Source organism: Mesocricetus auratus, unplaced genomic scaffold, assembly GCF_017639785.1.
Source record: "Mesocricetus auratus isolate SY011 unplaced genomic scaffold, BCM_Maur_2.0 Super-Scaffold_100676, whole genome shotgun sequence".
Taxonomy (NCBI): Eukaryota; Metazoa; Chordata; class Mammalia; order Rodentia; family Cricetidae; genus Mesocricetus; species Mesocricetus auratus.
The window spans coordinates 9,415,213-9,558,860 of NW_024429266.1; the positions used below are offsets into that span (position 1 = coordinate 9,415,213).

A 143,648-nucleotide genomic window follows, 5' to 3' on the forward strand; every position below is an offset into this window, starting at 1 on the left:
AGCAAGACATTGTCATCATCATAGAAAAATAACAATAATTTATAGTAATAGAGTACAGCAATGGTAACTAGCAATGCTGAAAGCTAAATATGGAACCACATATTCTACATAGTTTTCTTTTTTGTGACAAGATTGCACTGTATAGCCCCTGATGGCTTGGAACTCACTATAGAGGGAGGCTAGGCTATCTTCAAACTCAGAGATCTGCCTCCGTCTCCCAATTAAAGGCATGTGCTACCACACTAAGTTCAATTTTTAAAATTGCATGTATTCATTCATTTATTTATTTGGATGGGGCGGCAGTCTACCACAGAGTGCAGGTGGAGGTCAGAGGACAGCTTGTGGGAGTCAATTCTCTTCCATCACACAGATTCTGGAAACTGAGCTCAGGTCATCAGGCTTGGCCGTCAGCACCCTTGTCGGCTGAGACATCTCTCCAGTCCTACGCTTAGTTTTCACTTAACTTCAGAACAATTCTGCCATCAAGACAGACCACATAAACTCAGGGATCAGAGAAAACCTCTTCTTCAAGGCCTACTTAGAGCTTCAAACCATCTGAAGCAATGTATTAAACTAGATACGAGTCCAGGCACCATGTGACGAGAGGCTGCACGTCTGCGAATCCGGCGCGGCCCACAGTAGAGACCTCATTGCTGCTCCTTTAGCAGTTAGCTTCTTTTTGACCAATTACGACAAAAAGCAGAGAGATGGCTCCTAAATCTTCCGTGGCTCAGTACACCCTATCCACATTTTCCTCAGTGTGATGACGTTCCCATTTTCTCACGCTGCCACACACATGAATTGCAAAGCAAGTCTAGGCAGGAGTTCAGACTCAGTTCCTTTGCTGTGACAGCTGGTCATTCTTACGCAGAAACTTGGTTGTAGATACATTATTGTCATTTCTAGGATAACAATTGCTCACACAATTTGACTTCTCTCCATAAAAAAAAAGACCCAGTGCTTTCAGCAATGGGATGGATCCACAAGCTGTAGCCCAGCCATCAGTCAGAAATGTTATCTCCATTTTGCCACGTAACTACCCTCCTCTCTCACCCTCCCTTTTGACATATATTCTCTAAGCTGTAAATTACACATTCGCTATTTCTTTTCTAATTCTTGTTTGCTATTGATTTTGACTCTAATCTGATTTTATCCACATAAAAATATCAGGCAAGCTGCATCATGTAGTTTAACTTGTATCCTGCCTCTAGGGCCAGATTTGTTTTTATTTCATTTATAGCAGGATAAGTTCAATCACTTATAAGTTTTTTTATGCCCTTAGCATTCTCTGTTACACTTCTGTTTTCATATGAAGAGAGAAGACCAGAAGAGGAGAGAGAGAGAGAAAGAGAGAGGAGAGAGAGGAGAGGGGTGGAAAGGGAGAAGAGAGAGGGAGATGAGAGATAGAGATGGAGAGAGAGGGAGAGGAGGGGGAAAAGGGAGAGAGGAGAGATGAGGGAGAGAGAGAGGAGAGAGGGGGAGGCAGGGAGAGAGGAAGAGAGAGGGAGGGAGGGAGAGAGGGGGAAAGGGAGAGAGGAGAGAGAGGGGGAAAGAGGGAGAGGGAGAGAGAGAGAGAGAGAGAGAAAGGGAGAGCGAGGAAGAGAGTGAAGAGAGGGAGAGAGAGGTGGGGAAGGAGGGAGAGAGGTGGGGAAGGAGAGAGAGAGGGAGGGAGGGAGGGAGAGAGAGGGAGATGCATGTCAGGGATCAGTCATCATTACTCAGGCGCCTGTATGTTCACAGGAGGTGAATGGGAAAGGACCTGGAATCAGGACCCTTGAAAGCTCAGCTTCCTAGACTGATTTGCCTTGCTGTCTGTAGCATTAGACAAACCATTTCACTTTGCACCTTTGTTTCTTCTTTGAGGGATGAACTAAGAATACTTCTTCAAGCCAGGAGGTGGTGATGCACACGTCTTTAACCACAGCAGAGGCAGGCAGATCTCTGTGACTTTGAGGCCAACCTGGTTTACATAGTGAGTGCCAGGACACAAAGAAACCCTGTCTCAAAAAGAAAAAGAAGAAGAAGAAAAAAAAAGAATATTTCTTCAAGGTGTGTGCAGCGGCACATACCTTTAGTCCCAGTACTTAGGGAGGCAGAGGTAGGTGTATCTCTGAGTTTGTGAGATTTTTCCCCCCCAGGGATTAGTGAAGCTACCATACCAAAAGGCTTTACAGAGCACACATAAACATTGCTCTCAGTGAGGAAATATGAAGAAATTAATATGTGTTTTAGTGCTCCTGCCCCCCCACCCCCAAATCCTACTTCTAACACTGATGTTTGTCACTTCATTTTAGTGTCCCTTAGCTGAATGAACCATGAGACAGTGTGCAGGGCTGACTGTGGAACCGAGAGTGCATGTCTCCAGATAGTCGCGTTTGAAGGTGCCCTGGCTGAAAGGAGGCTGCCTTTCACTGTTTATTTTAATTAATTGAGATGACGCAGCCCGCTCCGCAGCCCAGGATGACTGCCTCAGCTTGGTGTGAGCCACTATGCCCAGCCTTCCTGCAGAGTCTGAAACTCTTCTTCAAGGAAATCACCCAGCTTCGGGAATACAAGAAAATATTGTTTGCATGCTCTGTTTCTGTTCAAACAAATTTGGACTTACCCAGTTTAAGCATCCACACTGCTCATCACAGATGTGTCTGAATGACTCTCTCTTCCAAATAAACCATCAAAAGACAAAGTTTTCCCATCACCTAGAAAATACAGCAGGTTGTGCTACAGGCCACGAGGCGCTTACAGAAGGAAGGTTCCTAAGGTAACACCTCACTGGACTAAATGTGCATTTCCTCTGAGGGACCACTTGAAAGGCCCAGCCCAACTTTTGTCATGTCTTAAGATATTTATGAAAAGATTAATTGCAGCATGTTAGCATCACAGAGATGATGGGGGATGCCCTTCTGCATATATGTTTCTCTTATTGGTTGATGAGTAAAACACTGTTTTGGCCAATAGCCAGTAGAGGCATGAAGATAGGCAGAACTAGGAGATGAGGAAAATTCTGGGAAAGGTAGGCAGAGAGGCACCTTGAAGGGACACCATGTAGCCACCAAAGGAGAAACAGGTCTGAACATTCTCTGGTAAGCCAAGACCATGTGGAAATACTTAGATTAATAGAAATGGGTTAATAATTAAGACAGAGCTAGCCAATAAGAAGCCCTAGGCATCGGCCAACACTTTTATAACTACTCTAGTGTCCATGTGCTTAGTTGGGGCTGAGAAGGGCCGTGGGACCTGGCAGGATAAGAAAACTCTAACAATGCACATTGTATCTAGCTCCTCTTATCACAGCTGGTCTTGTTCTGGAACAAGTAGCAGGCATTCATTGGGAAGCAATTGTCACTTAGTGTTAAGCCTTTGGGAGGTTAAATAGAAAAAGAGTAGTTAAAATAATATGGAGGATATACTTTTTCCCCAAATGTAAACAGACTCTAGCTATGGCAACCTTTGAAATGCATATTTCACTAATCTAATGCCTTCAAAAGAGATAACTTTATAGTTTCAGCATTTCATGTACTCATTTTTAAACTCGAAAAGAAAGGCACTGGCAAATAGGAGAAAAGTTAAACTGACTGCCTTGACCAATGAGCCCTTGAGCAATGGATACCCAGTGAGTGACTATGGAGAGGTAGTTTGTAAGGCTTAAGGGTTCTTCACATGTAAGTGACCATATCCTGAGGTCACTGAATAGAAGCAAAGGATCCAAAAATATATGTTCAACTTCCGATAAATGATTAAATTGACTATTGTTTTCTCTAACCAAGGATTTCCCGTGTGCCAAACATTATGCCAAACACTGTGCCAAGCACTGGAGGTCCCACTCTGGACAGATGTTCCCCATGCCTCCAGGATGGTTATCGTCACAATAGCTTTGCAGAGGAAGTAGAGTGTATTGTTTTATGATATAGCACTATAAACAGTCGTAGGAGACAACGTCCACTGAAAAGTCCTCTCTGAAGCTGTTCCTTCATCTGGGGTAAAAAAAAAAAAAGTGCTGGTCAAAACCACAGTTTCTTAGTTAGCATATGGTTCTTAGCAGTTTACCTAGAAATGAGGAACAGAAATCAGAAGAGAACCGGTGACTGACGGTAAAGCAGTTCATAAGGAAGAAACCTGGGACAGCTGTCAGTATACCAGAGCTAGGCTAAGATTTCAGGATGCAGAGGCCGAGTCACCCTCTCAGCAAGGCATCTTTATTATGGTTTTAAAGTGCCCAGGCCACTGGTGGAACCAGTTAAAGCTGTTTATACAAACCTTATTGGAGAAAGGCCAGAATAGTAAGATAGTAAGAGGGAAAGCAACCATAGCTACGTTTAGATTGGGGCAAAGACCTAGCTAGTACAGTTTGTGTATATTCCTGCAACTGTCGCCTGGGTACTTTTTTATTAAAAGAGGGAGTGACCAAGGCATCCCAGGCAATGGCATTTTGGGAGCCTCGGAATTTGAACTGTCTGGATGCAGAAAGCGCCTATCAAACTGTGATCCAGTATGTGGGCAGGGATTTTTGTCTGTCCCTCATTGCTCTGTCACAGGTGCTCAGCTTAGCAGGACTCAGGGTTCTTCAGTGAATGAATGGAAAGCAAAAACAACAAATGGTGCCGATACTCACATACAGGAAAGTAAGAAAATGTAAGTGGTGAGACTTTAAAAGTAGAAAAAGATCATTTGAATTAAGTTTATGGAAGGAAGCTACAAAGCTAGTGTTCTGTGTATATGTGTGTGTGTGTGCACACATGTGTGTACATGTGTATGTGGGTATGAATGCCTCTCTTCTGTGTGTGTGTGTGTGCGTGTGTGTGCGTGCACTCATGTGTATGTGGGTATGAACGCCTGTGTGTGTGCACAAACCAAAGTGTCAGTTATGAGTCCTTCTCTGTGGCTCTTCCTTATTCTCCTGAGGTGGAGCTCTCACTGAACTGTAAAAGCCAGGCTGGCCACCATCAAGATCCAAAATCTCCCTGTTTTCACCCCCATAGCATAGCACAGAGGTTATAGGCATGGACTTTTTTTTTATTATTATTTGTAGTTACTGAGGATTTGAACTCAGGTATTCATTCAGGCCAAGCAAGTGTTGTTATGCACTTAGCCATCTCTGCAATCCCCAAAGCTAATATTTTATAGTAACAAAATTAGTATAAAACACATGGGAATAATTCACTTAGCATGTTGTCTGTAAAATCAAGTATTGAAATTGCAAGGCTATTAAAAAGGAAATTATGTTACATTATGTTCCATTTGGAGTCACAGATGCCAAGTGCAAGATAACTAATTTCTTACTTTAGAGTGGCTGCCACAAGACAGTCAAAGGATGACTTTTTTTTCTTTGTCTGTGATATCACTACAAAGCCACAGTTTGGAACCTATCTGTCATGTGGTGGGTACCCTCACATCTGTAGTTTGGTGAGTCTATATGAAACAGTTGTCCCCCTACTTGGAGATCATGCTGCCCGTGTTGAGTTTTCACCTGCATTTTCCAGAATTGCTGAGGACCAGTGCAGAACTCTCCTCCAAATGTCATGTCTGTAGGTGGCATCTACTGCCCCAAGTTCTCACGACCATGTGGCTCTGTGATGCTCAGGCTGTTGAATGGATTTTAAGTAGAGGCCACATGATCTCATAAGCACTTACCACTGAGTTACCCAGTTTTTGAAGTTGATCTGCCAGTTTCTGAGGTTGATCTGCCAGCTCTCTGGCTTCTAACATACCTTGTCATGTAATGCCATTTTAACTTGTACAACCACCTTGGGCTATTTCCTGTCCCAGTGCTTGGTGCCAGTTTAGCTTGGTTTATGTAGGAACTGGGTTGGAAGAGTGTTCTGCTAGAAAGCAATTCCTCAGTATGGATAAAATGATTTAGGAAAGACCTTAGACAGTGAAACCTCCAGTGTTATGTTAAAGCTACCTGTCTATCAAAGACAGAGCAGAGTCAGTTTCCTACCCAGTTAATAGCATTTATTGTGACAATATTCTGTAGTATGTGAAGTCTTATCTATTCTTATGTCCTGAGTGTAACCTCTACTAATTGTTTTAGGCCATATTTTCAATTCCTTTATGATGCTTCTTCAAAACTCAAGAGAATCTGGAAGTGGAGGAGAAAATCTCCAAACATGGAGCATTTAGGAAACTGGGCACATACCAAATTCTAGGCACCATATGAGACTTGGGGGAGAAAAGAGAGAACTTAAAAGTGGTATTACTTAGCATGCAGCTAGGTAGGGACCAGCGAGAGATACAGAGCAAGGAAACATCTGTGAAAGAATGTCCAGCGTGCAAAGCTGACATGGGCGGGGTGATTGATCAGCTGTGGGCATGAGGAGGAGTAGGGTATCCACCCGACTGTCAGGTAAAGAGATGGGACAGACAGACATTCCAGGAAGGGAGAACAGATGACACAGTCATGAAGGAGTCAAGCAGTGCCGAGTGACTGGGGAATTCCAAACAACCCAGCTATGCTGATCACAGAGTTTGTGAGGAATGGAAGGAGGGCTCATGTCACTTAGATATGGATTCTGGTTTTGAGTGTGGAAGGTGGCAACTTTAAGGGTATACTGGGGTGACTCTCGGCCTGGCCCGTCTTGGGGTGCACCGAGGTCGTGAGGGCAAGTGCTGTTTAAATAGGTGAAGGACTCTGCAGTCTCTCTGTGACCATGTATAACTGCAAGAGGCGTCCTCTAGGTTTTTGTTTTGTTTTTTATGTGCATGGATGTTTTGCCAGCATGTATGTACACCATGTGTGTGCAGTGCCCAAGGAGGACAGAAGAGGGCGTGGGATCCCTACAGATGGTTGTGAGCCACCATGCGGGTGCTAGGAATCGAACCCAGGTCCTCCAGAAGAGCAGCCAGTGCTCTTAACTGTTGAGCCCTCTCCTTCTGAGCTCTTAACTTTGTGCTTATGTGCACATGCCTGTGGGTACACATGCATGTGTGTGCACATATATGTGTGTATAGACCAGAAGTCAGCACGGGTATCTTCTCTAATTGCTTCTTCAGCTTAAGTTTTGAGGCAGAGTCTGACAGAACCTGGAGCTCATCAGCTGATGAGACTGGCTGGCCAGCATGCCCTGGAGATCCTGTCCTCACGGCCCCAGCATGGGGAATGTGGACTTGCAGGTCTTCACTTTTGTATGGCAAGCATTTTGCTCAAGCCGTCTCCCCAATCTCACTCAGCATTAGAGGTTTTTAATGTTAATGTGCTCTCTCTCTCTCTCTCTCTCTCTCTCTCTCTCTCTCTCTCTCTCTCTCTCTCTCTCTCTCTCTCTCTGTGTGTGTGTGTGTGTGTGTGTGAAGGCCAGAGGGCATCCTCATGTGTCACTCCTACGGAGTCATCCACTTTGTTCCCTACACTTGGAGCTAGCCAGCCAGGCTAAGCTAGCCAGCATACCCTGGTAACTGGGATTCTAAGTGCTCACCACCACACCCCACCTCTTATGTAGGTTCTGGGAATTGAACTCCGGTTCTCATGTTTGCAAGGCAAGTACTTTAACCCACTGAGCTACTTCCCTGGGTCAGCGTTTTAGGTTTTTGTTTGTTTGTTTGTTTGTTTGTTTGTTTGGTTTGAGACAGGGTTTTTTTTGTGTGTAGCTTTGTCTGTCCTGGAACTTGTTCCAGGCCGTAATTCAGGCTGGCTTCGATCTCACAGAGCTCTGACTGCCTCTGCCTCCTGAGTGCTGGGATTAAAGGGGTGCGCCACCACACCTGGCAGTCTTACAGATTTTAAAGGGCAGTATATATTTTCTCTTGAAACCTTCATCCATTCCACAATTTGAGTGATGAATATTGATACACAAAGACAATATGACTTGCTAACCACTGGAATGTAGTCAGGACCCAGATTATTTATGAAAACAAATGATGATTCTTTCTTTGTGGGCATTAGTCCTACTTTGTTTTGTTTTGTTCTTGTAAGCTGGGATCACTTTTTATCACCTTATAGAACTGTTCATAGTCATTTATCTTGAGTGATTAAATGAAAAGGTGTAAGTTTCCTATAGAATCTGAAACAAAATATGCTCTCAATAAATGATTATTGTCCAGCCATGTCTGTTAGACATTAGATATATTTAAAATTTTTAATTAACTTACCGTGTGTGTGACCAGTTGGGAGGGCACATGTGCCACAGTACATGAGTGGAGCTCAGAGGATAACTCTGGGGAGCCCATTCTCTCTTTCTACCTTTTTTTTTTTTTTTTTTTTTTTTTTTTGGTTTTACGAGACAGGGTTTCTCTGTATTGTTTTGGAGGCTGTCGGTCCAGCCTGGCCTCGAACTCACAGAGATCTGCCTGCCTCTGCCTCTGGAGTGCTGGGATTAAAGGCGTGCGCCGCCACCACCACCCGGCTCTTTCTACCTTTATGTGGGCTCTGGGAACAGAACTTAGGTCACCTGCCTTGTACCATAATACCTTGTACACACTGAGTCATCCTGCTAGCTTTGGACATTAGATATTTTTAATGCACTTGATATAATAAATCTGTAGTTTTGTGAATTTATTCCTAATGCTGTCAACTGTCTACTCTGTCACATTTGATTGATTCTTTGTTTACAAATGACTGTAATCTGTTTATACTTGTTTGTATGCTTTTAACGTTTCTGACTAAACTTTTTTAAAAGATTATGATGTCTACTGCTAGTAATCATTAGGTGAAAAATCGCCCCTTTGAACAGTGTCTGTTGGGCATGTGCTACTCAATACATGTGTGCTGGGTCCCACTCTCCACGGAATAAATAATTAATAGCTCCTAACCAAGGCCTTTGACTTTTCAGCATTTAAACCTCTTTATTCTCATTTTGGACTTCTAGAGAAGGGCTGTGCAAAAGACATGTAATGTAGGCCAACTATATAAGTGTACATTCCTTAGCAGCTACACTTGAAAACTCAAAGCAGTGCTGAAATTAATTTTAATAACATATTTTTGTTAGCTTAATATATCAAAATATTTGCATTTTAATATGCAATCCATGTCCATTGATGAGACATCCATCTTATATCTTTTATTATCCTACTCTTTAAAACATGTGCACTTGGTACTTATAGTACAGCCTAACGTAGTGCTATGTTGTTTGTGTGTATGTATGTTTGTATGTGTGAGAGGAGGAGAGGAAGAGAGAGAGGGGAGGAAGAGGGAGAGAGAGGAAGAGAGAGAAGAGAGAGGGGGAGAGGGGAGAGAGGGGGGAGAGAGAGAGTGGTGTTGTGTTTGTGTATGACCTGGAGCTAAGCCAGACTAAGCATTCCTTCTTTCCTCCCCTCCCGCACACAACAGGGGGTTATTTATTTATTTATTTATTTATTTGGTTTTACGAGACAGGGTTTCTCTGTATTGTTTTGGAGGCTGTCGGTCCAGCCCGGCTTCAAACTCACAGAGATCCTCCTGCCTCTGCCTCTGGAGTGCTGGGATTAAAGGCGTGTGCCACCACCGCCTGGCCAATAGGGGGTTATGGTCAGAGTAGTCATACCTTACTTTTTGCGTGATGTTTGGTATTTAAACTCAAGTCTTTGTGTTTACCTAACAAGATCTCTTCTCTGCTGAGTCACCTCCCCAGACCAGAGGTGATGCATCTTCATTTGAAATACTTGATCTGGCTTAGATTGCAGAAAATCTGAATTTGAAAAGTAGGTCCCAACAGTTATAGTCTTTCTAAATAACATAAATATGTACAAATACTGAATCAAATTGGTTTTCTGAATTTAAATTATTTATGGTAAAAATCAATGAAAATTAAATTGACTTGCCAAGTGCTTAGGAGCCAAGGGTAGCTAGTGCCCATAGTATCCACCAGTATAGGCATTGAAAAGTTTCTTCCATGGGGCTGATGGTCAATAACACTCTTTAGTCACTGTCCATGTGAGTTTGGCACTTTGTAGATCCTCATTTCTCGTTTCATCACAACTTGAGGCCTTTAAAGCCCACTGCAGTACAGCAGAAGCTTCTAGTCACATGCCACATTTTGTTAATAGCCATGAAGAGAATCGCTAAAACCCTAAAAATATTCCTTTTTGCCATTTCCATGTAGTCATAGCTGTAAGAAGCTATACATGACAATTTTGCTTGCAGACATTTTCATTATTGAGGACTAAGGTTAAACAGTTTTGATCCTGTCCCAACCTTTTATGCCATTTGAGAGCAGAAGAGATCACACCAGGTCATATAAAACAGAGGTGTTGTTCATTCCCCCTATGAAAAGTGCATATTCACTATATACCAAGCCCAGGCCTTCGGGTAGTACCATAAATTAAATGGCATTTTTAAAAGGCAGAGTTATTTCTCATCTATCTTATTAGATAGAATCATAGATCTGGGTCATTTGAAAATGATTCCCTTTGAGTGTAGTTCCATAGCTGTGAAACCTGCTCAGGGTTGTCTTTTAATAGTATTAAATAATGGTCACTCAGTTTCAATATTTGAGCAAAGAATAGCGGAGGTAGCTGAAAGAGTTTTCTGTTTGGCAGTCACTGGGCCTGGCTCCCAGGTCCCCCCTTTGAGTTCTGTCTCTAATTAGCCTTATCCCTTACAGGGGTGAGCTCATAGGTCCTGTGACTGGTGCAAGATTGAACAACATTTCCCTATATCCCTGATATGTCATTCTGTGTCTCACTAACCCCATGCAGCTATGATTATGAGCAGGTCAATTCAGCGAAAGTTTGTGAAACATAAACAAATGTGCCTGCCAGGGTCACCGAAAGGATGAGGACTTAGATGTTAGGTGAATACCCTCCAGCCAGTGAAATCCAAGCTATGGATAGAAGAAACGATGCCCAACCCTGTGGGCGGAGCTTTGTCTCAGATAGTTGTAACATACCGTATTTCTGTGTTAGCAGTGTTCAGCGTGGCTGCTGTGTGAGTGGCCTTCTACTGATCACATCAGAAAAGCACAAGCTCATGCCTCAGTATACCTTGGAGAACCCAGATTTCTGAAGTGTGACATTCCCAGGGACACACTGTAGTTCAAGCTGTGGCCTTGCGGTTAGTTCCAAACCCTGGGTGCTACTTGAGTGGTAGCAGAGACCACCAAAGGGGTCTTGTGATTTTCATTTGCTTTGTGGAACTGAGAAATGTTTGCAACATAGGATGCTAGAGAAATAAATACACAGCTGGTGTTATGGAAGTGACTACACACCCGAGTGAGAAACATATATATTCCCTCAAGATATGTGTTTGTTATTTTTAGGCCCATGTTTTAAGGGTCAAGTGTTAAAGGTTTCAGAAACAATTTTTAATGAGTCAAGATAAAAACCATCTGGTGTAGGGAATTTTTCCTTCAAATGGATGCACTGAAGAAAGAGAAAGAATTTCCCATTGTCCCAAGATTCCCGCTTGAGGGTGAAGTAAGCCATTTGACAAATCCATCAATCTTATCCCATCTAACTCTCCTTTTATCTTCATGCCCATCCACGAAGGAATGTAGAAAAAACAACAACAACAAAAAAAAAAACTGGAAAGAAAAGGAATAGCGAGACTCGGCAAGGTTTGTAACCTAGAGGCTGTGTGTGCAGGACATCAGAATAAGGGCAGGAACATATAGCGTCGGGACAAAGTACAACACACTCGATGTACACAGGACCCAGAGAGGCAGGTGGATGGAAGGGCCAGCAGGAAGAGTTCCGGGCCACAATCGGAGACAGCCTTCTACTCTCCCCAATAAACTGGCCTAAGTGACACTTCCTTGTATCCCAGGAAGTGACGATGTAGACACCGTGATTCCCAAGTCTCGCCCACTCCAGGGATGCTGTGGGGTGCGGGGAGCCCTCTTCTTCCACGCGCTTTCTGGGCCAGCTCCTTACAGGAGGCTTTTGTGCCTTTTGTCCGGTCCTGACCCTGAACACCAACCTCGGGGCCAAAGGGGGCGACAATTTCAGGATGGTACCCAGAGCTCCCTCCAGTGACACACACAAAACGCATTGTACAAGGCGGGGGGCGGAGGGGATTGTGACTTATTCGCACCCACGCGTCGTGCCCCCCAGTGCCCGTTTCAAAGCCACCCAAGAATCAAAATCAGATCTCGAGACTGCGGAGGTTCCACGGGGCCAGCCCGACGGGCGGGTGGGGCGAGTCCCTCCTGAAATCCGGCCGGGCTGGCGGAGGCGGCCCCGCATCCCTAATGAGGGAATGAATGGAGAGGCCCCTCGGCTGGCGCCCGCCCACCCGGCGGCGGCCGCCAAGAGCCTCGGGGCGCTGCGTGCCGCGCCCGCCGCTCGGCGCGCACCGGCTCGGGCCGCGGAGGGCTCCGGCTGAGCGCGGCGGGGACGGCGCGGAGCGGCGCGCGGGCTCGGGGCCGCGGGGCCCGGCGCGGATGCGGCGGCGGCGGCGGCGGCGCTCACCTGAGGCGGCGCGCGGGGGGCGCTGTCAGGGCCGCGCTCGCCCGGCGCCGCACTGAGGCGGCTCCCGGGCGCTCGCCCGCCCTCCAGCCAGCCCGCGCGCGGCCCGTCGCGCCCGACCGGCGTCCCCGCAGCCCGGCCCCCGCGTCCTCGCCCGCCTTCCCGCCCCGCGGCCTGCGGGAGCCGCGCGCTCCCCGGTGCGGCCTGCTCGCTCGCTCTCTCGCCCGCCCGCCCGCGCGCGTCCTCCCGCCCGCCCTCGCCGAAGCCCTCCGCGGCCCGCGACCCGCCGGAACCCCCGGCCCGACCCCGCCGCCCGCGCAAGATGTCGGCGCGGACGCCATTGCCCACGGTGAACGAGCGGGACACAGAGAACGTGAGTCCCCGGAGCCTCCAGCGCGGCCACCTGGAGGAGCCCGGCCTGACCCCTACCCCGTCCTTCCCCTCCCCACGCGGGGAGGCCGGGGCCGCCCTCTGCTCAGGGGTGGTCCTGCCTGAGGGAGTGGGGAGAGGATGGAGGGCAGAGGGTGGGCGTCCAGGGGTGGCTTCGTGACGGCCCCAGCGTTCTGGACTCCCCCACACCCGAGTGAATGGATGCTTGGCGACAGCCCACGAGCCAGCCGAACCTCTTACGCCGTGGCCGTCCTGGGATCTTTCAGCCCTTTGCTTTTCTGGATCTTTTGAGTCCTTTGCAAACATACACCCCCACCACCACACCACACCACACCCGCACTGCCCCATGACTTTGCTTTTTGTAAAATCAGATCCACAGCGGGGGTGGGGTGGGGGACATGGGCGCCTTAGGGATAAAGAAGGTAATGAAGTAGAGGGTGTGTGTGTGTGTGTGTGTGTGTGTGTGTGTGTGTGTGTGTGTGTGTGTGTGTCTTTATATCACTGTAATACTCTCAGTAGTGATGAGTGGAAGAATTTCACTTACAGCTTCTGTGGCCCCAGGGTGAGAGAGAAAATGTTTTAAAGCACCAGGAAGCCTACGGGCTTCTCTCTCTTCCTCCAATCTCACTGTGCATGACTCAGGGACAGGTTTTAAGTACCCCTCTTCCTTGGTGTGTCACCAGGTACATTTCTTTGAAGGGGAAGGAATTTTTCCTGTGTCTGATCAAGTTGCCCGCAGGAGTTTGTTGTTGTTGTTTCTTAATTTTTAAAAAATCAAGGTTGAGATGTTCTTGGTATTTGAACTCCTAAAAACTCAGAGAACAAGGCCAGCTGTATTTTCACCTTCTGAAAAGTGTGACCATCTGCGTCCCCGGGTGTGCAAGTGAAAGGTGTCTCTCTGAGGCTGTTGCAGAGCCCTTCCCGCCCCCTCCCCCCAGGCTCCAGAGGGTCTGCTCTGATTGCCCAACAAGTTTTCAGGAGCTAGGGGGTTCTAGGTTTTGGTTGGCTGCCCAGAGCTGCCTGGTTGTCCACTGACCTCATTCAGTTCTCCAGTGCTCACTGTACTAGGGCCTTCTTAGGGGAGGTAAAGTAAAAACCCTGAGGGGCTTTGGGGTTCTGAGACAAAAGACAGGCAAGCTCACTTTTTGAAATGTTGAACGAGAGACATAAGCACGGTGTTTAATCGAGGGATCCGGGGGATCACAGAAACGTCGGGCAATTATTTGAAGGGGAAAGGATGAATTCTACCAAGACCGTTGTTAGAAGAGCCAGGGAGATGTTGGGGATGGATGCTTTGTCCTCTCCCGTGCCATACATTTAAAGCCATAAAGACACCGAGGCTGTCACCATCATACGTTATAGCTTAATTTGCATTGTAACTGTTGTTTCAGAACTGGAATTGCTGCCTAATTTTCTCTGGGAGGTTGAGGAAAAAGGTAAAGAATTCAGTGGAATAGATTTTTAAAGCCCAGGAATTAATTAAAAATAACCCTGTCATTCAGGAGTGAGAAAGTCAGACAGATGATGACCTTTGTTTCTAGTAGAATTCTGTGTGTGTGTGTGTGTGTGTGTGTGTGTGTGTGTGTTAACCTAGGAGTGGCAAAGCATGTTCTTTGGTTTTCGTCTTGGGTTTTCGAGTACCACACCTCTTTTTAGGCTGGTAGGACAGCGTGGCTTTATACAGACATGAGATGGCATTACAGAATTGTGCTGCACATGGCTTCACTCGTAAGAACAAAAGCAGAGCAAGGGACTTCAGAGCTAAGCGGTGTCAGCGGTACGAGTTTTGTCGTGCCTTCTGTCGTACATTTGGAGCGTTCATGTGCCTCTTTTCTGAATGTGTTTTTTCGGAGACTCTGCACGGTCTTGTTTCTACCGGGGCGTATAACCGTCTCCATTTAGCTTACTTCGTCTACATCCTAATTATCTCCCAATTGCCGTGGAAAATATCTACTCTGCTATGGCTGTTAATTAATCAATGAGTATGCACTTACCTCTGTGTTTTGAGCTGAAAGGGAATGTACAAGAGCCTAAGACAAGGCCTCCCCCTCCCCCACTAAGAGCTGAGGGAAGAAATAAATGCAATCCCAAATCGTGTACAGCAGAAGACTCTGTGTAGCTAGGTCTAAGTTGGCGTCTAAGTGTTCCGGTGTTTATCAGAGAGGCCACCACTGGAGGCTGTTAAATGACCACTGAAGTCGTAAATGGCACTACCCATGTTCCTTACCTCCCATCAGTGGAATAGAGTAACAAACTTACTTGTCAATGTGTGTGTTAATGCCAGCATGGTGGCCAAAATATTCAGATTTTAAGTGTGTCCATACATGACATATTGTAAAAATATCTATAAAAATGTTTACTTGTATGACTTATTAAAGCCTTCTAGGTCTTCGGAGTATTTAAGACCATAGCCAAGACACTTAGAAATTAAAATAAACAAATACAGTAATTAAAAAAATATATACCAAAGGTAACGTTTCTTTTTTTAATTTTTTAAAAAATGTACATAGGTGTTTTGCCTGCATGTATGTTTATGTGAGTGTCCAGTCTCCTGGAACTGGAGTTCTAGACAGCAGGGAACTGCTATGTGGGTGCTGGAAATTGAATCCAAGTCCTCTGGAAGAACAGTCAGTGCTCCTAACCACTGGGACATCTCTCCATCCCCCATAAACATTTCTTACACACACACACACACACACACAGCATGCATACGACATATTTTGTGTCCTTGGGAATATACAGTTTCTAATCTTTTCCCATGCCATGGATGCATGTTAAGATTTAAAATTCCAGGAAGGGGATGTGTGGCCCTGGTATCTAACCTCCTTCTCTGTGCAGTGGAGAAAGAATTGCTCTTGGTGAGCATTCGGTGTGCTCTTGGAGCAGTCTTCTTAGATGGTGGTTTGTGTGCACCTTGGCAATCGGCTTCATCAGGCTAGCTACAACAGAAAACAGCCATCCTTTGAAGGCAGTGAACACTTCAGTAGGTGAGGTAGAAAAGGCACGTCACAAAGTATAGAATTGCAAAGGGTGATTTTTAGGCTGTAAAGAGCAAGTCGAGGAAGATAGAAACATGTTTGAAAAAAGTGTTTATCTTTTCTTCTTTTTATTTCCTGTCATATTAATAAGTATGTTTCTCTCTTCGATGAAACAGTTTTGTAAGCTTATAAAGTTTGTAAGTTTGTAAGGAAAACCTCTGATGACATTCCGTTTGGTGGGTCAGCAATACCCTGGCTGGTTTCATGTGTTGAAAACAGTGCTGTGTTCCTTATTAGAGATGAGTGTAAAGAAAGCCAGTGTGATTAGTTCTTGGGATGCCTTAAAGTGATAAGGCTGAGTAGGTTCAAGAGCCTAGACTAGACCTTCTGCTGGCGTGTCTTTGCATAGGCCAGAACTGCATGTGGCAACTGTAAGGAGTCCCCACAGTGACTAAGGTGGCCAGCAGCAGCACGCTGCTCAGAGGCCATCACTGTTCCCAGACAAGTGGATTGCACGCATTCTCACTGCCCTTGGCTCTACTCGGGCTCCCTGCCTGAGTCCCAGTTCCTGTCCTGTCACAGTGCACTTGCTGCCGAGCTTGTCTCCTGTGTTGTCCTTGCCTGGTCAGTGACCGGGTAAGAGGTCAGTGCTGTAACATCCCCCTTTGAATCAGTTCGGTTATTACCAAACAAAGGGTAGACATCACAATACACTGCCCAAGACCGAAGGCCTCAGGTGGTCAAGTGACCTGCCCAAGGTCATAATAGGTTTCTGACCTCCTAAACTCTTGCTCTGCTCTGCCTCTTGCTTTTGGGGGGTGGTTTGTTTGGTTTCGACTTGGAGATTTAAAAAGAGCACACATGTCCCGTATGGGAGGAAGAACAGGATGTGCCTTTCTTAACTGCTTCTGGTCCTTCACCACTTAGTGGCCTGCAGTGCCGCGCCCTTCCCCCTTATCACACACTTACAAATCCTTTGTGGCTTGGCTTGCAGCGGTCATTCGGCAGGACTCCCAGGATCACCGCAGCCACCCTCGCTGGCTTTTGTATGAAGTCCCGGCTCATGATCTCCAGAGTGGGCGTCAGACAGACCTTTAACTGTCATTTCTCTATCTGGATGCTATTATTCAATCTTGTTTTGTTGCCCCCCCTTTGAATGTTTGTAGGCAGGTACCATAGCATGAGTGGTGGTCAGAGGATAACTTTGAGGAATCTGTCCTCTCCTCCCGCTGTGTGAATTGTAAAGATTAGACCGCCATGTCAGTGGCAAGGCTGTTACCGCCCCCAGACATCTCATTAGCCTTCTGGGTTTTCTGAAAGCCTACAATGTGCACAGTTAGCTATTTTGCTTGATTTTTCAAATAACAACCCTCATTACTCGTGTCTATCTGACGCTTTCTGTTGGAGCTGGTTTTCTTTCTCATGATGAGCATCCTTGGAAATTCTTTTGGTGAACCTGGGCGTGGTGGCATAAGCTTGTAAACTCAGCACTCAGGAGGTTGAGGCAAGAGGACCCCAAGTTTGAGATCAGCCTGTGCTATAAATAAAGACCTTGTCTCAAAAGGAGAAAAAAAGTTGTTTTGGTTGATGATAGCCATTTGTAATTTTGTTTTTTGTCTATGGAGACAGGGTCTCACTAGGTAACCCTGGCTGTCTTGGAACTCACTATGTAGGCTGGCCTTGAACTCACAGAGATCTACCTGTTTCTGTCTTCTGAGTACTGGTATTAAATGTGTGAGCCACTCTTCCTGTCTTGTAAGTTTCTTAAAATCTAAAAATAGTTTGCCTTTATTATTGGAAGACAGCTTTGCTCAGTCTGTAACTCTAGATTGTTGGTGTAATTTCTTTAAGGGGTCAGAAAATTGTATCATATTGTCTACTAACCACAGTTTCTGGTAAAAGTTGTCTGATAATTGGCAAGCTGTCATCTTTTCTTTTTTTAAACTAAAATATAATTAGATCATTTCTCCCTTTCCCTTTCCTTCCTCCCTGTGTGTGTGTGTGTGTGTGTGTGTGTGTGTGTGTGTGTGCGCGCGCGTTCCCGTATATAAATGCAACATGCAACATGCTTTGTCCATTTTGTATTACTTATATGTATATGATTTGAGGACTGGCCTCTTGGTATTGAACACCAATTGGGGGACTCTTCCCGGGGGAAGACTATTCTTTCTCTCTCAGCATTCCTTATTTGCCTTAGTCCTTTGTTGTTAGGGCCCTGTGAGATTTCTCCCTGCCATATTGGCATGTCTGTTGGTGTCTGTCTCTTTAAGGTTCTCCTTTTTTGGTGTTGGAGTTTTACTGTAGGGTGTTTAGGTGTAGGTTTATTTTCATCCTGTTTGCATGTTTTCATAACTTCTGGGTGCCTCTCAACTATAAATTTTTATCACTCTTTTTCTTCTGGCCCCCCAGTGTCTTCCTTTCTTACGCTCACCTTGGCTCCCCAGATGCTTTACCTCGTAGATGGAGTTTCTTTCCCAGATGGACCCATGGCCGTTTAGTCCCAATGAACACACAGAGGTGGTCTATTAATTGTAAACTGTTGGCTGATGGCTCAGGCTTCTTACTGGCTAGTTATCTCTTAATTATTAACCCGTAACTATTAATCTATGTATTTCTACATGGCCTTATCTTACCGGAGAAGGCTCCAACATGTTACTACTTCAGCGGCTACATGACGTCTCCTAGCTGCCTCTCTCTGCATCCTCTCCCCAGCCTTCTCCTGGTCTGGTAGCCCCGCCTATCTTCCTGCCTGGCTACTGGCCAATCAGGGTTTTATTCATCAACCAATGAGAGAAACACATGCAGAAGGACGTCCGCATCATTATCATCGTCATCTTTGTTACTAGTGCATTGTTCTTCTAAATGATGAGCTGTGTAGCTGTTAAGTTCTGCCTTTGTAGACGCCTGGCTTTGATCAGCTGAGAAATGTGTCCACCATGGTTTCTCTGTGCCTTGGTTTAGCTCTGTTCTCTCTCGTGTCTCTGGTCTCTGTCAGCTCCCTGAACTTTCATTCTCTCCTCCATATGTCATAACCCCGATTCATGCTTTTTTCCTAGCTCATTGCTTCTTTGTAGTACAATCTGTAGTGCAATCTGTAGTGCAGTTACTCTGTGTAATGTTTAGATAAGTCTGTTTTCAATTGTATTTAAATGGCTCCCAATCCATCTGTTGATTTTTTAATTGTGTTTAAAAACACCTTTCATGAGAGAGATCTGCTTTTGTGAAACTTTAGTTATGTAGTATAGTATTATTACCGTAAACAATGTTAGCCAAATAACTTGTATTTTTGTGTTGCAGGGCTGAAACTTTGCACCTTCTGGACAGTGACTCTCCTCTTTCTCTCCTCCAGTCCCTGGCAAACACTAACACTGCTTTGAGGATTTTAATTACTTTACTCATAAAAATGTAGTCATGTAGTATTTGTCTTTTTGTGGTTGGTGTATTTCATTTTCCATAGTGCCCATAAGGTTCATGTGTGTTTCAGTATATGACAAAATGTCTTTCTTTTTATGAATGAATATTCTGTTGTGAATATATAGTGTATTTTATTTATCCAGTCATCTAATGGTAGATATGTAGTTTGTTTCTACTTCTAGCATAAATGTTCCAAAAAACATTGGGTTGAAATGTCTCTTGGAGATCCTGATTTCAGTTCTTTTGTATAAATACCAAGAGGTGGAGTGGATTGGTTACATGTTGTATTCTTAATTTGCAAAGGGACTTCCATGTTGCTTTCCATAGACACTCCAACTTTTTTTTTTTTTTTTTTTTTTTTTTTGGTTTTACGAGACAGGGTTTCTCTGTATTGTTTTGGAGGCTGTTGGTCCAGCCTGGCCTCGAACTCACAGAGATCTGCCTGCCTCTGCCTCCCGAGTGCTGGGATTAAAGGTGTGTGCCACCACCTCCCGGCTGACACTCCAAATTTTTTATCTTCAACAATGGTGCACAAGTTTCTCTATCCTTCAGTTCAGAATTCTGGCAACTCTTGTGATTTTGTTTTTGATGATAACAGTCCTGGGTAGGGATGTACCTCAGTGGCTGTTGCTCAGGGGCCCTGGGTTCAGTTCTCAGAACTATGGACAAAACATTGCTTGGTAGCAACCACCCTAACAGGTGGTACTTTGCTGTGGTTCTGATGCTTTGTTTTTTCATGATTAACAATGTTGAGCCTATTTTCTTATACCTGTTGGCCATTTGTTTATAGTGTTTGGGAAAATGTCTGTTAAGTCAGGTTGTTTACCTGTTTGCTGTTGAGTGTAAGGAGTTCCTGGTATATTTTGGATATTAACTTGATATGAGCTACATGGCTTGGAGATATTTTCTCCCATTTTGTAGGTTCTCTTTCCTCTATCTTTGCTCTAGTCTTCCTCATCTACTTTTACTTTGATATCCAGTAAATCATTCATTGCCAAGACTTACATCATGAAGCTTTTTTTCTGACATTTTCTTCTAGGAGTTCTGTAGCTCAAGTGTTCCAGTTAAATCACCTGTTTTTATGTGTATTGTAGGATGAGTGTCCAGTTCCACTCTGTTGCTGTTGATTGTTTAGGGTATTCCGAGTCCTATGTGGCTCTTTATGAATCATAGGATGTTGTCAGGTTTCTATAGCTGTGAAAAGACACCTTGACCACAGCAACTATATAAAGGAAAAACATTTAATTGGGGTGGCTGACGTTTGCAGAGGGTTAGTCCATTGTCATGGTGCAAGGCAGGCATGGTCCTGGAGCTAGAGCTGGGAGACCTTACATCTTTTTTGTTTGTTTGTTTTTTATGAGACAGGGTTTCTCTGTGTTGTTTTGGAGGCTGTCAGTCCAGCCTGGCTCGGAACTCACAGAGATCCGCCTGCCTCTGCCTCCCGAGTGCTGGGATTAAAGGTGTGCGCCACCAACGCCCAGCAAGACCTTACATCTTGAGTCGCAGGCAGCAGGAAGTGCTCTGTCTCACTGGGTGTGGTTTGAGCAGATATGAGAACTCAAAGCCACCTCCACAGTGACACACTCCTCCAATAAGACCATATCTACTCCAATAAGGCCACATCTTCTAATAGTGCCACTCCCTATGAGATTATGGGGGCCAATTACATTCAGACTACCACAGATGTTTTTCTATTTCTACAAAAACATGCGGTTGAATTACAATAGGGATTACAATAAATCTATAGATTGGTTTAGGTAGTATGGGCATTTTTGACTGTGTTGATTTTTCTAATTTGTGAACATGGACTGTCTTTTCATTTTTTTTTTTTTGCCTTTAATTTCTTCTGGTAATATCTTACCTTTTTGATTACGTTTTTTCCAAAATATTTTGTTCTATTTGGTATTTTAAATTTTGGCCTGTTTTCTAATTTTTTCAGATAGTTCCTTGTTAGTGATAGATACACATCTGAGTGTGTGTGTGTGCGTGTGTGTGCGTGTGTGTGTGTGTGTGTGTGTGTGTGTGTGTGTGTGTGTGTGTGTGTGTGTGTGTGTGGTGATTTGGGATCCTGAAAGGTTTTTGCAATTGTATGTTAAGTTTAACAGGTTTTTGTGGGACATATGTGGGGGTTGCATTTAAGATTGTCTCATCTACACACAGAGATATTTTTACTCCTTCCTTCCTAACTTAATACCTTTTCTTTTTCTTGCTGAATTGTTTGGGCTAAGAGCTCCTGAACTATGTTGGATAGAAGTAGTGAGGGTGGTCACTTGCCATTGTCTCTGATCTTAGGAGGAAAATTTTGTTTGCTCTGCCCACCATTAACTGCTTATGTGAGCTTCTCATAAGTGATCTTCATTACACTGAGATAATCCCCTTTCAACCCATTCATTGGGTGTTACACTGGATCTCACCTAATGCAAATACCTACATATAGAATCTGTATCTACAAGAATTATTATAGCGTTTTAATTTTTCTTGTGTTGATAAGGTGTGTACCACACTGATTTTATATATTGAACCATCTGTGTATGTCAGGTGTGAACTATGGTATATGACACTTAACATGCTATGGACATGGGTTTGCTTGTTTTCCATTGCTTGTTTTGAGAACTTTTGTGCCTGTTTATAGTCACCAGGCATGCTTGCCCGTGGCTTTTCTTTCTTATGACACTTTCTTAGTCTTTGGTATCAGTGTAATGTCAGATTCGCAAATGAGTTGGATAGTATTTTCTCCTCTTAAGTTTTTGGGAGAGCTTGGAAAGACAGGTGTCAGTCTTCTTTAAATGTTTACTGACTTCATCAGTGAAACCATTGACCTTTCTTTATTCAAAGGTTTATTAACCACTGACTTAGAGTTCTGCAGAGGAATCTATTTAATTTCAACAAGTTTGTTTGCTTTCCAGTCTTTTTGTCCTTCACCTTTAGTTTCACAGCATTAGAGCTGGCAAAAAAATACATGGTATGATATTAACCTTAAATCTGTGCTTTGTTTTTTATTTTATTTATTTATGTGTGTGTGTGTGTGCATGCCTCTGTGTGTGTGTTTGTGTGTGTGTGTGTGAACTGAGAAGAGTGTATATTGTGTTGCTGTTGGGCATATGGAATATTTTCCTTTTTGGTGTGGGGGTTAGGCTTTTGAAACAGTGTCTCACCATGTAGCCCAGGCTGCTCACCATGTAGCCCAGGCTGTTCTCAAATTGCATTCCTTCCAAGTGTTAGGATTATAGGCATGTCCCACCATGTCAGTGTGGAATGCTTTTGATGTGTCCATTTGGTCTGTGATGTTGTTTAAGTCCTCATTTCTTTATTGATCTGTCTGGATGTTGTATCCATTACTTCATGTAGAGTATTGAAATCTGTTACTATTGTGTTGCTGTCTAGTTTTGCTTCTGGCTCTCTGTCAATGTTTGTTTTATACATTTAGGTCATCTGATGTTGAGCACATATATTTATGTAATTGTTATATCTTCTTTATTTGATTGTTGTGTCATTATGTGATGTCCTTCTTTGTCTTTTATGGCAATTTTTAAAATTCTGTTTTATAAATATAGCCCAGCCCAGCTCTCTTTCAGTCACTGCTTAAAAGCAATCTTTTTTTGTCCTTTGACTTTCGGCCTACACATGTCCTTAAATGTAGAGCTGGGCTCCTCATATCGATAGCATCTAGCTGGGTCTTTGTGTTTATTGAAGTGTTTGATCCTTTGCATAATGGAATAAAGACGGGTGCTGTTTTAAGTGTTCTGTCAGGCTTGTCTGTCTGTTTTGCTCTCTGTTGATTCTTTCCTGTGTGTCTCATTGGTTTTCACAGTGACATTTATAGTACACCACTGTCAGCATCTAAGCCCAGGCCATCAGCATTGACCCACAGCTCAGTCATCCTTCCTGGCTTTTTGTGATTTCATTTTCTTAATCATTTACTATGTAGGCATTTACATTCTGTTTCTGGAAAATTTGTTGTCTGATGTTCCTTGATGTTTAAGTTATTGTTTGTACCCAAGAATGTCTGTCACGCGGTGTTTTCGTTTCTGGTTTGTTGTTGTTTTCCGTGTGTGTGTGTGTGTGTGTGTGTGTGTGTGTGTGTGTGTGTGTGTGTGTGTGTGTGTGTAACTTGGGGTTAGAGAATGACTTCCCTCAGAGAGAGGCTGTTTCTGCTCCAATGGGAATCTGTTGACCTGGGACACTCTTGTCCAGTCAGGGAATGAGGGAGCTGTGGCTTCAGCTATTAATCTTCTGGTGGGCTTGCCATTTGACCCAAGGGCAGTTCTGTCTTTTGGGGCCACTTTCTGCTGGTCTGTCTGCCCTTCTTTTTGAGATATTTGTTTTTATTTGCCTTTGGATATTTCTCTTTCTCCCAGTTTCCCAGTGCATTAAAAGTATGTGTTTCCTGTCCCTCCAGGAGCCTTCACAGTGTCTTGCCTCTTCTACAGAGAAAGAAGCCTGAAATTAGGCTTTTGGAAAAGCTTCATGTAGTTTTAGGAACCTAAAAATGTGTCACCTGTGAGACTCTTCTACCTGCATACTTTAAAAATGTCTACAATTTTTGTTTTCAAGTCTTTCAAGTTTTTAAATTAATTAAATTTGCTCTTTGACAATTTCATACATGTATGTAAAGCATTCTGATTCTTCTCACTTCCTGTCCTCTCTAATCTCCTCCCACCCCTGTCAACGCCTCTTCTCCCTACAGAACGCTTCCCACATTCATGCTTTCTGTGTGGCAGCTCACTGAATCTTAAGTAGGACTGCGTATGTGACCCTGGGGTTTAGAGCTCACCAGTGGACACACAGCTGAAGACAATGACTTGCCCCACTTCCAGAATCTCCAATAATTGAGCAGAGAAGGGTAGGACCGGGCAAGCCCGCCTCTACCCATAGCTGCCTACTGACAGTTAGCCTTCTATAACTCACACAGGTAGCCACAGTTGCAGGGATTGCAATGGTTGTGTCGAGAACATGGCCTTTCACAGCCCTTCTCCCTATCTTCTGGGTCTTAAATTCTTTCTGCTTCCTCTTCCTCTATCTTTCTTGAACCTTGAAGGGGGTGGTATGTCATTTCCAAAAATCATAATTGACTTTGGAAACCATTTGTTGTAGTTATTAAATGACTAGCTTTCAAAAATTGCCACTTGTCATCAAGGAGGGTAGAAGTTTGCCAGCAGAACTTTCATAGACATTTTCACAAATTCAGAGGTGGATTAAAATCTGAACAGCATAATACAATTAATGTAATTAAATCCACAGCTATGAGGCGCTTTCTCATTGAAATCAGGTATTACTGTACAGTGTACTTAGAGCTTTCTGTCCTTCAGTCTTCTGTATCCTGTTACTAAACCTAGCTTTCACACTGGGAACCATTTTGATTGTGTACTGCCACCACTGTTTACTAACCACAGAAAAACTTGCATATTAGAGATCAGTACATTCTGAGATTTTACTCTCCATTTTATTATTCTGTTCTCTAGTGTGCATAATCTGTAAGTACTTCATATGTAGTTTGTAAGTCTTGGTTAGTTTAGAGGTCCTTGGGCTGTGGTGTAGAGGTCCTTGGGCTGTGGTGTATAGGTCCTTGGCTGTGGTGTAGAGGTCCTTGGGCTGTGGTGTAGAGGTGATGCTGTGGCCATTATCAGAGTTTAGCCTTGCTCTAGACTTGCCTGTGGTCAGAACTCTTTCTTCCTAATTAAAGTGGCACTGCACACCAGTGTTGCTTCTGTATATTTCCCAAATTAGTATTTTTTTACATTCTTCTGTTAATGATTTGAGAACCAAAGTCTACTTTCATTTATTATCAATATGAGTCTATACTAGGCAGATTTTTCCTAATTCACATTCCCTAATCTCTCTCAACACCATCATGTGTTCTCAGAGTTTTTTTTTAGGTTAAGGCCTAGGAATACTTTCCTCAGACTTCCTGCTATAGGTGTCTACTAAAAAGCACTGATTTATGTGACGATGGTGGTAACATAGGTGCCTTCTTTCAACAAAGGCTTGTAGTTAATGGCTTTGGGGAGCAGAACAGCAGAAATGATGACTGACCCTTCATAAGCAGTGACAGCCATAGAAAATACCAGGGATCGTCTGGTTTGGGGGTGACACGGGAGATGCATGAGGCACTAGATCGAAGTGGTTATGGAAGAATCCATGCTCTTTAGGTGCTGAGCTATTGTGAGACTGGACATGACAGGGAATTAATAAACCAGAAACAGCCTAAACACTAGGAGATCCGCACAGTGCCCTTGGCTCTCCGCTGAGACTCTGCCAACCATGTTATCATTTAGTTTAAGGAGTAAACAAGCCTAAGCACTGTCCAGAATTTTCCTGGCCTGCTGGTAAAGGCTATGGTGATAGGCTGCCTTCTTCCTGGGGCCAGAGGTGAAGCTTTCACCACCTGAAAGAGGCTTCTTTTATTTCCTTTTCTATTCGCCTCATCATAATTGAAAGCAGTTGGGAGACAAAAGCAATGAAACCGGAATCCTGCTCTGGAGGGACTCAGAGCCCAGAGGGAGCCGACCCAGAGGCAAACAAGTGCAGTAGAAAGTTACAGTGCCTGTCACCTGACCGAGGAGAAAGGGAACAAAGGCTGCTGGAGGTGGACCAGGGCTCTCGCCAAGCTGCTGTGCAAGCCACACTGGTGGGAAGGAGGGAGAGCCTGATGTCTTTAGAGAGGGATGGACTGGGCGGAGTAGAGGCCCTGAGCAAGAGCTAGTCCAGGGGCTACCCCAACCCTGGGGGAGGAGACGTCCAAGGGTAGCTTGATGAGACTTGCAGACTTGGAGCTTCTGCACTCTACAAACACCCAGACTTCAAACCCAGCAGGCTGCTTTGTCATGGCCATGGGGATCTTTTACTATCCCATTTACAGACACCCTTGCCATACTAGGAAGGCGGACAAACTGGGAAGCAGGCTCAGGGAAGTGCCAGTGTCCAGGGCAGAACCTTGACCACTGTAGTCAGGCTTCTCCAAGCTGCCTCAGTGGGGTCTTCTGTGTCCGCCCTCTACCTGCCGGCCAGTCTTAGCCAAGGATATTAGTGAGTCACTGTGCTGGGTATCTGATGGCTTAGTGCACCCTCGCCTTTGTGACACTCTGAGTCATCTTCCATCCCCTCAGCCCCTCAGCCTTCTGTGGAGCGTGGCCTCTCTTCTCTATTGCAGCACTGAAGCAACCTTTGAGTGAAGCCTTCCTCACCGTTTCTTTTTAAAAATCATTGCTTTTACTTTTGAGATGATAATAAAATTGTACCATTTCCCCCTCTCTGTTCTCCCTTCAAATTCTCCTATATAGCCTTCTTTGCTCTGTTTCAGATACAAGGACTCTCTCACAAATTGTTGTTACATGCATACACACACACACACACACACACACACACACTCCTAAATATTGCCTGTATAATGTTACCTGCATGTGTGTTTGCAGGACTGACCATTTGGTATTGGGTAAGCATCTGGTGTGCTTTTCCCTGGGGAAGACTTACTTTAAGAAACATCAGAATAGAATGTATTTTCCTTTGCCATGGTAAGAGAACATTCCCATTTTGTACTGAAATTCCAAGTCAGTGTCAGTATGATGGTGTGTGTTAGGGGCAATGTTAGAGACACCCATAGGAGCCCTCGGTTACTTGGCGCCCAGAAGGTAGTTTGTGTGGACTAAGGGTGAAGACAGACTGACGGGGAGGGGGGAGGGCCCACGAGCAGAGGGTTGACATGTGCTGAAGTTGGGGATGCATTGTCAGTCTTTCTGGCTTTAGACAGTGTTGAATCCAGGCAGCCTACGGAGGAAGACAATTTACCTACTGATTTTTTTCTGAGTTGGATTTGTGGCTATAACACTATCTCCTACCTTCAGTCACTTTAAGAGTGGCATCATTGCTTTGCAAGGACAGTTTCCCAATCTGTTTGTAATGGAGCCTAGGAAAAGAAACATAAAGCTGTGAATCGTCAGCTGGTTTGTCTCCGGTATGTCACTTCACCCTTCCTCTTCGAGCTCTTTCTGGTCCTCTCATGTGAGCTGCCGTGCACACGTCACAGAAATGATGCACAGCTGAGGTCATTGGTCCAGCCAGATCTTATGTTTGATTATGTTTGGATATGAGAAAGCAGTGGCCGCTTGTTTAAACTGAAGAATTGGTGTTGGAGATGGACCTCAGGGCCTCAGACATGCGGTGTCGGTTCTCTTTACTGAACTACACCATCCATAGTCTTCTAATAAATCCTGAACTACCAGTGCCCAGAAGACATCCCTAGAAGGAATGTTGGAATACAGAAGGCTGCTCCACCTTCCCCTCCCCTCCTCTCCAAGAGCGTGGGGGGGGGGACCAAGATGGAGGAAAACCATGTCAAGGAGGAGGTTACTCTCTTCCCAGAATCCAATCCATATGAGCATTGCTGTTTCTGGAGATGTAATCTGTGACAGGCTTTCAAGCTGAACTGTACTTTTTGTAAGACTGTTCTACATGTACTCTTTGAGATCAAGACCTCAGGCTTGCCGCATCAATCAAGCAGTGGTGACCACAGTTTGCAGAACTGCCCTTGCTGCCTTGAAGAAACAGCCAGGGTATACCAGGAGAATGCCCTCTCCATTTCATACATGCATGTGTGCTGTGTACAGCATAACTGTGCTGGAAATGCTTAGGAAATGCATGCAATTAATATATAATCATTTTCTGCAAATAAAGGATTTTAAAATCTGAGGTAGTGGTGAGTAGACAATTTTTAAAAAAAATTTAATACAAGGGGGCATTGCAGCACTGCACACATTACAGCACATATGTGGAGGTCATAAAACAATTTGTGGGAGGCAGTTCTTTCCACCGTTTGGGCCTTGGGGTTACACTCAGGTTGTCAGGCTTGACAGCAGGTGTCTTTACCTTTTGAGCCATCTCAACAGCCCTAGACACAATACTTAAAGTTCTGGTCATATTTTGTGAACTTCCAAGGCATGCTGGATAGAGACCTCTCTCAGTGTTCATGTATGTAGTTAAAGCCACCAACTAAAATTCCAGGTCATTAAAAAATGATGTTCACATTTAAATTGACATAACTAATAACTTAGGGAATAATTACTGCATTTGCTTGATTTACTTAATGTAGCTGAATTGAAGATCATAGAATAAAGTTTTGGCTGCTGTAGTGTTAATCCAAAGTAATTTAAAGAAAGAACACCTACAGTTTCTGATATGAATCTGCTGTAACACTTTGGTGCTTGTGGGAATAAAAGCCCTAGGAAGTTTGCAAAGGAATTTAACACCATATTTTTAGAATTAATTTAGGCAGATGTGTTCGTTTATTCTCTGGAAACTCAGTTTATAAACGTCACTGTCTCCTGGCAGGCTGTGGTGAGTGAGGGCCTCTCAGAGGAATGATTTGGTGAGCAGGGGAGTAGCTGGGAGAGGAGAGCCTCTAAAATGAAAACTCACTAAACTACTCCCTGTGCTCACTGGTGTCTGTTTGTAGGCTGGTGTGTCAGAAGGACCAGGGCGAACATCTTTCTGAAATCGCTTGGTCTATAAAAGTCAAACCCAGGTATGGATCCCAGTTCTGCCTTTTGTGAGCTGTACCATGGTGAAGTCATTTCTTTATGTCACAGGCGTATGGGGAATAGAGAGCCTGCCTCCTGGGGTGGTGTGAACTGAGGTAGACTGAACACATACACTGTTCTGTGGACAGTGCTTGGCACCTTAGAGAAATTAGGCTGCTAGCTGCTGCTGTTTGTGTTACAGTTACTACACTGAGATAAAGGCTGGAAAATGTGATTACACATGATCTTTTTTTAAATTCCTGTTTTGCATCTTGAGTTTATATTACTTTTTATACCAAAAACTTATTACATTTATAATGTGAATTGTAACTCTTTGGTTTGCTGATGCTTCCATTTGAATATAAGAGAGCCAGAGTGGAAGATCAGCTGTCTGCAGGTGGCTGGGGCAGGGACTGAAGCTCTCTACAGAGGGGGAAAGTTGTCAAGTGACCAGGATGTCTTGGGTTAGAATGGGTGTGTCTGTGGTGATTCGGGATGCTTAAGAGCCCACACTGTATAGGACAAACACCTCTGTTTATTACCATCTGATCCATCTATAAGCGATGTGACTTTGGGAGTATTTCCTTCTCTGAGGACAAGGCACATCCTCCTGCATGTGGCTCATCACTTTGCAATAGTAAGTACTCAATACAGGAACCAAAGAACCAGAACCAAGGTGAAGGAATCCACAGTTGCTGGTCGGAACAACCTGCCCTCTGCCCCCAAATCCATGTTTTCTTCAAGCTTGTCATTTTCTACCTTTCTTCATGTAGATCATGTTCCTGGGGCCGTGTGCAAATGTATTTGGATTGATGACTGCTTTAAACATGCTTGTAGATTCCTCCTGAGACATCATTGACTTCCCTGGACCCTGATATAAAGACAGACAGGAAATTTACAGGTTAAAGCTGGTTTTGATAGTCGTGTGTACTCGAATCTGGTGTTTTTCTTCTGTTGTGTTTTCTGAATCACCGTGTTTACATTTTTACCCCTTAGGAACTTTTGGTAATAGCTTGATGAGCAAGACTTGGGGGCTGTTTTAAGGAACTGTTTATTTGCATTTTGTATGTGTCTTGTTTCTTAAGGAAAACTGTTTCTCCTCTATTTTCTAAAAATAATGCTTGAAGAATTTTTTAACTAGGAAAAAATTTCAGATTTTTTTTTAGCTAGGAAAGAGTCATTTCATCTTAGTCAAGCTTATATAATAGCATAATAATGAGTTAAATTAGAAATATAATCCCACCTGGTTGACATAGTTCTAGGACAGCCAAAGCTATGTATAAAGACTCTGTCTGAAAAATGTATATATATCTCCCATGTTCAGCTAGCTTCTCTAAGTAAGCACATGGGAGTTTAACATATATTAATGCATTGCAATTCAGAATATAGGGAAGTGGGGTCCTATGGGTAATAGAGTAAGATTTTCACCGGGGGAACGTACGTGTCTGTGGGAGGTGGCTAAGCAGTCTGTGTGTAGTTGCTGCTTCACAGTCGGGAATTAGGTGGTTAAAGTCCACAGGGCCACGAGTTGGAAAGGAAAGACAGAGTGAGAACAAGTGAGTGCAGGGACACAGTGGGGCACAGGTCTGCCCGTTTGTATGCTAACACTGAGGCGGGGGATAAGAGGGAGCTGGAGCGCTGTGCGGCCTGGCCACGGCTCCGTGCCTGTATGTGCAGCCTGCCCGAGGCTCCGTGCCTGTATGACAAGCCAGCTGTGTTGGCCTCTATACTGACCGTTAGCCCATACGAGTGCCACTGTTTTCATTTCTGCCTTTCAAATCTTGTGCAAGTTTCTCCTGTACCAATTCTAACCCAGGACCCAGGGAAGAGGGAATCCTAGGAAACAGTTCTAGCTTTGCCCATCCGTCACACTAGAAACACAACAGCCTATCCCTTGTCATTTGGCTACCCTTTGAAAGAACACAGTATCTCTGTTTCTCTAAAGCAGATTTAAATTGCCTGCCATGATGGGAGACATCCTAATTCTTCCCCCAAAGGAAGCTAAGAAATCCTTCATCCATCTTTGGGTGATGTTCAGTCTGCTCTTTTATGACCCTGTCCTTTCTGTGCTAATACTAACTCTTGAATTTGGATGATAGGAAAATGGGAGAAGAATTGTAAAAAGAAAGGAAAGAAGTTGCTAATATTTATCCAGATACATTCATAGAATGTATATTTGCAAACCTTCCACTAGGACTGTATTTCCTTTGGCCTCAGCAGATAATCTGCTGCATTGCTTAGGGGAGAGAGTGCATCAGAAGTCCTGCTTGTCTTGGCTTGATACCGTTTTCCATTCACTTAGCTCAGGACATGACAGCAGGAAGAGGGCCCTGGAGAAGCTGCTTCATGTCAGATGTACTCCACCTCACTGGCCTTCCGTGACAGAGACTCAGTTTCCTCTCGACAATCAGGAATGGTCACTCAGCTAGTATAGTAACCTTGGCCTGTTAATTCCCTTCACAGAGAAAGCCCAGCTGTAGGTCAGTGCCCATTACTATGACGCCTGATAGAAGCTTCCCTCCTGCCCCAGCCGTAACCACCCAAAGCTGTAGTGATCTGGGAGGGTAATCAGTCCAGGATTGATCGGCCTCCTCTTGCCTGTGGATACTGGCCACAGGACACATGGCATCCTCTTTGGGTTACAGATTTGGAGCACATTTTGCATCCTGGAGATGTTATTGTAGCCCTTCAAGGTTTTGTCACCAAGCTGGCGTTGTAACAGAATCTCCAGGAGGCCATTCCAGTATTCCATCACGCCAGCTGCATCAGAGTTACAAATTGGGGAATGCAGTGAGACTGGCGACTTCTCCAAACATGAGCTCATTTTCATGCTTCTTCTGCTGCAGACCGCGTTTCATGCTTAAAAGCAGGGCTGTCGTAGTGAGAGCTTACTTTACATGTCTTCCGGAGGGGAATTTGTAATAATACTAACATAAGCCCTTATCTACAGAACACATCTATTTCATGAAAATGATGAGGGCAGATAAAGGCCTGTTGCAGCCCAATGATGACTGGTGTGCCAACATGTCACTCACTGACACTGTATCCCTACCCCCACCCCATGTATGGTGCTGGATGGGGAGCCAGTAGTGTTCTATGCAGTTGACAGATCGGCTTTGGGGAATGATAGTCTGTGTTGCTAGACCCTCACAACCTTCATTTCTGTTCACTGGGCTACTTGGTTCTGAACTACTGATCAAGAATGGGTGGTTAGGGAAAGAAGAGGGTGCTGATATATACTGGGTATGCATTGTTTTTGAAGATTGATGCAGATGGGACACAGGCATGTCCACGTGCTGGGCTCATTCACAGATGTGTTCATATACCTGCTTTTCATAAATTTAACATCATTTTACCTCTAAGTCTGAATGGTCTGGGTGGTCTGTGGTCAGCTGATCAGTCTCTGCTGTTCTCTAGTAGCAAACCAGGAACTGCCAGTAGTAACCCTGAAAGGCACATTCCATAATGCCAGCATTCAGATAGTGACATCTTTACAGTCTAAAACTCCCAAGTATGGTCCTTGAAGATTTTTTTGTTTTTTGTTTTTTTTTTTTTGGTTTTTCAAGACAGGGTTTCTCTGTGGCTTTGGAGGCTGTCCTGGAACTCGCTTGGTAGTCCAGGCTGGTCTCGAACTCACAGAGATCCGCCTGCCTCTGCCTCCCGAGTGCTGGGATTAAATGCGTGCGCCACCAACGCCCGGCTGGTCCTTGAAGATTAAAATGCTGAACGTTGAAATCCTAAAAGCTGAAATCCCCAAAACTACCTTTCATATTGGGGAATCCTATGGATAAAACGAGTGGAAACAAAAATTCCAAGGTGAAATTAATGGTGTGGGTGTTAACTGTCGCTTGGCTGTGGTCTCTGCAGTGTGTATGGCTGTGGTCTCTGCAGTGTGTATGGCTGTGGTCTGTCTGCAGTGTGTATGGCTCAGTGTGATCTGTCTCTGCAGTGTGTATGGCTGTGGTCTGTCTCTGCAGTGTGTATGGCTGTGGTCCCTGCAGTGTGTATGGCTGTGGTCTCTGCAGTGTGTATGGCTGTGGTCTCTGCAGTGTGTATGGCTGTGGTCTGTCTCTGCAGTGTGTATGGCTGTGGTCCCTGCAGTGTGTATGGCTGTGGTCTCTGCAGTGTGTATGGCTGTGGTCTGTCTCTGCAGTGTGTATGGCTGTGGTCTCTGCAGTGTGTATGGCTGTGGTCTCTGCAGTGTGTATGGCTGTGGTCCCTGCAGTGTGTATGGCTGTGGTCTCTGCAGTGTGTAGTCAGCTGTCCACGTTTTGCATGCCAGGGTTCTTCGGCTTTGACTTTCTCCAGGTAGTTTTTGCTCTGCTGTCCTAGGTTGTTGGCTGGGTGGTTTTTACAGTCTGCAGTGCTGTGTATTTCATCTTCACATCATTTCCAGGGCTGGACACATAAATCCTGTGAAGTTACTTGTAGATTTCTCATTTGTCGTTTTCCTAATACTTTTGTTTTGCAAATTTAACATCTTGACAGTACATTTTCATAATGCTGACTTTGTGTGCATTAAAAGCATGGGAGCTTCCTCAGCAAACGAAAGGTGTCCTGTTTGTCCTCTGCTTATGTGAAAAAGAAATATCCCGAGATCTAGATGCCTTGGGCCCATTGCAGGGTTTATTAGATCTCATGGAAACACAGTCAGTTTGTTACAGTGTTCCAAATAGACCTAGTTATAAAACTGGTCCACACAGTCACCAGTGGTATGATACATTTGTACACCAGTTTATAGTAGGGTTCAGCTACTCAGAACTGGTAGTTATGCTCACGTAACTGTCGCTACTGTACTAGAGTGCTTATGTACTCAAAAATATGTTGGCTAATATTGCCTTTCGAGTGTGCAGAGTGGTCTTTGAACAGTGTGTGTGTGTGTGTGTGTGTGTGTGTGCGCGCGCGCACGAGTGCACTCACAGGTTTCTGTGCCTTTGCTTGAGTACGCTTGTGGAGGCTAGAGGTTGAAGTCCATCCTTCTCTGTTGTTCCCCACTGTATCTTCTGAGACAGTTTCTCTCTGAAACTAACACCCACTGATGAGTTAGAGTGGCCGCCTGTCTCTGCTTCCCAGTGCCGGAATTACAGGTGTGCATGGTCACGCTTGCCTTTCTCTGTGGATGCCTGGGGATCTGAACCCAAGGCCTCAGTACTTGACTGCTAACACTTTATGCACTGAGTTCTCTCCCCGCCCAGTGTAGTCTTTTAAAAATGCTTCTCAGATAAATCGTGTTTTAAATAAACGTCTTTTAGAGAAAAAAATACTTTTTTCCAGAATTATATTTCTAGGATTTTGATATTTTGAGAGGTTAGACTTTAGGAGTATTGATCTTTTAGGATTGCAACATTCTGGATTGTGGCATTGGGGTTGCATTTGGTAGGGTTATGGACCACACCTCAGTGCTTGTTTGCCTACAGACTACAAAAGATAGTGGACCTTTGCTCCAAAAGCCGACAGGTCTGTGTGTTCATTCCCTGAAGGAGCCTGCAAAGGCTTATCGAGGCCTTCTGTCTGCTGCCAACATTAGCTTGAAGCCCCATCCAGCCTTCAAGTTCAGGACCAGAGCGTCTTCATGACAGCCCAGGCCTGCATAGAGTGCTGCTGTTCCAGCCCCCTTTCGAGACTGGCAGGCTTTGGATTACCTGCAGTGTAGGTGCGTGCCGTCTTCACACAGCACGTATGATGCCTGCTTGGGGCAGACCGCCAGAGTGCAGATGTAGCTCTTCGCAGAAATGTTGCTGCATGTGCCTGACTTCCAGACTCTAGGGATTTTGTTGGAGACAGGCCTCTGGGTTTCTGAGGGTGCCCTCCCACCCTCTGGTGCTTCTTACCAGTGTATCTAGGGGCTGTTGTGTGCTGTGTGCTGGACCCAGGCAGCACACTGCACGTGGCAAATGACCCAGTGTGATGTGTTAGGAAAAGGAGTCCGTGGTTCTCGGTTGGAGGAAATTTTGCCTCCTTAGGGGTATTTGTTAATGTTTGGGGACATTTTTGTTATTGCACATACACGTGCGAACTACTGTCGTCTATTGGGTAGAGCCAGATGACCTGCAAAGCACCCTCTCCTGGAAGGCAGTTTCCTGTAAGAATGGCCTGCTTTGAAGCCCCTGCAGTGCTGAGGTTGGGTAACCCTGGACTGGATGGTGGTGACGTAAAGACTGGAGGTGTGCAGCAGTGGCGGGCGACGGCGACACTGAATGGAGCAAGGGCTTCACAGCTACTCTTTACTCACAAGCACGGGGAAGCAGGCATAGGTCAGCAGCTGCGTGCAAGGTACCAGGTGTGTTGATTTGACCCAGAAGGAAAACCACATGCAGAAAAGCAGCTGTGGGTGGAATTAACAGCAGCTTAAGTTTTGATAACATTTTATCTCAGATTCATCTCTCTTCTACACAGGCCAGATAGGAAACTGAATGGAGATGGGGTGAATTTACTATCCTTCCATCCCCACCCCCATCCCGTCTTCAGGGCTGAGCACTAAGCCCAGGACCGTGAGCTTGTGAGAGAGTAATTTTATCCACTGACTAAATCTAACTCTAAATTCCTTATGTGACACTAGTCTGCAATGTTGCCCGGAGAGTAGTGTTCGTTTAGTGTTCCCGTCTGAGTAAGCTACACTGGTTCTGACCACTTCTACCTGCTCTTTCCAAGTATAACAACCCTTAATATATAATCTGCACAATGGTTATTTGGGTCTGGCAGACTCTGAGTCTGTGTATTCCAGAAATGGAGAAGTAGCCACAGTCTGGGCTTGGGGACCAGCTGGTCACTGGACCTAGACCTGGCTTTGAGCCCCAGACTTCCAGAAGCTTCTGATGCAGCTGGGAAAATACAGTGCACCGCAGGTTTTCCAGGAGTTGTTAATTTGGAGATCATATGGATTTCCCACTATATGTCCCTATGCACAGTTTTCCCAGTAAATTGTCATACTTCTCTCTGGAGAAACCTAGGGAGAAGATTTACAGTTCATATTTTGGGGTGTGTAGCAGTGTCCTTTTTCAAGGCCCCTTATTTGAAGGACTTACAAGTATTTCAAGTCTGAGATTTGTTTGACTGAGGCTGTGATTTATTTAACTACTCACACTTGACAGTTATACTGCATATCTTTATTGTTTAGAAAGCACATAGGGGCTGGGTGGGAGGCAGAGGCAGGCAGATCTCTGTGAGTTCCAGGCTAGCCTGATCTACAAAGCAAGTTCTATGACATAGGGATTTATTCTTTGCAACCTTATACAATGTTCAAAATAATTTGGGCAAGTGAAATGCATCTGAACATGGTATTACTACTGCTCCTCTTAAGACCATACCAGACTGGGCCTGGAGAGGGCGCAGCAGTGAAGAGCACTGCCTGGTTTTCCAGGGACCCCAGTTTTGTTCCCAGCACCCACATGGTAGATGACAACCGTCTGTAATCCGGCCCTGGGGATCTGACACCCACTTCTGACCTTTGTGGGCACCAGGCAGGCACACGTGATGCACAGACACAGGCAAAACACCCCATACACATAAAAACAAACAAAAGAAATTCCGACTGTCTATGTGGATCTTAGTATTCTACGCCGATTGAGAATCACTGGGTGTATTTTTTCAGTGTTTGCTGTGTTAGCACATCTCATGCTGCAGAACCCATTTGGTCTCAACTGCATCATCAACTGCACCCTTCCATGACTTCATCCAACAACAGTATCTTAGCTGCTTTGTTGCTATGATGAAATGGCTTAGAAAAAGCAACCTAAGGGAGAAAGGGCTCATTTTGGTGTATAGTTGCAGAGGGATTCAGTACATCTTGGAAAGGAAAACATGACAACAGGCAGGGAAGGCAAGGGAATTCTGGCAAGGGAAGGGGACTGCCTGGTCACATTGTGTCCACAGTCAGGAAACAGAGAATGGACAGGAAGCCCCAGGCTCACTTTTAGTGACCACTTACTCTAGTAAGGAATGGCCTCCTCAAGATTCCACAACCATCCCAAACAACTAGCAGCTAGGTATTCACATATATGAGCATGTGGAGAACTTTTCTCATTCAGGAAGTATGAGCACATGCTACTCTAGTGTTAAAGAGACAGCTATCCATAGACTACCCATTATTTCCAATGTGGCCCTTGTTCTCAGCTTGCCTGTGTCTACAATGGTTTTGAAAGAAGTTCTTGTAGCTACTAATAAGTTCTTATCATTACTCCTGGGTCTTTGATTCAATCTATGCCAACCAGGTCCATCTGTACTATTACAGTGGCGTCATCTGTACTATTACACTGGCGTCAGGCCTGTGGTATCAACAGCTGAAAACTTTATTCTTTTGTTTCTGTAGCACCCATCACACTCTGTAGACTTTGAGTCACTTCTTGGTGGCCGACACCACAGGAGTTATGAGTAGGGTGCGGATGCTGCCCTGCAGGCTGATGACTGAGTGGTCTCTAATACTTTCTGTCTTATTAGTGAACTGTGTAAACAAAGATATGACTGGCAAGTGGGGAGCCAAGAGAGAGCATGGGGTTGGAGTTTTAGAGATGGGGGAAGTGAACATATTCCAAGTACAGAGGGTTGTCAAGTGACAATCTCACAGACACATACGACTTTCAAAAAACCAGAACAAAAGCCTCTTGGCTATGGAACAGAAGCACTTCTTGTGGTTTCGCAAATATTGGTAAGTAGGGGGAAACTCACCATGAACTATCAATGTACTTACCTAATAGCAAACTGACAGGAGGCCATGGTCTCAGAATAAAGAATGACCCTGCCATCTTGTACTAACCTTGTGTATTGTGCACACATGTGTATGTGTGTGTTGTGTGCACACATACCTGTTTGCCCTGTTTTGCTGAGGAAATGTAAACCTTCACTGCACTGGGACTGTATTGGATACATCTGGTTGGCTTTTACGAGAACTTCCATAGTAATCTGGTTTGCCTGTGGGGATATTATTATTACCAGAAAAAAAATAGTAGTTAGGTAGAACTTCAGTCATAATTAATTAAGGAATTTAAGCAACCCCAACAAGCTGTGTAGTCACTGAGGTCTCCACCAAGTGCTCCAGACCCTCCTTCCCAACCCCATGACACTCTGCACCTACCAGACCTTCCTCACACACATTGTATGGAGCGGTGACTTGCCAGACACAGCACTGAGGTGAGACAGGTCCTGGCTGGTGAAGACCTCCTCATTGCCACATCAGCACAATGTGGTTCCTACCTAGCACATCCTTCAGTAAACAGCTGTAGGGTGCCACACTCTGGAATTCCAGCACTTGAGAAGCTGAGGCAGATTGCTGTGAGTTTGAGGTCTACAAAAGGAGGTCGGATCAGCCTGGTCTACATAAGGAGGTCAGGCCAGCCTGATCTACAGCATGAGGCCCTGTCTCAGAAAGTGCAATGTCTTTGATGGACTTTTCCATGGAATCATGTACATCAGTGGCAGCTCCTAACACTAAATCAAAAGATCCCTCCAGGTAGTAGTGAATCAATGTGGGACTTGAGTGACATAAAGACCTGCAAAGATAACAATGAAAACTATTTAGAAATAAAAGAAAAGCCACAGATACTAATGCCTGAATAATGATGTCTAACAGCTGTCAAATGTTTCAAATGACCCCTTACTGTGTGCTCAACAGACATTTAAGTTCCTGCTTATACATACTGGACATTGTTCCTAGGCATCAGGAGTACATAATAAATCAATCAAGATTCTTGTCCCTGCAGGGACACATAGCTAAGTAGGTAGTGGTGAGTTATGATGTCAGGGAAGACACTTGCAGCTGGGTGGCAGTTTAGCATAAGCTCTGAAACCGTGGATTGATTGATTGATTTAGTGTGTGTGCATGCAATAGCTAGCCCTGGTTTCCTTGGAACTTGCTGTGTAAAACAGGTTGACCTTGGATTCCCGCCTCTGCCTTGCAGGTGGCCTTGGTATTATTTAATGCTCATTTAACCATTTTCGTAACTTGGGAATACCTAGCTTCCAGGACATGCTGGACTGTTGAGGTTCCAAAATCCAAACCAGGTGGCCAAACTTCAGACCCCTCTCCCTTAACCACTGTGTGATTGTGCATAGAAATGCACAACCACAGCATATTATTATAGAGTTAGTCCCCTGCCCTATTTTTTCCTCAAAAACAAAACAAAATCCAACCAAACACACACACAAACAAAAACCACTGATAATTTATTTCTCTCCAGAGCATGTCTCCACGTTTTGTCCATTTGTTGCAGTTTATTGTAAGTCAACACTTGCGTTAGAGGAGAGCAGTGGAAAGTCAGATGCTTGCCAAGCTCAAGTGTGCCTGCTTATTCACTGAAACATTAGCTGATAAGAGTTGAAGCAGAAACCATCGCATTAAATGGCTTTTAAATAGCCCATGGATTTAATTTTCCTCATTCTCTGTGCTTTCATTTAATACAAATCATTGGGAGTGTTTTGTGTTTATTTGCTGTGTGAGTGTTAATGGTGACAAGAGTTGGGAAAACTCTGTCATAGATCTGACTTTCGGGTATTCTGTGACTCATTCCCTGCCTAAGAACCTGTGACAGAGGCTGCAGGATGGCTCGGGATTACAAGTGCATACTGGCCAGCTGTGCTGATGTACGCTTTTAACTCCAGCATTTGAAAGGCAGAAGTCAGCAGGTCTCTGAGTTCAAGACCAGCCTGATCCACTTGCTTCCAAGACAGCTAGGGTTACAGAGTGATGAGAGGAGGCGAGGAGAGAGTGAAAGAGAGAGGAGCGTGCCTACTATACTCATGCTGGGCAGTTCACAACAAGCTGTCACTCCAGCTCCTGGGTGTCTGGCTGCTCTGGCTGCCATGGGTACACACACTCACAGGCTCCATTTTTAAAATAAAAATAAATCTAAAAAAAAAAAAAAGGCAACCTATCTCAGACAGTCTTATGCGACAGCATTTTCTTGGTGTGGGACAAACTGGTCAGCAAATGGTTAATAATTTAGCTGTAGTGACAATTCTCAGAAAAGATGCCAGACCAGATGTATATACACATCGTTTTCAAAGTGTGCATGCTGAACAGGTCTCTCGTGGTGTGGTGTAGGCGTAAGGTCTACTGAACTACAGTCCGGGTGGCCTGAGCATAGCTGTTTTATATCAGGCGGCAATGCTAGCTACAAAAACAGCAGTACCGTGCACACACTTGGATCATTACCAAGTCCTGTAGAAACATACCAGGTGTGTTCCATTGACCTCCAAAGTTTCAGACCATCTCATGTAACCATGTTTATCTCTTCAGCAGCTTTGGCTCTCAATAAATATTTCTTTTTCTTTTCCTTTGGCTTTTCAAGACAAGGTTTCTCTGTGTAGCCTTGGCTGTCCTGGAACTCACTCTGTAGATTAGGTTGGCTTCTAACTCAGAGATCCGCCTGGCTCTGCTTCCTAAATTCTGGGATTAAAGACATACACCGCTACCACTAAGCAAGTATTTCTTAGATTAGTGTGATTCTGAAGTTTATAAGCTTTATGTTATAAACTTCAATACTCTATCCTTTTTTTTCTTCCTTCAGGACATTTATTCAAATAGTAAAGAGTAAAAACTGCAGTATAGCTCCCACTTTATTCTTTTTATATTCACTTTCTTCTTTAGAAATTTGCTTTCCTCCTTCCGTCACTGTTCCTCAGAGAACAATGTGTCACCCTGCTCAGAACTGCAGACAGCACAACGCCACCTATTTTATGGGAAAGGATTTAAAATGCTGCACTCTCGGTTTTTGCTTTGGTGAGGCATTGTTTGCCAAAGCTTTTTCATTAGTCGATGTGAAAAATGAGTAGAACTTAGGGGGAAAATAATTCCATTTTAATTATACCTGTGATATTTGTCCATTCCTTTCTCACAGCATAAATTTAAGCTATAACATGGGTGATTCAGGTTCCTCAGCCTCGACTCTCACCTGCAGTCCTTTGATGTCTTTCGTCAGTTAACGGCCTGCTTTAGAATGAAGTATAGTACCGAGTCCTCCTGAGGGCCACCCTCACATCCCTGTGGTCATTTTCACAGAACTCCTTTAGCTGTTCGGCAGTGAGATTCACAGTTTCCTTTGTTCATAAGTTTAGAGAAGCAGACAAAATGCTTAAATGCACCTGTGTGATTGTACCCCAATGATTATTAAAATTTTTAATTGAATTTATTTAGTGTGTGAGTATACGTGTGTATACACGTGTACACACACACCATGGCACATATCTGGAGGCCAGAGGACAACCTATAGGAGTTGGTTCTCTCTTTGTACCATGTGTTTCCTGGGAACTGACTTCAGGTCATGAGAATTGGTGGTTAGCCCTGTCCATTGAGCCGGCTCACTGGCCCTGCACACTGACCTTGAGGCTTGCTATACTAAGGTGTGGTGCATTCCTCTTGTTGGACCTGTCCCAAAGGGGGTTAGTTAGGACAACATGCTGTAACTTGGACTGGGGAGGAGACAGAGTTCTCCAGCCCAGTGTTGTCACTGTAGAGTCAGCCTGAAGAAACTGCCCACGTCAAGGTGGCCACGTGTGAGATGGTGTTTATCCTTGTATTCTGTTAGCCTTTTGTCAATGTGACAGAATACCTAAGAAAGTCAACTTGAAAGGAAAAGGTTATATTTGGGCTCAGTCTCTGCAGTCACTTGGTTTCATTGTCTCCAGGCCTTTGATGAGGCAGACAGAACACTCCAGTAGAGAAGACATGTTGGAGCAGAGTCCCTCACCTAGCACAGCTGGAAAAAAAAAATAGAGAAAATGGAAGGGACCAGGGTCTCAGTACACCTTTCTTTTCCTCTTCTTTTCCCTTCCTTCCTTCCTTCCTTCCTTCCTTCCTTCCTTCCTTTCTTTCTTTCTTTCTTTCTTCCTTCCTTTCTGGGACAGGGTTTCTCTGTGTAGCCCTGGCTGTCCTGGAACTCACTCTGTAGACCAGGCTGGCCCTGAACTCAAAAGATCCACCTGCCTCTGTCGCCATAACCAGGCCTTCAGGATGCCTTTCAAAGGGTTGCCCAGTGCCTTTCTCCTACAACTAAGCTCAACCTCCTAGTTTCTCTCACCTCACAGCGGTGCCCTCTGCTGGGGACAGAACCCACAACACCCCGACCTGTAGAGTACTTTTCAGACCACCACATGCTAAAGAACTCTGTCATGTCTTTGGTCACTTCCTCTTACCTTGTTGTTTTGGTTATTGGCAAGGCCTCTGGCCAGCCCTGTGAAGCTTACCACGTGGGTGAGAGCTGATAAGGTGGGCTCTCTGTAGATGCTCAGCTCCGAAAGAGCCCTGAGACTACCTTTCACATGCATAGAGATTGCTAATGTTGAAGCAGAAGCAAGGTCTGAGGAGTAGTGTACTTTGTTAGTGAAGGTCTTTGTGGTAAGACATCTGAATTTGTCTGCTGAAACTGCCATCCACTAGCCATCAACCTGCTGGTGGTTTGTTTTATCTGCTACGTTTTTGCTATCTCCTGTTTGAATTGGATAATGTTATTGATTTCTCAAGTTTATGAGGATTAAATGAAATTATGTTTACACAGGCACTCAGCACAGATGACATTGTCAGTTTTTGTAAGTGATCATTCTTACTGTTATTCTTGGACTAGCAGTAGCATTCCTGTTCTGAGGGATTACACCTAGTTGCAAGCATACTCGGCTTGAATGGGAGTTCAGAGAGAATGGGGGAGAAGCAGCCAGATGAAGGAACTGCTGGTGAACACATAAATTTTGCTTGATCTCTAGTGGTCCAGCATTGGCTGACACTGAGTCACACTGCTTCTCTGCATCTCTAACCACATATGTTCTGCATCTACAGCTGGAAGACAGTCGTGCTTGAAGTCACTGTTGTTGGCCAAGCAGGTGACAGAAACCATTGCCGGGGGAGGAGGTATTTTTTTTAAAGGAAGTAATGTGAGAGATGCCAGGCCTAGTATATGTAGTCTGAACAAGTTTGTAGTTCCCTAGCAAACCATGAAGCTGAAGATGACAAATGTCAGTCCATAGAAGTGTTCCATTAGCATATGGTGAATGAATTCAGACATAATTTGCTAATTTTCCAAGAAATCAGTACTTAGTAGATAGAGACCAACTGCTTGTTTGAAGTATTTTTGGTGACAGGTGATAGATTCAAATAGGTAAGTTTCAATGTCATGAAGGGTCCCAATAACACCTTTCCTTCCCACTGGAGTTGTTGAAGGGATGCTCTGAATGCAGACAGTTGGCCATCTGGATCTGTGGGTCCTGTATCCTTGGACTATATAAGAGTATTCTAAAAATACTCTTTAAGTCAGTGATTGCATTTGTACTGAATGCCTGTAGACTTTCCCTTCTTCCTGTTCCCTAAACAGTGTAGTATAGGAATGTTTACACAGCATTTACATTGCTAGGAATTGTAAGCAACCTAGGAGTGACTGGAAGGATGTAGCCAAATGGGGTAAGTTATGTGCAAACAGGACACTGTTCTGTATAAGGAACTTGGAAATCTGCAGTTTTTTGTGTCCTTGGTGATGAGGGATGTGTGTGTCTGGAATCTTTCTCCATAGAAACCAAAGGATGGTGGTATAAATGGATGTAGGGCTTCCTGAGACAAATGGTTACATATGATTCCTCATATTGATTTTTTTCTTTTCTGAGAGTATCAGAGGTTATGCCACATCAATACATATGTGTATGTTTTATTTTTTTAATTGCTTAGTACTCTACTTCATGGGTCTGTTTGACCAAGCTTCCTCCTGATGACAAGGTTATTTCCCACCTTTCATAATCTTGTTTATTTTTAAAGTTTATCTAGTTATTTATTTATTGGTTTTTCTGAGGCAGAGTTTTTCTGTTTAGGCCTGGCTGTCCTGGCCTAAACGAGTAAGCCAGGGTGTGGGGAGGTAGCATTCCACCCACATGTCCCTAACCTCAGCAGCCTGAGTACTGTTTGGTTGCTTGGTTTATAGTTCATTTTTATATCATGGTTTCTCTTGTTTAACTCTGATACAAGAGGTTTTTTGTTGTTGTTTGTTTTTTAATGCAGGAGTTTTAACAAGAAAACCATGATGTGTCTTTCTTATTTAATAAAATATTTTGCTAATTCTTGCTGGGTGGTGGTGGTTTGTGCCTTTAATCCCAGCACTTGGGAGGCAGTGGCAAGCAGGATCTCTGTGAGTTCAAGGCCAGCCTAATGTACAGAGCAAGCTTCAGGACAGCCAGTATTGTTACACAGAGAAACCTTGTCTCCAAAAACCAAAACCAACCAAACAAACAAAACAAAAACAAAAATACTTTGTTAATTCTTTGAAGATTTCATACATACAGTGTATTTTGATAATATTTGACCATAATCGTCCCCTCTAACTCCTCCCAGATCTTCTCCCACTCCTCACTCCCCTCCCTCTTCATGTTCTCTTCATATTTGTTTATTTTATTAAACACACCGAGTCCCATTTGTGCTCATGAGTATGGATTCATCCACTGAATGACCAACCAGGGGCCACACCCTTAGAGAAAACTGTTCCTCCCCCAGCATCCTCAACTGATAAGAGTCTCAGTTGGGAGGGCACATTGAGTCCCTTCCCCTCCCCTGCTGGAATGTGGACTATCTTGATCTGGTGCAGCAGCCACACTGCTGACGTCACAATGCCGTGGCCCTGCCCTGTCAGGAAGACTCTTTCACTCTGTCCTCCCGTCCTCTGGCCCTAATAAGCTTTCCTTCCACCCTCTCTTCACTGGGGACTAGGGAGTATGATGCAGGTGTCCCACCTATGGCTTGAGCGCTGCTGCGCGCATACTCTGTGCACTTGGAGCAGCTGTGAGTTTCAGGGGGCTCACTGCTGGTGAAAGGCTTGCAAGCCAAGAAGATCCGGCCGACTCTGGATTTCATCTGCTTTCTTCCCGAGATGCTGTCCACTGTGCTGGTTGAAAGCATGAAGTCAGAAACTAATCCTTTTTGCTAATTTGTAGTCAGCAGAGTGACAATGGGAGGCCCTTTAGCCTGCCTCTTGAACTGAGATTCTGCTATGAGATTCTCCACGTTGATTTTGTAAATCTGGTCACCCAGCCCTCTGTCTTGGGATCAAACATTTCTCCAAAGAAAGTTCCACTATGTGTTTCTAGGCATTTTTCATGAGTGAGTCTGGAAATTACATTTAAAAAAAACCATTAACTTTTTAACTTGCTTGATAATTTCTTATTTGTTTGCTACATTTTGGTATTTTGAGCAATGATACAAATTTTATTTCATCTTCTCAAGTGAAGAAATTTTGAAGTAATGCTTTTGTTTATTCTTTGAGAATTTCATACACCATAGTTTGATCGTATTCATTCTCCTCCCCAACTTCTGCCAGGTGTTCCCTCAGCTCTCCGCCCACACAGCTTCATGTCCTCTGTGCCTTTTAAAAGGTTTGTGCTGGCTAACCACCCCGAGCTTGGATCCTGGCCTGGAGTGTGGCTGATTTACCCAATGCTAATTATTGCATTAAAGAACACTGATTTTCCCTTTAAAGCAGCTATCACTTGCAGTAGCTCCTTGGCTGGGGTGAATTTGCGCTCATCTTCCCTTCTCAACGCTGGGAGAAGTTTGTCTTAGCTTGTGCAGGTCTCCTGCGTGCTGTCGCAGTTTCTGTGAGTTCCAACATGCATCTACCCTCTCTTCTGATGTGCTGACCCTTGATGTGACTCAATGTTACTATAAGCCATTTTTAGCAGAATAATAGTAGTAGATTTTTCCTTCTAGGCCCATGACCTGTCTAGAGTCAGTTTCTTGGCTACTTTAGCAGTGTCAAGTACAGGCTCTGTCTTTTGGAACTGGCCTTAAATCCGACTTTAAAGAGAATCTGTCATCATCATCATCATCATCATCATCATTATTTGGTTTTTCGAGACAGGGTTTCTCTGTATTGCTTTGGAGGCTGTCCTGGAACTCACTCTGTAGACCAGGCTGGCCTCGAACTCACAGAGGTCCACCAGCTTCTGCCTCTCGAGTGCTGGGATTAAAGGCGTGTGCCACCAACACCGGGCCCAGGTCATTATTGTAGCTTGCAGAGTTCATAGCTGGGTAAAACTGATGACTTTTCTCCTCCAGTAACATGTATAGCACCTTCCAGCATTGTGAATATTATCCAGTACTGTATGAGTACCAAATATATGTCTCCATGTTCTGGGACATAAGAGTGTAGTGTCATCAGCAATAGGGTCTTACCATCAAGTTGTAGAGGACAACCAGTAGCATTTACAATAGCTTGTAATGTTTGAGGGTGTCTACAGCACCCCATTAGCTATCAACACCAAAAGATATAATCCTTGCCTGATACTAAGGGTGCTATTTGGGAGCCTATGATGCCTAGTTAGGGTATTTTGGTACATGTATGTATTTATCATATTCTGGTAATTGGTATATCCAGTATCTCAAACATTTGTCATTTCTTCATGTTTAGCACATTCAAAAACATTTCCATTAGCTATTTTGAAATATATAATTAATTATAAATTATCCTACTGTATTATAGGATATTAAAAATAGGCAGTGGAGGTACATACCTTTAATCCCAGCACTTGGGAAGCAGAAGCAGGTAGATTTCTGTGAGCTCGAGGCCAGCTCTACAGAGTGAGTTCCAGGACAGCCAGGCTATTACACAGAGAAACCTTGTCTTGAAAAACAAAAACAAAAAAAGAAATAGGAAATTTTGTTAAAACATAACTTTATGCTGCTCATATATCTATGTTAATATACATATATAATGTTTATAACATACAAATATGTGTATGTATATATATATAATATAGTCTCAAGATAATACTATTTACAAGGCTTACTGAGGGTTCACTTTTCTTTGTCTAAACATATGTTCCAGTAAGGATATTAATTCTAAGTATGGTTCTAAAGTCTCTGAAAATGTTTTTTTATTTTTCTTTTTATCACTTTGGCATCTAGTAAATTTGTTTCATTTTGCTTTAAATATTTAAAGATAATTTTGTTTCTGTTTTTTTTAATGTTTAAAGAATTTACCTGGTTTTAAGGAATTTCCTTGCTCATTCCTTGGTGAACTTCAGTTTACCCCACAGATATGAGTGTGTGTGCTATGGGGAAGGCTCGCCTAAAGCACTCGAGTTTTGTTTCCTGGACCTCTTTCCTGGGGTAATTCTTCTTCTGCGATTTTCTCTCATCTGCCCTTCCCTTCACTCTAGCAGCCAGTGGCCATCCACGGGAATGGCTGTCATCATGTCCATACAGTTCACTCTTTGAATGGGAAGTTATCATGTAGATATTATGTTTGCTCAGGAACAGTGTGGGCAGATTCTCCCCGATTTACCTCCCGGTAAAGTGACAGCTCGGCAGAAGTCCTGAGGCTCTAGCCTTGATCTTTTTTCTAGAACATTTGTATTCCTCTGCATGAGGAGTCAGGGAAATCTGAGGTGATCTTACCATGTGTTCGCACATGAGCCCAGTAGTCTGCTTGTCTTTTTCCTGCTCCATCTGTGTGTCTGTCCTCTGAACTCATCACTTCCTGCTTCTATTTAACGTGGAGTGTCAGGAGTCGGGTGTATCTTCATCTTTTATGATGCTGTAGCTTGTTCCCCTGACGGTTAATCTTGGTGGGTCTTGAAGAAATTCACTCCCAGGGCTCTGTTTCCGATTTAATTTGTAAAGATATCTATCCAGTTCTGTCTAGCAGTACACATTGAATATGCATTCAGATAATGTAACCAGTTACTGGACTGAGTTTGCGTCAGTTATTCAACCTGACATGGGCATGGGGCATGGTGAGCCTTAGTGAACGCTGGCTCCTCTTTCCGTTGCCCATTCTCTTACATTTTTATAATCACTTTTAATTATGCTGATTAATATATAATTAATATATATTCAGTTAGAACAACATAGTGTATATTTGGGATCTACAACAGACAAATAAATCATTTGTGCACTCCAGCGTTTCTCTGACTCCTAGCTTCCCTCCCTAGAGGACATTACTCACCTTTTGTCTCTGTGGAAATGTCTGCAGGAAGCTGTCTTACTGAGGCATGTGCAATGGTGTTTGTTCATGCACATGCACACCTTTGCAAGGACACACCATCCACACAGATCCGTCCCTGTTGCCTCACACCGCGTTGGGGTGTGTTTTGTCTGATGTGCTCACACTGTTTCCCGATATCTTATGCTCACAGACTGTTGCCTGTCTTTTCCATCACTTTACTCTCAGCCTGTCAGTCCTGATATTGAAAGTGCATTCTTGAAGATGTGCCTAGGTTTTGATATTAAAATTTTACTTGACAGTATGTTTTGAATTTTCATTTTACATTAGTTATGATTATAATTGTTTGGTTGTAAGTTGAGATGCTGTTCTTTTGATTTGCTTTGCATATCTTTTTTGGTGTTATTATTTATCTTCTTTCTTTCTCATCTACTTCTAAGCTAATAAAAACTTTTTCCCAGTATCCCATTTTCATTTCTTTCTTGGCTTCTTACTGCTGAGTTGTGCTTTCAAATGCACTTCTGAGGAGTTGCAGAATGCATGCACAGTTTATTGCAGCCCACACAGACGCTAACACTCTCTGCATGCACTGTCACACATACTTGCTTCCATGCCTTATATATAAATATAGCTTTTAAAGAAATTGAGAAGTGGGAAAACATGTACTTACCCTTATTTGCACACATATTTACTGTTTCTGGAGTTCTTTATTCCACTTACTCTGTGATCACTGCTTTAGCAGTCTTTACAGTGTTGTGTCCGAATGAACAAATTCTTTCAGCTTTTATTCCTCTAAAATGTCTCTTCTTGCCTGCAAAGAATGTTGTCACTGCATAGAGACTTTGGAGGGCATTTGTTTTTTTCAAGCTTCTTCTCAAAAGCCAGGTTTGTATCTGTAAGAAAACACAATACTCATTTGATGTCTGGGTTTTAATAAATTGATACAGCTTCAGGGAATTTTAGGTATCATTGTAGCACAGTAGAGATACTGAACCTTCTGTCCATTTTGGGTAATTTGGAGGGTGTGTTCTTTATTACTGTAATGTTTCCTGGCAGCCCCCTTTCCTTAGCTACAGCCAGGATTTCACAAAGGAGACAGTCACAGTCTCCTTGAAGAGTAGGTGGGCTCCTTGTGAGTTTGGTCTTCCCTCTTGGTTAGATGCTCAGCACCTTCAGCTTGGCATGGTTTGGGAAGGAATAAAACATGTAGGTGTGGAGAACGTGAGAAGAGGAATTTTACTCTTACAGCTTCTGTGTTCTAAGAGGAAAAGTATATCGTGCTTCTTTCATCAAGGGATTCTTTATAAACGGATGCCTCCCTGTCTCTCCCCTCTAACTCTGGGTCTTCTTCACCCCAGTCTCTTCTCAAATGCCATCCCCTGTGTGGCAGCCCTTGCCTTACAGTCCCTAATGTGCCAGGAACTGTTCTTTGGTGCTTCGTGGGCGCACATATTTATCGTCCCTTTCTCTTTCTATTTCCCTCTGCTGGCATGGGAATTGTTTGAGGATAGACATTCTGTCTGCTTAGCTTTCTCTTATCCTCTCATACAGGACAGCACTGTGTACGTAACAGGTCAGAATCAAGTTCTGCTGTCCGAGTCCATGAGTCAGTGGGTAGTGAGGTGGCCGGGGTGGGGGTTTGAGCGGAAACTGGAATCTCTGGGAGACTTGGGGTGACTGGCTGTGAACTCAAGTCTGACTCCATTGTGAGAGCCATGTGGAAGGGCCCTTCCCACCCTGCTGCCCCCTTGTGCATGCGGGAAGGTGCCTGATCCTTTAGTGTCGGGCTTGACAGCAGTTGAGTAATGAAAACAATGAAAAGAACTCAGAGCCAAGCTAGTGAGGTGAGGTGCCGTGTAGAAGAAAATATTCCCTGCCTAGAACAAAAACAAGCATGCCACACCCTTGTGGGAGGATTTGAATATAGCAACTGAAATTGGGGTATAATTTTGATATATATAATGTGACTACACTGAGCAAAATTGTGAAAGCTTAACTCTCTACTGACTTTCAAGATTTCTGATTTTTCCCTGATATTTAGAAACTGCACTTAATTGTCCAGAACCTTCTGACTTAGATGCCAAGTCAGAAATAGTTCAAGCAATGAATGTGGTCTTTCCCAAGAGAAACATCCAATGCATTTTTCCTTTTTCTAGTATTGACAGGGCGATTAGCCCCATCTTAAAAAATTTTTAGATGTGTTTACTTTATTTGTATGTTTTGCCTGCATGCATATATGTGCCTCACATATATGATTGTGTCCGTGGAAGCCAGAAGAGGGCATTGGATCTCCTGGAACTAGAGTTATGGTTGGTTGTGAGATACCATGTGAGTGCTGGGAATCAAACCCAGGTCCTCTGCAAGAAAAGTGACTGCTCTGAACTCCAGAGCCATCTCTAGATCCTCAGCTGACATTCACACACAACTTGGATGAACCCAAAAGAGTCAGAGTTACATGTCCACAGCCACTCCAAACCACATCTTCCCCCTATGACATGTGGGCCGTGATGAGCTTCAAAGTCAGCTGTTAGAAAGAAGAGTTAATACCCACTAAGCACTCAGCACACCTTGGGCCATAACGTGCCATTTTATTGTAACTGGAACAGAGATGAGTGGTTCATCTGTAATCACTTCATCATTTGTTTGCTGGTTGGCTTGTTCGCATCTTCCTTCGCTTATTCTTTACCTGTCCGTTAGAGTCTTGCGCCTTCCTTGCCTTTAGCTGGCTTAGTGTAGCCAGTTGTACAGGAATCCATATCCGTGACTAGAAACAATCTGGATGCTATAGTAGAAATTATCAGTTTTTCCTTTGAACAACTGAATTTTCAAGATGTGAGCCTTGGACAAAATGCCCGGTTTTTGTCTTCCTTCCATGAACTCACCAAGCACATGTGACTGGAGGTTTTGTTCCACTGCCGGAACGTCCCTGCACTGTTTGTGCCCTTGTCTATCCCAGGTGGAGCGCAGACAGCCACCTGTTCTGGGCGCTGTCTCAGGTAGCGCTTGCTGCACCTCCCCCCGTCCCCCCCACCTTATTTTGTTTCCTTTTCAGACATTAGTACCTGTATAATTACTTGGTTTTGCCTATTTTTCCATTCTTTTCTGCTTTCACTGAATACAAGCTTCATCTTTGGGGAATTTTTTTTCAGCTACTTACAGACTTTAAAATGCCTTTTCTACTTGAGCTAGCCAGAATGGTTTCAGTTGCTCACAGAAAAAAGGTGACTCTTTCAGGAGCTGGTTGCAGGTACCAGATACTCAGGAAATTGGGGTTGGTTACTTTGGGTATAAGGTAGACTGTTTTTGTCTGTTTGTTTGTATCATTTTCATTAGTGAACACGGTACTCATCTGTTAGGGAAGTCCTGTGTATATGTCAATGAAGCACTGTTGGCCAATAGGGAAGCAAGATAGGTGGGACTAGGAGTCAAGGAGGATTCTGGGAAAGAGAGGCAGAGTCAGACATCATGTAGCCACCATAAAAGTAACAGGTCCAGACCCTTTCTCCGGTAAGAGAAATACTTAGATTAACAATTATGTGGTAAATACTTAAGTCAGGGATAGCCAGTAAGAATCCAAGCAAACAGCCAACAGCTTCATAATTAATATAGCCTCCTGTGTGTTCTTTTGGGACTGATGGGCTCTGGAACCAGGCTGGCAGAAAGGCTACACTCTACACTTATCATGTACTGTGCTAAGCACCTTCACATGAATTGTTATCAAATCCTCAGCGTGTCCTCAGATAGTTCTTTATTATTAGCTCCACTCCCCAGTTAAGGACACAGACCAAGAACAATTAAGTGTGTCCATGGATGAGCAGTCCCAGGTCAGAGGCCTTTACTCACTAGTGCTATAGGGAGGGAATCTTAGTAGTTGGCTGCTGGAGTCTGGTGATCCTTAGGATGCAGGTGTGAGGGCTGGTAAGGTCATTGTCTCGGTCTTCTAGACTGCTAGACTCTTGGGCAGCTGCAAGGCCATGCTGCAGAAAGATCAAAGAAGTTTGGGTTTGCTGGCTTGGATGGACAATGAGAAAGAATAGTAGCATTAGAATTTGTTATTTTATGATAAAAGTAAAAACTAAAACCCAAGGAAATGCTATAATTAGGCTATCATTATATTTTGTATGTAATAACTGTAGGGCTGGGTTCTAAACGGAATCCATTCTTTAGCAGGAACTAAATCCATATCTTGCCAGGTTTCTTGCTTGAGAATTGAGCCATTGATCAGAAAGGAGTGAGATAAAGTGTTCAGTGTTTCAGAGATCCTAAGGAAAGATGTGCTCCTGAGTGATGCTGATGAGCCTAGGAAAAGATGGGCATTTCTTAAAATAGTTGTTCTTTTTCTTTTCTTTTCTTTTCTTTTCTTTTCTTTTCTTTTCTTTTGAGACAGGGTTTCTCTGTGTTTGTCCTATAACTTTCTTTGTAGAACACGTTGGCCTGGAACTCTTAGAGGTTTGCCTGCCTCTGCCTCCTGAGTGCTGGGATTGAAAGGTGTGTGCCACCACCACCTGACTAAAATAGTTGTTCTTGATCAATGTCTCAAAATCAGAACTATATTGTGATTCTTTGCTTGAGATTACTATGCATGTGACTGTGTTTAATGTTGAAAGCTAGTCCTTTTGAAAGAACAAAGTCACCTTATAACAGTTTGGCCCTGTGTCCTCAAGTGTGACGTGTTGTATCAGGGCTTACTGCTAAACTGCAGTCTGTGGGTCCATGGGTTCTGCCTTCTCCAGCATCTGTCGATCCCTCCATCATGTACAATTAGACACAAAATACTCAAGGCTTCTGCCCAAATGCAGTTTGCTTACAATCAAAGATTTCTCCTCAGGGAATTGACAGGTAAAACTTTGAGAATGCAGACACAGCTAGATGGGAGAGAGCAACAGTCAGAGCCGGATAACAGGGCCAGGCAGCCATCCTGAGACTGTGGCTCCTGAGCTCCCACTGAGCAGGAACAATTACTTACTAAGGTTATGACCAGGGAAAGCAGGAGGAATGCAGCAGATACTGGAGCGTGCACAGACTCAGGCAGGGTATCACCTCCTCTCTCGAACACAGTAAGCTGTGTGTGGAGGTGGGGCAGGAACTGATTAGTGTGTACTTGGAGCAGGCAGCTGATTTGGCAGTAGGTTTTATACCTAGCCAATATAAGGAAGAGTATAGAGTAATTGGCCCAAGCACCTGTTTAGTTTAGAACCCACCCTCTTAAACTGTGGGTCATGACATACAGGGTTACATACAAAATGTGAGGTTCACAGGAATTGACCACAGTAAAAAGTTTCTGAGTGTGCCTGTTGTATCCAGGGAGTGATCTGCAGTAACTGTACTTTTTGTTTCAAATAAGTGAGTTTATTAAACAAGAGCAAAAGAACAGATGGCAAGAAGCACATAGCAAAGCATCAAGTCAGGCACTTAACAGATCTGGCAAAAAAAAAAAAAGTGTCTGGAGTAGTCCAACTGCGAGGACAAGGGGACTGGAGAGCACAGGTAGCAGTAGACACATCGCCAGACTAGGTGCCACCGCTTCCAGCAGGAAGGGCTGAGGAAGCCCCACGGAGGCTGCTAGCTGGGGCTTCTGCCTGAGAGGCCCAAGCAGAACAGAGTGTTGCCCTCTGGTGAGGGTGAGGCTTCCAAGTAGAACAACAAATAACCCCCAGCAGGTAGGTGGCAAAGCATTGTAAGGCAAACATGTACAAGCTCCTGCAGAAACGAATGGGAACCCCTGCTGAACAGTCATGCTGGAGTTTCGATTGGGTGTCTCTCTATGGATAAGCTTGTGGCTTCTTGTTCCCATCACAGGCATTTTTATACCATGGGATAATCAGTACTGACCTCCACTGGATGTGGTTCACCTTGTAGCTGCTCTCAAGGACACAGTGTGGTTTTGTTTTAAATAGTTTATTCTTACTTACATAGTGTGTGTGTGTGTTTAACTATCTCTCTGTGTGTGTCTTTGTGTATGTTTGTGTGTATCTGTGTGTGTGTCCCGTGTGTGTGTGTCCCGTGTGTATGTGTCCCGTGTGTGTGTGTGTGTGTGTGTATTTATATATCTCTGTGTGTGTGTCTGTATGCATGTGTCTCTGTGTGTGTCCCGTGTGTGTGTCTCTGTGTGTTTATCCATATGTGTGTATGTGTCTGTGTGTGTGTGTGTGTGTGTGTGTGTCTTTGTGTCTGTGTGTGTCTTTGTGTCTGTGTGGGGGTTTGGGCATGTAAGTACAGTACCTGCAGAAGACAAAAGCACCTGGAGCTAGAGTTAGAGGCAGTTATGAGCCCCTGGATGAGGGTCTTGGGAACCAAACTTGGGCCCTCTTCAAAAGCAGTATAAGCTCTCCAGCCTGCACACGGCATTTCTAATACCTTAGCTGTTTACAGTTCTCCTCCCTTCCTATTACAGGGGCAGGGAGCCAATTGCCCCAGGAAAAGGAGTCTCAGAGGACTCTTGAGAGAACATGCTTGAATCTGAGACATTGGAGCCCACCTTGGTCCTAGAGTCCACTGTCATCAAGTGTAAACAGTACATGATGATTTGCCATTAGAGTTTGTATTATAGCGTAATGCCCAAGTATTAGTTTACAATCCAACATGTAATGGATCCAACATGTAATGGATCCAACATGTAATGGATCCAACATGTAATGGATCCAACATGTAATGGATCCAACATGTAATGGATCCAACATGTAATGGATCCAAGGTGTAATGGATCCAAGGTGTCTCTGGCAGCATTCACATGTTTCACAATGTGTGACTTCACTGAAGCTCTGGTTTTGAACACACAACACCCACACATTGTACTGTGCATGCCATCACTTCACACAGTGCCAAAAAGTGCTGCCTGAAACCCTGACTTGGAGTTGAGACTTTTGTATGTTACAGATTAGAGGGTTTTACTGTGTACACGAAGTTTTCTTTCCTTATAGGAAATGGTTTAATTATGGGAAATAAAGACTTGAACATTTTTCCTACCACCATTTCTCAGCACATATGCACACGGGTACATCTTTGGAATGTCCTGGGTTAGAGTGTGCATTAGTTACTCTTCTCACTGCTCTGACAGATGCCTGACAGGAAGCCACACAGGAGAGAAGGGTGTGTTCTGGCTCACAGTTCAAGGGAATACAACTCGTCATGGCAGGAAGGCATGTTAGCAAGAGCATGAGGCAGCGGCCATCATTGCATCCAGAGTCACTCAGGGGCCAGAGTAATGCACGCCGGGGCCCAGCTCCCTTCCTGCTTTTTATTTAGTTCAGGTGGCTTTTCCACCCTTATTAATCTCATTCAGATAATTCCTCAAAGGTATGCTGAGAGACTTGTCGCCCACATCCTATCAAATGAATTCCCAGCACCACATAAACCACATATGGTGTCTCACTCCTGCGTTTCAGCATTCAGGAAGTGGAGGCAGGAGGATCAAGAGTTTGGGGTCATTTTTACCCCACATAGTTTGATGCCAGACTAGTGTACATGAAAAAAAAAAAGGAAAGGAGGGAGAGATAGAGGCGGGGGCAAGGTCAAGAAGTAGAAAAGATCATGAAACCCTGCATCAGAGGAACAACCATACTGTGAGAATTTTTGTCATGGTAGTAAGGATGCCGCCCTTCTCATAAGGTAGCCATGGACTATGTCACTCAACCTAAAAAGGTCACAGCCTTTATAGGAACAGTGCTCTTTGAGGTACCCAGTAATCGATCTACCTATTGATTTTAAGAAGCAAAATACAGACATAAAGATGTGTAGAGAATGTTATTTTAAGTGTTGTACCCACTGGAAAGGGCCCTTAAGTTGGGAAGCAATGATAAAGTGTGTTCACATTTTAAAATAGTGTAGTATGGTGTACTTTCATTGAAGATGAACTGTTAGTGAACAATACTTGTAGTCTTTTAATTGTCCTTTTATAATAAAGTGACCATGAACTTTGTGCTTTTTACCAGCATACATCTGTGGATGGATATACTGAAGCACACATCCAGCCTACCAAATCAAGTAGCAGACAGAACATTCCCCGGTGTAGAAACTCCATTACATCAGCAACAGATGAACAGCCTCACATCGGAAATTACCGCTTACAGAAAACAATAGGGAAGGGAAATTTTGCCAAAGTAAAATTGGCAAGACATGTTCTAACAGGTAGAGAGGTAAGTGTTCATACCTTTTGATGTTTGCCTGTACCTTGCTCCAGAGTCTTGTTAAAAACTTTCTCATGGTTGGTGTTGGGGAATGAATGGTACCCATCCCTGGTGCACACTGGAATGCATGCACACAGAGCATTTGCAGCCAGGTCGTTTCAAGGCAGATCTGCTCACCATTTAACACTGAGGAAAGACTTTCCTCTACCTTATAGCATCTCTTATAGACCAGGCGTGCTGCAGGTTAGCTGAAGTTTATCTCTTATGTGAACAACCCTGGTTACTGTTGCTACTCTGTGTTTCTATGAATCACTACCTAGGCTAAGCTAGGTGTAAATGTGTAGAAAACTGCTCACTAATTTTTATCTAGTTGGAGATAACATCAAGCTACTACTATATGGATAATTCTTCAGATGACAAGAGAATTTACTTCCAAAATACCATTTGTTTGTTTAGTGAGGGTTGTCAAGACAGGGTTTCTTGTAGCCCAGACTGACTTTGAACTTGCTGCCCAGGTGAGGCTGACCTTGAAATGTAGGTCTTCCTGCTTCACTTTCTAAATGCTGGGATTGTTGGCTTGCACAGACACATCCAACTAATCTTATTTGAAATTATTGTTGCACAGTTAAAAATGTATGTGCACCGTAGTCTATAGTGTGTGTACAGCAGGGTTAAAGACTATTTCAATAAATATCTAAAATCTTGTGTAAGGATTGGATTACTTCTTTTTATTTCAACTACAGAATGTTAGTAAGCTTCCATTCTGCTGTATACATAATGATGTTGTAATCCCATTGAGTATCTGCCTTCCTGTCCATTCCACCCTAGGAGCTGCTCAGATGCAGGCTGCATTAGGCAGAGCCTTTGAAGATTTAAAAATCTCTTGTTAGTTTGCTATTAGAAAGTCTATGTCTAGTTTCTCTATGTGCACAGTAGTTTCATTTTCCAAAAATACAAGTTTAAAAGCCCCTGTCCCCTATAATGTTACCTATCAAGAGTTTGAGAAAGAGCTTAAGATAGAGGATAATGTTTACAGTTTTAAAAAGGAAAATGTGGAAGAAATAAAATAGCAAAGGCTTAATCCTTTGATACAGAATCAGGAGGTTAATGGCAACTCAATAAACTATGTTCTTAAGTGGATAGATTGTTAATACCATGGCTTCAGATTATGTGAGCATCCACGTAGAAGTAAAGGTTCATAGTTAATAGTGAAACACAATGTTTTCTTTGCAGGTTTTATTCATTAAATGACATCTCTCAACTGTAGTCTAATAACTCTTTTTTTTTAAGGTGGCTGTGAAAATAATAGATAAGACTCAGCTAAACCCTACCAGTCTACAGAAGGTATTTAACTAATCTAATAAGTAATGTCAGTTTTTGTTAATATGGTAATTCTGTAAAGTCAAGCATGAAGTGTTTTGTTAGGTACGGCATTCTATTTTACCAGTATGTGATGAGAAGACAGGATCTAAGATGTAGTGATTGCAGCTGATTATAAAGATGTTTCAAATGTGTCTCATGAGAGTTGAGCACCGGGTACTCAGAATACTTGAGGGGAAGTGTTTGGGACTTTATCTGTTCTTGGATTTGAGAATATTTGCATAGATTCTAGCAAGATGTATGTATCGTATGAATTGCCCTTTAATTATATGATTAGATTTTGTATCAAATATTGTGGAATATTTTATTCATATGGGTATGCACATGGGTATGTGAGTTGCACATACCTGTATGTGAGTGTAGAGCCTTTCTGGCATGTCAGAACCTTCTGTTGCTGGAGTTAGAACTGTTTGCAGGGTGTCGTGTGTGTGCTGGGCCCAGACTCTGGCCACCATGGTTCCACTGATAACAACAAGTGCTGTTAGCTTCTGAGTCACCGCTCTAGCCCTGTGTTCTGAAGTATGCAGAGTTCTTAGTAAAAGCTTAGTTCTGAGTAATGTTCTCCATAGGGGTGTCTTCTTTCATTTGACTCTCCTTTCCCAAAAATTCATCTCAGACGTTAAGTCACAGTAGACAGTGGCTCCATCAGAGGAAGGAAGGAAGGAAAGAAAGCAGTAGTGGGGACAAGAAAATGGTTAGGATGGGGTCATTTAGTAGCCAAAGCTGTTTACTTCACTAAGTAGTCCAGTGGGAAACCTTTTCACATACAAACTTTTAGTATTTTAAAAACTAAGCAACTCGCTGGGTTGTAGTGGTACAGCCTTTAATCCAGTACTCAGGAGGCAGAGGTGGGCTTATCTCTGTCAGTTCGACACCAGCCTGGTCTACAAGAGCTACTTCCAGGACTGGTTCCAAAGCTACACAAAGAAACCCTGTCTCGAGCCGGGCGGTGGTGGTGCACGCCTTTAATCCCAGCACTCGGGAGGCAGAGGCAGGCGGATCTCTGTGAGTTCGAGGCCAGGCTGGACTGACAGCCTCAAAAACAATACAGAGAAACCCTGTCTCGTAAAAACCAAAAAAAAAAAAAAAAAAAACCCTGTTTAAAAACCAAACCAAAAAGCAACTCTTATGATTTCAGTAGCCTATAATAGTATCAGATTTATAAATGTAAAAGTCATGTAAGTGACTTTGGACTCCTAAGAGAGAGTCTTACAAGAAGTTCTTGGTTTGCTATGTTTCCCTACACTCCCATGATTGCAGTGGACCAGGACCTTCTTCCACTGGTCTTGGGGGCCAAGTAGCTCTGCGTTTTTAATGCATTTCTCCATGGAGATCTGTCTCTGTACTCTCATGGGTTCCTTTTAAGTTTGACAACCAGCAATTTCTGCAGCACTGACATGTCTGCTTAGTGAGGAGCTGTGTTTGCTGAGCTCTCTTCCTGAGAATGATAGTGCAGGCTGTTGTGATATAGTTCTGGGGACTGTCTCATAACACCAGTGTCCATCCTACTTGGATGAGGCTGTGGGAATGGCAGAAGGTTCCCCCTCTGGACTAAGATGCTCACACCATTCTGGGCATGGAAGTTTAACTTACCCAGGTGCCAGGGACTCCAGAACACAGTGCTGACTGCACTCTGGCCGTGCCCTCCTCCCAACCATAGCTTGTACTTCTCATGGATTACACCATGGATCACTCTGGCAAGAGGAGTGATTTCAAGAGACATTTGAAATGTCTTCCAAGATACCCTGTAATGTGACACCCAGCAGAGCCAGGTGATGGTCATGTAACATTGAATACACTAGGTGGAGCAAGTGACCATGAAGCTGATCATTGCCTTATCTTTCTGAATAACGGAAGGTCTGCCTGCTGATGGAAATGCCTGGGAAAAGCCTGGGAATCTTCCCTAAAGTGTTGCTTTTGCATCAGCATCATCTCCCAGTCAGTCATGTTCAAAATCAGAGTCCCCGGCATTGCCAGTTAAGTCCTGCAGGCCAAAATAGTCAGGATGACACCGTGGGGTGGGCGGGCCTGTGACACAGAAGGTGAAGATAGGTGCGGGTCCTTCTTGGTCTCGTTTTGGAAGCGCTTGACTAAGTCCTACCATGGTTTGGTCTGAATGTAAGCTAATTTCTCCTCTTTAATTCTCTAATATGTTTGTAGGAAATATTGTCTTCCTTTTCGACATCCCTGTTAGATAAAAGAATCTAAATATGAGGTCCTTGCTGTTTAAAGCCTCTCAGATATGAAGTTCTTTTTAAAATGTGAAGTCTTTAAAAGCAGTTTGGCCTCTGTAAACGGTCTTCACTGTTAATCGCATGCCTGTCTCATCTGTTTTAAATCAGTAGTGAGCTCTAGAATAGGCAGAGAGACCCTGTCTTAAAAAAACCAAAACAGCAAAATAAACTTTGGGGAGTTTTTTGTTGTTGTTGTTTTGTTTTTTCAAGACAAGTTTTCTCTGTGTAGCCCTGACTGTCCTGGAACTCGTTCTGTAGACCAGACTGGCCTTGAACTCAGAGATCTGCCTTCCAGATGCTGGGATTAAATGTGCACACCACCACCACCTGGCATAAATAAACAGATAGATAGATAGATAGATAGATAGATAGATAGATAGATAGATAGACAGACAGACAGACAGACAGACAGACAGACTCCAGTCATGCCATGCCTGAATGTCTAACTGTGATTAACTCAGCAAGCTAGAGTTTGCCTGGCAGTTGTACACTGTCTTAAGGGAGAAATTGCTTCATAAGATTGGATTTAGCCCTACATATTTCCAGGGTTGTCTGTAACATCACCTGATGCTTATTCTGTCCCCTGTTGGTCTATGACCGTGAATTTTCATTTGGTAGAAATAAGAAGTAAAATACAGTGAGTAAGAAAGGCAGTAATTAGACGTGAAACTGTCTTACAGTTCAAACTAAATGTCACTGAGCCAGTATACACGCTCACTAATTAATCCTTGATTCAACAAATATTTACTCAAAGATTTTGTTTCTCTGTATGTTTTCTTCTGATCTTTGCAGTTTCTCCCTTCTGTTTGCTTTTAATGAGGTCATTGTCCTGGCTGTTCCATGGGAAGCTCTGGGGGGCTTATTATAGGATTCTCCCTCTATGCTCTCTTCTTAAGCTCATCAAAGGTAACCAGGTATAAGTCTTTACCTGTTGGTGAACTCTGAGTTTATCTCTTCACCCCAGACTATTCTTGGTTCTCCTTGTAATCTCTCCAAGACACCCAGCTGCAGAGAGGAACTCATGACCTCACCCTACCTACCTAGTATTCCACTCACATTGTCATCCTGTGACCTCTGTGAATGCAGCTTGCCCCCAAACCATGTATACTACACCCTCAGAAGCACCCTGGCTCCTCCTCTGTCTTCACGCTCACCTGAGCGTGGCCACCCTTCTTCCTGAATGCAGCCGGTTCTGTCCCGCATGTCTTTCTGAACACATGTACTTAACATGCTTCCCTATGCTTACACTTTTAGGAGTTCCATTTTTGGTAGCCTAAAAATTAGACTTATGAACATGTTACTGATAGCCCTGCCTCCCTCTCTGCCCCAAGGACCATCAACTGCCCAGCTCTTCCCTCCCCCGCAGGCCCCATTCCTCCAGCTTCAGTTTTCACCCGTCCTCTTCATGCTCTTTGTTCTGGCTTCCTGGCTTGTGTAGCATTCCATCCTTTCCTTTGGCTGATGCTAACTCCCTCCTTCCTTACTTCTTAGACATTTCCCACTTCCTCAGAGAGCTCTTTCCTGTTCTCCATGGCAGTTTTGGATCCCCTTTCTGTACTAGGATCAGACATTCATAACGAAGGAGTTATTTGGTTTGGGGCAGTAGTTTCTTTGTTTGTATGTCAGGATTTGTAAACCCTAAAACTTCTAATTGCTGGAGCTTTATTAAAACTATGAAATATGTATCTACTTCTACTGTGGAAGAGTTCTCTCTTGGGGAAGTGGGAGAGGCTAGGAATATTGATACCATCCTATAAACGTTAGCTTGCCTGTTTCAAAGGTTACAGCCCATGTAGCTACTGAAAGAGGCTCCCACCTCCCACATGTGACTAGAGAGGTCTGCTTCTCCCTTCCCACCCCAGGGCCTGCTCACCTCTTGAGACTGGCCTTCCCCTTGCCTCCAGCTAGGTCCCCCTTTCCCATCCCATGGGCCTGCCCAGCATCTTGGGTCTTTCCTTCCCTGTGTCCCCAAGTAGACTCTGCTCCATAGGGTCCTACCTTCCTCCAGGACCTCCCCCCTGACCATAATGTAGACTCTGCTTCTTCTCACCCTGTAAGCAGTCCATCTCCTTTGCAATCTGGTTTCTCTGAGCTGCTGGATACGCCATTGCTCTGCCTACAAGTACTAGGCTAGCCTGCACTATATAGTGAGCTGTAGGCTACAGTGGACAACATGAGACCCTTCTCTAAACAACCAAAGCAAAGCAGAAAACAAACAAAAATAAGTTAACTTGAATACTAGTAGTATTTTTATAAAATATATGACTAAATTAATGTCCCAGAAAGGTGTCTGAAGGCTAAGAAAGGAGATTCATAGAGATCCCATAAATGATAAAGCTGAGCATTTAATCAACAGGGTTCTGTTAATGTAGGCACAGTATACGTGTGATTTCTCAGTGAGTGAGACTCCCAGTGAATCTAGGAACCGAGTATCTCCTACCCACACCTCAGTTCACTAATTGACCAAAAGTGCTGCCAACAGTGCATACAGAATGGCAGAGAAAGTTTCCTGTCTTCATAAACTCCTGTCAGAATGAAGTACTTGAAAAGCTAAGCAGACTGTACTGAAAGACACAAGATGTACATCAAATGTGACTGAAATCAGCCTGGAAAAGCAAGTTACCTATGTCTGCAGAGTCATCCTGTCTTCAAGACAAGCAAGCCACAGAGGAGGACACAGAGAGGTTCCACGTGAGACCACAGAGCAGTTCCGACATGAGGAGGCCACGGAGAGGTCCACATGAGGAGGCCACGGAGAGGTCCACATGAGGAGGCCACGGAGAGGTCCACATGAGGAGGCCACGGAGAGGTCCACATGAGGAGGCCACGGAGAGGTCCACATGAGGAGGCCACGGAGAGGTCCACATGAGGAGACCACAGAGCAGTTCCGACATGAGGAGGCCACGGAGAGGTCCACATGAGGAGGCCACGGAGAGGTCCACATGAGGAGGCCACGGAGAGGTCCACATGAGGAGGCCACGGAGAGGTCCACATGAGGAGGCCCCAGGCGGCATGGCAGTGGGTCTGACAGAAAGCAGACACACAGGCTGACCCTGGACTAGAGGCTTTTCATAGACTTACGATGACAGAGGACTAGGCCATGTCCAGGCCACTAGGTTAAATACAACACGTTTTTTCCCACTATACAAAGCAACAATAGTTAGAAGAAATGAAAGAGATTGGAAGGGACAGAAATTAGTTGAGAAGAGAAAAAGAAAAGTCTAGGTGAGGCAAGCACTGATTGATACTGTGGAGCCTGGCTGGTCCTGACCTTAGCCCTGACCAGGAAAGAAGACTGAACACAACAGTGTCCTTCCACAAAACTGAAGATCCCTTGGTGACCTCAGCTGCTGGAGCAGAGCCAGGAATCTACACGGAGGTAATAACGGCCTGAACAATTAGAGTAGCTGTCGGAGCCCACAAGTAAAGGCCCTGCTTTACAGCCAAGGCTTCCATTAGTTCTCTTATCACAGCTGTAACAAACATTGACCTTACCATCGAATTCACAGCAGACCTGAAAAACGAAGCCTGAAGGGACCTGGCGTACTCTGAGCGCTCTTGCTAATTCATGCGTGCTGGAAACATCACAACATCAGGGCTTGCAAATCAAGAAAGAAAGAAGTAAAAGTCAGAAACTCAAGTAGTGTGGGCCTGAAATCCTGGTGAACACGCTGCTTTCCTCACTTGTCTCCAGACAAGAGGGGATGACGTTAGCAATAGCTGCCCATCAGGGTGGCACCCAGCTGCAGTCTACAGGCTCTGCTCCTCCTCCCACCTTCCTAAGAAAAGGCAAGCACTGGTAAGATTGACATCTTGCTGGTGAGACGCCCTCTGTTAAGATGCTTAGCCCACTGGATGTCCCCCCTGCTCCCTCTGACTCAGAGGGTTTCTGAAGGAGACTGCCCTTAGCTTCTATCTTCCCATTCTCTGTTCTCTCCCATGCCCACCTAGGAAACAAAGTGGTTCAAGCAGGTACTGAGAACGTTTTTAGATCTTTGCTGATACCAGGGTAGACTATTTGTCTGTTAGGGCTGCCATCATAACAGCATGTCGCAGAATAAGTGGCTCAGACAATAGAATGTTTTATCACTGTTCTGAAGGCTAGCGGTCTAAGAGGAGGGTGTTTGCAGGGTTGCTTTCTTTTGAGATGTTTCTCCTTGGCCTGCAGATAGCTGTCTTCTCAATGTCCATGCATAGCATCTTCTATGCCCCAGCTCATCCTTGGTAGATCTTCCTCCTGTAAGGATACTGATCATATTGGCCCAAGGTCCTACTCTTTTTTTTGGAGGGGGGGTGTTCAAAATAAGTTTTCCTTGTGTAGCTTTGGAACCTGTCCTGTAACTCGTTCTGTAGAACAGGCTGGCCTTGAACTCACAGAGATCCACCTACATCTGCCTCCCAAGTGCTGGGAATAAAGGTGTGTGCCACCACTGCCCGGTTGAAGTCCTACTCATGACTTAATATAACCTGAACTCTCTTCCTAAGAGGCCTTTCCTCCAAGAACAGTCCTACTGGGAGCCAGGAACACACTCTAATTCATATCAGATAATGGACCATAAGCAGCCAGTGTGTTTCTTTGGGTGGAGGGACAGTTGGTGCCATTCTGGCAGTTCATTTTCCGTAATTAACACACCATACAAAACATCACACAACTCTTAGCAGCAACTGCTTCCTTCGGTGATTGCCATCATTTTAACTTTGGTGGTTTGAATAATAATGGCCCCCATAGGCTCCTGTATTTGAATGCTTAGTCACCAGGGAACCTTTTAAAGAAGTAGAAGGAGCAGAAGGTGTGACTTTGTTGGAGGAAATGTGTCACTGGGGGTAGGTTTTGAGGTTTCAAAAGTCCATACCATGTCCAGTCTCTCTCTCCCCCTCTCCTCACCCCTCCCTGTCCCTCTCCCTGTCACCTGTGATCAGAATGTAGGATTCTCTGCTACTTCTCCAGCACCATGACGACCTGTGTGCTGCCATGCCCCCTGCTGTGATGATAATGGACTAAGCCTCTGAACTGTAAGCAATTAGATGCTTTCTTTTATAAGAGTTTCCTTAGTCATGGTGTCTCTTCACAGCAGTAGGACAGTGACTAAGACGTTAGCCAAAAGCTTCCAGCCTCTGCACACCTCCATGTCTTTACCTGTTTATTTTTTTCTCATTCTTTGTCCAAATCAAAGGTTGAAACAGTGCTTAAGGCATCTTTGAGTTGGTGGGGCCCAGGTAGCTGTATACTATTTGTTTTAATTTCTTAAATTACTTCCTGATCAGAACTTTGGCTCTGTCTATAAATGTCTTCTATCATCATCTCCAGGTGGAAACGGAGTGTCCCTTTAACGTACTCTTGTTAAATGTCTCAGTTTTTACAACATTACTATCCCAGATTACTCTGTTTTTGATAGAATGGTTGCATTACAAGTTCCAACTAGGGACTGAAAATTCATGAACCCAAATGGTTGTGCCTCAGCTTAAAAACAAAACAAAAAAACAGCTAAGTAAAAACTTTTTGCTATAGAGGTCTGTCTCGAAGGGCAGATGGCTCATCTCTTCCTTAGATAAGCTGTTCTCAGAGGTGGAGAAGCTGGGAGCTGGCTCAGAGGACAGCACCTGCTGCCTTGCAGAGAGAGCAGGAGCATTTGGCTCCCAGCACCATCCTCAGTGGGCGCTCACAATCACCTGTAACTGCAGCTTCAAGGACTCAGACTCCATCTTCTGCTTCCATGGGAACCTATACACACATGCTGCACATAGAAACATTCAGACACATATAGAAAACAAAATAAATAATTAAAATATATGCAGACATTAATCTGCTTCCACCACTTTGACATACATTGTAGCCAGTTTACTTCCAAGAACAACTGATTTGGCAGTGATACTTGTTAAAAGGAGCTAATGTTCCCCATATGGCATGTTGCTCTGTTTTGTAACTTGGCATGCTCTCTGAAGAATGAAGAGGAGATAAAGTCAAGGAGCCCAGGGATCCTGCTTATGCCATGGAGCATGGACCTGCCCTTCAGGACATAGGCAGGGCCTGTGCCAGTTAGAGCAGGGCAGCAATGACCCCTTGGTGTAAGAAGACAGTGCTGTTGGAAGAGTAGGTTAAAGAGAAGAACAACTTTAAAATGATAAAGAATTTAGGCTGAACAGTGATGTCATATACCTTTAATCGCAGCACTCAGGAGGCAGAGGGAGATGGATCTCTGAGTTCAAGGTCAGCCTGTTCTACTGAGTGAGTTCCACCAGGACAGCCAGGGCTACACAGTGAAACCCTGGTGGGTTTTTTGTTTGTTTGTTTAAGACAATTTAACATTTAAATTAAATGCATTCTTTGTCTAGTGTAGGATGAACATTTTTTAAGCTTAGGTTTTCTGGTTAAAACTATTCTTTACCTACATGAATCTCACTCATAAAGTAAGAATAGATTTGTCACTATCCTTAGTTGTGTTCTGTTTTGTGAAAGAATATTATAGTAACAATCAGGAAACTATCTGCCTGTAAAGTCCTATATTTAATTTTAATTGTGTACACTTACTTAACCCACACCTTGCAGTTTCATTAGCAACTTATATGTGATATTTTCAAATTATCCACTTTATTGTAAATGTATGACTCACTGGTTTATGTAAAATGTAATTGTGTTGGGCAGACTCCAAGGCACTCCCAGCAGCGCCTGCCTCTCAGCCTACGCCTCCATCATTCCTTCTCCAGGTGATGGACAAAATGTAGACTTTTCAGACAGCATGGGGAGAGGCGAAGGGATGTTGGTCCCGTGATCATGGGCACAAGCTGTCATGCTAACAGGAGTCTGGGGACCACGAGTGACAGCTTGAGAAAAATGAAACTTAGATTTTTACTCTAATAGCATTACTGTGTGCCCTTCAGTACCAAAAGGTGGGAGGATGTTGATTCCATTAAGAAACCTTGTTCTGGTGCCGATCATGACAGCACCCGGCAGTTCCAGGCAGGAGAGGGATGCTGGACACTGGAGGGAAGTCCAGCTTGGAACAAAGGTATCCTGACATACAGCTGTCCCGAGAGGTGGCCTTCCCTGATCACACATGCTGACGGCCTTGAGAGATGTCTGTGATGTGCACTGCTGTGCGTTGGGCTTGAACTCCTGTGCGACAACCAAATGAACTTACTGAGCCATGAACTTGGGAATAAAAGTGTTGTTCTGAATGGGTTCAGAATCAGCAGTAAATGGATGATGCTTGAAGCACAGTCAAGAACTCAGGAAGAGCGCATTGAGTGCCAGGAGGAGGGGCTACGAGCTGAAACCCAGGAAGAGGCCTTGGCAGCAAACTGAGCAGCCAGAGAGCCTGGAGCTTGTGCTGTAGGACCTCAAGTGTTTTGAAGGTCACGGACAGATACAGGACTGCTTCAGTCAGGCAAAGCAGTCTTGACCATACAGAAGTTGCATTTTATCCTATTAACTTACTTGTAACTTGTAATTAGTAATCAGTAAGTATTGCAGACTTATTAAAATGTGCTTAAGTAGGGCGTTGGTAGCGCACACCTTTAGTCCCAGCACTCGGGAGGCAGAGGCAGGCAGATCTCTGTGAGTTCGAGGCCAGCCTACTCTACAGAGTAAGTTCCAGGACAGCCTCCAAAACAGTACAGAGAAACCCTGTCTCAAAAAACAAAAAAGCAAAACAAACGAAATGTGTTTAAATGAAAGTGCATGTGTGTGCACACACAACACAAGGCTTGTGTGCTTCCTAGAGCTTGTGTAGGATTATTAATGATATCTAGGGTAAGCTTTTTGTGACATCTAAACATAAGTGGTTTTTCAGTTGGGATGCATTTTTATTGTGTTTCATTTTGCTAATATCTGATATGAATACACAGTAAAATTTACAGCCAGGTGTGGTGGCTCACACCTTTAATTCCAACTCTCAGGAGGCAGAGGTAGATGAATCTCTGTGAGTTCAAGGTCAGGCTAGTTTACGTAGTGAGTTCCAGGACAGTCGGCTACTCAGTGAGACCCTGTCTCAAAAGAAACAAAAAACGAAAGACCTAACATTTACCGTTTTGATGACTGTTGATGTACATTTGAGTAGCACCAACTGTCGTTACATTGTTGTCCACCTCCAGAGTGCTTTACATATTCCCTGACTGAAGCTCTGTGCCCATAAGCAGCCTGCCCACGGCCATCCCATTGGCTCTTGGCAGCACTGCTCTGCATGATATGTTTATGAATTGAGCTCTCTTGTGAGCCGTAGTCATGTACTCGTTGGTCTTCGTAACTAGTTGGTTTCATTCAATATAACCGCCTCCAGGCTCAGCCATGTTGTGTGTTGGACTTCCCTCTATTACCACATTTTGTTTGTGCACACATCTGAACCCTCAGGTGTGTAGTCTATAGATTGCATGGTGATTCTTTTAAATTCCTTTGGGAGCGTTGTTTTCCATGGGACTGTCTCAGTTTCCATCGCACGCTCTCATCCGACACAGCCCTCAGCAATGCCAGAGGGTTCTAAGCTCTCCCCCATCTCATGCTGCCTTCTGCCTGTTCTTTCCAGTTCTGCTCTATACGACACATCGGTCATCCTAATGAGTGTCAGGTGTCCTCACCGTAGATTTGAGTTTTATTCCCCTATGACTAATTATGTTGAGCATCTTTTCATGCTCTCTTGGGCTGTTAATAGATCATTAGAGAAACATCGCTTGTGGTTACACTAATTTTAGATTTTATTCTGACAAAACATGTCTTCACAGATTTTTTTTTTATGTTGCCAATTCTTGCTTCTCCTATTTTCTTGAACAAGTGCTTGATTTTGGTTTTGCCTCTAATATTTATGCAGCCAGTATAAAGGATAAGATACCAAATCATGCTGTTTTTTATATTTCATGATTTTTTTAAACATTTTATTTATTTGTGTGTGTGTGCACATGTGGCGTGTATTTGTGAAGTCAGAGAACAATCTGTAGGACTGCATTCTCTCCTATCACGTGGGAACTACAGAGGAAACTCAGTCATTAAGATTGACAGCAGGCACTGTACAGCGCCCACTGTAATCATGTTGCTACTACCTGACAAGTCAGACTTTGGAAAAACGGTCCATATAGATTTCTAAAGTTAAGGGGAAAGAAAATTTTAGCATTCATGTTATTTTGTTTTATTTAACATGCTTATAGCCCTCCTTTGGGGGCTGGAAGATGACTCAGTGGTTAAGAGCACTGACTGCTCTTCTAGAGGATCTGGGTTCCCAGGACTCACATGGTGTTTACAGACATCTGTAGCTCTAGTTCCAGAGGACCTGATGCCCTCTTATGGCCTTCACAGGCACTGTACAATGTGGTACACATGCATGCAGGCAAAACACATAAAATACAAATAAATAAAATCTTCATGTTTTTGTTCTGTTTTGTTTTTTAAGACAGGGTTTTTCTGTGTGAAACTCTGGCTGTCCTGAAACTTGCTCTGTAGACCAGGCTGACCTGGAACCCAAAAATAAGTAAATCTTAAGATATAGTCCTCCTCTCCCTCCTTTCCCATATCTTAAGACAGAGTCTCACTATGTAACTAGGCTTATCTTGAATTAATTACCTTCTTGCCTTAGCCTTTAAGTTCTTGGACTATGGGCATATGCCGCTGTGCCTGGCCATTTTATTATTTAATATTATTCTACAAGTCTACATAAAGGTGCTTCTGCATCTTTCACAGAATGTTGGTCAACCAAAAGATATGATATTAAGGAGTCAGACTCCCGACCCCCCATTCCCCCTCCACACACACACACACACACACACACACACACACACACACACACACACACACACACACACACACACACACCAGGGTAGCTTGTTTTTGTTTCTGGTGACCAGATCTTGTGAAGTGTCTCTAATGTCACTTCCATAGTCTTCCTCTGCTTCTGGACATTCAGAGTTGTTGATGAAAATGTAAGTTTCATTATGTATAACTTCACATAACAGAGAGATCACTCCAGTTGGTCTCATCAGATTTCTAAGAAGCCTGGTCTCTGTGAAATTAGTACTTAGGGCTGAGTCGCATGGCTCGTTATGCAAGGGTGGAATGGAGAAAGGACTGTGCTTAGGTTCTCTACCAGGACCAACAGTTTTGTAGGCAAGGGATTGTTTTCAAGTGGAATTTCAGTTGGTTTCTGCTTGAGTTTTCGCTTCTTTAAACAGTAATATGTCTTATCTTTTTTTAACAGTTGTTTCGAGAAGTACGGATAATGAAGATATTGAACCATCCTAACATAGGTATGCGATTTATGCATACAATTAATGACAAAGAGCGTCTATCTCTTCGTGGAAAGGCCTTTGAATATGTAGGGTTTTACTGCTGCTCTCTATGAAAAGAATAAAAGTGAAAACTTGGGGACAATGACACTGCGCAGTGGTACAGTCCTGGAGGTCCCTGGCAGCTGTCCTCTGCTGCTGTAGCGTCTCCTGCTTGACACCACATTTCAGTACGGATTTCTATCTTCTGTTGAATCAGAAATTGGCATGTCACCAGCTATTAATAGAGAAGAATTACTTATATTTTGCTAATAAACATTTGAGTTTAATGTAGTGCTGGTAGGCAAAATCATGTTATATTTTGAAGAAAATAGTTTTTATTTTGCCCCCTTCACAAATAAACTCATTGCTCAGATACATTATATAAATCACTTGATTCTAAGTAGTAAAAAATTATTTTTAAGCTACTTTTTTTTAAAGATTGTATCTTGCATCTTTAAAGAGTCTCCCTGTGTGTAACCATTAATGTGATCATGCTTGGTGGATAATTTCTGCTGTGTAAATCTAGTTCTGTTTTCACTAGAACTTTTTTTAATATCACGTAAATGTAGGTTTGTCTTATTTTATACTAAACATTAACACTTCGTGATAATGTAATGCTGCACCCTCTCTTGCTAAGTGCTCACAAAAACTCTCTGGTTTTAAGATCTCTCTGAGTGTCTCTCTCTCTCTACTCTCTACTCTTCCTCTGTCTCTCTCTTTCTGTCTCCTTCCCCCCCCCCCCCGATCTTTTGGTTTTTGAAACAAGGTTTTTGTAACCCTAGCTGGCCTGGAATTTACAGAACTCCACCTGCCTCTGCTTCCCAAGTGCTGGAATTAAAGACGTTTGTCATCACCACCTGGCAAGATTTCTCTTTTTATTCTAACTAGAAAAGGGTATGGCTTTTTCTTCTCAAAAACTGTTTTAACTTATAAGTTGACTCCAGATCACTTTGTGATAAGGTGTAAGTTGTTTCCTTGCAAAGAAGTAACTCTTGGGGACTTTTTTATTTTCAAGTTAGAATTATTCGTTTTAGAGAGTATTCTAATATTATTCTTAGTGTTGCTAAGGTCTGCAGAAAGAGCATCCGTTTTATGCTGTCAGTTACAGAGTTGTATGTAGTAGGTCTTTTTCTGTCCCGCCAGCCAGCTCCCGAGTAATGACATGGAGACTTATAATTAATTATGAAGGCTCAGTCTATAGCTTAGGCTTGTTCCTAACTCTTATATTAATCTACATTCTATCATGTGGCATTATCCTTCTTCTATCTTGTACCTCCTGTTTCCTCTCCATGTCTCCTCCTGTTTCTTCTCCGTGTCTCCTCATATTTCCTCTCTGTCCCTGGAAGTCCTTCCTAACCTCTTCCTGCCTACCTATTGGCATTTAGCTCTTTATTAAACCAATCAGAAGGTGCCTTGGCAAAGACACATCTTCACAGTGTTAACAAGTATTCCACAACTGTTGTTTCTTCTTTTTTCAGTGAAACTGTTTGAAGTTATTGAGACAGAGAAGACGCTCTACTTAGTCATGGAATACGCGAGTGGGGGTAAGAGTGAGTGGGCTCAGAAGTCATGTCATGTTTGACAGGACACAGAATGGATGGTGCTTGGTGGTTTGACAGGACACAGAATGGATGGTGCTTGGTGGTTCATTGTAGCATTTATGCCTTCATTGTTATTGTAATCTATAGTTTTATTAACATATCTTTAACTACCTCTTAATGAAAATTCAAATGTTTGTATTCAAGTCCTGCTGAGCTTACAGTATAAATAAAACTTTTGGCTTATTTAAAAATTACTTAGGGATTTTCTAAATTTTTTGTCATCTTTTGAATGTTTTAATTTGCTGATTTAAATATTAAAATAACGCATTTGATTTGTAGCTCAGGAAATCCCAAGTACAGAATGTATTTAATAAAATCTGTAGTGAAAGCTGCTCTATGTCAGATTTTTTTAACTGACTGCTCACATATGACATATCTGCAGTATATATGCATTGCCAAGATAATCCAGGAATGTTTGGATTTAACTAACTTGATCTGTATGCTCTATAAATTAGGGTTGAGTTGATGGACAGTGGCAGAGCCCATGTGTAAAACACATGTACTTTGACTATTGCAGGGTCACAAGAGGACTGATTTTTTTTATTTCATGTTGATTAAATAATAGGAAATCACTTTTATCTTCTGCACTTTCCCTTAAATAAGAGACACTTGATTCAAAATATGATTCCATTAAGACTTCTTATATTACATTTTATGGAGTTACATCATTAAAAAGTAAGAAAAATATTTAAAGGGCATGATTTAAAAGTACAAAGAACTTAAGCAATTGAAAAATAAGGGGACTAGAATTATTTTATTGATGTATTATGTTTTTATTAATTAATAGGAAAACATTGCATTGAACTTAGTGTAGAGCTCCTCCATTAGTGAAGGCTGGGGGATCGTTGTAGCAATGCAGGTCTTATGTAAACTGAATAAAGATTCTGTTTATGGCATCTGTGCAACACATTTCTATATGACTTCTCAGATTTCTAAACTTTATTTTAAATACTGAGCATGCATAACTGATTTTAAGATGTTTTTGCAGATTAAATTTTTAGTAAATTTGCAAAACGTTTTTCTGCCCTGAAAATAGTTCAGTGTAGGTTTTTGGTTTGTTTCCTGATTTGTTCCTCTGTCTGTCTTTGGTGGGTTGGGGCACTGAGCATGAGGCCTTATGTTGGGCAGGCACTCTGCACATAGCTGCATCCCAGCCCACCCGTGTAGATCTCTGACATGCTGGAAAACCATGTGAATCTGCATGAAACGCAGATCTGTTATGAAACTTGTAAGTGCTACCCAAGGAGTTGCTTTCTGTCCTTTAGTTCTGTTTCCATACAAACCCATCCTGTCAGGATAGGCCCTGACTGTTACTTTCAGTTCAGTAAAACTCATTTATTTTGTTTGTTTGTTTTTCTCCATTGCAGTAATCTATAATTTAGAAAAAGGGGTTAGACATTAGAAATGGCAGGCCTCTGAAGGCCAGGGGTGCCATTCTGCTTCTATAAAGGTCCACCACAGGCTCTGCATGTAGGAACTGATTCAACTGCTGGTAATAAGTACAGTCAACTCTCTATTGGTACTGAGGGAAGGGTGTGACATCTGGGGGAGGGGCAGGAGGAGTACTGTAGAGAGGTGGGTTCCATATGTATGTGTTGGGTGGGGCAGAGACAGACTGTTGTATATGTGAAGAGACACTGTGATCACAGCAGTGTTTATAAAGGGAAACATGAGATTGGCGCTGACTTACAGTTCAGAGGTTCAGTCCATTATCATCGTAGTGCAGCATGGTGGTGTGCAGGCTGACATGGTGCTGGAGCTGAGAGTTGTACATCTTGATCTGCAGGCAGCAGAAGTGAAGACTGGCACATCGGACATGGATTGGACATATATGAGACCTCAAAGCCCACCTCCAACCAGGCCACACCTCCTAAATGTGCACTCTCTATGGGCCAAGCATTCCAACACAGAGTCAGTGGGGACCATACCTGTTCAAACCACCCCACAGAGAATGAAAACCTACTTTCTTTGAGTCATACAAAGCAATGACTCTGTTAATAAGAATAACCATGGCTCTTTGGCAGTGCATCTAAAATCTTTTTTTGACATTTTAAATCTGTTATTGGCAAGGCAAGTCGGGGAAAAATAAAACTTTGAATTTTTCCTCTGAAATCTCCATATGGTTTCAGATTGAATGTGATATGCACACCTGAACATCTGGATCAGGCTGCTGCCACTTTGCCAGGTGTCAGTCAGGGGACTCCGACTAGCAGAGTGGGGATTAGAGAGCCAGGGGATTCCTCTATGGTTTCTCGAATCATGGTTAATTGAAAGAAACCTGTTAAAGTAGGTGTTGAGGCTCCTCTAACACAGTATTTAGTTTTCCTTTTGTTTATGCAAATACTACTTATAAGTGCTTACAGGGTGACCTTCTAGGTACTGAGAATATACAGGTAAACGAAGGTAGAGTCAGCCCTCCAGATCACGTTGTAATTGGTGAGGCAAAGCTTTGGCAAACACTGTGCTATGTGGAAGCCTGAGGGATGCAGTATCAGCTCCCGAGGCACAATCTAATGCGTGATACTTGAACTCTTCTGTTTATCTTTCCCAGCCTAAACTCTGACGGGTTAACTGGAGGCAACAACCACTACCCCATATCCAGAAGGACTACCCTGATGAACCAACTAGAACACTCATTCATTTCTCGTTCTCGTCATCCCATTTATCACTTACGCCACAAAATAACCATGTTCGGCATTGTAGATGTGTTAGTCCCATCAACATACATCCATTTGCTTTTTAATATTTTACTTATATCCTAAGGAAATTTTCATATGTCACACATCTGTGTATGTAAATAAAAGTGTCATTTATTGAGTACTATATGCCACTGTGCCAAACACATGCATTGTTTCATGTAATCCTCATAGAAACCCAAGTAGACTCTGTGGAAACAGAATCTTCATGGAGTTAGACAGTCCTGCTAATGTCCCCTAGCATTAAGTACCCACTAAGTATAGGCTACTTGGGATACATACCCAGCATTCAGATTCTGAAACCTGAGATTAGCTTGGCTATAGTATAGTGTATAGTATAGTGCATGGTATAGTGCATAGTATAGTATAGTGTATAATATAGTATTAATACCGTGTAAGCTTTTAAGCTGTCTTGTGAGTTGTGACTCTACCTGTACATCTACCTGCATTGTGCAGCTGATAAAGACACAGAAAATAAGTTCCTCCCTTACACTGAGGGAATATTCCAGATTTTAATTTAAGATTAATGTTTCTAAACTATTACAGAATAGAGAAAAAATTTTAGCTTAGATGGAGACATAGATACACAGATTGAATAGAAAATTTCAGCACTGTCTACGTACTGTTAATGAGTTCAGCACATACTTGTTGCATGTCCACTCTGTGTTCTGTCATGGGATGAAGGTGTGTACATGGTACAGCTGTGATGGGGTTGAGGCAGCCAGCTGGTCATCTGCGGCAGCAGAGTGTAGACAAGGGTGATGGATATTCCGTGTCGCTTGTGGGCAACTGCCAGGATGTATGCAGGCGTGTGAATAAGCATAGTCAGCATATTACAGAGAAGAATGATGGAGTTGGGCCACGCTGCATGGTGGGATTTAAGAGAAAGCATTGTTCCTGCTTTGTAGCGGAGGCCACAACACCAGAGCCAAATATGACTTTGAACTTCCCCGTGGTTTCCCTTCAGTAGAATGGGTAATAAAGAGTTGACTGTATTTCATGTAACTTGTAGAGACCACATCTTCTTGGTTATTTTTAATAATTTTTCTAAATCATAAATTGCTACAGATTCTCAATTCTACATGTAATTTTTTCCTATCCCTGTGTTAGTTTGTGACTTGTATAAATGTAGCAGAAAATGGTAGACCAAGTGGCTCTTGAAAAGTAAGGCCAAAACTTGGCATTGCGTATATTGTTAACCAAAATCAATGTGTATTTATTGCCTGCTTTGCCTTTCTGATTCAGGTGAAGTATTTGATTACTTAGTTGCCCACGGAAGAATGAAAGAGAAAGAGGCCCGTGCAAAATTTAGGCAGGTATGGAAAGTGGTTTTCAACTTTGTTTTGCTGATATTTTTAGTGATTATAACGAACAGTATCACAAACAACTTTGAGAGTATATGGGATTTTTCAAAAGAAAAATTCTCCTTTCTTACACTTTTTAAGAATGGAAAATTACTAAAAAAGAAACCCATTTTCCCTGGATTTCACTTTAAAATAATAGTTGCAGATGGTTAGTTTGAGATGGTCATGAATTGTAACATTTGGTAAATTAGACTCAGTGTTTACCTTTGAATCTGAAAAGCTCAGACCACACAGAAAGAGAGAAGAAATAAATACCCAGTTCTTTGATGTGGCCAGAGATTGTTATCAAGTCCTGTTCGCTTTATGGTGCATTACATGTATGTGCTGGATAAGAAGTTACTATTTTCTTCTATAGTTAAATGTATATCGGTTTTAAAATTCATTTCAGTCTTAAAGACTATGGTCAGTTTTATTTAGCTGCATATGTGAGGAGAATGCAAGTGTGGTAATATGCCTTTCCAATGTAGCATCGGAGTAACTTACCGTAGAAAGAAGAAAGTGAAAGCAGGGGATTTTAAAACACATTTAGAATTTTACTTTTTAGTTTTGCAACTGCATTACATGTGCTTTTATTTTTTTACACAATTTATTCAGAAAACACTTGCATATAAGAAAATTGCACACTATAATTAACTAGACTGTAAGTTTATACATCTCAATGAACTTGTATATGGTTACAGGGGCTGATTGGAGCAGAACCTGTAGCATTTTATTGGATTTTATACTTTCACTGTTGGACATATTTTATATACTTATCCACCACCAAAATGAAAACATCATGGCAGAGTTAGAACCAGAAAAACAATTATCTTTATATTCCCTTTCAAAACTCATGACCCACACTTGTATTCAGCCCTTCCTCGTCCCCTGACATTTAGACTTTCTTGTTCTTTTTTCTTTGTATATAGAAAAACAAGTATATTTGTTTACATGGTGAGATTCTGAATATGAGGAAGAACGTGGGGAGTGCTAGTAGATAGTGTGACTCACTTAATTTTATACATTCTAAGTCCGTCAATTTTGACAGTTTTTATGTTTTTCTTTAGAGCTGAATAGTATTCCATTTTTCATATATATGCCAAACTTTCATTTACTATTCATGTGCTGTTGGACAACTAGGCTGAAAAAAATATACTTTATAAATTACTATAGAGACCCTCGTCGAGAATGAACCCATTCACCTTTTGACCTGAACTTCCAAAGAGATTGTGTAGATGCTTTGTCCTATAAGTTTCTCTTATTCGGGTAGATCCCTATAGTTGCTCATAATAGTGGGTGGGGCCTATAAGATGGCTGAGGGAGCAAAGGCACTTACATCAAGCCAGACAACCTGAGTTCAGCCCCCAGGAACCATATGGAAGGAGGCAGAACTGACTCCTGAAAGTTGTCCTCTGACCTCAATAGACACGTCATGCATGGCAGTATGGGAGGGGTGCATACAATCTCCGATCTAGGGCAGTTAGCTTTCAAGATCCTCCCTGCTGTGGGGAGCTCTGACTCTACTTGATGAGCTTTGCTTCCCTGACCTTTACAAAACAAGCAAACAGTACCTGTGAAAACAACTGGTAATGAGGAAGCAACATTAAGAGGCTGGGCTGTGTTGAGTCCCTTCCCATTAAATTCTCTCCTATCCTGGGGTGGAATTTCTTTCTGTCTGGTCAAGCACTCCAGTTATCTCCCACCTTGTCTGTTAGTCATAGCAGATGAGTAAGAAAATTCCAGTTGTTGACACATGCTACCTTTGGGATCTTCGTGTATGTTTTAAAGATTATTTCCCTTTACCCATTTTCTTCTCAGCTTTCTGGTTTTACTTACTTGCTAAAATATGGCAACTAGGAAGTTGTACTTGATGAAGAGGCTTAGTGTTGTAAAAGTATGCAGTCAGCCATTGTGGTGAATGGGAACAGGATAGGGCTTAGGTTAAGATCCTTAGCCGAAGCCGGGCAGTGGTGGCCACGCCTTTAATCCCAGCACTCAGGAGGCAGAGGCAGGCAGATCTCTGTGAGTTTGAGGCCGGGCTGGACTGACAGCCTCCAAAACAATACAGAGAAACTCTGTTTTGTAAAACCAAAAAAAAAAAAAAGATCCTTCGCCCTAGCCAAAAATTAAAAATTTTAAAAAAATGTATATTTCCTTGTATGTATGATTTTTTTGTATTAACAGTGAAAGAATGAACTATGTTAGCAAGGATATGTAGATTCATGCCCTTGACTCTACTCTTTGTTATGCTAAAAACAATACAGAGTTGTAAGACCATGTTAGCAACCATTGCCAGGCCTCTACACTCCGTAAGCTGTGAGGGTATGCAAACACACACACACACACACACACACACACACACACACACACACACACACACACACACACACGTATTGAGGCTGGGGAGATGGCTCAGCAGTTAAGTGCTCTTCCAGGGGACCCAGTTCAATTCCCAGCACCCACATAGTAGCTCACAACCATCTGAATCTCTAGTTCTGGTGGAGAGAGGTCCCATCCCCTTTTCTGACCTCTGAGCATTGTACACATGCATAAAATGAAAGTAAGTCTTATTTTCAAAATTATAGTATTGATTCCAAGGTCAAAGCTACTACTTAGAGAATAGTAATTCCTGACTGACATATGTTGTTGCAAAGCTACCCCCAACAACACGTGTGGTGCCTGAAGAGTCAGCACAGGCCCACTTGTAAATCTTGTCCTCAAGGTCCACATGGAAGGGTCCTAGAGAAGTCCTTGCATTCTCGGGTGGCAGAGTCTGCTGGGGGCCAGTGTGAGGAAGCATGGGCTTGTGGGTGGAGGTTCATGTGGTGAGTCAGAAGCCAAACCTTCTTTCATGTGCGTGATGACACTGTATGCTCGTTACACTAGCTCAGAGTCACTTTCTGTAGCGAGAATACGGGCTTCCTTCGTGCAGCATGCTCTTACATTAGCTTCCATTGTTAAAGTTCTGGAGCGTAGCAAGATTCTTTTTCCAGAAATGTCCATAGAGACAGTACTGTCAGGTATGAACGCATGGCCTCTGGTCACACTTGTCAGCCAGATCAGTGTGGCACACCTTCACTGTGTGGTGCAGTATGTGACCTGGAAAAGACAGCTGTTTCTGTCACTGAGTGTAGAGAAGTAGCCTGGCACCCTGAACACTGTGCCCTGATAGGATGTCCAGTAAAATACACATGCAAACAGATCCTGTGACTAACAGACATAATGTAGTGAAAATCAAGGTTAGAACCTTGAAGCAGGACTCTCCAGAATCTTACAGATGTTTGTTGTTCTGTCCAGCTGTGCGTAGGGACTCATACTGAAGATGCTCATGGCATTGTCATCCTGCCCAGACATTTAGTGACTGCAGTATTTGCTCAGTATAGAATCCTGGGACTTTCACCAAGCTGTCTGTCAAAGCTTGATTCTATCAACTTCATGAGTATATCATGTTCCTTCCTCATTAATGTATCTCACCCTTTACCCTCTCCCCACTTGCCAAAAAAACTCAACTGCTCCTGTCCTTCAAGGACACCATCAACCAAATGCACACCCTTCAGGAACCATTTCTGGTGAGAATCATTGGCTTTCACGACCCCTGGCTTTGCACCTCTGCTTCTGTGAGCCTCTGTCCCTTCTCAATGAATTGTAAGCTCCGTAAGGGGAGTGCTCATCTAAGTCCATTTTTGTACTCCCTGCTAGGAACAAGCACATAGCAGGTACTCAATAAACTGACTTTCAATCAAATGCATTTAGTTGAATTATTTACTCATTGTGTTGGTGGTTTTGTTTTTTTCAGATTCATGTCTTGTCTTTGAACTGTTTTAACATACATTTGAATAATTTCCTAGCACTGAAATGCCTCTTTCACTCTGCTCTGAATTCCTTTCCCCCTCATTCCTGTTAACACAGCCATACTTCATGCCACCCTTAGACTTTCGGGAATCTCATTCTGTCTGCATTTGTGAACAGCTAACCCACATCCACACCAGATTCACATTTAACTGACCCCATCACTCTGCGTGAAAATGACCGTCCTTTAGGCACAAGATATAATTATACATACTGGGTAGCTCCTTATCAATTGCTAGCGCCTCCTTTTAAAGAATCACCACAGAAAAGTTTATAATTGATTTCTTGTTTGTATTCAAGGCCTTTGCACTGCTGGACACTTCCCTCTCTGGCTCTTATCCACAGAGTCCTATACACTGCCTCTAACAGCAAAATGCATATGCAGTGCACAGTAATTTGTCCAGCTAAACTAAGGGCAAACATAATATTAACTTGGATCTCACTTATTGATTGTTTTTTTTTGAGGGTTAATTTTTCCCTATTTATATTTGAGCAGAAAGTATGAGATGTTGTTAAATACTTCACTGATGTTGTTGATAATAAGGAAATAAACTTGAGCAAATGTGATATAGTCCCAAATACTCTTTGCTTTAGCTCCAGCCAACTATCTTGAATGCTAGTTTACATGTGCCAAAGCCCTCTTTCTACACTGAAGTAAACCCTTGTTCTAAATTACAAATTATATACTTTGACTCATGTAAACAGAAATTTATTGGGTATAGAGAATTTCCATGGATGTTGACCAAAAATATTATAGTGTGTTTTCCCAAGAGAAAACATTTAAAACTTTCATCTCTTTAATAAGCATATTTTTCCAAACTAGCCATGAAATTGCTGTTATTTTTAAAATTAGTACTTTATTAAATTGAAAATGAAATTATGAAAATCAAGTATTTGAATTTCATAAAGTAATTTTGACTTTTTACCCAAATATTTTTCCAGATTGTATCTGCTGTACAGTACTGTCATCAAAAATGCATTGTTCACCGTGATCTTAAGGTAAGTTGCTGCTTTTAAAATTAAAATATTAATTATGAAAGTATGTAATGCGGGACTAAGGGGCTGGGGAGATGGCTCGTTGAATAAGAGCACTTGCTTTGCAATCACGAGGGACTGATTTAAAATCTGCAGCACACAATAAAAACCTGGTAGGGCTGTGCATGCCTATAACTCCAGCATTTGGAGGCAGAAACTGGTAGGTTCTGGGAGCTCACTGGCCAGCCAGTCCAGCTGAAACAGCCAGTGTCAGGTTCAGGGAATGAAGCAGAGGGTGATATCGCAGGACACTCAGGGTCCTCCTCTGGCCTCCACCCACAAAGCCATACACACACTTAAAATTTGTCCTAATAAATTAGGGCCACCTCTCCAATTACCCAGCTTCTTAGGCAGAGGATAGGGTAGTTTTTGTAAAATTGTCACTGTAGCTTATGAAAGACACTATGTTCACCAAACACATGAAAACGTGGACATGACATCAAAGTTAGATGGCTTGATTGACTATTAACCTAAAAATGTTCAAGGTCCCATCTAGACAGAAGTAATGTCAAAGCACAAGGCACAAATATATTTGCCACATGTAAGAACCAGGGTTCTTTCTTTCTCACCAAAGTTCAAAATGAGAAGAGGTTTCAATGTGTTTGTGTCAGTTAGCTTTTGGGAACAGGGATCCTCAATTAAGAAAACATCTCCATCAGAATGGCTTGTATGCAAGCCTGTGGGGCAGTTTCTTAAGGAGTGGCTCTCAGGGGAGGTCCCAGCCCACTGTGGGCGGAGCCACTCCTGTCCAGGTGGTCCTGGGTCCTATAAGAAAGCAGACTGAGTGAGCCATGAGGAGCAGGCCAGTGAGCAGCTCCCTCCATGCCCTCTGCTTAGGCTCCTGTCTCCAGGCTCCTGAGTTCCAGTGCTGACTTCCCTCAGTGGACTGACTGTGTGTGACTGGGGACATGGAAGCTAAATAAACCGTTTCCTCTCAAAGTTGTTTTTGTCATGGTGTTTGTCACAGCAATAGAAAGTAAACGTTTGAGATGCAGATAAACTAGCATGTTTTGGAATAAAGTTTGGGGTAGAAATGGTTATTATGGTCAGCCAAGCCTTAAAAGCTTGGGCTTAAGTAGTGTTTCTGCCCTTTCCCTCCTCTCCCTCCTCCTCTCCGTCCTCCTCTTCTCTTTCTCCTCCTCCCGTTCTCTTCTTTCTCCCACATCCTACTCTGGTTTTCTTTTTAACAATTCCCAGTGCCTTTATCCTTCCATCAAATCTGGATTCTGTTTAAATACATTGCCTTACACAGTGGCCAGAAATCTGTGTGTCTTAGCTCCTTTCTTCTGACCTGTTTATAGCTCCAGATGTTTCTGTATCAGTTCTTTTCTCTGGCAGTTTTAGGAGAAAGCATTTCTACAAAGAAAAAGGGCAGGTGGTTACCTGTTTGATTCATAGCTTAACACTTCATTTTTATGTCTTAAAAAATCATGTTCAGCAACTGTGCATTCAGTGCAGTTCAGTGGAGAGAGAGTTCTCGAGTATCCCAGGACTGAGATCTCAGCACTGAGTGCCAGTGTCTGTGGAGGCAGTGTGCTTGCTTAGACCCCATCTAGACCGTGTGGGAAGGTGGGAAAGTCTGCGTTATACAGACGGGACGAGATCAGGGCCTTGTAGCAGAAAGGCGTTTTGTCCTCATCGTCGTCGTCATCGTTGTTGTTGCCTGCTCCGTAATTGGTGATTTAACGTCGCTCTCCCAGATTCGCTTGTTTTCATAGTGTCTGTCTGCTTTCATTTGTTGACTAGTTGGTTCTTTTTTGTTTTGTTTTCTTGGGGGGGGGTGAGGAGTTTTGGTTTGGGGTTTGGTTGTTTTGAGACAGGGTCCTACTGTGTAGCTAGTTAAGGTTCGCCTAGAACTTTCCATCTCCTGCCCCAGTTTCCCCATGCTGAGATTATAGGCATGTGCACCGCCTTGGCCAATGTACCCACAGGTGTGACTCTAGACTTTCAAGTTGACAGTTAATGCTAGCCACCATTGTTGCAGTTATGCTTTTCATAACCTATGAGGTAAGCTAGAACACCACAAAGGAGAAAATAAGAGGAGAGACTTAGAGAAAGGAGAGAAACATGATGGGCACAAGTCCTCTGGTTTTCATCTTGGTCACATGCTACTTCTTTCTGGACTCTGACCAAAAAGCCTACAAACCAGCCTGTAACTTTGTTAGTCTATGTATTCATTAATTGGAAATGGAATTTGAAATGAAGCATGCGCTAAAAAGCAAGCCTTCATTATATTGCTTGCGTTTATAGAAGGCGTTTCCATTTTTATCTTTGGGTGATTGTTTTAACATTTTAGGGAAAGCCTCACAAACCTGAGGCAGAGTCCTTGCTTCCTACAGAACGTTTTAGACAGGATCTACTTTTAGAACAGCAGGCACTGCTGAAAATAAAGCCTATGGAAGCCAAAGTGTCCCGTTTGTTTCCTTTCACTAAGCAGTACTTAGCTGAGGAAGTATTTTGTGAGAGAGGACAGAGTAAAGAACCCCATCAGGCAGTCAGCTACACATACCCTGGAGCCTGGCATCAGCTGCCTGTTAAAATGGCGTTCCTGTGGCTCATCATGGCTGAAGTTAGTGTGTGTACCTTAGAACAGGTCCTGCTAAGGTACAGCTCCAAAATGCCTCTTACCATGAAGTTAAAAACATTTAAAATAAACCATGGGGGAGAGGTGTTTAAAATAACCTTCCTCTGAGCGAGCTTTCCTTTTCAAGTGTTAAAATCGGTCTTCCACAGATGTTATTTGGACAGCTCTGTGCTACAGAATTTGATGTTACGTTCTTAAATGAGAGCACACACTTAGCAAGCTTAGAACCTGAAAGGAGTACAGCAGACGTTTAAATTTCCTGTGCGCTTTTTACATTGTCCTTTTCATTATTTTCCTCTTAGGCTGAAAACCTTCTCCTTGATGCTGATATGAATATTAAAATTGCTGACTTTGGTTTTAGCAATGAATTCACAGTGGGGAACAAATTGGACACATTCTGTGGGAGCCCGCCTTACGCTGCCCCCGAGCTTTTCCAAGGCAAGAAGTACGATGGGCCGGAAGTGGATGTGTGGAGTCTGGGCGTCATTCTCTACACGCTGGTCAGTGGCTCCCTGCCTTTTGATGGCCAGAATCTAAAGGTACCTGCTGTTTGGTGCTGAAGCCTCATCCCCAGGAGCTGTGATGCCAGCCGCTACTTACAAATACTTTCCTTCTTTGTCGAAGGAACTGCGGGAGCGAGTCCTCCGGGGGAAGTACCGCATTCCCTTCTACATGTCCACGGACTGTGAGAATCTGCTCAAGAAGCTCTTAGTGCTGAATCCCATAAAGAGGGGCAGCTTGGAGGTGAGTGCCCTGTGTTCCAGGTGCACGCTCAGTACACAGCGTAGATGTCGCAGATGTGGTTCCCTCCCCATGACGGTTCCCAGTGTTTGCCTAGCATCTGATTTGCCTTCTCAGCATCAGAAGTGATGGCTCTTTGTTCAAAAACCATAGTAGGTCTCTCCAAAGGCTTATTTCTTCTTGATTCTTTGGTGAGTTATTAAAACTGACACGATGGAGACAAAGGTGACTATTATGCCCCAAGACATCCTGGCTGTGGACTCAGTCCAGGCTGGCCTCGAACTCAGAGATCCACCGGCTTCTGCCTCCTGGGTGCTGGGATTAAAGGCATGCACCATCACCAAAATTGTCTTTTGAAGGGGATAAACCTCACCTGTGTCAGAAACTACCTGGTCCAAAACAAAAACCTTCATGTTAGATAAACTTACCAGATATTTGAAAGTTGAAAATGGTTGTGAAAATTCTAATCTAGTTAATTCTTCACTCATCTGAAATCATATGAAGCCAAAATCTTTAATAGAAACTTTGCATCAGTATGGAAAATTTACAGACATAAGCAGGGAATATTGGGACAGGTGCTTTTCATGTAGCACACTGCTGTTGGCCACATACTTTCTGTACATACTATTTTGCATGTCCTAATCCTAACTGTGTTACAGAACCAGTGGAGGTTCTCGTGACCAAGGTGACCAGACTCTTTTCCTTCTTATACCATAATTGGGATAAGTAATGATCTTTAGAATTTTTCCCATCTGGATCTTCTTTGTTTTTTTTTTTTTGTTTTTTTTGTTTTGGTTTTTCGAGGCAGGGTTTCTCTGTGGCTTTGGAGGTTGTCCTGGAACTAGCTCTTGTAGACCAGGCTGGTCTCGAACTCACAGAGATCCGCCTGCCTCTGCCTCCCAAGTGCTGGGATTAAAGGTGTGCGCCACCAACGCCCGGCCCTTCTTTGATTTTTAAAGATTGATTGATTGATTGATTGATTGATTGTGTGTGTGTGTGTGTGTGTGTGTCTGAGTGTTTGCCTGTATGTATGTGAATTGCATACATGCAGTGTCCTGAGAGTCCAGAAGAGGGGGTAAATCCCTTGTAACTACAGTTACAGGTGGTTGTGAGCTGTCATGTGAGTCTAAGAACCCAACCTGGGAAATTGTTTTTAATCTTCCAGCAATCCCTTTGGCCCCTTCACATCTGCCTTTAGGAGTATTTTGGCCTGTACTGAGACAATTTCAGAGACTTAGTGCCCACTCCTCACTTGGACTTTTAGCATCCTCCTGCCTGCTTTGGAAGACAAGGACTCGGGATCTCCTGTGCAGTGTTGTTTCACTGGGAGCTCGAGGTGCAGCCCTGGGAAGCCAGCCCTACTCACAGTGCTCAGCTCAGCGTGGGCTTCCTCATTCTGTTTCCACGCATGCTTTTCCTAAAAGACACAGTATATTTTGGTGGAAGTTGAAGACTTGGGAAACTAAGTGCTTTGTAGGAGTGGGTTAGTTGGTATTTTTACTGTGTTACTTGTTTAAGTGTGGTTAGCTCTTAGCTCAAGGTTTTTTGTGTGTTTTTTTTCCTTTGGGGGTGAAAAGGCATTGTTAATACTGACGTCTGTGGTGAAAGCCCATTTCTGTCTTCTGTTCTTCTCAGCTTACTTACACTCATTCACAGAAAGTGTGTGATTGTTCAAACTGGAAACCCTTCCACTCATTCATAGAAAGTGTGTGGCTGTTCAGAGTGGAAAACCACTGACTTGCCAGTTCCGAGGTCTGGAACTTTAGAGAACACAGCCTCTCCTGTCCCAGCTCTCGGGTCCACTTCTTTTAAATGTATTTAAATCATGCATATGTTTGTGGGTGTGGACATGAGTGCCAGTGCTGGAGGAGGCTGGAGGTGTCAGTGGGACCCACTTCTATCCAGGAACTCCTTTCAACTGTGTGTCAGTAACAGATTCCCAGTGCTGAGGCAGCGGTTCACATGAAAGCAGAGTAAAAGAACCCAGAAAATCACTGGGGAGACAGTGCTTACAAACCTCTGTGGGCTGCTAATAAAAATAAATGTGCTTCCCCCAAAACGACTATTTGCTGATTTAAATTTTGGTCAGAGTAGTTATCCAGATGTTTACTCTTTCATCCTTAACATTAAGAGCCCAGAAGTTATGTAGACCTCGTGGCATAGGCTTATAAGCCCAGCTACCAAGGAAGAGTTGAGAATCGAGGCCAATCTCAGTGACTGAGCCTCTATGTTAGCCAACTAGTTCTGGGTATGGGGCCTGTCCTGGAGGGTGTTCAATAGCCCAGTGACACTCCACTGGAGAGAACTAATTTCCCCCTCCCAGCAGCTGCCAGTTGCAAATAGCTCATTGGTTAGGTGTGGAACTTTATGTCTTTTCTCTTCTCCATGCTAGATTGTGTCTGGTTTGAACGTGTGCAGGTCTTGTGTAGGATGTCACAGTCTTTGTGAATTCATGTGTATCAACCCTGTTGTATCCCTGGAGTCATCTCCTACCTCTGGCTCTTATAATCTTTCCACCTCCTCTTCTGCATAAATCCCTGAGCCTTGAGCGGAGGGGTTTGATAAAGACATCTCTTTTAGGACTGAGTGCTCCAAAGTCTCTCTGCACATTGTCCAGTTGTGTTAATTACTGTGTTAATTACTTTCTACTGCAAGAAGAAGCGTCTCTGGTGAGGGCTGAGTGATATACTGGTATAGCAATGTATCATTAGGAGTCATTTTGTTGCTATATTTCTTTAGCAGAATAATAGTGGTAGGTTTTCCCCGAGGCCCATGGCTTACCTAGTCTCAGGTTCTCGGCCACTGAGAAGTGTCTGGTCTGGGCGCCACCTCAAGGGACAGGCCTTGAGTCCTGTGACACGTGTGCTGCTGCTGCTGCACTAATGTGCCTTACACTTTTAGAGGATTCCTTACAGCAAACCTTCAGAGACCCCCTTGAAGTAGCAGTGACCTCTAGAATTGTCTTCTGTGGTCTTCATTGTTGTTGTTGTTGTTATTATGCAGCATAAATATTCAAAGGGTGGGGGGACATCAGTCCTTCATGGCCACCAGCAAGTTGCTTAGCTCCTCCCACTCTTGTCACTTTGTGGCCCTTGTTGAGGCTCACGGCTGTGGAGTAGCACAGGTCCATGCTGTAGACAGCAGGGGTTGGGGACATGACACTGGCTGAGTCCTGCCGTGTGCCCTTCTGCCCTCATGGGAGCCCCGACGGTGGTAAATACGACCATTTTTATTTCTTACAAGATTGTCAGTTATTTTTATGTGTGTGAATGTTTTGCCTGCATGGATGCCTGTGCAGGTTGTGAGCCACCTAGAGGTGCTGGGAATCAAACCAGTTCCTCTGGAAGAGCAGCTAGGGTTGTTAGCCACTGAGCCATCTTTCTAGCCCTTTGTACCAGTTATAGTTAAAAAGCTTTAACATTGTGTGTGTGTGTGTGTGTGTGTGTGTGTGTGTGTGTGTGTGTGTGCAGGCTATTTTCAAAATACTCCTTTGTGTATAAGGATAGCTTTTTAGCCTGTAGTAGAAGTTTGGGAGTGTAGTGTGGTGCTTACATTTTACAGGTCTCTGTACATATTCTGAGCGCTCAACCTCACCCAGGTGTAGCTGTTTACTCCCACTCCGTGGTCAGTCCCCACGGGGTTGTCTTTAACAGCCAGGGGCTGATAGTCACAGCCCAGGGTATTTGATTCTGCTATTTGATGCCAGCACCTGTTTTACCTTGGTTGTTCCTGATTCTGGACTTAATTGTCTACCACCATCCCTTCCCGGAGTCTGAGTTAGCTGGACTTAATTGTCTGCCACCATCCCTTCCCAGAGTCTGAGTTAGCTGGACTGGCTAGCCTAGGCTCCCGTCCCCTGAGATACCCTTAAAACCAATGCACATATTTGATAAATATTAATCTTATATACAAAAATATGAATCAAAAATTAAAGTTGGGTTCTCATGTTAAAACTTTGATCTGAAAACATTCCTTTCAAGGAACTGTGGAGGGGGCGTTGCTTGTGTATGGCCTGTGGTGAGTTCTGGTTAATCTAGTTGTGCTGAGATTCTGGGTGTCCTGGAGAGCTGCGCCTTCTGTTGGTCCATTAATTAAAGTACGCAGAGTAACTTTATTTGAGAGTGTCATGTGAGTCTCGCTGAGTAAACCAGTAAGTTTCACATTTGAGGAGTGGGTTGGTGTAGTAGTTGACCAGACATGACTTAGAGTTTATTTCCTAGCAAATAATGAAAGACCGATGGATGAATGTTGGTCACGAAGAAGAAGAACTAAAGCCATACTCCGAGCCCGAGCTGGACCTCAGTGATGTAAAAAGAATAGGTAAGTGTTTGCATACGGTGAGAGGCGCTGCCGTAGACTACCAGCGGGTAGTGTTTTTATGGAACGGTGTATTTAAAATACTTCATTACCATCTTAACAGCAGACACTAAAGTATTCAAGTTCCTTAGTTTGTCTTCATGTGTATCTATGGTCCTGTTCAATTATTAGCAACTGTAACAAAAAAACAAAATAAATTAGACGAACATGTTTTTTTATTTATTTCTGCTCCCCCTCACTGGAAGAATGCCCACTATAACTATTAGCACCAAGCAACTGAAAAGCCCAGCAAAGCCCAGGATACTGGAGTCTAAGCTGCGGGCACGCAGCCTCTCCCTTTCTGCTCTCCACTCCTCAGCAGGGTCTGCCCTCCCTGACCCCAGTCCTCAATAAGCACTTGATGGGGACATTGTGGAAGTCAAGCCTTAATAGAAGAACTGTGTAAGCACACGAGAAAGGGAGCAGAGGTCCTGAATTGAGATAGTTGTCTCTTCATGAGTACCTCAGGATGTGCTGAGAGAGAGGGAGAGAAGGAGGGAGGGGGAGGGATAGCAGAGAGAAAAGAGTGGGCGTGTATAAGGTTCAGACCTTACCTGGGCAAAGGAAGTCAGCTCAAAAATGTCCCAGGAAATGAGAATTGGGTGAGTAGATTAAATAACATAATAAATTAATTTTATTATTTATTATATATAACTTTATTATATTAAATAATATAATAAAAACAAATAACTCTATACACACAAAACTTTAGAAATGGGACTGGAGAGATGGCTCACTATTCAGAGCACTTGTAGAAGACCTGGGTTCAATTCCCTCCAGATTGTGTCTCACAACCATCTGTAACTCCAGTCCCAGGGGAACTGATGCCCTGTTCTGATGTCCACAAACACCAGGCAGGCATGTAGTCACATATATGCATGTAGACAAAACAAATAAATCTTTAAAATTGTAAATGTACAGTTAAAACTCACCTTGAATATTTTAAGAACTAGTTTTTCCTAACATAATTGACAAACCTATGTTTTTGCTAATTATTTACTAAATGGATACATTTTTAAAATTTTTTCTGTTTTATTTCTTTTCTAGACATTATGGTCACCATGGGTTTTGCACGAGATGAAATCAATGATGCCTTAGTAAGTCAGAAATACGATGAAGTCATGGCTACTTATATTCTTCTAGGTAGAAAACCACCTGAAGTAAGTTTTTTTGTCTTTTTAAATTAATATTAATTAATTCTTGCATTAAATGGATAAAGATAGGTTAGTAAATGTATTTGCTTCTTTGTGGAACCAAAACTAACAGGAAGATCCTAACAGTCTTATTAGAGATCACAATTCAGGATGCTAAGTTGTATACCCATCTCATTAGGAAGGAGCAGGCCCATTGCCCTGCTTGGCCCCAGAAGCTCTACCCACAGCCTTAACTTTGAGCATGGTGTCCCCAGTATTAGTTGTATGATGCACACTGTGTAGCCGAAGGCAGTGTGATTATCGTGTGTGTACAGAAATGGCAGGGACTAAAGCAAAGAGAAGCGTGTGAGTCTGTAACGCTCACTTACACAAGACCCCAGAAGAAGGTGCTCTGCGGTGTTGGCCTTGTGTTGGTGGCTCTTCTGGTGGCCCACGAGGTCCATGGTAAGGAGACAGATGCAGGGAATGGCTGTGTGCAAGTGGCAAGCTACGTAAGTAAAGGGTCCTTAGGGAAAGGAGCTATAGAGGGGTAAATTGAAACCGGAACCGAGGCCGGAGCATTGAAAGCTGAAAACTCGACATCTGTGGGAGGCACTCCGTAAAAAAAGGCTAGAATTATTCATAATTAAATACTGTGAACAAAACCATACATTCCGACTGAAGTTTATTGAAGCTGCCCCTGTCAGAACCTGTGCTGACATCATGAAGGTAGAGCCAGGAAGTTTTCCTGCCCAGGAGGGCTGGTGTAGCACGCAGTAGCCAGCAGCAGCATTCACCATGGGACATGCTACAGACACTCTGGCAGCGAATGAGAGCCAGCCCCGTGAGCCAGGGTAGAGCCCACCACTGTGGCCCATGTGGCCCGTAGCACACAAAGCTGATGGCACTGGGCGACCGCTGGAAGGCGGGGTGAGCGCTAGTTTCTCACAGTGCCTGCTGTGTATTGCGGCTTGTCAGGAGAAGCTAGCTCAGTGCCGGGCAGTGAGTGGGAGGAGAATCTTCTTGGGTGGCACTTGTAGTAGAGATGTGATACAAAGATCTGGATTCGGAACAAAGACCTGACACGGTTCGGGAGTTGTTGTCGCAGGAATATGTAGCATGCACCTGCTAGGAACTGTTGTTAACTGTCACAAGGGTTAGCTCATCTGACCTCCTGGTGAACCAGCTGAGCAGGGACAAGAACCTGCTGAGAAAGACGGGGTCTCCAAGGGGCACTGGCAGGGGCCGTGCACAGCATCCAGACAGCTAGGTGGGAATGGCCCAAATGGCTATTTCTAGCCTCTTCTGATGGGTCCTACTTGGATTTCAGATGACCTCTGGGCACTTTAATTTTCTTATTAAATTCCTTACTAAATACAAAGTCCAGGCATATATTAAAATCAAAGATTTTGGAAATAAACTACTGAAGCTACTGAGAATGGAAAGAGGAAGATTCACTGCCCCTGCAGCAGAGCCACCAACTGTGTACTTCATTTTCTGTGCCTCGGTGTTTAATCTGTAAAATACGGGCAGATGCTCCGCTCTTCAGGCCATTGGGAAGGTGTAGCACACGAGCCCCTGACACACCTTGGAGTAGTTGCTGATGAGTCACTCCTCAGCCCTGCTGCTGTGGTCAGCGGCGTCCTCACTGCTTACAACACCCTGACTTCCCAGTGCAGCACCAGGCGTGGGCTCCAGCCTTACCGGCAACACACAGCTTTCAGATTACAGAGGACACTGTGTGTTAGCCCTCAGCCTATCATGGTCAGTGCTGGGGAAGCTCTCCTCAGCAGAGCCAAACAAACGCATTTTGTTTTGTGAATGTAGAGCAGCAGACAAAACAGTTTAATTTTAGATCATAGTGTAGAACATTGTTATTTTAATAGTGTGTGTGTGTATGTATGTATGTGTGTGTGTGTGTGTGTGTGTGTGTGTGTGTGTAAGATTTTAGATTGTATCCTGTTTGAATCCCAGCGATGTCCTTGACCTTGGTGTTTCTGTCTGGAAAGTGCAGGTTAGTGCATCACAGGTTTGTAGCAATGATTAAACAAAGTAACATGCAAAATATCTAAAGACTGTGTCGGTTGTGTAGTACCATGCCGTGGCTTGTGACTGTTACTTGATGTCTTGACTGAACTGAGGGACTGTGCACAGGAACAGATTACAAATACTAGTGGGAGTGTTCTACTACCAGCTCCCTCCATCCTTGCCAGTTTGAAGTCTGTTTTCTTTAGTTTTGACTGCTTCTTACGTAGTTCAAATCAGTCTGTTCACACGAGCACTTTGCTGTTTTAAAATCTGGGTGGTCTCTTGTCTCAGTTTGAAGGTGGTGAGTCACTGTCCAGCGGAAACTTGTGTCAGCGGTCCCGGCCGAGCAGTGACCTGAACAACAGCACTCTGCAGTCCCCTGCTCACCTCAAAGTCCAGCGGAGCATCTCAGCCAACCAGAAGCAGCGTCGCTTCAGTGACCATGGTGGGGAGCAAGTCTAAGACAGAGGCAGGCTAGCTCTGCCCAGAGACCATCCGTAGGGTCTCTTTTGAGGAGACCTGACTGATTCGTGTAATCCGTTTCATCCTAATCGAGAGCGTAGAGCACACAAATGCAGATGTTTTAACGTGGAAGGCCTTTGTTTGCGGGACGTCTCTCAGTTGTTTCCCGGGTAACGTTGCTGTTTCTGCACCTTGCAGCTGGCCCCTCCATCCCCCCTGCTGTATCGTACACCAAACGACCTCAGGCCAACAGTGTGGAAAGTGAGCAGAAGGAGGAGCGGGACAAAGACACAGCCCGAAGACTGGGCAGCGCCATGGTGGGCTCAAAGAGCGAAGTGACAGCCAGCCCCCTGCTGGGGCCCGACAGGAAAAGGTCTCCAGCCGGCCCAAGTGTGAGTCAGAGCGCCCCTGTCACAACCTGATCTTATGTGTCAGGGAGATTTTGTAAAATCTTTGTCTTCATGTCCTCCTAAATGTTTCAGAATGGGTCATAATTTAAAGGCCATCAAAAAGGACCCAAGGTTCTCATGAAGAAAATAGTGCAGAGAATTCTTTGTTGTTGTCGTTATCGTTGTTTTAAGACATCCCATTGTGTAGCCCAGGCTAATCTGGAGCTCTCATAGCAAGACTAGTCCTCCCATCTCAGCCTCTCTAGTGTTGGGTTTATCATTGGCAAGAGGCCATGAAACCGGCTAAAATTCTTAAATCTGTAACCTCACTCAGAATGGGACATTAGACCCTGCTGTGTGTCCTGCTTCTGTGGTATTTACTAATGTTAAATTAGTGCATTTAATCTTACATCTTTGAGGGCAGACTTATTAGTAATTTGTCAACTTACCTCCCACGAAGTCTTTTAAAATGCCACACCCTAGAAACTTATCGGGAGCTAGAAGAAAGGCCATAGTATTGTCCTGTGAGGCAACAGGAAACGAGAGACAGAAAAAACAGAGATGGAAGGGTGGGAACAGGGTGGGTAACATCTAGGTAGTAGTGCCTTGAGTCCATGAGGGCGTAGATGTTTGAAGTAATGATAACAGAGAAAAGAGAAGACCTGGAATGACAGGCAGAAGTCAGAAGAAGTGTGCCCCTGGAGTATGCCCCTGGGCTGGCTAAGCAGACTGTGTGGGCACACAGGAAACAAGGCGATGCGTGCTTAGAGACTTCCGGGGAGAGCTGGTGACCAAAGAGGACAAAGGTAGACCGCTGTCAGAGTCAGCAGTCGTGCGGATGCCAGAGGTGCAGTGGTGTCTGTAAACTTTCGGAGGGGTAAGAGAAGCACTGTGGGCCTAGACTTTTATGTCTAGCTAAACTGTCACTTAGATATCAAATAAAGATAATATTCCTAGGCATAAAATGTGCCAGTTATTTGACTGTACAGTGACTGTTACTGTACTACTTAAGAAAGTATTCTTACAGGAAGAGAAAAACACAGTATGTTGCTGTAAAATATTATGAGAGTTAAAAGTAATTGAATAACTTAGTAAAGGGCCATGAGATAGCTCAGTGGGTAAGAGAACTTGTCACCATGTCTGACAAACTTGAGCTTCATCCGGCACCCCAGAGTGGGAGGAGAAAAAATTTCCCTCTTATTTCCACATGTCAGTGCACAGACACACATGCACACACACTGGAAATTCTGAGCAGTATCCAGGGAAAAGGATAGGGCAGAGATTAGAACATAAACACAGGGGGTGAGGACAGGACACAGATTAGAACATAAACACAGGAGGTGAGGACAGGATACAGATTAGAATAAATACAGGGGGTGAGGACAGGGCAGAGATTAGAACATAAATACAGGGGGTGAGGACAGGGCGGAGATTAGAACATAAATATAAGAAAAGAAAAAATGGGTCTTGCTTATGTGAGAGTGTAATAAATTAAAATTATGCTATGAGGTTTTTATAGTAGCAGTTTTTAATGCATTTCTTTGATTTCACACGAATATAGTTAACTTTTAAATTGTCTTTTTCTTCTTCTTCGTAAAGAACAACGTATATTCTGGAGGAAGCATGGCGAGGAGGAATACGTATGTGTGTGAAAGGACCACAGACCGGTACACGGCATTGCAGAATGGAAGAGACAGCAGGTGAAGGTCACTGAGCCCAACCACGGTCTCTGTCATTACTTCAGATTAGCTTTGCTGAAATGTCTGGAGGTGTGTGGGTCATAGGAAAGGCGTTCAGAGCCATAGCCTGCGACAGCTGTTCTCACTGGAGTGTTTCCCTCGCCACCAGGATGGAAGGGTGGCATGCACAGTCTGACGAGGCTGACTCTTTCTCTCCACATGTACCCTGCCTGTCCCGTCATCCCTCTGCCCCAACCCTTCAACCAACTCCTGCCATACCCAAATAATAAAGGCTTCCTTTCCACCCGCTAACTAAGTGTGGCCACCTCAACTCAATGCCACAAGCTCCTGCTGAGTTTCATTGTAGCTAGAAACTACTCGCTGCCTCAGAAGGATGAGACGCCTGTGGAATGGCGTCCGCTTCCCGGCTCCGGCCATTCAGCAGAGGGACAGTCCCTTCTCTCTGCACTTTCTTCTCCCTTGTAGGCAGGGAAGGTGTGGGGCTGTGGCTTCCTCGGGTGTTACATTCGTTAGGCTTGGTGGTTGGAAGTTGATTCCCGATTATTTACTGTGTGTCCTATACCGAGTGCTAATCTGTGGCTCCTTACACTCATAGTAGCTAGCCTGTTCTTCATAGCATGAACCGATATGAGCGGATGGAGAGGCTGTCTACAGAAATGGCGGTTTTCATAGTTACGAGTTCTCAGTGCTTACATGACCAAGGAAGATTCACAGCAACACATCACACAAAGCCAATCTTAGAATAAGTGAAGAATGTCTCCAGCCGTCCTCATCTAGTCTGTAGCTGTCACACATCCATAAATGTGCCCTGCCTTCTCAGGCATGTACACACAGAACAACATCTGAGGGCTTAAACCAAGAGTTGGTTTGTTGATTGGTAGATGTGTTCTCTTGTTTCAAGTGTTTCAGTCATGAAAGTGTCAACTGATGGAGATTCAGGAAATGTCTTTCCTGGGTTTTAGTAACTGTAAGTTTCCTTTTATGTCAAGCCTCACAGAGATGTCTGCCAGCAGCGTGTCCTCTGCAGGTTCCACAGCAGCCTCTGCTGGCCCCTCAGCACGGCCCCGCCACCAGAAGTCCATGTCGACCTCTGGCCACCCCGTTAAAGTTACACTGCCAACCATCAAAGACGGCTCTGAAGCTTACCGGCCTGCGTGAGTCCTGCTTACATTGCGGCCTTTGTAGTCACTGTCACCTCTAGAGCACTTGGAAAAGGCGCGGTGACAGGAAAATGTTGACTGTGATAACACACTAAAAGTACTTGAAATCATTTTTAAGAAGAATGTTCTTAAAGGATTGTGCTCTTAATCCACCCACAAAGCACTGCTGCCTGGCTGTTCACTTAAGTAACTGAGCTGCTGCTGAGAAGGACCCACGGGTGGTAGGGTTCCCGCCAGGCCCGATGACCTGGCTTCTGTCCTGGGGTCCACAGGGTGGAAGAAGACCAGTGCTCGGGAGTGTCTTCTGACCCCCACACATGCGCCATGGCAGGAGCACACATGTACACATGCACACAGATAAATTAAGCTAAAAAATAAAAAAAAGAACAGACTATGGTGGCACACACCTTTAATCCCAGCTTTTAGGAGTCAGAGACTGGTGGATCTTTGTGAGTTCAAGGCCAGCCTGGTCTATGCAGCTAGTTCTAGGACAGCCAGAACTACACAGAGAAATCCCAACAACAACAACAAAAAAAAAGACATAAAAACAAACCCGGTAGGGCTGTGGCCTAGAGTCCTATCGGTTACATTGTGAGCAGGGCAGCTGCTTGGGTATAAAATTCAATTCACATTTTTGAGTTTCGCCTCTTGTAAGATTTCTGAAACTCAGAGCATCTGATAATGTTATCATTTCAGTAATTGGGTTTTGTCAGTCATGTTGATAGCACCATGTAGCATTGAATCCCCTGGGATCTAAAGTAGAAACATAGGTAATGCTATGAAAAAGGCTTTTTGACAAACAAAATTTATTTCATGTGTTGCTCAGCAGTGTACATTAAAAAGTATTCAAATTGAGTACCCTTATCTGAAATTCCTAGGTCCAGGAGCCTTTTGGATTTTAGACATTTTCCAATTCTGCAATATTTGTATGTACATAATGAGATAGTCAGATAGGGCATGAATTTAGACATGGAATTCACTTAAGATTTTTAGCATACCTTACATGCCCAGCCGAAAGATATTTCATAGTTGTTGTAATTTAAAAAGCAACATGAGGAAGATGTTATGACAGAACTCACTTGGAGGGGTTTTCTTATTAGGGGAAAGGGAACGGGAAAGGAGACTGGCCTCTGGGGACAGGAGCAGCAGAAAAGAAGAGAGAGGCAGAGAGAGGGGGGAGGGAGGGGAGAGACAGCACGGGGGAGGAGGAGGTAGGAAGGGGAGAAGGGGAGGGGAGGTGGACAGAGCCCTTGAAAAGGGAAGTAGTCAGTGTGCACAGGTGGTGCTTTTAGTGGCTGCAGCTGAGGGCGTGTTCTGTCAGAGCCCCAAGGACAGGCCAGTGCAGATGCCTGAACACTAACAGTAGTGTTTTCAGTGCACTTAACATGAGGTCACACATGGAATTTTTGTGTGTAGTGTCATATCAGTGCTCAAAAGATTTTTGGACTTTGTAACATTTAGAATTTAGAATACTGCAGTTACATAGTAAAAGCACATGGGCAGCCCCCAGGTTGGGCATCTCACACTCTGACAGGATTTGTCTTCACGTCAGTGGCATCTTAGTATTTAATCACCAAATTTTACAAACAGTGTATATTTTACAGTTCCCTCCCTTCCTTGTATAGTGATGTAGTAAACTAGTTGCCCCTTGCTCCTCATTTCTAATGTGAGTAAACGTCATTGGACTGACAGAAGTCGCCACGCTTCCCCTCCCCGGTTTTTAGCCTGATGAAAGCTGCTCCCGTCATCATTCTGAATAGTGGATCTTCATTTCTCCCAACAGTGGGGCCCAGAGAGCGCCTGCTGCTTCCCCGTCTGCTCACAGTATTAGCGCCAGCACCCCAGACAGGACCCGCTTTCCCCGAGGGAGCTCCAGCCGCAGCACTTTCCACGGGGAACAACTCCGAGAGCGGCGCAGTGCGGCTTATAATGGGCCACCCGCCTCCCCGTCCCACGAGCCCGGAGCATTCGCACACGCCCGAAGGGGCACGTCAACCGGGATAATAAGCAAAATCACCTCCAAGTTCGTGCGCAGGTCAGTGCCCTCAGCCTGTGGTGGTTCTCTCTGCACCTCACTAAAGCTGCCCTCTACAGGAGCTGGGGTAAGCCACCAGGAAGACATGGTCTTTTTCCTTAAGGGAGAGAAATGGAGAAAATGAGAATCTAGGGGCTGGAGGCAGCTCACTTGAGAGAGTGTTGTGACCTTTCACAAAGCCCAGGGTCAGAGCCCAACACTCAGGAAGCAGATCCGAGAACAGAAGCTCAGGATCGCCTCAGTTATAGAACCAGTCAGAGTCCAGCACTCAGGAAGCAGATCCGAGAACAGAAGCTCAGGATCGCCTCAGTTATAGAACCAGTCAGAGCCCAGCACTCAGGAAGCAGATCCGAGAACAGAAGCTCAGGATCGCCTCAGTTATAGAACCAGTCAGAGCCCAGCACTCAGGAAGCAGATCCGAGAACAGAAGCTCAGGATCGCCTCAGTTATAGAACCAGTCAGAGCCCAGCACTCAGGAAGCAGATCCGAGAACAGAAGCTCAGGATCGCCTCAGTTATAGAACCAGTCAGAGCCCAGCACTCAGGAAGCAGATCCGAGAACAGAAGCTCAGGATCGCCTCAGTTATAGAACCAGTCAGAGCCCAGCACTCAGGAAGCAGATCCGAGAACAGAAGCTCAGGATCGCCTCAGTTATAGAACCAGTCAGAGCCCAGCACTCAGGAAGCAGATCCGAGAACAGAAGCTCAGGATCGCCTCAGTTATAGAACCAGTCAGAGCCCAGCACTCAGGAAGCAGATCCGAGAACAGAAGCTCAGGATCGCCTCAGTTATAGAACCAGTCAGAGCCCAGCACTCAGGAAGCAGATCCGAGAACAGAAGCTCAGGATCGCCTCAGTTATAGAACCAGTCAGAGCCCAGCACTCAGGAAGCAGATCCGAGAACAGAAGCTCAGGATCGCCTCAGTTATAGAACCAGTCAGAGCCCAGCACTCAGGAAGCAGATCCGAGAACAGAAGCTCAGGATCGCCTCAGTTATAGAACCAGTCAGAGTCCAGCTCTGTCACAAAAAGAACAGAAAGCTTTTGTAGAATAGAGCAAACAGCGTGACATAAAAACAAACAAACAAAAGAGTCGCCAGGCGTGGTGCACACACTTATAATCCCAGCACTTGGGAAGCAGAAGCAGGCAGATCTCTGTCAGTTCAAAGACAGCTAGATCTACATAGCGAGTTAGTGAGTTTCAGAACAGCAAGGGCTATGAGAGAGACCTTGTCTTCAAAAAAAGTTTCAAAATATTGCATAAGATTTAAAATGTCTCTAGGAAAAAGAATTAAATATAAGTTCGTATATATCCTTCAGAAATAATTAGCTAAATGTTAACATTATTTATTTATTGAGGTTCGGAGGGGAGCACATGTCTTAGCATGTGGAGAGGAGGGAATCAGTTCTCTCCTTCCACAATGTGGTTTCTGAGGTTGAGCTCAGAGCATCAGGCTCGGCAGTAAGTGCTGTTACCCACACAGGATGAGTATGTGTTTGTAATAAATCTATTATCTGGTGAAATAGCACAACTGTACTTCATACAGAGTAGCCATGTTTATACAGTGCACCTAGATTAAGTGGGTTGCCATGCAAATGCAAACTGATGTAAATTTGACCCATTAGCATCACTACATGTGATGTGAGCCCTGCTACATGCAAACCACTGTGCTAGGCAAGGCCTCTAAAGATGAGGAGGGTATCTGTGCCCTCCAGAGTCTCAGAGGCATGGGAGGCACGGGAGAACCAAGTCTGTAAACCGCTGGCTGTGGTCTGAAGTAGAATGGACCTAACAAGGGAACTGAAGATGAGTCAAAGGAAAGGCATGATTGTCTAAGGGGCCATCCATGTCATATGAGCTAAGCCTTACATCACAATGAAGACATTATGATACTTACAGTGTCTCTGATGTTCCTAGTATTTCTTGGAGAAGCTGTGCATGGTGGTTCCTGTCTTTAATCTCAACACTCAGAAAGAAGGTGAACTGCTATTACTAAATAGCAACCGCCACAAGCAAAGCATGGGTGTGTAGGTAGAAATCTCACGTACCCACGGCACTGACCAAACCCTTTGGGCGTGGTCATAGGTACGTGGGGGAAGGCAGGGATAAAGGTCAAGGAGGGAGGGGCCGAACTCTCTCTTGGGGTACCAGTCAAGGTGGGAGCCGAGCAGAGCGCTGACCTTAGGTCTCGGCTTCTCGCGTAAGTGACTTCTCTCTAATAAAGCATCATACGACTTCTCCCTTCCTGTATACTTGGTGTGGCTTGATATCCCTCATCACCAGTGGGTAGAGAAGAGCAGTAGCCTCCTCCCTCCCACCTGTGAGCCTCTTGTGTAGAAACACACAGCTGAGTTTCAGGCCTTAAATCTAGTAGATGCTCATGAAATGGCAGTGATGTATTTCAGAAAAATAGTGAAAAGGATTCACAACTAACCCTGGAGAGGAAGCTTGCTTCCGTGTCGTTTTAATCATGGGTCTCCTTGATCTTCTTTTGCTTTTAAAGTTGTTAAATCTCAGTCTTCTCTTTATTTTTGAGGGATCCAAGTGAAGTTGAAGCCAGCGGCAGAACCGACACAGCCAGGTGAGCCCTGGGGGCAGGGTGATAATTTGATAGCATCTGTACTTTGAATCTTTACGTTCAAAGTGTAGTAGGTTTTCCTGATGTCACCTAGGACTTAATGAAGTTCAAGTTCAGCAAACTTTGAATTGCAGACTTGGGAAAGACTGGGGTTTCCTGGGCTGTCAGATGAGTGAGAGGGAGCGGAGGGATTCATAGGTGGGGGTGCACTGTTCCCTCTGTGGGGGGGGGTCACTAAGATGAGCCCGCATGGGCAGAGCACTGAGGTCACTAGGCATGCGGAGAGGATCTGATGATACTGGTGTATTTAGGTGAGTATTCAATCTTTTTTGTTTTTTACGAGACAGGGTTTCTCTGTATTGTTTTGGAGGCTTTCGGTCCAGCCTGGCCTCGAACTCACAGAGATCCGCCTGCCTCTGCCTCCCGAGTGCTGGGATTGAAGGCGTGCACCAGCACCGCCCGGCGAGTATTCAATCTTGGACCACATTCAGAAACACTATGCTGACACGCTTTCTGGGTTTTCCCCAAGGAAAAAAAGAAGACAATAGAATAAATACTTTCTGCATCCATTTAATAGTCTGTGGACGTATTTCCTTAACTTACTTTCCATTTTCTTAAGATTGCAGTTCTTAGCACTTTGGGGGTTCAGGTATCTGGGAATAAAAGGAACTACCTTTTAATGTTCCTTTTATAGTTCACAATATTTTATATACATTTACATATATATATAAATGTGTCTGTATGTGTTTATAGAACAGACATAAATGTCTTTCAAAGATATAATTTCTTCCTTAAATCACAAACAAGTGAGAAATGTTTATAGGCAAAAATTACAGCATGTCTATATTTGGACAACCATTTAGTATTTGATACAATCTGCATCATGGAAGTCCATTAAATTCACCCTCCTATGCTTATGTGAGCTGGTTTTCTGCTTCTGTTGTCTGTGTGATACCTACACAGAAATTCATGTGGTGTTCGTCTTTTGTGCCAGCATAGTTGTGGATGTCTGGGGTGTGTGGGAAGTGAGGCAGGCAGATGGCCCAGAGCTTACAATACAGGAGAGGTCGAGTGATGAACAGGAACAGGGAAGAAAATAGAATAAGAAGCATGGCCATGCTAGGGCAGGAGTCCGGTGATTAGGGACTCTGATGGAGAAAATTACAAGATTGGAAAAAGAAGGGAAGTCACCCATGTCACCTTGTCAGTTCAGGAGCTTGGAGAGGAACAGCATGGAAGCCCCGGTGTCCCAGTAGGAAGGAGCAGAGAGGGCAGTGATTGATAGACAAGGGGTGGAGGCCACAGGCTGCCTCCTGGCCGTTTGCATGTGCCTTTAGACATGGGAAGGAGCAGAGCTCCTGAGATGTCCTGACTGTCAGCTTGAAACCTCTTTCCCTCTGCAGTCATTCCATTGCTCTACACCAAGAGGACAGAAAAGGGAAACTCACTTATGTTCTAATACTGGGTTTTATCAGGAAAGGGAAACTTACTTATGTTCTAATACTGGGTTTTATCCGGAAAATCCTAGAATCCTAGTGGTGGCTGATGTGTGTCTGTGTGTCTTTTTACAGGTGTGTGTGTGTGTGTGTGTGTGTGTGTGTGTGTGTGTGTAGAAGGATGTGTCTGTGTGTTTCTAGCATGTGTATGTGAAGAAAATGAAGAATATAGATAAGAACTATTAAAGTTTAGCTTTCAGCTGCAGATTCCTTTCCAGGGACAAACACATTTAAGAAAGTTTGCTGCTTGAGGCTGCAGATGCTAGGTGCCAAGTCCATAGTGCCTCTGGGTCTGCTACCAAGCAGCATGGTAACACTCATCTCCAGTCCCTCTGAGGGCTGGCTGCAGACTCCACAGTCCATTAAGCGTGGAGCTATCACTCACTGTTGTGACTTCTTTGCTGAGTAGAACTTTTGTTTTTATTTTTCCCCTTTGCCCTCTTCTTCTAGAAGTACGTCAGGGGAGCCAAAAGAGAGAGACAAGGAAGAGGGCAAAGATTCCAAGCCACGTTCTCTACGGTTCACGTGGAGCATGAAGACCACCAGCTCCATGGACCCCAACGACATGATGAGAGAGATCAGGAAAGTGTTAGATGCCAACAACTGTGACTACGAGCAGAAAGAAAGGTTCTTGCTTTTCTGTGTGCACGGGGACGCCAGGCAGGACAGCCTCGTACAGTGGGAGATGGAAGTCTGCAAGTTGCCCCGGCTCTCACTGAACGGGGTCCGCTTCAAGCGAATATCTGGGACATCTATCGCCTTTAAGAACATTGCATCCAAAATAGCAAATGAGCTTAAGCTGTAAAGATGTGTAAGCTTCAGGGTCAGGGAAGACGCACCCACATCTGAGGTACAGGTTTTGAATGTACTGGTGATGCCTAATGTGGTCCACCTGTGAATCTCCCGTGTAGAATTCGTCCTTGATGCAATAAGGTTATACATAGTTATGAACTGTAAAATTAAAGTCAGTATGAGCTATAATAAGAATCTGTAGCTTAAAAAGTAGGTCCACATGTACAGTGTATTGTGTATTTCTGTTCATGTTCTGTTCATAGAGTTGTATAATAAAATATGATTGCTTTAAAACCTGTATACCTGTCTAGATCTCCACACAGAAATGTATGTTCAGTGCTTTCAGTTGAAAATAGTTTTCCTGTTATTTACACTTGGGTGAGCTTTTTAAATTCTTACCTCCATCATGCTATTTTGAAAATTGTGTCCAGGATTAAAAGCGCACAGAAATAGTCTTTAAAATTGTAGCATGGACTTTATAAAATTATTTTTTAAATCATATTTAATTTAAACCAGAAGTTGACAGTGGTGGGTGTCACTCAGTTTCTCCTGCTTTTCTTGCTCTCAGCCTGTGTCAGACAAGGCGTGGTTAGGGGGACACAAAATGTTTACAGTGTTGTCACCTCTAGACTTCTAAACAAGTGAAAAGAAACCATAGCTTTGCCTTGAGCTAACTCAGAAGAAGAGGTAAGAAATCCAGACTTCACCAAGTTTATTTTGCCCTTTGTTTTCTGACCTGCTAGCTAGCAGCAGAGTGAAGACTCAATCCATAGCTCGCCTGGCTGTTGTGAAACAAGCCAGCACTTAGGTTTGCTGCCTTCGGAACGCGCAGGGTAACTGGGAATGCAAGAGAGCCGGGACGTCTCATAGCACAAGCTCATCTGTACAATGTGGATGAATGCGTTGGCTAAGATATGATGCTGCCTCAGGAATTGACTGCATTGGGAGCGTTTGCCCCGTGTCTTCCCAGCCAGTGTCTGCGAGTACTCAGAGCAAGACGTGCTCTCCACACCATGTATCACGGATTCATGCTGGCCCGGTGGCTCGCTTTGCTCCCTCAGAGCCCATGTGTTGTCAATATTTTGCCCAGGTTCTCATGTTTCTTCCACATCATTATGCCTGTAATGTGCCGCATTTGTGACTGGTCATTTGCCTTCTCTCCTTCCATAACTAGTGACGTATGCGACGTAAAGCCACTGGTAACGGTACCTTTTTTAACACTTATTATTTTGTACTGAAAAGCCTTGGAGGGTGACTGTGCAATGTTATTTAATGTTCTGACTTACTGTAATATCAGCATATGGGCCCCATCTGCACACTCCTGAGAAACAGAAACTGTTCTCAAAGCTTACCGATTGAAAGAAAACGTACGCTGTCACCTGTGCTCTCATTGGAAGCTACCTGGAAGCTGCCAGTATTGGCTTTTGGCTGTCCACAATGGCTTCCAGACAAAGGTGGTTTATTTTCTTCTGTACTGTACTATGACGTAGCTTTCTTCTTAACATTCTGTTCCAAATGATGTGTTTTCTTGCCTTAGAGAAGGGCGGTGTTTGGGGGGGAGCAACAAAACAAAACTGTGTAGCCCCTTTTTAACCTGGTGTTCACTCAGAACATTCGATGCAGCTCTGCATTCATTCTCACTGGTGCACACTGAGGTCTCACTTGAACAGATCTCATAATAAAGCATTTGTCTTTTGCTCTTTGTCGGGTTGAATCACCTGTTGTCTGCACTAGCAACCTCAACTTGCTCTTAATCATTAATTCAGCGAATTTACTGAGTGTGACTCTGCATCAGGTTCTGGGTTCTAGGGAAACAGCAATAAAAAAAAATCTATAAATATATAGATAGAACATGTAAAGGATGGAGCCAGGAAGTCTTTTTCTGGAGGATGGGGGCGTGGGCCACAGACATTGCAACATATGTGACAAGATGTTGTGAGAGGGATGTGGTTTTGCAGACTGTGGCATGGACCAGCCACACAAGGGTGTGTCGTCTTAGCCCTGGACTCGGTGCTGCTTTGCTCTTGTGCAGAGAAACAGAGTCAGTAACAACAGCAGGGAAAAGTGGATCAGTACTGACTCAGGAATGTCAGAGCTGCTCAGATTATCAGATGAGGGCGTTAAAACAAGTCTGTGTTCCAGAAGAGGAAAGAGTATGTGTGGTAGAGCCATGACGAATGGAAATATGCTGTACATGCCTGCAAGTGTTAGAGTTTAGAATTTCTGAGGAGGAAGAATATGCTGGAAGGATTTGGTAGATGAGACATCAGAGAAAAATCAGAGGAGTTGAAAATGGCAGTAGAAACTATTCCAAATGAACCAAATTAAAACCCAACTGAAACAGAAGACATACAATGCCACGGGAACCATGAGGCCATTCAGTCTAACCCAGGAAGAGCCCCTAGGGAGAGAAGGCAGGGACTAAAAGCCGTCTAAAGACAGAATGGCCAGAGACTTTCAAGAATTTGCTCAAAATCATAAGCTCATTCACCCAAAATGGTCAACAAATACCAAAGAAAACTACATCTAATTTTCATACCACAAATTACTTCTAAACAGTACTTACAACCAGCCATTAGAGGAAAAAGACATTATAGAAATAGAAGGAAGAGTAACGACCAGTTGGTTTTTTTTTTATTTGTTTTGGGGTTTTTGTTTTTTTGTTGTTGTTTGTTTGTTTGTTTTTTTGGTGTTTCGAGACAGGGTTTCTCTTTGGCTTTGGAGGCTGTCCTGGAACTCGCTCTTGTAGACCAGGTTGGTCTCGAACTCACAGAGATCCTCTTTCCAGCTGTATCAAGCTGACAGCCAAGGCCAGCCAGCCATCACAACCTGTGACATGTGAAAGCAGAATTTAATGGTGACACACAAGCATGAGGTTCTTCACAGAGTGCTTACCCTACGTGTCCGGATTACGGTAGGCTAGAGGTACATGTCCAAGTGGTAGGAAATCAACATGTGGGAATGCAACCTGCGGTCTGCATTTGTTGAAGTATTAGTCACAACAGCCAATCAACCTAAGCCTCCCTCAGCGTAGACAGATGAGAAAAGGCAGTGTGTATACAGAGTGGAGTACAGTTCTGCCCTACAGAACGAAGGGAAGCCTGTCTGTATCAAACGAGAAAATGAGGCGTCCCAGGGCTGGCGAGAGGGCTGGGTGAGTAAAGGCACTTGCTGCCAATCCTGATGGCCTGAGTCCCCTCTCCAGACCCTACAGGTTGTCCTCTGACCCCCACATGCATGCTGTGGCGCATACAGACAGACCCACAGACACAACAGACATAAAATGGTAAACATATAAAAGGCAAGCATCTCACCATCCGTAAGCCGTTTCCTGTCCTGTCTTTCGATTCTGCTGATTTGGGAGAAATGCCTGACAAAACTCAGGGGGACACACCGCCAGAGATTTTTGGATGACCTATGTCACCTGTGTCAATACAGTGTTCTACCTAAAGAGGCCATGTTCCCCCTCCCCCTCTTTTCCTGCACAATCTCGTAATCCTCCCTACTAAATGATGGTCTCTCACTAAATAACAATATCCCGCAGGATGTAATGATGCACAGCCTTAACAAGAACACTTGGAAGGTAGAGGCAGGCAGATCTCTGTGAGTTCGAGGCCAGCTGGGACAGCATAATGAGACCCCAGCACCATCACCCCCAAAAGAGAGAGAAAGAAAGAGAATGAAAGAGAGAAGTTGGGGGCTGGAGAGATGGCTTAGTGGTTAAGAGTACTGGTTGCTCTTGTAGGGGACCCAGGTTCCTTTGCCAGCTCACAACCACCTGTAATTCCAATTCCCAGGTGTCTGGCACCCTCTTCTGCCCTCCAAAGGCACCAGGCACACATGCAGTACACGTACATGCACGCAGACTAAGCAATCATGCACACACATTATTTCTAAAAATTTAACTTGATGTTGATCATAAAATGCCCTTTTTTGTCCTCACCCATCTCAGCTCTGTCCCACTGTCATGTGGCAGCTGTAATACGTGACACAAGAAGACAGCACCGCTTTCTGGGAATGGCACAGGCCAGAGGCAAGCAGGGCCTGGGAAGCAACGATCCCAGCCAAACCTAAGTGCAAGAGCGGCCCTCTGGGGGCGGAGGAAGAGCAACACCGTGGGCAGGAGACCCGGATGGCCCAGGTGGCCACACACACAAGCTAACCCTGGGCACCTTCTGCGCCAGCGCTCCCGTATTCTCCCACACAAGCAGATCCTCAGAAGCGTGTGCTTTTGTCTGAACTGCGCTGCTTACAGAGACCGATTGACGGCTTCTCTTTGCGCTAAACTCTCAGAGAACGTGCACGGGTTTGTTCATACGTGGGCGGGCTTCTCTCCCGGGAGAAAACTGGCAGCTTGGTACATCTCTAGTACAGCTATCCGCGCTCACCTGCCAACTGTGCCGTCGGTGAAACTCACCCAGAACCCCAGACTATAGTGCACATCGCATAGAGTACACAGTCCAGCCAGCCCTTTCAGAAGTGGGATCCAGAACATCAGAAACAGGGGTCCCCTTCCTCTGATTCTGTGCTGAAGAGCCCTGGGGCATTGCTGCAAGGCACTGTCCTCTGGGGCCCTCTGTGGAGACGCTAGGAGCATCCAGAGCACCTTAGGCGAACCATGGGTCTGTCCTTCCTCAGGGAAGACCACCATCCTTTCATTCCAGACCAGACAGAATAAACAGGACATCAAGAAGATGCTACGTCTGGTGGTAAAGGGCTGTAATCCTGACTATTCTAGAGACTGGGGCAGAAGATTTACAAGTTTATGAAGTTCAAGACCAGCCTGAGCTACACCGTAAGTCCCTGTCTCAAAAGCAAGAAGGAGAGGGGAAAGGTGGGAGAGTATCCAAGGTAGAGTAAAGGTAGCAGACGTTCCCCCAATACCAAAGACTGTCACTGAAGACAGGGACTGTCCTCCAGCTCTCCAACAAGCTCTGCCACCTGGTGACCCTGTCCATGTTGTCACTTGAAAATTAAAATGGCCTCAAGATAGGAACAGAATAGACATGTCCTTAAAGGCTGACTGTATAGCAGCTTTATGTGTGTGACTGTTTTGCCTGTGTGTGTGTGAGTGTGTATGTGTCTGTCTGTCTGTCTGGTCCAGAAGAGGGTGTCAGATCCCCTGGAACTAGAGCTGCATATGGCCTGTGAGCTGCCGTGCAGGTGCTGGGCATTGAACCCGGGTCCCCTGCAAGAGCAGCCAGTGCCCTTCACTGCTGAGTCATCCCCCAGCCCCATTTTTCTCTCCTCGTCTGTCTGCAGAGTCCAGGACTAATCTATGTTCTTTGCTTCAGCTGTTAAGAACAAAATGGGATCTAAAACTTGGGCTGCAGTGGGTTCTCTTTAACAGCTTTTTTTTTTTTTTTTTTTGTCAAAGGATTGCCCTGTGGGAAGAAATGTAACTAGACTGAGAATAGATTAAGTTCTCTGTTCTCGGGGTATTTGGATAGAGGCTGAAGACACTGTTTCATCCAGAACCTCTCTGTCTCAGAGAAAGTGGATTCAACAATGATATAAACAGATCGGGTCTTGGTCGACAAGGTCTTAGCCCTGGTTCTGGAACCCCAATTTCCTATGCTGCCGCCTCTTTCTGATATCTTCAACCACTACCCAACAGACTGTGTGACCCCAATTTCAGAAAGGTTTGCTCCATCAAACCTCATGCAAATAACAATTCCTCGGTCAATCGAAGAGCCTGATCTGTGTGACGACCCTGCTGGGGCGTGGAGTGGGGACAGTCCCAGCCTGAGGTGGGAAGAAAGACTAGGACTATCATACAAACAGAAAGGAAAGGAACCAGTCCCCAGCAGGGAAGCCTGGTTAACAACTGTCTAAGGCAGGCTCTCCTTATCAGAGATCCCATTTGCCAGGAAGATAGGTCCTCAACCTCTTGAGCAACTCCAGTTTCCCCGGCTCACGTCATCTGATTTCAATCCCATCCGTGGCTTCCCGGGAGTCGCCTTATAATCTCACTTGTCAAAAGACACAAAAGGAGAGAGATGTCCTTAGCAATCTTTTAAAATGTAACCCGAGAGCCACCAAAATGGCGTATACCGCTAAAACCAGGACAAGTTCAGCTCCCCACTAAGGAACTGGCACCCCTACTGGTACACCTTCCTCCCAAGTGCCTCTCTTTCTCCTAACCCTGAAGCTTGGGAGAGATTAAAATGTTTTTAGATCCTGAATCTGCTTCTGACTGGTCCCAGAGTTCTTGTCTGCATCAAAGCCACGAATCCCAGTTTGGCTTGAGTTGATGACCTTAAGATGTTAAGGGAACTCCTGGGGCTGCTGAGGGGGGCAGTGTGGGGCTGTGCCTCTACCCCACACGCTGGCAGGCCCATAGCACAGAAGTATGCGCCCTTCTTGTGGTAACTATTTATTGCCACGGGTGGCTTAAAGTGCCCTTGGTGTCCAAAGGGAAAGGCATCTAAATCACAAAAGAATTTAGAAAGCATGAAATCCACACGAAGACAGGATGTGCTATTCGGGGGAAGTGTGAGCTTCAAGATTAAGTGCACATGGATGCTTGCAGGCCGTGGCAGGGATGTGAAGGTCACATTATTTCTGGGGACTGGACGCAGGTCATCTGGCTTTCTCAGAACCTTTACTGACAAAGCCCTCTCTCCAGCCACCACTTTTTCTTTTTTAAAAAGACTTATTTATTATGTATACAGTATTCTATCTACATGTATCCCTGCAGGCCAGAAGAGGGCACCAGATCTCATTACAGATGATTGTGAGCCACCATGTGGCTGCTGGGAATTGAACTCAGGACCTCTGGAAGAGCAGCCAGTGCTCTTAACCTCTGAACCATCTCTCCAGCCCCCCAGCTGCCATGTTTTACAGTCCGTGAATACAGCTGACATTATTTTCTGTTATTACTGGTGAGAAACCAGAGTCAGGGACGGTCCTGTCTGGGATGCAGCCTGAGTCCTGCCACCTCCCCCCCCCCAGTTGGAACCCTGTGGATCCGCCTTCCCAGAAAACACCCCAAGGCCTGGAAAGGCCACTTGGTCTTGAAGCTCACACTTCCCCCAAATAGCATATCTCTCCTTGTTGTCCTAACTTTGTGACTTAGGTCTATCCTGTCTTCGTGTGGATTTCATGCTTTCTAAATTCACTTTTGTGATTTAGATGTCTTTCCATTTGGATGCCAAAGGCACTTTAAGTCATTCCATGGATCTCTTACATTCAAATTTAATGTTTTCAGAAATTCTTTGAAACTTGGAATTCTACTTTTTTTTTTGTATTGTGTGAGTTCAGGAAGGCAGGAAAAACTTGGATATTTTTAAAAGGCATCAAAAAAGAACCTTGTCTTTTATACGTACATATGAGACAGCATTTCACTATGTAACCCAGATTTCCAGGAAAAACTTTCCCTGTGTAGATCCATCTGTCTCTGCTTCCCCGGTGCTGGGATTAAAGGTGTGTGTCACCACACCTGGGATAAATATATTTTTCTTCCCCCCCCCAAAAAAAACTTGCTACAGACAGACATGATGACCCACGCCTTTAATCCCAGCACTCGGGAGGCTGAGACAGGCAGACCTCTGAGTTCAAGGTCAACCTGACCTACAAAGAGAGTTCAAGGACAGCCAATGCTGTGGTACACAGGGAAACCGTCTCTGAAGAACAAACAAAACAAACCATTGTCATGTCTCTAAAACTTTAAGGAAGTAATTTAAAGTGAGAAGGTTTGAGTTGAAAAAAACAAAAAAAAAAAGTCTTCTTCATCCCTTCATTCCTATAACAGTTGATGTCTAGCTGTCCTTCCTATAATGCTGCAAAATGAGATCTCCCCTGTTGTGTTTGGTAGATGTTGTAGAGTCCATTGCCAAGAATGTGCTGTCTCTAAACACCCGTTCGGTTTTCAACGATGGAACTCCACCCTTTACTTAGTTGTAAGTATGTGTGGAATGTTTGGATAAGACACAGTAATACTGGTGTTCAGACGTGAAAATGGTGGGGAGACAAAAATACACGTGTGAAATAAACTCTATTAAAAAAAACTGCTTTTCTTTTTTGAAACACAGCAGCCCATGCTGAACTCAAACTCACTGTGTAGTCGAAGATGACTTTGATCCCCCGATCCTCCTGCCTCCGTTTACTAAATTCTGAGATTACAAGCATGTGCCACCATACTGGGGCTCATGCGACACTAGGGATGAAACCAGGGAATTGGAGCATGCTAAGCAAGTATTCTCCCAACTGAACTACATCCCCAGCCCTAAATGTCGTTTTTTGTTTTGCTTTTTGTTGTTGTTTTGGTTTTGTTTGTTTTTTGAGACAGGATTTATCTTTTAGACCAGGCTGGCCTCAAACTCACAGAGATCCGCCTGCCTCTGCCTCCCGAGATCTAGGATTAAAGGCGTGCGCCACCAACGCCCGGCCAATTTTGAATGGCGGGAAACTTTTAAGACCTGTTATTTAAAGTCGGTTTCCAGCACTGTCGAACTTGACTGCCCTGAGCTCCGCGTCTGCAACATGGTTTTCGGGCAAGTTCCAGACCCGGTCTGGCTAGGCTTCGTGCTGGCGTCTAAGCGGCAGCAATCCCAGGCCCCACCGCGAGGATGCGCTGCGACCTCAGGTCCCCCTCGCTCACCAAGCCGGGGCGGTCCGCGGGGGCAGGAGCGAGGCGGGGCACCGAGCAAAGGTTGTCTTTTTAGCCCGGGACCTTCTCTGAAGCTCCCAGGCATCATGACGGTGGGCGCCAGGCTCCGAAGCAAAGCGGCGAGCAGCTTCGCGCGCCGGGGACACCTAGGGCGATCGCGCGGCGCGGGTGACGAGGAGACAGATGCCATCGTAGAGCACCTGGAGGTTGAGGACGAGGACCCGGCGAGCCAGGAGGGTGAGCACGAGGACAGCGGGCGGCGCGCGGGGACCCCAAGCGCGCGCAGAGTGCACCTGGCAGCGCTGCCCGAGCGCTACGAGCCCCTGGAGGAGCCGGCGCCAGGTGACAAGCCCAAGAAGAGATACCGGCGAAAACTGAAGAAGTATGGCAAGGTAGGCCCCCACGGCCCGGCCGTCCTGATCCAGACAGAGCCGGGAGTTGCTCTGGGTGGAGCCGTAACCGAGTCGCCAGCAGGACAGTCACTTGGAGGGTGGCGCTGAGCGCGCCGACTTAGGCTCGCAGAACCCTGTGCCCAGTTGTCGTTGGTGGGAAGGGAATGTTGAAGCCGTGTTGAGGTTAAGTGACTTGGGGACCACCGTGACCCAACTGGGAAGTTGCATGCCTAGGTGCATGCATCCATCTCCCATCCTCTCCCCGGGCCACCCTGCCACACGAGAACGTTAGGTGATTCTGTGGTGGAGGCTCGGGGCCGGCTAACCCAGCCAGGGCACACCTAGCACCTGTGGAATCTCCCTCTCTGTAACAATGATCTCTGCACTTTGAACTTCAGATGTTCTGCCTGCCTTTTGCTTTTCGGTGGGAGGAGGTGGGGGAGCGAGAGGAATGATGGATGGGGAACGGAATGAGTTTCATAGCCAGGATAAATGGCTCTGGCTCCCAGGTGCCCCTGCCTGGAAGTAGAATTGCTCTCTTGGTCTGAACGCCGCTACAGGAGGGTGTCTGGGGGGGGGGGGATGCGGGGGACGGGGGATCACGAAACTGTGTTTCGGTCAAAGTCCTCTGGTCTGCCCAGGTTCTATTGTCCAGTCGTAAGTGGCCTTCAGTGAGTGACCTTTATCATACCTGAGGCTTTCAGTCCCTTGCCCGGAGTTTAGTTTATCATTCTCCTGAATGACACGGCAATGCTCCCTCACGAGCAGGCGATGATAAAATACTTGAAGTAAAGTGGGACTTTGGGGGTAAGGAAACTATCTGAAAGTGAATTTGATGACAAGGGGTCCTCCGTTGGAGGCTGGCATTTGGGGGGGGTTTGGGGGTGACCTTTCTGTGCCTGCATTATGTGACACTAAAGGTACAAAATGAATCCTAGCATCGGGTGGGGAGAGCCCAAGGCCCACCAGGGAGACGAGGCAGAACTGGGGCCCGGCTCCTCACTGCGTAGCAGAGAACTTAGTGACTACTCATGCTGGTGAGGCTGGTTTAATCAGGGGCTCTGGGTGGAAGATGAGACAAGGAAACCCACGCCTATAAGCCCAGGTACTTTGGAGGGCGGGGCAGGATGATAGAAAGTGTACGGTCAGCATGGGCTAGATGACAAGATCCAATAAACCAAGAGCTCACCCAGGCTAACACTGAGGTTCCAGACCACACTAATTAGGATGGCTGTGTTTAAAAAAAAAAAAGAAAGGCTCTGGGCATTGGTGGCGCACGACTTTAATCCCAGCACTCGGGAGGCAGAGGCAGGCTGATCTCTGTGAGTTCGAGGCCATCCTGGTCTACAAAGCGAGTTCCCGGACAGCTTCCAAAACAATACAGAGAAACCCTGTCTCGAAAAACAAAACAAAAAAAAACAAACAAACAATAAAAGGCAATGTCCAAACATTAAAGTAATGATGTTAGTGGGGATGTGGAGACATTTTGGGCCTTGTAAACTGACGGTGGCATATGTAAAATGTTGTAACTGCTGTGGAAAGCCACTTGGAGGCACCTCATCAAGTTGAACACAGAACTAACTACTCCATGGTCTCAGGGTGTACTCCAAGGGAGATGATGAGGGTTGGGGTGTATGTAGCTCAGGTGGTCAAGTGCTGTCCTAACATTCACGGAAGACCCACCTTGGATCTCCGGTGCTATGTAAACTAGGCGTGGTGGTACACACCTGTAATCCCAGCACTTGGGGAGTGGCGTGAGGAGATGGGAGCTCAGGGTTTGACTTTGTGGGTGGAGCGCTCACTTCCAACCTGATAATCCGAGTTCAATCCCCAGTACCTGGCAAAACTGACTCCCACAAGCTGTCACCTGGTCATGTACACACGGTAGCTAGCGCTGGTACACAGATGTGCATACATACTAAATATGTGTAATAAACATTTTGGGAAAAATAGTTCAGAGTAGTTTTTTGGTTGCCCTAGAGAATTCCTGGTCTACATGAGATCCTAGCTTGAAAAAAGAATAATTGAAAACAGCTACTCAAGCAAATGTTTTTGTTTTGTTTTCTGAGTCAGGGTTTTTCTGTATAACAACTCTGACTGTCCTGGAACTTGCTCTGTAGACCAGGCTGGCAGGAACTCACAGAGATCCTCCTGCCTCTGTCTTTCAAGTGCTGGGATTAAGGTGTGCCACATCACCCAGGGTGAATATTATTTTTTTACTTTGATTTTTCATGCGTACGGGTATTTTGCCTCCATAAATGTTTGTAAAGTAATTTTACACACATGTTCACAGATGTCTCATTTACCAGTGGACAAAAAGTGAAAAAAATCCAAATATATGTGAGTAGATGAACAAAATGAGCTAGACACACTATGGACTATTATTTAATAGCCGTAAGGACTAATATTAGCTGCCACGTGGCTCAGCAAGATGGATGTTAAGTGAAGAAAGTCGTGGTTCCCTTTATGTGAAATGTTCGATGCCTCTAACTTCTTCACTTTATAAAATCATCTATTTTGTTTGTGGGGGTTGGGTCTTTTGCTTTGTTTTTGTCTACATGTATGTCTTGCCCCATGCCCACAGAGATGAGAGATGGGGCATTAATTCCCCAGGAACTAGGATTACGGGTGGCTGTGAGCCACCATGTTGTGGGTGCTGGGGACTAAAACTGAACCCAGGTCCTCTAGAAGAGCAGCCAGTGTTCTTAACTGTTGAATCACCTCTCCTTTTTCACTTAAAACTGTTTGGTTTTACGTTACATACATTTGGGTGGGGTTTGACATGAAAAGGGGTTGGGGCTTTTTTGTTTTGTTTGACAAAAATGGAAAGAAAAGAGATGTGGAAAAGCTCTGGAATGTTACACACTAACTCAGTAGCCCGAAGATGTCCAGATGGGATTATAGCCCCAAGTGAGTGGTCCCCAGAGCCATCCTGGCTTTCAAAAGGTACCACGCTTCAACAAAAAGGAAGAAGACCAAGGAGCCCCCTTTTCTGCAAAGCTACAAGAACAGCCAAGGCTCCTGCAGAAGATGGGGGTGGGCATTTGTACTCACCTCGGTTACCAGGAGAGGCTTTCTTTTAGAAATAATTGGCTCCAATTATTGGCTATTATGGAATGTGTTTTCTCTTAGTTCCCATTCCTGCTAACTTCTTAGATCCTTCACCCAAGCCCCTTCCTGCTTCTATTTAAGGAAAATTGTTGTCCTTTGTGCAACATGAAAGAGCGGACTCACTCCCCCGCTGCCCCTCCCCGCCCCACCCACCTCCACCAGCATGGTCCTACCCAGGAGCCAACCCTCACACTGCTGGTCCAGCCTTCTGGAAGCCTTTGTGCCTGGGCCTCTTGTAGAGATCAATGTTCCGGCTGATCTTAAAGACATAATTGCATTCCTGTAGCGCACGTATTACTGTTAAAATGCTATCTGCTGGGCACTGGGGAAAGGAAGGAACCTGAGTTGGCGGTGTTCCGTCAGAAGGCTGGATATCTGCTGCCTTCTTATGTTCCACGCCTGAGTCCTCTCGGTGCCCCTGGGAAGCTGGTGTTGAAGACAATGAAGCTGGGAAGTCAGCAGAGGAGCTGGGAGGGAGCCCGGCCTGGCCCCTCCTCTGCGGATCTGTGGGCTAGAAGGATGGAACATGCCTCAGACCTAGCTGAAAATAATAGGACGCCCTTGCAGGCACCCTCGGGAGGTGCAGAGAGAAGTGCAGTAAGAAAAAGAATCAAGTTATGTCAATTGGGAAGCTAGGAGAGGGTTGGAGAGTAAAACAGAGTGTGGGGTAAGTCAGGTATGGTGTTGCAGGCTTATAATCCCAGCCCCCCTGGAAACTGAGATGGGAATCAGGAGTGCAGGGCCAACCCTGGCTACATGGTACATGGGACCCTTCCCCTGCTCAAAAAGAAAAAAGAAAAGGTGAAAACTGGTGATGGAGTTCACCCTGGCACGCTTAGCATGTACCGAGAGTAGGTTTGAGTACAGTACGAAAAGAAGGGGAGAGGAGAAGAAATGCTCTCAAGTTACAGTAGGGGTCAAAAGCCAGTCTGCCAGAGGTGAGAGCTGCGTGGCCGTCCGTTGGCTGTGTGACTGGGGCTTGGCTTCCTCTCGCCACCTCTTTCTTGGTCTACACCATCATGATAATGAGGTCTGGGCTGGGGGGAGTGCATATCAAGTGGGCACGAGAGAGCCCAGTAAAAATCTTGGCACAGTGGCACACACTTGTAATCCCGATTCTGGGGATGCGAAGGCAGGAGCCCAGCCGGTGTAGACGATCTGTGAACTCAGAACTTGGGTCCTCTAGCAATTTAGGAAGACACTGATAGTGGACCCCGACGCACCCCCTACTGGCACACACCAGGTCACAAGGAGTCAATGAATCAGCACATGTGGAAGTTCTAGACGCCAGGGTGCCTGGCTGAGGTTCTAGAGCTGAGGTTCTGGAGCAACTACCCCTTGAGGAGTGGGTTCTCTTCATTCAGATCCTGGAGCTTGCCATCCACCTCAGGATGGCGCCAGGCCCGCCTGAGGGCAGCTCTACAGAGGACTGGATCCTTTGACCAGACAGTGGCCTCTGTGGAGGGATGATTTTTCTCTTCTAAGTCAGAGGGACGTGGAGTCCCAGCCCCATTGGGGGTTGGCTGTAACATTCTCTACAGCTCTGGAACTCAGAAGGAAGTCCCAAGCAGTCCTCCCGAGCAGAGCTAAAATCATCAGGGCGTCTTCCTCCCTTTCAAAATCAGTAGTGTACCCCACCCTGTCTCTCCCCCTCCTTCCCCCTCTCTCCTCTGTCTTCTGCCTGAGCTCCCTCACTGACATCACTCTGTCCTGCTCCACTAAGACACTCACATGGGTAGAGCCGCTCTTTGCCTGGTATGCAGGAGCCGTGAGTTCTGGGAGTCTGGGGGCTAGCCTGGCACCCTTGCCCACACTTCCCCACCCTCAGCATCCCTACGAGAGATTTGTTTTACCTCAAGTCCTTTCCCCTGAACAGCACCGGCGTGGTTGTCAGTAGCTTCTTAGGTCTCTTTCTCTCTGTGCTTCTCAAAGCTGTGTTTCCACGTTAGTTACTGAGCTATCTCAGAAGACTTAATCCCCAAATTGTAAAGATGAAGTGATAAGTAACCAGCTATGGGGAAGAGAATGTACAAATCCACTAACGGTTGCAGGTAGCAGTGTGATTCTGGTGTTATTGTTCGTAAAGGACCAGTGTTGATGGTTGTGATTGCTCCAGGGGTACATGATAGTTGTTTCAAACATGGAAAATTAATTCTCCCACTGACTCTTTTCAATACATTTATAGAATTTCTCTCTCCCAAAACTTGTCATGACCTAGTAAGGGACTGAAAGAGCTTGGCTTTCTCTGCAGACTGGGGGTAGCTGAATGGGTACATGCAGTGTGAGGGCCCTGAGATCCATACCATGGACAACTCAAGGCAGGACCCATAGGCAACTCCATATGCTCTTTAAAAACTTTCCTAGCAAGGCATTGTGACTCACACCTATAATCCCAGCACCGAGAGAGCTGAGGCAGGAGGATCAACATGAGCTGAAGGCCACCTTCATTACAGAGAGGTGTCACATGGGGAGGCTTCCGGCTCTGCAGTGAGAGTTCTTTGGGGAAGGTTCAGCTACACCCCTTACCAGCTGAATGGTCTCAAAGACATGAAAGTTCCCCGTGATTTCTTCTTGCTGATCCCTTAATCAAAGGCCATTGAGGACATACCAGTCACCCAAGTTAGGCCAACTTGTTAGGCCAGAGGAATTGTGGGGACTCAGAAGATGGATGCCCCAAGCAGAGAGCTGAATGCGTGAATCTGAGCTGGAGTTGGCAGCATCTAAGTCCAAGGGGTTCTAGGCAGAACACAGAGAACCTAGCATTGAGGAACAAAGACCTCAAAGGTTCAAGCTATGCAGGGAGACAGAATCAATAAAGAGGGTTTAGGAGTGCCCTGTGGAGTACAGGAGAAACCAGGAGTACCAGGGGTCGGGTGATCACAGCTCAGGGAGGGAAAAGACGGAACCCTCCATGGACCACACAATACGGAGGTGGTAGACACTCTTGAGCAGGCAGGCCCTGAAGGGTTGTGGGCAGCAGCCAGTATGAGAGGGAAGAGGTGTGGAGTGGAGTCAGTGTCCGGTGACTTTTTCATTTGGAGAGCAGAGACACGGGACAGGAGGTGGCCAAAGTGACACTTGGTATAGTATAAGTTAGGGACTGACAGAGAGACAAGGATGCCACTGGAGAGGAGAAACCAAGGAATGATGGGAAAGGACCAAGAACAGTGTGGGGAAGACACGAGGAAAAGAGCCAGTTCCCATGGTTACCCTGCTAGGGTGGGAGGAGCCAGGAGCCGGAGCACGGAGCTTGGGGACCATAGGGGAAGATGAACAGGTTCCCCAAGGACACGTGATTCAAGCAATGAGGACAAGGGCTAGTGCGTAGAGATGGCTGGGGTCGGGAGAGGGAAAGGTTGGGCTGTGTCTGAAAGAGAAGTCACCCCACCTGGCCAGGTGGGGTGGCTTCTCCAGGAAGCACTAGGTGTCTTGGTGAACCTCGTGACTGGGATGCGGGATCTTCAGTGGAACCAGGCTGTGTATTCTGTAGCCAGAACAAAGGTCTGAAAGAAAGCCAACGGGTGTGAGAAGGTTCTTCTGGTCAGCGACGTGGATGCCAAAGTCGCCAAGAACAACAAAGGAATCTGGAGGTGGGAAGAGGAACGCCAGGGGTGCCATGCGGTGGGTCTTGGCCATTAGTGATCTCAAAGCTTCGATGGACCTGGCATTCGATGTCTCCTATCCGGGCACCAGCCCTCACCGAGGAAGAAGAGGAGGAAGACAGCACACAAAAAGCATTGCCTGGCCCTTACGCTCAACCCATGTAAGACGGTTCTGGAACCATAAAAGGCTTGTGCGCTTGCAGCGCTTGGAGAGCGGAGAAAACTTCCTGGTTACAAACATGTGGGGTCAGACCAGAGTAGGCACTAGGCGCACAGGAAGGACCAGCTGGGCTGTCTAACAAGATGCCTGAAGGAAAATTTGGCACTGCCTGTGATGGCGCCGACACTTTGAGCTGGGAAAGTGGGGTGAGTCTCAGTTTAAAACAACAAAGGCGTTTTAGTTCTAGAGCTGGCCATCTCCACGCTGTTTCTAAGAAGGCTTGCGAGGTACCTGGAAATGTGCTGTGCTCTCACGCACTTTGCAAGGAGAAGGCCTGTTGTGAGTAGGGGTGGGGACCCCAGGGCACTAGAGATGTGAAGACCTGGCCTCTTTAGTGTGCCCTGGATCCATGAGGGCGAACGATTCTCTGTGCGCGTGTATCACGGTGACTCACGGAAAAATCAACAGAGTGCCTCACCTAACTTTTGCTTTTCTCTTCCTAAAACAGAATTTCGGGAAGGCCATCAGCAAAGGATGCCGGTACATTGTCATTGGGCTGCAGGGATTTGCTGCAGCCTACTCCGCCCCATTTGGAGTGGCAACCAGCGTGGTGTCCTTCGTGCGCTAACGGGAGCTGCAGGGGCAGGCATCACCAGAATGCTTCTGCCCCAGGACAGTGTGAATCCACCAGCACTTGAGACTCGAACTCAGGAACTCTGAAGAGGAACCCTGCTTCATGCTCCGTTGTTGAACTGGTTGAATGTTAGGCTGGAGCCATCCCCGCTCATCCGCTGAGCCTCTTGTTTATCTTGGATCTGGGTGGATCTAGGGGTCAGTCCTGTGGAGAATTCGGCCAAGGTCAAGCTGGGATTAGGGTTAGCTTGCTTCCTGTACCAGCTAGAGCCCTCCTGGGGGTACCGGTAGGCAGATTCATGGCAGGTTTGGGGTCCAAGCCATGTGGGTAGTGGGTGAGTTTTGAGGTGGAAGACCTCTAATGGGATAGTTGCTAGGTTCTGGAAAGGTCGCTGGCTGAGGAGCACTGGCCTTGGCCTTCCTTGATCTTCTCAGTAAGGACAATGAGGGAGCTGTTTCTGATGTCTTTCTCTCTCCCCATCTCTGTTTTACTGAGCTGTCATCGGGAGTTTAATTACAGGGTTGGGAAGAAAGAAAGAAGGAAACCTGTCTTTGAAGACCAAGATGCTTTGAATGGAACCCATGTTCACAGCTGTGTGGGGACTGTTGAAAGTAGATCAGAGTGTGTCATTTTCATAAGTATTTCATAACAACGCAGCTGGCAAAGGGGGAGGGGCAAGTTCAGAAGCAAGCTTGGAGGCTGCAGCAGGTGCTCTCAGAGTCTGAACCTGGCCCGGCGATTGCGTTTGGAGCTGTCAGGAATCCTGCAGATGTGTTGGTTCAATACCAGTTCACTGCTGGCAGGTGCCTAACTCCACCAGGGGAGGGAAGGAGGGATGGAGGGGGAGAGAGAGACAGAGGGAGAGGGAGGGAGAGAAACAGACAGAGAGAGGGAGAAAGAGGGAGAGAGACAGATGGAGAGAGAGGGAGAGAGAAGAGAGGAGACAGAGAGGGAGAGAAAAGAAAGGAGACAGAATTTAGAGGAACAACTTAAGAGATAGGCATGAAGAAGAAAAAAACCCAAGAACGACATTGGAGAAGCAATGGAAGTTGGGGAGTCAGGGATGCAGGCTTGTGGTGGGGGCTTCCTTGGGAGGTCTGGGCTGGTTGTATGTAGGACCAGAGGAACCTGGGGGAACCAGAGGAACCATAGTGGTTGAGTTGATACTTCTTAGGTCAGCATCTCACTTGGGTTCAAAGATGAATGTAGGCATGAGTCTCAGGCTTGACACTCCACCAAGGATGGTTCATAGACCACCATTGAGTACGGGGAGAATGAGAGAAGAAACCCTTTTAAGGCTAGGATGCCTGGGAAACTGTACTAGTTTGTTTCACAACTGTTTTTAAAGTTGTTCATAGAGGTTCCTCTCCCCCTGACCCTTGGCCAACTCCACAGCAGGCCAGGATTCCAACCTTGATTCTTGGGACCACTCTGCATGCTCAGCAGCAGCTTGTTGGCCTGGGAGACTTCCTGGAGCACACAATGAAAGCCAAGATGCTCACACCTCTGGTGGGTGGGTGGGAAGATGGACAGATGGACAGAAGAGGAGCAGATGGAGGAGACAGTAGCCGTTGCCCACTTAGATTCAAACTCCTCTCTAGAGGTTCCTGTTGAAGTTGCTGGGTCCCAGGAACTGGGAAATAAGTGGTCTTGCTTTACCCTAATAACTAAAAGCTGGGTACTGCAGGTTCACACATGTGACAGGATGATGCTTGTTTGGTAGTTCTAGGATGAAAAATGGAAAGGTAAATAGAAAATATCACATGCCATTGGCTGGAAAGAATCAGGAATGTGAAGCTTGCAAGATGTCTCCCCTGCCACCTCCTGATACCACAGAGCCCCCAGGAGCCCACGACATCCTGCTTGGGAGGGAGAAGTGTGACCCAGGGAAGGGCTGCACAGTCAAGGTCACTTCCTTCCCCCCTTCCCAGGAGTCGCTTCCTCCCCACCTCCCAACTCAGAAAATGAGCAAAGCCAAGTACATCTGGCCCTGTGCCTCTGCAAATCTGGCTAAGAATTAACTCAGAAACGGCCAAAAGTCGAAAGCTTGCAGGGGCTGTCCTGGAACTCGGCCAGCCTCCCTGGAAGGTGGATTTCAGTCCCAGGAGCAGGTCGTGTGATCACATCCCCATGTGGGGCTCTTGGTTCATGTCGCAGACTGTTCCTTGTTGCTTTTCTGTGTTCTCTTGTGTTTGGCCGCAAGGTCCACACCCTGCTGCAACTGAATTTAAGAGCTTAGCTTTCCCATTACTAACTGCAAAACTTTTTTTTCTGTATCCCTCTCTTGCCTTGTGGTGTAAATAAAAGTTTCAGCTTGTCTGGTTTTCATGTGTCAAGGGCTGTGCCTTCCCTTGCTTTCTCTCCCCGGGGAGGTGGCTGAGGCTCCAGCAGGACTTGGGAGATAGTGTTGGATTGTGGGTGATGGTCCCTGGGCCCCCACACACCGGCATTGCTAAAGGCTGCATTCTCTGGAATCCCTCAAGACAGGTTCTAGGGAGGGGAAGCCACAGCCCCACCATCTGCTACAAATGAAAAATTTCCAGAACCTTTGACTTCATTGTGGAGCCAGGAGGCTGCATTCTGCACCAGCGAGAAGCCTCTGATCTCTGCCTTGGTTGGGAAATGCCTCTGCTAATGGGGCTCCAGGGAGGGAGGCTGGGCCAGCAGAGCAGGCCCTGAGTGTCAGTCCATGCTGGCATGTTAGCACACAGTCCTGATCACCGAATTCTCACAGAAGCAATGGTACAGGTTAAGCAAATAATAGGCCAGTGGTCCTGGGTAGACGTCAGATCATCCAGTGAGGCAGGTTCATGGTAATAAGTCCTTTCCTGTTGGGAATGGCATAGACCTATGACAGTTCTCTCTTACCACGGGAACTTGTTTCATATCCAGCGGGGTGTGGGGCTTGAGGGGGGTCGTGTAGATCATGACTCTCACCTCATGCAGAAGACTTGAAATGCTACCATTGGAATTGGACATGGCAGCCTACATTATCCCAGCACTGAAGAAATGAATGAGGTGATGGAGTAAATCTTCTGTCACCTTAGAATACCATCTCTCATTCCCCCACCCCTACCCCTCCCACACACCAAGCTTTTTCTCTGTCCAGCACCTGTGTCTGGTCAGAGAAGTACCAAATGACATCTGTGACCAAGAAGCAGTATTTGAACTAAGATTTGGTGGCTTTCAGGGATCAGTGTGGCCATTGAACCACGTTTTAATGTTTCATTAAACCAGAGGTTCTCAACCTTCTTAATGCTGTGACCCCTAACCATAAAATTATTTCTGTTGCTACTTAATAACTAATTTTACTACTGATATGAATCATAATGTAAATATCTGTGTTTTCCGATGGTCTTAGGTGACCCTGGTGAGAGGATCTTTTGACTCTCCCTTAGGGGTTGTGACCCACAGTGGAGAACTATGGCATTAGGCAGTCCCAGTTCATAGTTTGTATTCCGATTATCATTCTTGGTTCTGCCTCTGCAGAACAGCAGAGAAATAAAGACTCACAATGTCTGGAGCTCTCAGAGCTTCCTGTAAACTTAATGCGTGATAAAATGTAGATACAGGTCAGATCCAAGGCATGGGGCATAGACGGGACACCCTGATATCCCTGCAAAGACTGTATCTCAGGGGCTCCATGCCTTGCCCAAAAGCCAAAGGAGTTAAAAATAAAAAGTTTCTAGCTTCCTTAATCATCTTTAGAAAAATGTGGAGAAATAAATACTTGGGTTTTGTTTGGAGGCAAAGTTGCTTTTGAGCCAAATTACTCCACTGTACATCACAGTCAAGGGGAAAGCAGATCTTAAGATCTCCCACGGGGCCCGGTGCCAAAACCTGGCAGGAACACCAGCCGTGCAGGACTCGGGGCAGGGCAAGGGAACAAAGGCTTGTTGCCAGGCCCTGTGCCAAACCTGGGCCCCTTGGGGAGCTCCGAGCTCAGACCTTCATCTTGAGCGCCTGAGGGAGCCCAGTCTGCACCTTGAGGACTGACTCAGCTTTTTAAAAAAGGTTTTTCTCAGGTGATTTCCCCTTCTATCCCTGGTGATGAGTCTCAGATTCACCCAGTTCAAGGCAGACAGAAGTCTAAGCCAGGACCGGGGTGTTGGTCAGCGGAATGCTTTCCTCGTGTGTGCAGGCCTGGGGTTCTGTCCCCACTACTGCAGTAAGCATATAAGGAAATAAACAGGTAAGTAGATTGTTAATTAAATAAACATCAGAGCCAAAGGACTGGGCGGAAGCTGAGTTGAAGGGCCATACTTCCTTCACCGGCTCTTCAAAGCCTGGGCAAATAGTTTCCACCTGGGACTTACTGGCTTCACTTCTAATTGAGATAAACAACTTATTTTTGGTTTTGGCTTGCTCCAAGAGAAGTTCAGAGTTGTTGCAAAGGCAAAATGTGGTGAGGCCGTGGGGAGGTAACGGGTGGGAGGGAAATAGAAGAGGGCAAAGGAGACAGAAATCAGGAAGCATTACCAGCCAGACTTGGTGGAGCACGGCTTTCACCCCAGCACGTGGGAGGCAGAGGCAAAAGGATCTCTGCAAGTTCGAGGCCAGCCTGGTTTACAGAGAGAGAAGCAGGACTAATTAGAGAGACCCTGTCTGAAAAAGAAAAACGAAACCACTACATTCAAATATGAAATTGCCAAATTTAATTTAAAAAATGAAAACACACAGTGTTGAGATTGCCTATTTATTTTAAGCAGGAAATTCTCTATTAAAGAAATGTTCACAAATATATCTCCTTTAACTGCTTAGAGTGAGGAGAAAGTAGCATATAAATTAATTAGGAACTGTAAAGGGAAACCTTTTCCTTGAGAGAAGCCTTCCTGCCAGCCTGGTTCCAGGGCCCCATCAGTCCCAAATAAACACACAGGAGGCTATATTAATTATGAAGCTGTTGGCCTTGCTTGTTTTCTTACTGGCTAGCTCTGACTTAAGTAATTACCCCATAATTGTTAATCTAAGTATATCTCTTACTGGAGAAGTTTCCGGGCTTCCTACTCCATGGCGTTACATCTTGACTCTCTGTGTTTCTCCTACCCAGAGTCCTCCTGGACTATCTTGGTTTGCTATTGGCCAACAGTGCTTTATTGACAAATACACAGGACTTTCCCAACAAGGAACTTTCTCCATAACTCTCATTCTTTTAAACAAAATCAGGCTTAAATATGTGGCTTCCAGTATTTTCTTTTAACCTGGTCTGCAAGCCATTCATGGAGCCCATGAACCCTATCTGCCATCGGCTGTGTTGATGACAGATCTGGGCACGGGGATCAGAGGAGAGAGTCAAGCTTCCTGCATAAGCCCACGTTCAGAAATGAGTGCAGAGATATGCGGGTGTTTATCCTTGACTCTCAGTTTCTCTCAAATGATCACATGAGGGGTTTATAGAGGGAAACAAGGGAAACTCAGATGTTTCGGAGGGCAGTCCCGGTGCTGCATCCAGGTGTCTTGAACGCTTTTGGTTTGTTTGTTGTCATCGTTGTAACAAAATATCCAAGAAAACAAGTTACAAGAGTAAAGATTGGTGTTGACTCCTGGCTCCACAGTTCTCAGTACATAGAGCTCTCTGCCAGTTTTAGGACTGTGGCAAGATGGATCCAGGGAAGGCCATGGCAGAAAAAAAAAGCCACTTACCTCCAAGGTAGCAAAAAAAGCTGAGAAGAAAAAAGCCACTTACCTCAAAGGTAGCCAAAAAGCTGAGGAAAGAAACAGGGCAGGGTCAAGTGACACCCTCCCAGGACCCTACTCTCCAACGCCTCAGGTAGTAACATCAAACTGTATCCATGTGGTTAAAGCCAGCAATGGAGTCAGTCCCAGGACCCTGCTCTCCAGCGCCTCCGGTAGTAACATCAAACTGTATCTATGTGGTTAAAGCCACCAATGTCAGTCCTCGTGATCCATCCTTCCCCAGAGTCCCACCTCTGAACATTTCTGCACTGGGAGCGGTCCCTTCTGGGATGACAAACATGAAAACGCCTGCCAAGGTTGCAGCCAGGACCCAGGCACAGCTGCCTCTCATCTCCAACTCTTTTGAGACTCCAGATGCCTCCAGAGAGAACAGGGGTTCCTTAGCAGTGTTCATTCCTTCTTCTGAGATCACACTGCAACCTAAGCTGGTCTGAAACACACCGTGGAGGTCACACGGGCCTCAGACTTGTGGTGATGCCCTTGCCTTCGCTCCCTGGGGCTGAGATTGCAGAGGTAAGTCAGCACAAGCCAGCTAGAGAGGAGTGTTGGAGGCAGTCCCACCTGCCACAAATCCCTGGTCACTTTACTGTTACTCAAGCAGTTAGGGTGTCTCTAGAAGAGAGCTGACATGCTAACCAGTCTGTCATACTCTGCTGTCTGAGAGCCTGCAAGTGTTTATTTGCCGATTCCCACCACAGTCAAGGCACAGAGCGAGACAGGAATCGAGGCCACGGAAGGGATGTGCGACCCCAAGTTGGTCAGGTTCAGTTTACTGATGCTCTGTGACTGACTGGTCATTTTGCTCCCTTGGTTCATCCCGGGGCCCACACACCCAAGCGCCCAGGGCTGCAGGAAAGTACCTGTGTAACCGGATGGTTCGGGCATCAGACAACTTGGCTCCTAATCTTCTAGGCCAGTGACCTTGTACCTACACTCTTCAGCTTCCTCAACTTCCAGAGCTAGTTTTGTCACCTTAGCAAAGAGTGAACAGTATCTACTTGCAAGGCTTACTGGGAAAGATAAATGTGAAGGGTATTAAGAACCTTGTACTGGCACTCAAGGGAGTGCCCAATAGTAGAGAAATTGTCTCAAGACCCCCAGTTCCATTCCTCACTGCTGAAAACCAAACCAAACCAACAGCTCTGGGAGCTGACGAGAAGGCTGCTGTATCAGCGTGCGGATGTGAGTTCAGGTCCAGCACTTGTGTAAGAAGCTGGGCATGCTTCACAGGAGCCCGTTGCGTTACCCAGCACTGGAGGACTGAGGCAGGAGGATTGTTGCAACCTAGCTCCAGCCTCAGTGAAAGACCCTCTCTCAAGTGAATAAGATGGAGCATGATAGAACAAGGAAGTGGGCTATCCTTCTCTAACATCCACACCCAGCCCCCCACACACACACTTGCGTATACAAGAACCCAACACATAGGCTGCATCATCTCCTTACTGTAGTGCGCTTCCCTTCAGTAGCCCCTTCAAGTCCAGTTCCCTCTCCACTTGCCCCCTCCTGTGGGAGGGAAGGAGTGAGACAAGCTGCCTCCTGGTGCAGGTTCATGGTCTGGATGACAGACCTGGCTGACTCTTTGCTTGAGAACATTCAGGCTGGAACAGCAGTGTGTGCGTGCATGCCTGCATTCGTGTATGCGTGTACATGAGTGTATGCGTGTGTGCGGGGGGTGGGGGTGTCAGAGAAGCAGGGTTAGGGGTCAGAGCAGTAGGAAACGGGTTTAAAAAACCCCAGAGACAGTTTGCTTGAGCCAGGCACCCAGATGACAAAGGACTTCGACCTAAATCTCTTCCCATTTGCCCCTAAACCTTATTTCTGGTCACCCAAATGTGGCTTATCATAGCAAAAGAAGAGGTTGCACTAAAGAGAGTCGGAGGATGGATTTCTTAGGTCCTTAAGAGGGATCCAGGGCTCCCTGCTCTTAACAAGCAGGAAGGCAATTTCTAGACTCAGCAACAGAATAGAATTGTAAAAATGAAAAACCACACTTTCTTTAACCACCTAGAGCCTCTTTGACTGTCAATTTACTTTAAAATGTTTATTTCCATATTTCTTTATTTGATGTGTGTTTGCATACATGCCGAGTGTTTACCCACCATGGCTGTGGGAATCAGTTTTCTCCTTCTGCCACGTGGGTCCCAGAGACCAGCCTTAGGGTGTCAAGTAGCTTTTAGCTTTAAGCCATCTCTCCTGACAGATGTGTGCTTATTTATGCAACAGGTCACTACTGAACACCTGATGCTGCCGTGCTGAAGTCCAGCAGCAGCAATGGGATGGAACAGGTATGGCTGCATGTCCTGGCATCCGATGTGACCACTGTTGTCACCCTCTGGGGTTTTATGCCCTAGGTGATGACACTTGGGGGCTGTCTCGGGGTTCCTATTGCTGCAACGAAACACCGTGACCAAAAAGCAAGTTGGGTTGGAAAGGGTTTATGCTTTTTTATTTAAATTAGCAACAAGCTTGCTTCACATGTCAATCCCAGCTCCCTCTCCCTCCCCTCCTCCCCCACTCCTCCAGCCCTCCCAACCCCCCCACCCAATCCCTGTTCCATTCCCCAGGGAGGGTGAGGCTGTAGAGTGCAGCCTTCCCACCAGCCTGGTCCCAGAGCCGCATCAGTCCCAAATGAACACACAGGAGGCTATGTTAATTATGAAGTTGTTGGCTGTTTTCTTGGTTTCTTACTGGCTATCTCTGACTTAAGTATTTAATCCATAATTGTTAATCTAAGTATTTCTCTTACCGGAGAAAAGAGTCCGGACCTCTTCTTCCTATGGTGGCTACATCATGACCGACTCTGCCTCTCTTTCCCAGAATCCTCCTTGACTCCTAGTCCCACCTATCTTGCTTCCCTATTGGCCAACAGTGCTTTATTGATATATACACAGGACTTCCCCATCATGAGGCTCTCCATGGGGGATCTCCAGAGTGTCATTTCGTTCAGAGCAGGGCTTAGGCCCTTCCCCAAGAGTCCATGCTGAGAGAGCATCCCTCATTGTGAGAGGAGCACCCAAAATCCATTTGTATGCCAGGGATAAATACTGATTGTCCAGGCCTCCTCGATGATTTGGGGGTCTGGATCAGTCCCATGCTGGCCTTCCAGCCATCAGACTGGGTTCCTTGTTCAGGTCCAGTCCGGTCTTGACCACTTTGCTCATCATTCCTCCCTCTCTGTCACTGGGTTCCAGGAGTTCAGTTCAATGTTAAGCTGTAGGTATCTGCCTCTGCTTCCATCAGTCACTGGATGAAGGTTCTAGGATGGCATGTAAGGTAGTCATCAAACTCATTATCAGGGATGGGCATTTAAGGTAGTCTCTCCACTATTGCTTAGTTTGCCAGTTGGTGTCATCCTTGTAGATCTCTGGAAATCTCACTAGTGCCAGATCTCTCTTCAAACCTATAATGGCTCCCTCTATTATGGTATCTCTCATCCTGCTCTCTTCTATTCTTCCCCCATCTAACCTTCCTGCTCCCTCATGGCCTCCTCTCCCCTCCTCTTCTCCCCCTCTCTTTTTCCTGGCTCCCTCTGCCCTCCCCCATGCTCCCAATCTGCTCAGAAGATCTTGGTTCATTCCCCTTATCTGGGGTACCATGCATATCTCTCTTAGGGTCCTTCCTATCTCCCAGACTCTCTGGCAGTGGGGTTATAGGCTGATACTCCCCTGATTCATGTCTAAAATCCATATATGAGTGAGTACACACCATGTTTGTCTTTTTATGACTGGGTTACCTCACTCAGTATAGTTTCTTCTAGTGCCATCCATTTGCCTGCAGATTTCAAGATTCCATTGTTTTGTTTTGTTTTTTCTGCTGAATAGTACTCCACTGTATAAATGAACCACATTTTCTCTATCCACCCTTCAGTTGAGGGGCATCTAGGTTGCTTCCAGGTTCTGGTTATTACAAATAATGCTTCTATAAGCATAGTGGAACAGATGCCCTTGTTGTATGAATGTGCATTTTTTGGGTATATGCCTAAGAGTGGAATTGCTGGATCTTGTGGTAGATTAATTCCCATTTTCCTGAGGAATCTCCATACTGATTCCCAAAGTGGCTGTACGAGTTGACACTCCTCTCAAATTACTTTAGTTTGTGTCAAGTTGACATAAAACTATGCAGCCCTGGGGCCCATAGGAAACCATCTCCCAGGAGAAGCAAGCAGGACTGAACCAGGGAGGGAGCTGAGCTGTTGTGTCCACCTGCCCAGGTCTCAGCCCACCACATAGGGAGCTCTGGAGCTGGTTGGCCTTCAGGATGAGTTAGACATGTCTGTGCACCCTAGTCTGGGCTGCCCATGCCTGAGCTGCTCTGTCAAGGACCTGCACATTCAGGGGAGGCCTTGGGACAAGGCTTAAAAAGCCTTCTCACTGAGCAGTGTCTCCTGCTTCCTTGTCAGGGCATCCGGGTTGTCCCGTCCTGTACTTCATAGTGGCCCTGACATCTGAGTCCTTCTCTCTGCAGGAGACTGGTTGTGAGAGGCTCTTTGAATCGGTTTGCCTGCCGGATAAATGGGGTTGTGACATGTCTTGACATTATCGATGGAGCTCGGGCACAGAGCCCTCTGTGTCTGGTGTGACAGTTCCAGGCAATTACCGTTTAGTGTGAAGAATGTGTGCCTATGAGGTTCAGGGGTCTCCAGGAGAGGCCCCTGTCACACTAGGCAGAGAGGGGAGGGACATCCCAGTCTCTGAAAGTCACATGTGCAGAAGTCCAATGGTGTGGCTGGACTAGGTGTCCAGGGACTGGCAGCAAGAGGAGAGGACTTGCAAGGTCTTGCACTGACCTTGGCAGTGGGAAGAAATTTCGGACAGGTCTGTGTTCTTCTAGCCATCCCCAGCCTTGAAACCTTGGAGTCAGATGACGGAGACGCGTCATCCTTGGAGGCCAGGGAGTGGTGGAGCAACAGTCCCCCCAACCTGAGGCCCTCTGAGGCCCTGGGCCAAGGGGTCTTCTGGGGCACTTGTCAGGCTGTCTCGTGTGAGTGGGAACTTTGAGCAAACTGTCCCCAAAGTGAAACCTGGACATGATCAGAGCACTAGGAGGGGAGTCAGCAGGGGGACTGGCTGTGTGCCTTGACTGCACCGTGCGTCTCTGGGCCGGGCGCCTCTCTGGGCCGGGCGCCTCTCTGGGCCGGGCGCCTCTCTGGGCCGGGTACCGCGCCTGGGAGAAGACCCGGGCTGAAGCTCTCTGCGGTGCCCACTGCTTTGCCATCCTCCTGGACACAGCCAAGTCGCGCCCTTGCTTATCTGCTGTCTCTTCTGGGGGGCCACTTCCCGTCCCGCCTCCTCTTGTCTTCCTAAGATGCTGCCCAAGGCCACACGGTGGCAATCAGCCACAGTGGCCTGCTTTCAACTGGACCCCAGGGAGGAAGTAGAACAATGGCCGACGGTCCTGGCAGCCTGTGCCCGCCGAGGGGCGGCGTCCGGATTGTTTCTCTGGGCTGTTGTTTCCCTAACGGCGCTGCATCCTCAGACCCAGCTTCATCCTGGCCAGGGGCCCCAGGGAGGAAGACTGCCTGAACCTGCAGCCTCCCTGCTCTCCTCCTACTCTCCCTACCCCCACCGGCTTCATCTGCTTTTGTCGCTCCGCTCAGCTGTTCTCACAAACCCCAGTGACTCGGGCCAAACTGAAGGCCCCTGCATCTGCTCAGCCTTCTGCTCCAGAGCTGCTGGGAAGCCATCTTGCCCCGAGTGGCATTCTGTGGTCCGCCTCCACACTCGTCTCCCTCTAAATTCACCGGCTATGGTGTTATTCTCCAGCCTGTCTCCCTGTGTAGCCGGGTGGGAGAGGGAGGAAGAAAATTAATAACTTGACTCTTTTTCTGTCTTGTGATTAATTTTCTTCTGATATATGGTCCCTATACAGCCCAGGTTTGCCTTCAGTTCCCTTTGTAGCTAAGGATGATCTTGAACTCCTATTCTGTCCTCTCGCCTTGACCTCCTAAGAGCTGGGAAGACGGTAGTGCGCCACCAAGCCCCACTCCTTCTGACTTGGTTTAAAGGAAGCTTGGTGGCACATTCGGCCCTATCTGCTCTTGGCTCTCATGCAGTGTCAAAACCAATATGAAATGCAAATCTGTGCGTCAGACCCAAAGGAAGCCTGGACAAAGTGCTAACTGAGATGTTCATCGGCGTACCAAAGCGCACACTGGCCGCCAGGCTCACTCAGTACTGTAGCTCTGCTTAGCTCTTCTCACCCCGCCTCTTACTCTAACCCTTCTCCAGCATGGGGGGAGGCGTAGGGCCGGGGGTTCCCTTCCTTTCCCCCAGTTTTGGATTCCCATATAATTCTGCCATTTTGGTCACACACTCTCTTGGTTCCCTCTCTCTCTCTTCACCCTCTCCTTCTCATGGCTGCCTGGTTCAGCCGGCCGGCCATGTTCAGTCTACTGCTTTCTCTGTCTGCTCAGGACAATTCCAGATGCCTCTGGCTATGGCTGTCCCTCATGCCTACCATAAAAACCACCTCCTCAACAATGCGTTGGAGTGGTCATGTCCCCATTCACTGTGGAGAGCAGGCAAGCCCTGGGAGTATCCTGCTAGCTTCCAGCAAGGCCCTCTCAGTCACTGTCATTCTGAATGACCAGGGGTGTACAGATGCTATGGGTGTAAGCAGAGGGACCCTCGCTTACACCTCAAGGGTTTGGTGGTAGACTGCCTAGGTATGTCCAAATGGATTAAAGTTCCCTGAAGGAGGTTTTGTAGGCTGATTACCACCTCCTGACTGCAGGGAGTGGGAATGGTGCAGATCCAAAACCAGCATTCTCTTGGGCTATTTTTAGTTCCTTTAATGCAAACTTAGCACTCACCTTTACACCTGACTGTTGCTGGTGTTTCTTTCCAGCCTGGTCCCACTGCCGAATTAGCCCCAAATAAACACACAAACACTTGTATTAATTACAAAATTGTTGGCCAGTAGCTAGGGCTTCTTACTGGCTTGCTCTGTCTTATTAACCCATACCTACTAATCTATGGGTTTCTACATGGCCTTATCTTACCAGAGAACACCTGGCATGTCCTGTCTTCCCAGTCTCTACATGGGGTCTCCTCTCCAGCCTCTCCGATTCTCTCCTCAGAATTCTCATCTCCTAGCTCCGCCTATCTTCCTGCCTCAATTGGTCAAACAGTGTTTTAATCATCGACCAACAAGAGAAACATATATGCAGAAGGACGTCCCCCCATCAACTGACCTAGAGTCCTTTCGATTATCAGGTAAATCTTTGGACTGCACCATTAACTTAGCATGCCATTAGCTTCTGCCACCCTGAAAACTAAGACAGTCATCGGAAAACATCTGAAGCCTACAGCTGAGATCCCCACGGCCACGCACACAGACTTTTACTCTCTTACTCATTCTGAAGTGGGAATTGTGTTTTGCATGTTTTGCCTTGACAGTGAGAATTTGGAAGATGTGTCCTGTGTGCTGCCTGGCCTGGCTCAGCAACAGCAGCAAGACGTCCACCAGGGATGTAGGAGAAACAGCAGGGGTGCAGACGGGCTGAGGGTCATGGGACCAGGGAAGGGCAGTCAGGCAGGTCCAGAGGAGCCAGTATTGGGAGAGGCATTCCTGTGGGCACTTAAACAGAAGAGGGCAGCTTGGCGGGGAAGGACCCTCACTGGCCCGCTGCCAAGATGGCACCTGTTGCTGGCATTCTTGGGAGGAGTGGACACCTGCTCTTCATGTGGCTGGAGGCAGAACCCTCGGGGTAAAAGTTCTCTGACCCCATCCCAGCACCTTGCTCTCGTCCACCTCTTAAAGACGCCACCGGAGTTTTTGAGGGGACACACGCACGCTTAACAACGGTATAATCGCGAATGTGTGCCTGGTCTCTGCTCTCATTTCCTGACTCAGCCTTCTAAATCTCTGGGTGTTTCCTGAACCACAGATGAGCTGAACACATCAGCAGTTCTCATAATTGACCCTTGACCCTGGCTCCCGATACTGGCACCTGAGGCCTTTGTGACTTCCAGGGTGACCTGAGTGTCTGACACAGCATTCGGGTCCCTTGGTACTGCTTGGGTGCCTGGAGCATGGGACACTCCAGGGAGGTGATTCTGGGTCTGCTCCTGGATGGGGGGGGGGCGGGCTGGTCCCTAAAAGGACACGATTAGAAACTTGGACCAGTGCCAACCCATGTTCTCTGGGGAAGGGGCTGAAGACTGAGTTAATCATTGAACATGCCATCTAGAAAAATCCCTCAACAGCGGGGCTCGGGGAAACCAGTCATGTGTCGGGAGGGCGGCGTCCTCCAACTCCAGGGCCACAGAAGCCTCCAACCTTATCCTGTGCATTTAGCGGATGACTCACGCCTCTCCACACCACTTATTGAGATAATGGTCCACACGCCAGGGAGTCTTCCCGAGCCTGTGAACAAGTTCCTCAGACTCACCGGGTCATGGGAACCCTGGTTTATAGCCACTTCGTCAGCGGTCTGACTGATACCTCGCTTGCGACTGGCAGTGGGGTCTGAGGTTGGGCGCTGGCTTGTGAGACTAACGCCTCAGCCTGGGGGGCTACTTCCACGTCAATGGTGTCAGAATGGAATAGAGTCCCAGACTTCACCTGTCGGCGTCAGCGGGCACACACCTGCCGTCGGAAGCTTTTTCCTATCTGAGTAGTGCAGACAGTCCTGGGAGGAGGCGCTAGCAGGCCACATGTAGCATCCTCTGCCACCATAGATGCTCAAGGTTCCTCTGAGAGTTTCTGGGAGTCTAAGCAGCCCTGGCGTCCCACATGTGAGCATCTCTGCGTGGGACCCCGGGCACAACCCTTGTGCCGCTGTGTGTTGGGACGTGGGTATCACAGCTCTGTACCCAGTCACAGGTCGGGATGACTCCACAGTAGCCCCCACCGCAGTGAGATTACTCCTGGCTTCCTAGAAGAGCCATGCCAGACAGACACTGTCGGCAAAGCAAGCGAGCTGAGGCCAGGCTCCAGGGCAGAGCACCGAAGAGGACAGGAGAAGCTCCGGAAGGGCCCAGGCAAGGAAGAGCTACATCAAACCGTCAGAGAGGAGAAGCTTCTGGGAGGGGAGGGCCCCGGTGAAAATGGTGGAGCTGAGGCCCACGCCTGCTGGTTGTTTGTTTAATGTGCACAATGCCTGCCAGCTGGGTCAGAAGCACGGGGGGAGGGGGGTGGCATGGGGGGTCTTCTGGGGCAGCGGCAGTGTTTTCGGCCTCTTGCTGTCATCTTTACCTTGGCGCTTGAATAATCACATGGCTGGCCCAGACCCTGACCTTAGCCTCCCCAAGGGAGGCAGAGGCTTACGGAATACGCTCTCCCTACTGGTGTCTCTTGGCCCTGGGCTCTGCTTGAAGGCTCCGTGCAAATCCTCCTGAGAGAACGCCTAGTGCCTGGGGTGGGGAGGGTTTTGTGTGTTGGGAATGTGTGTCCTTCTTAACAATCCGGAGTGCTTGGTGTCTGCATCCTCATGACAGCTCAGGGACATGGGTAGGGCTCTCTTCAGTGTTTTAAGTCACGGACTGAGTAGGCGGAGGTGCATTAGGCCCTGACCAGGTAGAGTTCAGGTACCTTCTGCCCTGCTTTCTGAGCCATAGCTTCTTCCCAGGTGGGATGGCTTCTCTGCTCTGGTCCTCAGGCACCTGCTTCTCTGTCTCATCAAGGCCGCACCTCTGCTGCCTGCCCCTCCACAGGGCTGTCCAAATGACTCAACACTGGCATTCCCAGCCAGCACCATGCTTCCCATTTGAGGGACTTTGGGTCGGCCCACCACACTGGTTTCTCCAAAGAGTGTTGGAAAAGCTATGATATAGCTGGACGTGGTGGTACATGCTTGCAATCCCTGCACTTGGGAGATAGAGGCCAAAGGACAGGGTCTCAAGACTATCCTCAGCCACACAGTAAGTTCAAGGCCAGCCTGAGCTATGTAAGACCTCTCAAATATCGAACAAAAAGGAAAGAAAAGAGGAGGCAAAGAAGGAGGGAGGAAGCCAAAAGAAACTTGTGTTGCTTTCAGGGGTCAGGGTCTACAGCCTGAGGAGGCTTCCTAGAGGCCCCCACTGAGAAGTGTGCAGTACAGACAGCCATCCCCTTTCTCTTTGATAACCAGAGCATGGCACATCTCCCAAATCAGTCAAGGCAATCAGGAAGATCCCCCCCCCCTGAGAACATGCTCACAGGCCAGCTCGAGCCAGGTGGTCCCTCACAGAGGCTTCCTTCTCAGGAATTTCTAGGCTCTACCAGTGCCACAGTTAAACTGTGACAACCAGCAATGTAAGGAAAATGACAGAACAAACACATCTGAGAAAAAAGAGTTCCAGTGGTCACGACTGAGTGGTCCCCAGAAGGGTTGCTCTTGGGTTACGAATATCTCCAGCCATCCTGAACCCAGAGGGGGGCTGCACGGTGCTCTCAGACACTCCAGTATTTGGGGTCCTGAAAGGGCTTGGGGTGTAGCTAAGTGGCAGAGCACTTAACTAGAAGATCCATCCAGTCCCTAACGCCACAAATATGTACGGACCTTGAGTTGTTTTGTTTTAGGAACAATAAAGGTTTTTTTAAACAGTTGGTCACAGAAGATTTCAAAGGGAAAAAAAAACTAGGGAAACTAAAAAGTATCAGTGGGTCCTGCTAAAAGGTTCAGCAGGTAAAGACGCTTGCTGCCAAACCTGATGCCATGAGTTCAGTCCCTGGAAGCGGCATGGCGGAAGCAGAGGACAGAAGCCTGGCTTGTGACGTTCTAGAGGGAAGTTTGAGTCACTCAGAGACTGTTAAGGCTGTTGCATATTTTGAGTTTTGAATCTGAGGTTCTTGTCAGCAGGAATTGAAGAATCAGCTGTGATTAACAAATGACCAGAACCAATAAAGTAGACCTTTGCCTCACTGGGATAATAGATACTGGTCAGCTAGAGCTAAGAAATTAGGGATGATTCAGAAAAGACCAGCACCACTGAGGTGAAATCTCTGGGAAGTGCTTCCTGGGAGTCAGCGCGCAGAACCTGTGTCTCTAGGGTGGCCAAAGTTGTACACTTAGTAGTCTAAGAGCCACCCAGGCGGGACTGGTTTTGAAGGCATGAGGGGTCATGGAGAGCGGCTGGGGTTTAGCCCAGGAGAGGCCACTAATGAAAGTGCAGCCCCAGTAGCAGTTGAAGCCCCAGGACTGAAGGGGTCATGCAGAGAAACTGAGTCTTGGCACCATGAAGAGAGCCCAAGAGAGGCTACTGGTGAAGTGCAGTCCAGTTGCAGCAGAGACCCCAGCGGTTTGGAGATGCCAGTTCCATGGGAAGATCTCCAAGAACAGCGGCATTGATGGAGTGGAGCCAGATGGAGCCTAAACACAGCTGTGTGTGCTGCAGAGGGCGGAGCCAGACAAGTGGCCCAAACCCTTGGAGGAGCCCAGACGATCATGAGTAGAGCCCAGAAATGGGATATTTAGATTTATACTGTTGGAGTTTGGTTTTGCTTTTGATCTGACTGTGACTGTGCCCTGGCTCTTCTGTCTTGACGTAAGGAAGTAATTAACTTTGCACTTTTAAAAAGATTTCAGAATTTTACAAATACTTTGGATTTTAAAAGAGACTGAGTATCTTATATTATTTTATTTTACTTTGGTTTTTGGAGACAGGGTCTCACCATGTAGCTCTGACTGTCCTGGAGCTAACTCTGTAGACCAGGCTAACCTCAAACTCACAGAGATCTGCCTGCCTCTCTGTCTGGGATTAAAGGCCTGTGCCATCACACCCAGCTGATGATTGTAATGTTTGTGTGTGTGTATGCATGTGTGTGTGTGTGTGCGTGTGTGTACACACGTGTCACGTTCTGTGTGTGCAAGTCAAAGACAACTTCTCTCCTCCCACTCTGGGGACTCCTGGGTCCAAATTCAGGTCATGAGGCTCGTTGGCAAGTGCCCTTACCCACTGAGGCATCTCACTACCCCAACCTTGGGTCGTTCATCCATTTAAATCTGAATTTCCCTCTCATCACTGCTCTGGCTTGACTCTACAAGTTTTGCAAGCTTTGTTTTTATTCCTATTGGCTTAGCAGTGTCTCCTAATCCCCCTCATGATTTATTCTTTGACCGGATATGATGTAGGAGTGAGCTTTTGGATTCCGAATAGTCAGGCTTTTCCTATGTGTTTCTGACTCTGTCTTCCCAGCCCCCATAGGCTACCCGCGTTCCCTGACTCCTAGACCTCCATACTTTCAAACCCAGGAGTCTCGCCAGTTCTGTGGCCCCTACCATCACTGCCTCTGCTCCTATTCATGGTCTCTCTGTGTCCTTTATTTTATATTATATTATATTTTATTTTATTTTGGTTTTTCAAGACAGGGTTTCTCTGTGGCTTTGGAGGCTGTCCTGGAACTCGCTTTGTAGACCAGGCTGGCCTCGAACTCAGAGATCTGCCTGCCTCTGCCTCCCGAGTGCTGGGATTAAAGGCGTGCGCCACCAACGCCCGGCTCTCTGTGTCCTTTATAAGAACCCTTAATCAATTGGGGGCACTTGAACGGAGCAGAGTCCTTTCCATCGTGAGCTCTCAGCTTAAGCATCTCTGGTAAGTCACAGGCACAGGAATTAGGATGCTGTACCAGCTGCTTCTCTGTTACTGTGATAAAACGTCATCACCCAGAGCCACTTACAGAGGGATGAATGTTTATTTTTGCTTGTAGTTCCAGAGGGGGTGTTCTTGACGTCAGGGGAAGCACTGCTCAGTGGCTAAGAGCACTGGCTGCTCTTCCAGAGGACCTGGGTTCAATTCCCAGCTCCCACATGATGGCCGGCAACCATCTGTAACTCCAGTTCCAGGGGATTCAACATCTTTCAAGGGCATGATGTGTTCATGATATACACACATGCATGCAGGCAAAAACTCATATACATAAAATAAATGTCATAAACAAATAAAATCAGTATTCAAAAATTAAGATGATGCTAACACATGTTACCAAGTGTTGTGGAGTGGGTTGTACCAGTGTTATTTTCTGGTCATATTTACTGAGGATGCTCACAGGAGAAACACAAGAATGAATGAATGAATGAATGAATGAATGAATGAATGAGAGCTGGGAAACAGGGGTTGTGTTGTGATTCACCATGTATTATTAAAACTTTGCATATTTTTCAATTTTGTGTTAATATTTTGTATGTCCCCCCCCCTTGGGTTACAGATTAAACAGGCAGAGGTTGTAGGTAATTATCTGCAGGCATTGGCTTGTAGATGCCATGCTTTCAAAGGGGCACCCCCCACAGGAGGATTCTCTTCCCTCCAGACATCCTGCCCTAGCCCCCTTCCTTCTCTCTGAGACAAAAAGCGTTTCACAGCAAACTCCCGACAGCAGCCAAAGAAAACAGAGCCAGGAAAAAGCAGCGTGGGCCAGGGAGGAAGTAAGGCTCTGAACCCTGGCTGATAACATTCTTCAAATCAAAGCCACAGGGCCCACCACAATGGGGAAGGAGTTCAGGGGACACCCAGAGCAAGTCCGCTGGAGGCCAGAAGGTCCCTAGCGCCCATCAGTCCAAGTCCCAAGCTCCAAGTTGGGTATGAAATGAAAAAAACAAAACAAAACAAAAAAAAAAAAACAAGTGACTTCCTCTACACAGGTGAACACCCCAGCCAACTCCTGGGCCATTTAACGAACGTAAACTGAAATTTTCCACTGCCTGAGGAGGGCAGGCGGATGACAGGAGGTTGTGGAACTTGCTCACTCTCCAGCAAGCTCCTTCCTTGCTCCCTTCCTCTGGCCACACATTCAGGGCAGTCTGATCATGCCCTCCCTCCCCTCAGATGGAGGGTGTCAGTAGGCTACCCCTGCAGGACACCTGACTATTTACTTATTTATTTAGCGGACTCCAAGGTGAGACTGGGCTGCTGTGGGAGCGGATGCTGTGGCCGTTGTGACTCTTTTTTTTTTCTGACCTGAAATTGTCTAAAGGAGCACCCGACCCCCTCTGCGACAGAACAACACAGACTGCAAACTGTCACTAGTGTCAGGAGCGTTGGCCTTCCTTTCGTCGGCTTTTCAAAGCACTCGTCCTCTGAGGGGCTCATGAGCCTGACTCTTCGCTGCGTGGAATCCCCGGTGAAATTGCTCCTTCGGACTCACGGGGCAGGAAGGAAGGGAGCTTTTCCTTCCCTTCCCCTAGGGCACAGCTCACAACACTTCCTCCCCACCCTTCCCGCCAAGGCCCGGGCCACAGTGCCCCCTGGTGGAAGCATGAGGCAACAGCCTGGGAGAGCGAGCCTCAGCCCTCCTACCCCCAAAGCCTGGGGAAGTCAGATTGAACTGGGGAGGAGAGCTCGAGTCAGGACCTGGGGGGTATGAGGGTTGGGCTAGGGCAGAGAGAATAGAGTCAGACCTCCCTATAACCAGAAATTGGGAGTTTTTAAGACAAGCTAGCAACTCCCAATTAAAACAACTGTGCAATCAATCAATTGATCGATCAATCAATCAATCAATAAAGCAACTGTGTAGGCTGGAAGGATGGCTCAGTGTAAGGGCATTTCTTGCTTTTCTGGGGGTTTCATGTCCCATCCCCAGCACCCGCTTGCAGCTCCCCATAACCACAGCTCCAGGGGGGTCCAAGGCCTCTCTAGGTACCTTCACTCAATGCGAATACCCACAGGTACACATAATTAAGAAATCTTGAACAGAGCATTGGTGGTGGACACCTTTAATCCCAGCACTTGGGAGGCAGAGGCAGGTGGGTCTCTGTGAGTTCGGGGCAAGCCTGGTCTACAAGAGCTAGTTCCAGGACAGCCAGGGCTACACAGAGAAACCCTGTCTCAAAAAACAAAAGAAATCTTTAAAAATAGAAAAAAAATGTAACTTCTACTCAGGGCCTATAATCCCAGCCCTCTGGAGTCGAGGCAGGGGAACTAATGTGAGTTTGCAGCCTTGCAGCCATCCTGAACTATGCAGAATTCCCCATTCTCAAAGAAAAGCCACACACACACGTTTCTGTTAGTCTGCTATTTGGGACAAAATCAAGTTTCCTAAAGGTATATAGTCACTAATTTCCAGAATGCCAATATTTGAACAGTCTAGAAAACCATATTTCCCCAGGCAGTCTGTAAAGCCTGCACAGTGAGCCCTGGTCTTGCCTTACAGGCCCAACTGTTCCTTAAACTTTCCTGGGTCCTAACAGAAGCCTTTTCTTCCCCCAAAGCCTCTTCAGACCTTTCCAGAAAATCACTTTACTCTCATACATTGTGACACCTCTGCTTTCTCTTCTTGAAACTTCTGTTTTATCTTCAAAACCCCATTTACATGCTCCCTCCCAGAGGTCTTCCAGGCAGCCTAAACTACTTAACCTTCCACATAAACCCTAATCCCCAGTCTCTAGAAGAGCAGCTGTTACGTAACACACATTAGTTACTTGTCTACACATCTTTGAAGGCTTATTTAATGTGTGCGGGTGTTTTGCTGGCACATATGTATGTATGCATGTATGTATGTATGTATGTGTACCACGTAAGTGCCTGGTGCCCACAGAGGCCGTAAGATGGAGCAGAACCCCCTGGAACTGGAGTTGCAAGTGGTCGTGAACCACTACGGGGTGCTGGGAATCGCACCTGTGCCCTCTGGGAGAGCAGCCGGTGCTGTTCACCACTGTAAGGTCTCTCCAGCTCGTTTGTGCATCTTTTGACACGAGAAATCTATAAAACTGGGAAGGCGCCTGCTAGGTGGAGTGATGTAAGGTTACCTACTTCCGTTTTGCTCACCCGGAACCCAGTGACTGCCTGACTTAAGGTAGGTAGGATCATTTCCAGGCATGTTTAAAAAAATAATTTTTGTTTCTGAATATCTGAAGCAATAACAACGTGTTGATTCGGAGTTTCGGATGATTGTGTTTGTATGTGAAAGTAAAGTTCCCCTCCTTCCTGAGTCTCCAGCCACCTGCTTTGCCTTCTCTACTAGCAACTAATAACGTTACTCATGTTCTCATATCCGCTGGGTAAAGTCCACATTCCACTGCGTGGTGTGGCTCAGCCCAGTACTTGTTTATCTGACGCTGCCTTCCCTTCCTTCTGGCTTTCCCTCTGCTGTCCAGCAGGGGGCAGAGCTCAGTTCCCCTTCTGAACCATTAGGCTAGCCTGCCTGTCACTGTCATGTGCAGGAGTTTCTCTCTCCCGGCCCTTCCTCAGGGCGAGCAGGACACACACGTACTCCGAGGAGGCAGAAAGGGAGTGTGCAGGGCCATATCCAGCCAGGTTCTTCCAAGGCCCCATGTGTGACCCAATGTGAGCTATGCCAGCTCCTTCCGGTGACGTGGCGTGACCCCTGGCTGATAGATCGTTCCTTACGAAGACAGCAGGGTCTCCCACATCAGCAGACCCCCCCAGAGCCCTGAATACCGGCTGACTTGTGACTTTTGTGACATCCTCTGACCCAGTCAGCACGGTGAATGGATTGCAGCCCCTTTGCAAACAGCCTGGACCATGCTTGATGATGAGCTCTGGAAGAAGATAGCAGAAGCTACCTTGCTCAGGCCGGGCAGAAGACCTGCTAGAAGGAGAAATCGTCTGTACAACCTTGAGAGAACTACAGAGCCAATGGTAAAAAGAAGCATGCGCACGCAAAGGCAGGTAAAGGGACAAACTGACTGTCCCTTAGTGAGATAAATATTTGTACGCCCCAGGAGCATCTCCCTCCTCCCTCCACACAGTTGCTCACTGACCCACACTTGCTAAGCCTGTCTGCATTCTAAGATCTAACTCAGAAGTGGAACCTTCTCTAGCTCCCTTTTTCTAACTGCAACCTGTAGAGGGAAGCCTTTTCTTGTCTGCCGCTTTGGTTTTTTCCCTACCAGTCGCCTGGGCTCTGCCACGTTGTAGTCCCCAAATAACACACAAGACGCTGTATTAATTATGAAGCTGTTGGCCTTGCTTGTTTCTTACTGGCTAGCTCTGACTTAAGTATTTACCCCATAATTGTTAATCTAAGTATTTCTCTTACCAGAGAAAAGTTTCTGGGCTTCTTACCCCTATGGCAGTTACATCTTGACTCCCTGTGTTTCTCCTTCCCAGATCCTCCTGGACTCCTAGTCCCATATATCTTGCTTCCCTATTGGCCAACAGTGCTTTATTGACATATACAGGACTTCCCCCATCAGCAACCCAAACCCCAAGCCCGACACCCGAGGTAGCTCCATTTCTCTGAAGCCTTCCTTCCCCTACATACCTGCTTTTATTCCCAGCCTCTAACTCAGACAACACAACTTTCTCTAAATTTTCCATGTCCTCCTGGTCGCTGCTGATGTCTCTTGCTTATCTGCTCTGGTTCTCTTCCTTCCTTCCTTCCTTCCTTCCTTCCTTCCTTCCTTCCTTCCTTCCTTCCTTCCTTCCTTCCTTCCCTCCTTCCTTCCTTCGAAACTCTGATAAAGTTATCTTTGATTTTCCTTCTGTTTAAAATTCCTTTTATCAATGAGACAAATCTGGCAGACCCTGTGTCCTCTTCCCTATGTCTGAGGTTAGTTTGAATTGTCCACTTGACATAACCTAGATCTGAATCGATTACTTATAATATTCTATTATTAAATAAAACCCAGGAGTCAGGTTTTGGGGTAAAAATCTGATAGCTACAAAGAGTGATGGAGGAATGATCAGCTGACCCTGTCTCTTGACACTTCCAGACTGAAAAGACTGTGAATCTTTCCAAGCCCCTACCTTCTACTTCCTGTGGCCCCCATCTCCATCCTCCAAACCCTCCACAGCTCATTTCAGTCAGCCAATCATTGATGGCGCCCTCTGGCTCAAGGTAAACTCTATTATCAGTGTCAGAGCATCAGTGCGAACAAATATCTCGCAACAACCCCCACTTTTGTCTGAATGAAAAAAAGGGTTTTTAACTCTAACACAATAAAACTATATATAATAAAAATAATTATCAAGTAAGAATTACATTCACAATTTCCCGTTCATTTGTACTTGGCAAATTTGAAGAAAATACTCTATTATCTGTCCTATCTTCGTGAGTCCAAAGTTTTGTACCTAACTCACTTCTTTCTTTCTTTTTCTGCTTTTTTTTCTGAGACACATTTACTCTGTGTAGCCTTGGCTGTCCTAGAACTCACTTTGCAGACCAGGTTGGCCTTGAACTCACAGAGATCCACCTGCCTCTGCCTCCCAAGTGCTGGAAGTAAAGGCGTGCATTACCATCACCCAACCCCTAATTTACTTTCAATTCTACCTTGTATTACCAACCCAAAGATATCTGCCCCCAGGCACGGTCGGACTACTCTTGGGACGGTCCTGTACTATTCTTCGAGGCATCCAGGTACACCCCGGTGTTATAGATCAGGATAGTGAGGGGGAGATTAAAATAATGACATCAGTGGGCAGTGGGGTTGTTGCCATCCCTGCAGGAGAATGGATTGCTCAGTTACTCCTTCTCCCTACAGCTCCTTGTGAGGCTAGAAAAATTAAAGAGAAATTACATTTTAAATTTTTTTTGACCATAGACCGTAATAATTTGTCTGCTATGGAGAGACATTAGAACAAACCCTCCCAGTCCTTGGGATGGGTCAGATGGAAGGACTTAATTACAGGAAAATGGCAGCCACCCACCCCCCCTATTAGCTAGGGTCCGAGGGGCTGTTTGTGTTTTCCCTCCAGGAAGTGAGAAGCCTATTTGGGTCCCCGAACGGTGCATCAGGCATGTCGACTCCGGATACTAGGAATGCTCACTATGATAAAGATGATCCAACCATTGTTGAACACTCAGGTAAGGGAAATATGGGCGTTGGTGAGGATTCCCCCCCCCCATGTTGATGCCAGTTAGTCACTCCAGCTCCCTGTTCATCAAATTTTATAACACCAATAATACATTGGGAGCGGCTGCCGCCAATGAGATTAAAAAGTCAGAAACTAGACATTCTGAGTTTCCCCCTCCTAAGCCTGATACCAGGGTCAGGAAGTAGGGGAACCCAAGAGATTGCCAGCTGCATACGCCTTTAATCCCAACACGCCTTTATGAGGGAACATCCTGGGTTGAAAGTTGGATTGAAAATGGGTGAATAGCCGGGCTTTGGCAGCACACGCCTTTAATCCCAGTACTCGGGAGACACAGGCAGGCAGATCTCTTGAGTTCAAGGCCAGCCTGGTTTACAGAGCAAGTTCCAAGACAGCCTCCAAATAATACAGAAAAAAAAAATTGGTAACAAGCTGGGCGGTGGTGGCACACGCCTTTAATCCCAGCACTTGGGGAGGCAGAGGCAGGCGTATCTCTGTGAGTTCGAGGCCAGGCTGGACTGACAGCCTCAAACAATACAGAGAAACCCTGACTTAAAAAAAATGGGTGGAAAAAAATTTGTAACAGTAAAGAGGTACTGGTATTAAGTAAACAAAAAGAAAAAGACAAAGGTATATAAAATGGAAATTTTTGTTTACATTTAAGTTCTATTTTGTGAGTCATCTCTAAAAACTTTTGGCCAAAAGCTTGGCCTCTCCACCTTGCATCTACAGAGTTACTAGGAGTAGGTACAGCTGTACCCCATGACTGTAGCTCAAATGGAGGAATGATAAAGAACATACAGGACTTTTTAACCCTTTTAGTTCAAGGATTGGCTGGAGTTGTTCTTTTACATAGATTTCAATTAAGGAAGCTTCATTGCAACAGACTAATCATGACCTAGGGAAAAAGGATGACTGAAAGATGCATGTTCTGAATGTATGGTGTGGCCACACCGGTATGTATGAAATGTGATTGTGAATGCGTGAGTGTGAACTGCTTATATGATTAAAAGGATACTTAAATCCCTTCAAAAATAGTTCAGAAGCTACCTAGATTGCTTTATATATAGCTAAAAGGAACATCCAGCCAGTCTGTTAATGTTTTAACAGAAAAATTTAAGATACAAATGAGGCCTTGTCAGCTAGTGAGAGCTCTACAGGTTAGATTGGGAAAGACTGCTCACAGACTTCAAATAATTTTCAAAAGTTATTTGGACACAGTATAGTTTACAATCTTTGAGTGATTTTCAGAAGTTTTTGGGAAATATTTAATGGATA

At 45.4% G+C, this 143,648-nt stretch overlaps 2 protein-coding genes across 3 annotated transcripts; both read left to right on the plus strand.

Moving 5' to 3' along the window:
- Positions 1-12,549: 12,549 nt before the first annotated feature.
- Positions 12,550-103,173, plus strand: Mark1 (microtubule affinity regulating kinase 1). Of its 2 annotated transcripts, XM_005082431.4 has the most exons (18): positions 12,550-12,685; positions 55,440-55,643; positions 56,925-56,978; positions 69,427-69,475; positions 70,975-71,040; positions 75,039-75,109; positions 79,928-79,984; positions 82,907-83,143; positions 83,229-83,348; positions 87,566-87,665; positions 88,749-88,861; positions 91,154-91,307; positions 91,523-91,716; positions 93,313-93,413; positions 94,403-94,567; positions 96,357-96,608; positions 99,142-99,186; positions 101,130-103,173. In XM_005082431.4, exons 1-18 carry the CDS (start codon positions 12,635-12,637, stop codon positions 101,482-101,484), a joined length of 2,388 nt encoding a protein of 795 aa, XP_005082488.1. In that variant the 5' UTR covers positions 12,550-12,634; the 3' UTR covers positions 101,485-103,173. The 2 variants fall into 2 exon arrangements, with proteins under 2 accessions (XP_005082488.1, XP_040593515.1); XM_040737581.1 differs by lacking the exon at positions 56,925-56,978.
- A 6,919-nt stretch (positions 103,174-110,092) lies between these two features.
- Positions 110,093-120,305, plus strand: CUNH1orf115 (chromosome unknown C1orf115 homolog). Its single transcript, XM_005082433.4, has 2 exons — positions 110,093-110,474; positions 117,856-120,305. Exons 1-2 carry the CDS (start codon positions 110,169-110,171, stop codon positions 117,973-117,975), a joined length of 426 nt encoding a protein of 141 aa, XP_005082490.1. The 5' UTR covers positions 110,093-110,168; the 3' UTR covers positions 117,976-120,305.
- Positions 120,306-143,648: the final 23,343 nt, after the last annotated feature.

Bases quoted from the DNA above. Each gene is read 5' to 3' on its own strand.
- Mark1 (XM_005082431.4), top strand. From the start codon at position 12,635: ATGTCGGCGCGGACGCCATTGCCCACGGTGAACGAGCGGGACACAGAG. The intron at 75,110-79,927 runs GTATGGAAAGTG...ATATTTTTCCAG, and splicing joins CCCGTGCAAAATTTAGGCAG to ATTGTATCTGCTGTACAGTA. The intron at 88,862-91,153 runs GTAAGTTTTTTT...CTCTTGTCTCAG, and splicing joins TAGGTAGAAAACCACCTGAA to TTTGAAGGTGGTGAGTCACT.
- CUNH1orf115 (XM_005082433.4), top strand. From the start codon at position 110,169: ATGACGGTGGGCGCCAGGCTCCGAAGCAAAGCGGCGAGCAGCTTCGCG. The intron at 110,475-117,855 runs GTAGGCCCCCAC...TTCCTAAAACAG, and splicing joins AACTGAAGAAGTATGGCAAG to AATTTCGGGAAGGCCATCAG.